The 144,179-nt window shown below is 46.6% G+C and overlaps 1 protein-coding gene and 2 long non-coding RNA genes across 4 annotated transcripts; 2 read left to right on the top strand and 1 right to left on the bottom strand.

Moving 5' to 3' along the window:
* The first annotated feature begins 27,819 nt into the window (after nt 1–27,819).
* On the top strand, nt 27,820–30,996 carry LOC129385631 (uncharacterized). The gene is made up of 3 exons (XR_008613103.2): nt 27,820–28,077; nt 28,713–28,775; nt 30,771–30,996. It is a non-coding gene; the product is annotated as an uncharacterized lncRNA (long non-coding RNA).
* Nucleotides 30,997–50,410: 19,414 nt separating this feature from the next.
* vib (phosphatidylinositol transfer protein vib) lies at nt 50,411–130,393 on the top strand. 2 transcript variants are annotated; one of them, XM_050183852.3, is made up of 8 exons: nt 50,411–50,529; nt 50,804–50,834; nt 50,999–51,340; nt 75,717–75,797; nt 84,870–84,908; nt 104,592–104,765; nt 118,899–119,021; nt 124,895–130,393. In XM_050183852.3, the coding sequence occupies exons 1-8, from the start codon at nt 50,513–50,515 to the stop codon at nt 124,937–124,939; spliced, it is 852 nt and encodes a 283-aa protein (XP_050039809.1). In that variant the 5' UTR covers nt 50,411–50,512; the 3' UTR covers nt 124,940–130,393. The 2 variants fall into 2 exon arrangements, with proteins under 2 accessions (XP_050039809.1, XP_050039817.1); XM_050183860.3 differs by lacking the exon at nt 84,870–84,908.
* LOC129385872 (uncharacterized) lies at nt 77,010–93,380 on the bottom strand. The gene is made up of 3 exons (XR_011893534.1): nt 93,118–93,380; nt 84,986–85,041; nt 77,010–78,093 (listed from the first exon to the last, which is right to left on the bottom strand). It is a non-coding gene; the product is annotated as an uncharacterized lncRNA (long non-coding RNA).
* Nucleotides 130,394–144,179: the final 13,786 nt, after the last annotated feature.

Genomic DNA, 144,179 nt, shown 5'->3' with positions numbered 1-144,179 from the left:
GCGTGGGGTGCCGCCGAGATAAAAGATGACATTGGCGATCATAATCGTTGGGTCCCACCTGTTATTAGCGCTGGCATGTTCATAGAGCTTGATCCAGTCGTCGACATCCTGTCCCTCCAGGCCAGAGAACACACCTGGGTCACGATGTGGGGCAACCGTGACGACTGGAGCAGTCGGACAAGCCGAAGCCGTTGCGGAGGCGGGTGCGTCACCGGGAGGCATGGTGACAAGCTCGGTGTGCCGACCACTTCGGAGTTCCGTGGTGAGGACGGGGATCGCTGACCTCCACCAGAAATGTTACGTGTGGAAAGACACAGACGAGAGATGCTATTTACACGCTATTTACACTGGAGCCAGGCAGCCAGGCTGACACTCGCTCGTGCCGAGGGCACCGACCAACTTCTTCGTCGTTCTCGCGGCTGCTCGTCTCTCGCGGAATCATATCGTAATAATATGTCGGGTGCTTCTTGTGTAAGAGGTTTAGGTGTGGGTATGAATTGGTTTGTATGCGACGCCAGTCTTGGGCTTGTCTTCTATTTAGTTTGCAGTGTGGAGGGCCGTAGGTCCGTCTCTCCCTCCTCTGATTCCCTAATATGTTGCGCACTGCGGACAGTGGTTCCTCTAGGGTTCTGGCCACTGCTCGGTCGTTGCTTCCACGAGCTATGCGGTCTGCCCTTTCGTTCCCGTCGAGTCCGCTGTGCGCGGGGCACCATGTAATGCCGTGGTCCAGGTCCAGTCGTGAGCCGAGTATTCTTTGGGCGCTGCGCGGTAGCACTCCCCGCATGAAGAGTCGACACGCTGCCTGCGAGTCTGTAAGCACATGAGCCGACTGACCCTTAAAGTCGGCGTCTCATATCGCCAGCGCTATTGCCGCTGCCTCTGCTGTGCATGCCGAGGTAGTCTTAACCGTAGCGGTTATCGTGGTGTCTCTATTGGTTGCGGTGATAGCGTAGAAGTCCCTGCGAGTGGTTGCACTCGCGTCCGTGTAGTAGACGGCTGGATCCTTGCCGAATCGCTTCTGCAGAGTCCTCGTCCTGGCCTGTCTGCGGCCTGCGTGGTACCTGGCACTCATATTTCTCGGTATAGGTGAGACATGGACGTGCTCCCTCAAATCTCGTGACAACAAGTCTGTTTCGTCTCCGCAGAACAAGGGTCGAGCGTTGTATCCCAGTCTTTGGAGAATAGAGCGGCCCTGGGGCGTAGAGCTCAGCCTTTCTCTTTGCGATATCAGAACTGCAGAGGCATGTTCTTCATATTTGTTGCAAATACCCAACCGCTCCAGGCGCTCCGTGCTGACTGTGTTCGGGAATCCCAGAGCAGATTTGTATGCCGTTCTGATAAGGGTGTCCACCTTCTTCATTTCAGTTTGGTCAAGTTTTTGGAACGGCAAGCCGTAAGTAATGCGGCTAATCGCAAATGCTTGCACCAGCCTAATAGTTTCTTCTTCCGCGAGTCCGTTGCGGCTGCGTCCAACTCGCCATATCATACGTGCCACACTCTTAGCTGTTGGTTTTAAGCTCCGAATCGTGGCATCGACGTTGCCATTCTCTTGGATAAGCAGGCCAAGCACTCTCATTTGGGCGACTTCACGAATGGCCTTGCCGTCGAGATGTAAGTCTATCCTTGGTGTGTAGTTTTCTTATGACGCTTGCTGCGTACGCACATGAACTCTGATTTTTCGGGTGCGCACGTCATACCCGCGTGCTTGGTGAAGCTTACTACCTTGTCTGTGGCCTCCTGTAATAGGTCTTGTTTTTCTCCGTAGGAACCCTGGTGTACCCACAACGTTATGTCATCGGCATAGATCGTACATCCGAGGTCCCGTGCTTGCTCGAGTTCTAGGGCCAGTCGCCTCATCCCGACATTGAAAAGAAGAGGTGACAAGATTGAGCCCTGTGGAGTTCCTCGGTTGGGCATCGCAAAGACGTCAGAGCGCGTACTGCCCAACCCAATCGTTGCCTTCCTGTCGCGAAGGAAGGTAAGGACGTACCGAAACACCCTTCTTCCGCTACCTATGTCTTCCAGACCTTCGAGGATTGCTTCGTTAGAGATCGTGTCAAACGCTTTTTCGACATCGAGCGCCACAACTATCCTGGCTTCTTTGCTTCGTGGCGGGTCCAAAACTTCGTCGCGAAGCATAAGAAAGGCGTCCTGTGCCGAGACGTGTGGCCTAAAGCCAAGCATAAAGGGGGGAAAAAGTTCATTCCGCTCGATGTAGTTGCTCAGTCGTGTTTGGATCACCTTCTCAAAAAGCTTCCCTGCACACGACGTGAGCGATATTGGTCTCAAGTTTTGCAGATCTCCGAGTTTAGCCGGTTTCGGTATGAGTATGATAGTAGCCTCTTTCCATTCTGCTGGCAGTTCCCCGTCGTCGGACCATACCTTATCGTTGAAGTAGGTCGCAAGCTGCCGCAGTGATTCCTGACTCAGGTTGCGCAGCATCGCATTTGTAATGTGGTCCGGACCCGGTGCGGTGTTCTTACGGAAAGATTGTGCGGCTGCATAGAGCTCTGCCGTTATGGGTGCGTCCAGCTCCGCGTTTTCCGGTCCCTCATAGTTGTATTGCACTGATGTTGTGTCCGGTACTCGTATGTAGACGCTCTTAAGGTCCCTCAATGAGGGCATCGGCCGTGCCATCGTATTCATTTTAAATTAATTTCGGTGTTCTCTTTGTGGTGGTCCGTGTTCCTGTCGGATCTGTCATACTGCGCAGAATAGCCCATGTTCGCTTTGTGCTTAGCGTTCCTTTGAGTGCATCACAAAACTGAAGGAAATTGGCGTCTTGCAGCTGCTGCGCGTACTCACTGGCTTCCTGCGCAAGTCTGGCTATCCTGATCCTGAGTTTTCTGTTTTGTCTCTGTCTCTTCCAACGTTTGGTCAGACTTCTCCGCGCTTCCCACAGGTGTAGTAGATGCCTGTCTACTGTTGGTGTTTCGACTGTTGTCGATATTTCCCGTGTATTGCTTCTGTGTATTCTCCTGATGAATTCCGTCCATTCTGTAGCACTATCGCACGGTGTGGCCTGCCTTTACTTCTGTCTATAAGCTTTCCAATCGGTTATGGTGGCTTTTCCTAATCTCTGGCGAACCCGCGTCGCGTTAACTGAGACACTAATAATGCAGTGATCACTGCCAAGGTCTTCGCCTAGGTTGGTCCTGGTAACACCTCTGTCATTGTTGCTGAAAGTTAGGTCCGGCGTGGTATCTTTGACTACACTGTTTCCCGTTCTGGTTGGTTCATCCGGTCGCCTCAGCAGGACCAGCTTATGCTCCTCCGCGAGGTCGGCTAGCCTTTGGCCCTTAGGAGGGCCTCGATCATAGCCCCAATCAGAGTGCGGAGCGTTAAAGTCCCCTAGGATAATTGCCCGGTCGTTGCTTTTCACTTTGCGCAATGCGGCCGTCACTGGCACGTCGAACTTTCCCTTCCTATCTCTCGGTGGGCTGTAGACGTTGGCAATAACTGTTTTTGGTTTGCAGCGTCTACATGGCCAGACTGTGAGAACCTGATGTTGTACACCGCAATTAGGGACGTAGTCCACGCTCACCGCTATGTCCGCCCGTGTCAGTGGTGCTATCTGAGGATGGTCAGGGTGCGCGTGCATCTTGTGTCCTCTGAGGTTCGGTATGTTCTTGCCTGGTTCTTGTATGCATACTATATCCGGGGGAACAGGCGTCGCATCTATAAAACTCAAAAGTGCTGCGTGTTCTAAGAGTCCAGCAGTTCCGCTGCCAGACCTCGAGGTTTTCGGCTACTCTCGTGTGGCGATTAGCCATCTATAGTACTTTCGCTGTCGGTCAGCTCTCTCTCTCTAGGTCTGCGTGCAGGAGCTCCCGGGCTGGCACATTATCGTTTGTTCGGTCCCTCTTTCGTGGCATGAGAAGAGGAGTCCTCTATCTGTCGTTTGAGCTTGTACAGCTCTGCGAAAAGAAGTTGGATTTGTCGGGATATGGTATCCAGTTTATCGTCTTTTCCTGTCACCTGTGTGTTCGCGTTCTTGGTTTCTCCTGGCTTGGCTTTGTTCGTGTGGGGCTCATTCCTTTGTTTCAAATCAGCTAGCTCCCTTCGGATTTCTGCAAGGCTGTCCTTTAAAATTCTGTTCTCCTCTAAGATTTTTTGATAGGCTGGACTCTGAGTTACTGGATCGGCAGTGGGAGACACTATTCGCGCCCAGCTTACCTGTTGTGTGGCGATGGCCGCCGTCTGATGTTTAGCCTGCGGAGCCCTCTCCTGTTTGCGGGCTAGAGGCTTGACATTGCGTGCCCAGGATGTTGACCTAGATCTCTGACGACTCCTCCGCCTGGTACGCGATCTCGATCTGGATCTCGATGTTCCTTCTTGTCTGAATTTGGAGGGGGTCCCCTCTTGCCGTTGAGGGAGCTCCGGAAAGTCACTGAGCTCCAATTCTTCGTCTTCTGTTGCAAACCACCGGGGTCGGTGTTGTTGAGCACCTTTGTGCGCTCCGCTTCTCGTTCGGCCTTGTGGTCGAGTTTGCTTCAGGCGTTTTTTGCAGCTTCGGTCGCCCGTGAGGTGCTGCCCCCCGCAAGCGGCACATCGCGGTGAGCACTCGTGTCCGTCTTCGGGCTCGAGCGCCCCACAGATTCCACACACTTTTGTGCCCGGTTGCGGGCAAACGTCCGTGCGGTGGCCGACGCTGTGACAAATCTTGCAAACCTGCACCGAGTTGCGGTATGGATGACACGCCATTTCCCCACCGCAATAGTAGACGAACCGCGGTAGGACCGTGCCGAGGAATGTGATGACTGCGCTCTTCGAGTCCCCTAGCATTCTTGCCTGGATTATCTCGATGCCCTGGGTACGGACTCGGAGGTTTGCCTTGATTGTCTCTCCGGGCGTGAGCGGCGGGAGTCCATGAATGACACCACTGACGGCGCCTTCTCCTGTGGCAGCGTACGCATTGAACGCGTGCGTCTTGCCATTGACTGTGAGAGCTGTGATCTTGGGTAGGAGATTAGCTGTCTTTTCCTCAGACGTTGAGACTATTGCTATGTGTGAGCCCTGTTTCATGCGCAGTATAAAATGCTCACCCTTTACTTTGTTGTGGCAGGCCGCGATCACTGCTTCTGCGAGCATCGGACTGGTTAGAGTTTTCAACGGGAGTCCTTGATGCGGGCGGAGCATGATCTTGAAGTCATCCCGCGGCAGTGGTGGTAACTTGTTCCGTCGCACCTTGCGTCGGCGGAAGGGGGGCGAGTTCTGTTCCTTCTGCTAAGGCTCGTTCCGTTTTGCCTGCAGGCGTTCCTTCGCTTGTTGCCGTTTTTGGCGGAGCGTTAGCACCGTCTGCCATCCCTCTTCGTCGGGTTCTCTCGTAAACCGCCGCAGGTCCTCAGCGTCCGTGAGAAGCGTTGTATTAGTTTCATCTTTACGGGGAGTTAAGGCTTCGGAAAAATCCATGCCGTCTTCCTCCGTACCGGGTTTCGGTTGGGACGGCGCGCCATTTGAGGCGCCCGCCGCAACAGAAGCGATTTCTTGAGACGCCATATGCGTCGGTGTCTTGTGCCAGACGCTGCACCGACGCGACGCGGCCGCCGCCGCCACGCCTTAGCTCTGATGCATGCTAGCTCCGACACCGCGTACCTGGTAGCTTCTTGAAATTGTCGAGCCGCCGGAAACGGGCCTAGGTCCAAGAGGATGGTGTCCCTGGGTTCCGTAGACGTTCACGGTTCTGATGATACACAATTTCGGTCGGTTACTGGAGCTGTAACCAACGAAAAACATGGATATTGCGGAGCTCGAAACGGGTGCTGCTGCACACCTCGACGCCGCCTATCGGTCTCTTGTATAGAGTGACCGGTAAGAAAATCTTTAATATAATTGTAGAGGCGGGCGCCGGTTGGTAAGGTCAAGAGGTTCTTGAGGATAGCGGAGTGTTTCACGTGGTCGAACGCCTTGTGTATATCTACACCTGTGATTACTCTGGTTTGTACGAGACTGTGATTTTGATACACATGCTCCGAGATACGAAGCGTGGTATCCTGAGTGCTAACATGTGATCTAAAGCCTTTCATTGTGTAAGGAAAAGCACTGCTGTTTTCTAAGTGCCAGTTGAGACGGTTAAGGGCTATGCGTTCCATCAGTTTGCTTACACACGACGTTAAAGATATAGGACGTAGGTTTGTGATACAGTTGGCCGGTTTGCTGGGTTTCGGTATTGGTATTATTATTGCCGTTTTCCATTCCTCTGGAAGGATTCCGGATTCCCAAATATTGTTGATGTATTCTAAAAGTTGTTCTAACTGAGAAGAGGGTAAGTTACGAAGTGTACTATAAGTAATCCCATCTTTGCCAGGCGTTGTGTTTCGTTTCAGCGAAGAGAGAGCCGTATGTAGCTCAGCTAAAGTAAACAGGCTGTTTATGCCTGTTGTACTCTCTTCGAGTGACTCAGTTGGGTAATCCGGAAGTTGTTCTGCATTTTGGTCCAAGGGATAGAACGTCTGACGAATTTCATCAGCTATTTCTTCGCGTGTCTGGCCAGAGCTCATCATTATCTTGTCCATGGTGTGTCGTGGTTTTCCTTGGCCCAAAAGTGATCTTAAGATATTTCATACTCTCGCAGTATGTAGGCGGCCGTTGAGCTTGTCACATGTTTCTAACCAGTTTACGGTGCAAAGTTTTTGCGCGTATTCTTGTGCTTCTAATGTTATTTGCTCAATAAGTTTGCGAAGGCCATGATTCTGTTTGTTTCTTCCAATTCTGCACTAGCATGTGTCTTTTATCCCACAAGTTAAGCAGATGAGAGTCTATGTGTGGGTTTTCAGCGGTACGCGCAATCATTTTGGTGTACTCTTCCCCCGTCTCGCTAATATTCTTCACCCATGAATGTAGGTCCGGCTGTTCGTCGGCCCTGTCTAGTTCTGTCTGATCGGAATTGGTGCCAGTCAGTAAGTTGTGTATTGGAAGCTGCGTTAGCAAGGCGAGCCTTAGAGCGAGGAATGCTTAGAGTAACTTCAATGATGTAATGGTCACTTCCAAGACTTTCGCGAAGATTCACCCAAGTTACATTCCCAATTCCGCGGTACCAGCTTAAGTCGGAGTTAGAGTCACGTTCGACACTGTTTCCTTGGCGCGTGGGCTCGGTTGTGTCATTAAGGAACGTATACTCGTTATCTTGCATTTTTCTTTCGAGGCGCTGCCCTGCTTTCGTTGTGCGCTGGTAGCCCCATGATATGTTATGTGTATTGAAGTCCCCAGCTATAATGATGTCTTTGTCCTTATGTAGCTTTGTGTACGTGTCCAACCATTTCAGAGAAGAAGGACAGTCGAGCCTTGGGACCCAGTATGCATTGATAATTAAAACGCCACGGCTGCCGAAGCGACATTGGACAGTAACGTGCTCCTGAGTCGATTGTTTAGAGATTCAGTATCGATTTGTATCTGGAATATGTTTGGCCACGTATGTTACAGTGATAAAGGGAATGGTCATACCCTGTGGAGCTCTTTTGTCTCGTTTAGTAATACTTCCTTGGGTAAAGTGTTCATATCCCGGTAATGATATAAGTCCGCAAGCTTTTTGAATTAAAAGGATATCTGGTTTCTGCGCTTCTCGGCAGATGAATTGTTGTAAGAGAGCCTTCTTCCTTCGAAGGCTCCTGCAATTCCGTTGCCATATTACTAGAGGTCGATTAGGGCCTTGCCATATTACAGATTTGCCGAGCCGGAGGGCTCATCGACCTTGGACTGCGTGGATGTCTGTGCACGTGCGAATATTTGCGCGTTGACTGCTAGCTGTTGAACGACGACATCAATGCGTGCAATTTCTTGTTTTAGATATTGCAATTCAGCCTGTATCGTGCGAATCACTGCAACCTCATTCACGAGGCTGTCTACTTTAGCCGTTAAAACCTGGACCGTTCGTTCAAGGCGCTGCGTGCTTGTTTGGTCCAGCATATGCGATGGTGTTGTAGATGGTGTCATAGGGCGCTGAAGAGCTTGAGAATACGAGTAATGAAGAACTGGAGTCGGTAAAATAGAACGGGTTGACTGTGAAGTGTTAAGTGAGAATTGTGAGAAATTAGTAGGTAGGTTTGGACGGACTGGCTCACCGTTATCAGAGGCTGGCTGGCTCTTGTCATTTCTGGGACGTTTCGGCTCCGGAGTGGTAGATCGCTTGGCGGCCTTAGCCGGCGGGCTTCCATTTGGAGACTTTTTGTGATGGTTTGGTTGTCACTGCGACTTCGGCTGCGGCTGCGACTGCGACTGCGACTCCGGCTGCGACTCGTCTGGCAAAGCACGGAAAACCGATTGGAAGTAGCGATGAAGGTGTCTGGGGTCTTGTCACTTATAGTGACTCTTGTGTCCTGTTGACGGGGACGGTGTGTCCCCTGTGGCAATTCAGAGAAATCTGGCGTATACTGGAAGGGCTTCGTGTTGCGTATCCGTCGGCGACGGTGCTTGGATGCCCGCGAACGCGCCGCGCGGTCCGCTTTTTTTTTTTATTGAAGTGAATGTTAGGAGAGGTTGGCGCCTTTATGGTGGCACCGGCTACTCCTTGTCACTTGGCAAACGAAACAAATTCGCGCACAAAGGAAGAATAGCGACACAAAATATAACACTTAGTAGAACACCGGATCAATAAAAAAATATACAGTCCAGCAGTACATGAGTCGCAAAGTTCTGTGCACTAGCTCAGTCCACGTACGCATATATAAAGTCAGTTGTTTTGAACAGCCAAAACTCACAACACATGTAATACACTGCAAGTACAGAACAGAATTATACATGTTGCGTAAAAGATGCGATTACACCCTACCCCAATTATGAACCACGAACAACGTTTATGTAACTCAATAACGTACTCGGATCATCTGATACTTAATATTTTCCCAAAACGTTGGTCTCCTCTAAAAACTTTTTCAGAGCAAGAAGTGCTCTTTTTTGAAGGCCCGTAGTTTTAAGAGTTTTTAAAGTAGTTTTTAAGAGTGAATAGTCTTCTGTCTAATATAAACAAATTAGCTTGCAGTACCGTTCTTTGTGTATCGTATTTCGTGCATTCGAGAAGAAGATGATGCACATCTTCGTCTGGATGACCACAAGAACACTGCGGACTAGAGATACGTTTTATCCTGTACAAGAAGTGTTTCGTAAATGCAGTACCAAGACGCAGCCGGTGTACCAATGTTTCAAATTTTCTGTTGTCTCTTAGAGTTTCCGGCATTGATAAGCTTATACATGGGTCTATAGAGTATAACTCCGAGTTTTTAGTTTGCTGGTCAAACCAGGTAGTTTCGCTGAGGCGACAAGAAATCTGTCTCAGGATCAGACGGACTTCACTACGCAATAGGGGAAGATTGGTTGTCTCTGCGTTACTGTGCGCTCGATTCGCAGCTGCGTCCGCTGCAGTATTACCAGGAATATTGCAATGCCCAGGTATCCACTGAAATGCAATTACGTGATTCATTGCGCTTGTTTTTGTAAGTTCTTTCAGCGTGTCATACAATAGTGAAGTGTTCAAAGAATTTTTCTTATTGCTCTGCAGTAATGTGAGAGCGGCTAGCGAATCGCTAAAGATAACCCATTTTTGCGAATGTTTTTCTGAAGTTATGAAACGCAAAGCACACAGGACTGCAAATAGTTCTGCCATGGTGGAAGATGTCTCCCGGGATAATTTAAATGTTTGCTCTATCGCTAAATGTGGAATGACGAATGCTGAAGTCGAGGAATTTTTATGACACGAACCATCTGTATAAACGTGGATGTACTGGGGATATAATGAGTAAATTTGGAAGAGTGTCAGTTGCTGTGCGGCTACTATGAACATGTCTCTCTTTGATATGATCCCGTCAACCGATAATTCTATTTTAGGGCATGTTAACATCCAGGGAGGGTAACTAACATCCACTTCGCATAATTCAAATCTTGGTAATAACGCTTTATGTTCTCGAACAACATCGTGAATTTTGCTTTTGTTTCTTTCGGTGAGCGCGAGGTTTAATGGATGCTTCTCGTGTTGGGTTAAGATGCGATAAATATGTCGGCATGTTTCAACCGTTCGTATGACTGGAAATGGGGGGTGACGAGCTTCAGCAATTACTAAAGAACTCGAGGTAGCCTGCGGAACACCAAGACACACTCGTAGCCCCCTTGCTAGTAAACGTTGAAGTCGTTTCTCAGAAGTTTGCGATAAACCTTGGAGAATAGGGGCCGAGTAAGCAATTTTTTGTTTTATGAGTGCGTTATGAACTTGTAGTAGCGAAGAGACTGATCCCCCCCACGTTGTGCCAGCGAGTCGCCGAAGTACATTTATTACTGCATTGGTCTGCTTTTCAATTGCGCGGATGTGTGATGCCCATGTTAGCTGGCGGTCACGAATAACTCCAAGAAATTTTTGCTCTTTCACAAACATGAAACTTTGCCCATTAAGTGTAAGTTGGAAATTATTTAGCTGTCGTCTAGTGAAAGCAAGTACGGCTGTCTTTGCGTATGAAAGACTCATGCCTCTTTCTTTTAAAAAGGTGTTGATACTATCAAGACCCTCTTGCAGCGTTGTTTGAATGTCTTGTATATGAGATCCAGAGGCCCATATGCAGATGTCATCTGCGTACAGAGAATACTGTAGACCAGAAGGGAGTTTTTGTGGCAAGGCTGCCATGATACAGTTGAATAAAAACGGACTGAGAACACTGCCCTGCGGAACGCCCTGCGTGATGCTGTGATAACTACTTTCTCCTTCAATTGTTTCCATAAATATTTTTCTATCAAGAAATTTGGTACCCATCGCAGTGTTCGACCGTGTAGGCCAAGCTCAAACATACCAGCAAGGACGTGTATGTGACTTGCAGTGTCGAATGCTCTTTGAATGTCTAAGAATACTGCTACTGTCACTTTTCCGCACATTCGTTCATGTTCGACGCATGTGACAGTGTCTAATACTGCATCCATTGTACACCGATTTTGTCGAAAACGATCTGTCGAAAACGATTTTGTCGAATATGATCTATTGTTGAGTAGCCTTTACGGAATCCTATTGTTGAGGATTCCGTAAAGGATACTCAACAATAGATCATATTCACACTATCAATCAGGTGATAGAAAAATGTGCGGAATATAACCAACCTTTATATATAGCTTTCATTGATTACGCGAAAGCGTTTGATTCAGTCGAAACCTCAGCAGTCATGGAGGCATTGCGTAACCAGGGTGTAGACGAGCCGTATGTAAAAATACTGAAAGATATCTATAGCGGCTCCACAGCCACCGTAGTCCTCCATAAAGAAAGCAACAAAATCCCAATAAAGAAAGGCGTCAGGCAGGGAGATACGATCTCTCCGATGCTATTCACAGTGTGTTTACAGGAGGTATTCAGAGACCTGGATTGGGAAGAATTGGGGATAAGAGTTAATGGAGAATACCTTAGTAACTTGCGATTCGCTGATGATATTGCCTTGCTTAGTAACTCAGGGGACCAACTGCAATGCATGCTCACTGACCTGGAGAGGCAAAGCCGAAGGGTGGGTCTAAAAATTAATCTGCAGAAAACTAAAGTAATGTTTAACACTCTCGGAAGGGAACAGCAGTTTACAATAGGTAGTGAGGCACTGGAAGTGGTAAGGGAATACATCTACTTAGGACAGGTAGTGACTGCGGATCCGGATCATGAGACTGAAATAATCAGAAGAATAAGAATGGGCTGGGGTGCGTTTGGCAGGCATTCTCAGATCATGAACAGCAGGTTGCCATTATCCCTCAAGAGAAAAGTTTATAACAGCTGTGTCTTACCAGTACTCACGTACGGGGCAGAAACCTGGAGGCTTACGAAAAGGGTTCTACTTAAATTGAGGACGACGCAACGAGCTATGGAAAGAAGAATGACTGGTATAATGTTAAAGGACAAGAAAAGAGCAGATTGGGTGAGGGAACAAACGCGAGTTAATAACATCTTAGTTGAAATCAAGAAAAAGAAATGGGCGTGGGCAGGACACGTCATTAAGAGTTACGGAATGGATTCCAAGGGAAGGAAAGCGTAGCAGAGGGCGGCAGAAAGTTAGGTGGGCGGATGAGATTAAGAAGTTTGCAGGGAAAACATGGCCACAATTAGTACATGACCGGGGTAGTTGGAGAAGTATGGGCGAGGCCTTTGCCCTGCAGTGGGCATAACCAGGCCGATGATGATGATGATTATGTCTATCATCTTCTCCATTAGTTTGGAAAAACAGCTTGTGAGACTGACGGGTCGGTAGGAGTCAAGACAAAGTGGAGTCTTTCGTGGTTTTAGCACTGGAATTACCCGAGCTAATTTCCATGAATCCGGAAGGGTCTCTCTTATCCAGATATCATTAAATATCTCCAAAAGAGTCATTCTTCCTACTGGACCTAGGTTCTTTAACATCACATACGTAACACCATCTGGGCCTGCGGTTGTTCTTGTACGGCATGACGAAAGAGCACTTTTCAATTCATTTAAACTAAACTCACAGTCAAGCTGAGGATGTTGTGACATAAAGCACGCACGAACCTTCTGTTCTGCTAGTGTTGTCGAATTTGCGAATTGTAGGCAAGTAAACGAAATTCCTGGTCTGGATATACGTTGACAGAATTCGTCAGCAACATATATTTCCGGAGTGCTTCGAGCTACGGCAAGGGCTCGGAAGGGATGGCTCTGGGTAACTGGACCACTAAAAGATCGGACAATGGACCATATTCTGGGAACTGGAGTAAACGGAGACAACGACGCGCAGTATTCTCGCCATCTTCTCGTACCTAATTTTTGTAAGCGTCTGCGCGAAGTTGACTGAACTTTCTGCGCCATCTTGTAGTCATCCAGCTTTCCACTGCGGCGGTAAGCCCGTTCTGCGCGTCTTCGAATTGCCCTTAGGCATTCATATTCCCCGTCGACTGCAGCGTATTCATTCGGAACAATGACTTGCTTTGTGCACATCTTGTAAGACTCACACAATATATTTGCAAAACTTTGAAAGTTCGGATTTTCGCCCAATGAGTTACTTAAATGGTGTCGAAAACTTTACCAATTAGTATATTTTGAGTAGCGCCGGGTCCCCTCACTCCGTATTAGGTGATGTTTTACCAGGATCGGAAAATGATCGCTACCGTGCGTTTCTATGTCTGTTGTCCATTCAATGCCATCAAGAAGGTCTTGTGAGCAGAGCGTGACATCTATACAGCTTGAGTAACGAAACCCCCGCAAGAACGTTGGAGAGCTGTCATTTAACACGACCAGATTACTTTTTTCTGCGGCAGTCTCTATAATGCTTCCATGGGAATCATTATATTTACTGCCCCAGATGACGTTATGTGCGTTGAAGTCCCCACAAACTAGCACATGTGAGTTTGCGATACTAAACACATTCACTAAGCTGTCTACTGGTAATTTGCTAGAACATTGTAGATAAAGACTGATCACTGTGACGCTTGTATTTCTAAACGATATCTTGCATGCTACGAACTCCGGTATATTTAAATCGCTCGACTGTATTAAATAGGACGGCAGGTCTTTTCTCACGCATAACATCGCTCTGCTATTTCCAGCAATGCGCGATGATTTATATATAACGTAGTTCGAAAGACGAAAGTCATCTCGTACGCCTGCCTCCTGTATACATAAAACAGGAAAGTTATGTTGAGCTAGTAGTTTGCGGAAATCAGCTGACTTATTTCGAAGGCTATTAGCATTCCACTGAAATATGAAAACATTGTTATAGCGATTATTCATTGTAAACCTGCAGTGGAGCTGTTGGCGGTTGTGGAAGCACCAATGATTCCATAGAAAGCAGTGCTTTTACCTCTGGAAGGTTGTTTGCGTGTGGAATGGCACTGAGAATTGCACGCAGAGCTGTGAATAGCATGGGCAGGATCATCTGTGCCACGGATAAAGACGCGTAATCACCAAACGACACTGAAGCTCCATGTATGCTCGAAGCAGGTCGCTGAAGAGCCGACTGAGATGGTCGCTGGGATGACTGGTCTGGTTGAGGCGAATGTTGAGGTAGTCGGTCAGATGTTAGGTGAGGTTGCTGTGTCACCGGCAGAGGGCGTTGTTTAGAAGGTCGGCGAAGTTCACTCGAAGCCTGAGCAAGATGAGTAGTGTTCTCTGGAGGTGGATCGTGTCGCTCGCTGTCAGAGCGTTGTCGACCTGAGTGCTTTAGAGCTGCAGAATAGTTCATGTTGACCACTTGTTCTTTTTCTTTGTTGGCAGTTGGAGGCGCGCATCTTACAGCATCAAGGTTGGGTGGGGGCGCATTACGAGGAGGTATCCTTCCGTATTTCAGCTCGTGTCTGCGCAAGCTTGAGGCAGCTCTACTCTGAGGGCACCCGGAGAAGGAAGCTGTATGGTTTCCGCCACAGTTGGCACACTTCGGCTGACACACAGACTTGCACTCTGAATGGTCGTGGTCCTCTGAGCATATCTTGCATCGACGTGGACTGCGGCAGTTCTTCGATAAATGTCCAAATCTCTGGCAGTTGTAGCATCTCAGAGCAGGGCCGTGATATTCTTCTACGGGATGACTCGTGAAACCTAAATGCACTCGTTGCGGCATCTTCCATCTACTCTTCAATCTCTTCCATCTCTTCCAACTTCCATCTCTATTCACGCGGAATGACTGTACTTTTTCCTTTGCCGCGGAGACAATTTCAGACGCAGCGCGGTTTGGATTAACTTGCCAGAAGTTGCGTCCTTCCTGTGAGGGTCGAAAAACAACTGGAATTCCCTCAGGCCGCTTCTTTTTATACGTTACCAAGGAGAACGGCGTTTCATCGCAGTCTATGTCTTCATCTTCACTTAGCTCATAGGTAGATGTCTTGTCGTCGTCAACCCGTGGTTTCTTGGCTTCGCTTTCGCTTGTCTCAGCCATATTCACTGAAGGTGCGCTGGAAGGTAGGGCAGCGTTGAAGACTAGCGTCGCTGGCTTGATGACATTAGGCGCGGTCCGCTTCTTTTCTTGCTGGGCAGTCTTTCGAAGTCGGCGAATGTTCAACGCCGCAATTATGGCAGTAGGGGAAGCACTCATGGGGAGGTATGCTTTGCGCACTGGGAAATGTTCTACTGCATTTTTTTTTTATTTGATACATACTGCCGGCCTGAGTGTCAGGCCTTGGGCAGGAGTGGGTATATATGAAACAATACAGAATAAAGGAATACATTGGTACAAAAATTGCTTATCAGCACCATGCTAACATTGCGCGTAACAGCACTTGAGACTGCGCATAACAAAGTGAGCATTCGATATCACAGCTCACATATATAAAGCAAGAAAGAATACAAGTGAAACAATACAAAAAAAAAAAAATTCCGCATAAACAGCATCCCAACGTCGCGCATGACAGCACTCGGCACTGCGCATAACAAAGTATACGATGTTACAGCTCAGAACGAACGCACATAAAAAGCGCATGAACAAAAGATGCTTGATAAACAATGCAATTACTTATCGCAATTGGTCAAGCGCGCACATGAAAGACGAAATAGTGGGGCTTTCGACCACCTCAGCGGGCAGGTCGTTCCAATTACGGATTGTACGCGGAAAGAACGAGTATTTGAAAGCATTCGTTTTGGCAAAATATTCACAGACTTTCCTGGAGTGAAACGATCGAGTTTGCCGTCGCTGTAATGGTTGAAAGTATAAATTCTTATCTATTCCTAATTTATCATGATACAGTAAATAGAAGAGTTTTAGTCTATCACGATACCGCCTTGCCTCCAAGTTCTCCAAATTGGCTGTCTGTAAGAGGGCTGTAGGGGATGTTGTCCAACTATAAGAGTTATAAATAAATCTGACCGATTTCCTCTGTACTTTCTCGAGTTTGTGAATGTTAGTTTTTGTATGGAGATCCCACACTACTGCGGCGTATTCGAGGATCGGTCTTACATAAGTTTTGTAGGCCAAGAGTTTAATTTCTGTCGTTGATGTACCTAGAGATCTGCGTAAATATCCTAAGCGTTTCATAGCTTTCCTGGTTATGTAAGTAACGTGATTATTCCAACGAAGATCATGATTAATTAATAGTCCTAGGTACTTGTAACTCGATACTTCAGATAGACTGGTGCCATTGAGGACGTAAGTAAACCTAAAAGATTGAACCTTACGTGTTACCTGCATTGCCACTGTTTTCTTGATGTTAATACTCATTTGCCACGTCAAACACCATGTCTGTACGCAATTTAACTCATTGTTTAACAATTCCTGATCTGCCGGAGTGCGGATTTCTTTATAAATAATGCAGTCATCTGCGAAAAGCCGTGCCACTACAGGACGGCACATGCAATACGTCGAACGATTTGGGCATACGTCGGTGGCGTGACCTAGCGTGAAGCAGTGCGAGCACAGCGAACTTCTGTGTCGAAATGGGTAGAGGCGCTGGACAACGCGATTAATAAGGGCAAATCTGGGTAAACGTGGGTCTTCTACCGTCGCCATCACGGTGTTGGAGGTGCCTATTCGGCGGATTGTCAGGAGTTTCACTTGTTCTACTTTCACAATACTCTGCAGCTCTCCGTCGGAGACCGAGGTGGGTATACCATGTATGACGCCGCGTACGTTCATAGGATCAGCGGCCACGTAGGTGTTTGTCTCGTAAGCTGCATCGTTCATAGTGATGCTCTTTAGTTCCGCGAGCTTGTCGGCAGCAGATCGACGATAGGTGTCAACGGCCACCAGGTTTTGTGTGGTGCGGATTTTGAAGTATGTGTCGCTGCGTTTTACTGTGTTGAGTCCTGCCGCCGAGCGGATAGCGTTGCCGAGGGTGCCGACGTCGATTGCAGCAAGGTTCAGGCATGCCGTGAATTTAACTATTACAGTGGTGGCTTGTTGCTGGCGCGGCGTTGTCCCTACGGTGCGCCAGTTGCCGTGTGTCGAAGCGGACGCCGCTGCTTGCTCGATTTCAATGCTTCAGAAGCCCACGAACGCGCGTGGCGTCGGTGGTGTCGAGGTGGCGTCCAGCCAAGGACTAGGTTTAGTGGCCGGCGGCCGGCTAAGCCGGCCAAGTTCTTCCATTAATTGCGGAGAGACGATGAAAAGTTCGTCTCACCGGAAGGTGGAGACCTTGAGACGTCTTCCTAGCACAAGTTTGGAGTCCTATCGAAGAAGGTTCCGTTGATAGGGTGAAAACTTCGAGGAGCAGATGTGGATCCGTGCTGACTCGGCGAGCGCGTCTCGGCGTCCCCGACTCGCAGAGGGAGGCATAGAGTTTCACCTAGAGGGAAATCTGGCGCTTCTGCGCTGTGGTATGTAAAGCCCCTTGATAATTTGAAAGTAACGACACTCTTTGAACTCTGCCGCCGCCGCGCGACCTCCTCGCCTCCTCCTCGCCCTTTGCGCGTCCCCCCCCGCGGCAACCAGTATTACCCCCGTTTTTCTGCACGACGATTGGTCTCCCTGCCGTTGCCCTTGGAAACGCGGGGATCTTGCGTTTTGCTTGTGTTTTTCTTTTTCGTTCGCGCCATTTTCCTCCTGAGCACGGCTGGCTCGGCGCTTTAGCTCGGCGTAGTGAACGTTGTACGCTGTGTTTCGTGCTCTATGTGCTAGCGCTATGCCGGGCTGTTGCGCATATAACTGCAGCAAGAAGCCTGAAGATGGTTATGCCGTTTTTATGATACCACAAGGAAAGCGTGATGGCTTGCACAGGTAGCAGTGGCTTCATGACATTGGCCGAAATAACTTTGTTCCGACAAAGAACAGCGTTGTTTGCGAGCTGAGGCGTCTTATAGCTCGTAGCAAAGCATCCCGTAATGCTGCCTTTTTTTTTTTCATTCTCCCGGCCTGCTCACCAGCGTTTTTGTTGTGGTTGTCCTCAGTATGCTTAATATTCTGGGGCGGCTCCATCACCTCGCACGTCGCTAACTATTGTTATTCAGTCGGAAGTGCAGCATTATAGATTCTACTTTGCGCCCTGAAAAAAAATTAGTGGCAAGTATACCCGTGGTATTGCAGGCGATGAGCGTTAGCTAGTCAACATTGAGTGTTTTTTTAAGTTTTAAGGCGAAAGCCTTTAAATCTCTATGTTGCAAGGTCGCGTTGTAAACTGGAAGTATCACGTGACCCAAGGAATGCCAGAGGTGACCCAAAGCATCTCCAACCCTGTATAAGAGATTGATTACCAAAGTTAATTTGTGATTGACATGAGGTGGATTAGGGAGGATTGAGGTTGATTAGAGTGTATTAACGAAGATTAAGGTGGATTAGAGTGCATTAAGGTGAAGGGTTGATGAAAGGGTATTAAGACCGATTAGGGTGGATTAGGGGGCGTGAACAATGATTAGGGAGGATTAAGGTGAATAAAGGAAGATTAACATGGATTAAGGTGAATTGGGGTTGATAAAGGGGGCTTAAGACTGATTAGGATAGATTAAGGTGGATTAAGGGCCATGGAGCTGGATTAGGTTGATAGAGGTGAATTAGGGTTTATTAAGGTAGATTGGAACTATTCAGCAGGATTAAGTTGGATTAAGGTGCATGAATAAGGACTAAGGCGGATAAAGGAGGATTATGGTGGATTAGGGTTGATAAAGGAGGATTAAGACCGTATAGTGTAGGCTAAGGTGCATTAGGGGCGATGTAGGTTGATTAAGTTGTATTAAGGTGGGTTGGTAATATTAAGGTGGATGAAGGAGCATTAAGGTGGATTAAGGTGAATTAGGGTTCATCATCATCATCATCATCATCATCATCAGCCTAGTTACGCCCACTGCAGGGCAAAGGCCTCTCCCATACTTCTCCAACTACCCCGGTCCTGTACTAATTGTGGCCATGTTGTCCCTGCAAACGTCTTAATGTCATCCGCCCACCTAACTTCCTGCCGCCCCCTACTACGCTTTCCTTCCCTTGGAATCCAGTCCGTGACCCTTAATGACCATCGGTTATCTTCTCTCCTCATTACATGTCCGGCCCATGCCCATTTCTTTTTCTTGATTTCAACTAAGATGTCATTTACCCGCGTTTGTTCCCTCACCCAATCTGCTCTTTTCTTATCCCTTAACGTTACACCTCTCATTCTTCTTTCCATGGCTCGTTGCGTCGTCCTCAATTTCAGCAGAACCCTTTTCGTAAGCCTCCAGGTTTCTGCCCCGTAGGTGAGTACTGGTAAGACACAGCTGTTATACACTTTCCTCTTGAGGGATAGTGGCAACCTGCTGTTCATGATTTGAGAATGCCTGCCAAACGCACCCCAGCCCATTCTTATTCTTCTGGTTATTTCAGTCTCATGATCCGGATCCGTGGTCACTACCTGCCCTAAGTAGATGTATTCCCTTACCACTTCCAGTGTCTCGCTACCTATCGTAAACTGCTGTTCTCTTCCGAGACTGTTAAACATTACTTTAGTTTTCTGTAGATTAATTTTCAGACCCACCCTTTTGCTTTGCCTCTCCAGGTCAGTGAGCATGCATTGCAATTGGTCTCCTGAGTTACTAAGCAAGGCAATATCATCAGCGAATCGCAAGTTGCTAAGGTATTCTCCATCAACTTTTATCCCCAATTCTTCCCACTCCAGGTCTCTGAATACCTCCTGTAAACACGCTGTGAATAGCATTGGAGATATCGTATCTCCCTGTCTGACGCCTTTCTTTATTGGGATTTTGTTGCTTTCTTTGTGGAGGATTACGGTGGCTGTGGAACCGCTATAGATAGCTTCCAGTATCTTTACATATGGCTCATCTACACCCTGATTCCGTAGTGCCTCCATGACTGCTGAGGTTTCGACTGAATCAAATGCTTTTTCGTAATCAATGAAGGCTATATGTAAGGGTTGGTTATATTCCGCACATTTCTCTATCACCTGATTGATAGTGTGAATATGGTCTATTGTTGAGTAGCCTTTACGGAATCCTGCCTGGTCCTTTGGTTGACAGAAGTCTAAGGTATTCCTGATTCTATTTGCGATTACCTTAGTAAATACTTTGTAGGCAACGGACAGTAAGCTGATCGGTCTATAATTTTTCAATGTTAGCGTTCTTCCAAGATTCCGGTACGTTCGAGGTCATGAGGCATTGTGTATATAGGGCGGCCAACCTTGCTAGAACAGTGTTCCCACCATCCTTCAACAAGTCTGCTGTTACCTGATCCTCCCCAGCTGCCTTCCCCCTTTGCATAGCTCCCAAGGTGTTCTTTACCTCTTCCGGTGTTACTTGTGGGATTACAAGTTCCTCTAGACTATTCTCTCTCACCTTATCGTCGTGGGTGTTACTGGTACTGTATAAATGTCTATAAAACTCTTCAGCCACTTGAACTATCTCATCCATATTAGTAACGATATTGCCGGCTTTGTCTCTTAACGCACACATCTGATTCTTGCCTATTCCTAGTTTCTTCTTTACTGCTTTTAGGCTTCCTCCGTTCCTGAGAGCCTGTTCAATTCTATCCATATTATAGTTCCTTATGTCCGCTGTCTTACGCTTGTTGATTAACTTAGAAAGTTCTGCCAGTTCTATTCTAGCTGTAGGGTTAGAGGCTTTCATACATTGGCGTTTCTTGATCAGATCTTTCGTCTCCTGCGATAGCTTACTGGTTTCCTGTTTAACGGCGTTACCACCGACTTCTATTGCGCACTCCTTAATGATGCCCATAAGATTGTCGTTCATTGCTTCAACACTATGGTCCTCTTCCTGGGTTAAAGCCGAATACCTGTTCTGTAGCTTGATCCGGAATTCCTCTAGTTTCCCTCTTACCGCTAACTCATTGATTGGTTTCTTATGTACCAGTTTCTTCCGTTCCCTCCGCCAGTCAAGGCTAATTCGAGTTCTTACCATCCTATGGTCACTGCAGCGCACCTTGCCGAGCACGTCTACATCTTTTATGATGCCAGGGTTCGCGCAGAGTATAAAGTCGATTTCATTTCTAGTCTCACCATTCGGGCTCCTCCATGTGCACTTTCGGCTAACCCGCTTGCGGAAAAAGGTATTCATTATCCGCATATTATTCTGTTCTGCAAACTCTACTAATAACTCTCCTCTGCTATTCCTAGAGCATATGCCATATTCCCCCACTGACTTGTCTCCGGCCTGCTTCTTGCCTACCCTGGCATTGAAATCGCCCATCAGTATACTGTATTTTGTTTTGACTTTACCCATCGCCGATTCCACGTCTTCATAGAAGCTTTCGACTTCCTGGTCATCATGACTGGATGTAGGGGCGTAGACCTCTATAATCTTCATTTTGTACCTCTTATTAAGTTTCACAACAAGACATGCCACCCTCTCGTTAATTCTATAGAATTCCTGTATGTTACCAGCTATGTTCTTATTAATCAGGAATCCGACTCCTAGTTCTCGTCTCTCTGCTAAGCCCCGGTAGCACAAGACATGCCCGCTTTTTAGCACTGTATATGCTTCTTTTGGCCTCCTAACTTCACTGAGCCCTATTATATCCCATTTACTGCCCTCTAATTCCTCCAATAGCACTGCTAGACTCGCCTCACTAGATAACGTTCTGGCGTTAAACGTTGCCAGGTTCATATTCCAATGGCGGCCTGTCCGGAGCCAGGCATTCTTAGCACCCTCTGCAGCGTCGCAGGTCTGACCGCCGCCGTGGTCAGTTGCTTCGCAGCTGCTGGGGACTGAGGGCCGGGGTTTGAGTGTTGTGTTCATATAGGAGGTTGTGGTCAAGTACTGCACCAGGGTGGCCAATCCTGCTCTGGTGAGAGAGTGCGTTACCGGTTCTGGTCACCGGGATCAGGCCGCACTCCAGGCCTGTTTGTGCAATTTTCTCAACACACGGTTGTTGTTTTTTTCTGGTATTTTCCGGTGGAGAATTCTGCGGTCCGGGATTTGAATCGCGGTCCTCTTGCACGGGAGGCGGATACTGTACCGTCCCCGCAGGAGCTAAATTTAAAAATAAATTGTGGGCTTTTACTTGACAAAACCACTTTCTGATTATGAGGCACGCCGTAGTGGAGGACTCCGGAAATTTCGACCACCTGGGGTTCTTTAACGTGCACCTAAATCTAAGTACACGGGTGTTTTCGCATTTCGCCCCCATCGAAATGCGGCCGCCGTGGCCGGGATCCGATCCCGCGACCTCGTGCTCAGCAGTCTAACACCATAGCCACTGAGTAACCACGGCGGGTCCCGCAGTAGTTGTACGCCTCATTTAATATACAGTGGTGCCCTATTTGATCAGTCAAGGTGGACCAATCTGAGCTCGGTTATACCGCACGGATGGCACTCGGCTAGAGAACCTGGTATTTATGACCTGCACATGTGAGGCCATACATATTTGAAGATATATATCTTTCTTTTTTTTATTTTAGGAGGGTTCCCGTACAGTGATAAAATAAAGGAAAAGACATTTAAAAGAAAGAAAAAAAAGAAAGAAAATGGGGCGAAAAAAAAAAGGAACATAACAGGTGATCATTGAGTATTAAAACAGATTAGTCTACCCTAATCCTCCTAATGCACAATAATCCACCAAATCCACATTCATCGACTTTAATCCTCCTTCATTCACTTTAATCCACCATAATCCACGAAAGTCCTCCTTAATGCACCCTAATCTACCTTCAGCGACCTTAATCTACTCGTACCCTCCTTAATGCACTTTAATCCTCCTTAATCAACCCTAATGCTTTCTCATTCCCATTAATCCACCCTAATCCACTATAATGGTCCTTAATTCACCTTAATCCACCCTAATCCACCATAATGGTCCTTAATTCGCCTTAATCCACCCGAATCCACATTCATATACCCCATTCCACCCTGATCTTCCTTAATCCACCCTAATCCTCCTTCATTCACTTTAATTCACCCTAGCCCACCATAATCCTCCTTAATGCACCTTAATCCTTCTTAATCCACCCTTATCCTTCTTCATGCACTTCAATCCACCCTAATCCACTATCATTGTCCTTAATGCACCTCAACGCACCTTCATCCGCCCTAATCTACCTTCAGCGACCTTAATCCAACCTAGTGCTCCTTTATGCACCTTAATCACCTTCATTCACCCTTATGCACCTTCATCGACTTTAATCCACCTTAACCCTCCTTAATACACCCGAAGTAATTTTAATCCAATCACTAATCAATCATTACTTTGGTAATCATTAAGCATCTCTTATACGCGGCTCCACATGCTTTGGTTTGCTTCCCGCCTTCGGTCACGTGATATTTTCTGTAGCTCACAACGGGACCTTGAAACAGATGTCTAAGGCTTTCGCTTAATAAGCCACACACAAAGCGACGTGTCAAAAGCAATACTAGATCAGACGCACGAAGTAAAGGATCTGACCATGTGGCAGAAAAATCGTCTGGAGTATAGAACTAGCCTCAAAGCTCCCTTTACATCGGTATACCCCGTTGATACGGCTTTAAGAAAAAACCAACCTCCTCGTAAACGTTGCCTCCAGCATTTTTGATGCTGTTATTTGCATTTCTCAAAATTTTCAACCCCACTGGGGCGCGCAACTGGCCCCAAATAACACGCCTCCATAGAATCCAGCGGCCCGTCCGCGGGAGCCCAGAAGGAAAAGCGCGCCGTGCGCAGCCGGCGGGCGAGGAGAATCGAGGAGGAAAGCGCCGTGAGGAGGAGAGTGTCGCTACTTTCAAATTATCAAGGGGTTTTAGTGGTATGCATGGGAATGCCGGTATGTTGTGATTTCGGATTGGCATCGTTCTCGGAGAGCCAGGCAAGCACGGTTCCGTTTGTCACAATAATTGATTTTCTGGTAAAATAGCACGTAAAAAAGCTGCTTTAGCTTTATAATTGCACAAAAGACGTTTTGTTTAACTATGAGAACTTGTTATTGCATGTGCAATTATATGATACGTAAAAAGTATCAGCGGGCCGCTAAAGCTGGACGTCAGACGACAAGATTCTCGCTCGCTTTGAAACAGTTTGTCGTCTCTTCTTGCTTTTCTTTGCTTTGTCATGAATTGTAGGTGAGTAAAGATGTAATATGCGCGAATGGAAACATTCTATGAAGATTTGACTTTAAGTACGCGCTATTTAAGTAGCCATATCCACCTTTTAGACGAAGCCTCTTACACATTTAGGCAAAAGTAACACCCTTTGGGGCGTATCTCTGCTACACTCTTACACTCTAAAAACAGTTGCACCCTTTGGGGTGTATATTTGCCACACAGCGATAATCGTGATCTGTCTTGTACACATTTCCTTTCTTTAACGCGGCGAGCCCGGTACTTTCCAGTAACGAACGGCATGCGCGTTATCAGCGTGACATAGCATTCCCGACAAGAAAATAACGAGCGCAGCGTTTTCAAGAAAGGAATTATGCGGGCTAGACAGATGACGATTATCGTTTTGTGGTAAATATACACTTCAAAGGGTGTAACCTTTTCTGAGAGTGTACACTCTACACACACTCCTAAGCAAAATTACACCCTTTGGGGTCGTACACTCTTAAAACGGTTGCACCCTTTGGGGTGTATATTTGTCCCACAACGATAATCGTCATCTGCCTTGCTTACGTTTCCTTTCTTGAAAACGCCGCACCCGCTACTCTCCTGTCGAGAATGCTATGTCATGCTGATAACGCGCATGCCGTTCGTTACTAGGAAGTACCGGGATCGCAGCGTTAAAGAAAGGAAATGCGGACAAGAGAGATGACGTTTATTGTTGTATGGCAAGATACCATCCAAAGGGTGTAATTTTCTTTTAGAGTGCACTTAAAATGGTTGCACCCTTTGGGGTGTATATTTGTCCCACAATGATAATCGTCATCTGCCGTGATTGCGTTTCCTTTCTTGAAAACTCGGCGCTCGCTACTTTCCTGTCGAGAATGCTGCGTCACACTGATAACGCGCATGCCGTTCGTGACTGGGAAGTACCGGGCTCGCAGCGTTAAAGAAAGGAAACGCGGTCATGACAGATGACGATTATCGTTGTGGGACAAGATAAGTCCCCAAGGGTGTAAAATGTTCTAAGAGTGTAAAGACAGTTGCACCCTTTGGGGTGTATATCTGCCACACAACAATAATCGTCATCTGTCTTGTCCGCATTTCCTTTCTTTAACGTGGCGAGCCCGGTACTTTCCAGTAACGAAGTGCTTTAGTGTAGTGAGAAATTGTTGCAGAAGTGGAACTGTTCTTGCGCATTTTCTTTCTGTTACTTTCTTTTTATAGAAACAAATTAACTAACATGTAAACTATAACGAGCATTTGTTTACGATAAAGGTGGGAAAATTATCGATGACGCGCCCTGGGCAGCCAATCGGATAGATCACCATATACTGACGTCAATTGGGTGATTTACGTCATATGCGTAGGGTCGGCTGAAAATTCCGCCGAGCAGTGTGCTGCGATCGACAGCGATGCACATTTTTAAAACCTTATAATAAATTACACGCTTTACCGAGAGCACTTAGATGCGTCAATTAAAGGGACCCTGTAACGATTTTGACGATTTCCTACAAACGTACTGAGTCGTTAGAGTAGGTCCTTCTGATAATTAATTGACACATCTAAGTGCTTCGCGTAAAGCGTGTAATTTATTATAAGATTTTAAAAATGCGCATCGCTGCCGATCGCAGCACACTGTTTGGCGGAATTTTAAGCGGCCCCTACCCATATGACATCAGTGGGGCGAGCTATCCAATTGGCTGACCAGGGCGCGTGATCGATAATTTTTCCAACTTTAGGGTAAACAAATGATGTTCGTAATAGTTGGAATGTTAGTTATTTTTGTTTTTATGAAAAGAAAGTAACATAAAGAGAATGCGCAAGAACAATTTTTCAGTACACTTAAGCACTTCCGACACACAGCAAGTGTCGTCTGCTTTTGTTACAATGTGCTCCGTCTTTGACGAGAGCTCCGCCGTCAGTGTCGGTCTGTCTTTTCGCGAGCGCTATGATTAGCCTTTGTTGCGTTGTGGACTGCAAACGTTGCGACTGGCAATATGTCAAGCTGCGACATCGTGTCCCTCTGCAAGCCAGTAGACGAGCGGACTGGCTGCAGCGCATCGAACTGCCGCTATCCGATCGGCGCCAGGATTTGCGCAGTTGCGGCCGTCACTTTAACTGGAAGATTACTAACGCAGTAGCGTTTCGCGAGTCCGGTATTAGGGCAAACGCAAGGACAAGTGGACTGGGCCTGGCCGTGTCCCCTTGCGTGTCGTTTCAGGGGATGAACAGAAGCATAAATGTAAATGGTCTGCACAGTGCAGCCACCTCGTGGCATAGAGCTCAACCACACACAGTACCAGTAACAAAATGCATTCTTCTTTGCTGCTGGTGTAAATTTTTCGCAGGAGTGTAATCGTTAACACGTTGTTTTTGTAAATGTTTAAAATGTTTTACACTTTGTGAGAGCAATATTAGCTCTTTCTTTGGCTGGTTAAGCTCTGCGCCAATGGGTGGCTGGACCGTGGAGACCGATCAGGCAGCTCACGTACGTCTACGCTAAAGTTCCTTCATCAGCTTGAGTTTATGCCTCCACCGCTCCGTCGAAACGTTCAGCTAGTGTGTGATTACCGGAATACCAGACACGTTCGGCGCTACGACAGAATGCTCGCAATGCACGCTGCTTCGATAGCTCTCGCCTGGGGGAGTCATATGGGAAGCGGCTTTCTCGTCGTTTCCCACCGACCGCCTTTTCTTCCCGGGACTTTTTTGCCGCTCCCCGCGCCTCTACAGCTCTGAAGCAGTTCCAACGCGGTTGCCCCTGCCGGGGCCATAGCTGCCTTGGCGTGTTTTCTACACCATGAACCAAGAGCGCCAAGCGACCAGCTCTTCCGAGGCCCATGTTCTAAATGGGCGTGCAAAGGGCCTTCGGCCAATTCACCACTCTGTTTCGATGGAGCATTTATCTACCGCAACGTCATTTTCCAACGAGCAGAAGAGGCAATCGGCGACGGAGAACGCCGCCGCGTGTTCCTCGACAACAACGAAGACGCCCGAGGTGGATACCGCGGGAGTGGCCGCCGATCCCATCGTCGCCAATTTTCTTTCCCAACAACGAGAGGTAGACACTCCGACCGGGGAAAGGATGGAGGAAGATGCTACCCCGAACATTTACGACGACAAAACTGACGACGACACAGGTGACTGTTGGAAGACAGTCATAAATAAGAGACGCATACGTCAAACGCACGCTAAGACGCAACCCTCCGAGAACATATTGCGCATTCCGGACGCCTCCCAGCTTACCGTACGCAAGCGCAGTCGGAATCAGAACCTGCCTCAACTTCCTTTGCACGACGAAAAGATAATTCTGCGGCCTCACGGAGGACTCTGCCTCGATAAGTGGACGCGCCCAGAACTCGCCAGTGTTCTACCCACGAAACACAGAACCTCTTAAAAACTTCTTGAAACCGCTACAAACGGCTATAGACGTCTTGGTCTATGATAAGACTGAAAATAGAATTTATTCTAAACATAACCTCAGCACTTGGAATATGCTAGTGTATATTCTATCTGCGGCAAAGCCCACTACTAGTGTCACTGGAGTCTGTTTTGGTAAACGCATTCAGAATGTCTAACTCAAGAACTTTTCTAGATCTTTTTGTCTAAAAGTGCATAAAATGCCAAACGACGTGTTAAAAGTGCGGTTACCGTCGGCCGTCGGCGTTAGCGAATAAAAGACGCCACAGACAAATCGAACTCGTTGCAAGCAACATAATTTAATTGGCTTTAATATTAGATAATTTCACACCAGAAGTTCAACAATAAAGAGCGTGTTATTGTTTTCCATACGGGGCGCGCACACGACGCGAAACCATTCTATGCTCGCGCAGCAGGTTTACTGACAGCAGCAGGAGCGAAACGCCGGCGTTGCACAGCGGTGTCACAGAGCCACCGAGCTGCGATCACTTCGGCGGCACGGTCCAAATTTGTCGGACATCTCATTCTGTGCTGGAAACACTGGGAGGCAGGAAGTTTAAAAAACGGTCACTGCCGCCCGCAATGTCTCGATCGTGGGTTCGTTATCCAGTTGTGCGTCATTCTAAGCCGTTCTGTACATTTATACTGGATATTAACTGGAGTCATTTAGCTGTGCTGATGCTGTTTGCCGTATGTTTTGCATCAGTGCTTCGTGACATCGGCTGTATTGCGTGTTTTCGCCGACGGCTTACTACCACAATGGCGGGATCTGCGTTCGCCGCCTTCGTGTCTCGGTGCGTCTTTGTACGTCGCACGTTCGGATAACACTTTTTCCGGTAAGTGAAATACATTGCACTTCGTTTATCGTCAACAATGTGAATATTTTTAGGTGTTACCCGCGACAATTCTTGATATATGAGCTCTTCTGCCCTGCGAGTTTTCGTCATTACTTTTATACAAGGGTTCTGCTTGTGTTCAGCCGTTCACCACTACCGCGCTCCACGACTTCCGCAACACCAGTCAGAACTTTGCCCTGCTTGTTAGTCTTTGTGGTTAACGTAGCACGAACCAACCGAAAGGAGTGCATTCGAAGACGACGTGCTGGCTGTAATGCCGAACCAGACTGAACTCGCCCTATTTTGTGTCCTTTTGTTCTTGCGTGTGCACGCGTGTCAGTGACTATGCAGTTGGTAGCGTTTCCACTTTATAGCAAAACAAAAATATAATTGCAATGTTTACTTCATCTATACAATTCCAAATTAAATCGTCTGCTGATGTACAAATTTCACTTGTGTTTTGTTCTAAATAAGCAGCAAAACCTTTAACCTAGTAGGTGCTTCATCTGGGAGTGAAGTCACGACAGCTTGGCATTTAATAATGAATGACTGTGACTGGGTCACCTCATTTGTAATTGCAAATCTGCCTTTCAACTGACTTGGTGCTATCTTATTTTGTTCCTTTCACTCTATAGACGGCTGGACATCCTTCTTGTAGCTTGGCGCTAGCTGGATGACGGGACCTCATCATGATCAGTGTAAGCCAATGTACTGTACCCTCTCTGGTCCTCCCAGTGCTTTTTATATGAGTTAAGGCCAGGGAGCGCTTCGTGGTAAAATAGCTAGTTGGTGTCTCACAAACGGGCATTTTTTTGCACTACTATAACCAATTTCTCAGTGCCAGTGTACATACACAGTTCTACTAATAATTAGTTTCCCTAAGCTTTACAGAATGTACCTGTAGGTAGTCATTGCTATGTAAGAACTCAAAAATTAACTCTGCTGTGTCATACAAGTATTCTATACATGAGTAAAAATTTGCTACAACAGTGTACATTACACCTTGCTTCCCTAATGCACAAATGTATTCAAGCCAGTATTTGATTAGTTTCGTATTCTAAGTGTTTTCTGTGTGAGTTAGTTTCTTTACAGGAATTTACTGTACAGCATCAGCAAGCAGTCTAATTTAAGATTTATGTGTGCTGTAAAAGGTGTGCTTTGCCGCTAGAATTGATAAAACATGGGCCGAGGCTTCCATACAAGGACAAACTTCAATTTCGCTCATCATCAGCACTTGGCTGGCGCTTGCAAAATGAATCACATCAGGTAGCTTGTGCCAGACTGTTTTTTAACCTTATTGTGAGGCGATCACAAAGTGATGTCTGGAGGCGCCTGCGTCTGAGATGTAGATTGTGCTGCAACAGATGTGCGTGTAGAACAGGCATGATGCTGAGTGTTCCAGCAGTTTGCAGAGGTGCTTTTAAAATTTTGTCATAACTGCAATTTTACCTGTGCTGTTTTTTATCACCTATTTCAATAATATCATTGGAGGTGTTATCAGAATTTAGCAATCTATTTGCCGTGGCCCATTAGCCTGCCACATTTGCCTTTTCACTAGGTAATTATTCAGCATGGACCATTACTTGAATACACCTTTTTGTGTGCAGTGGCCTCTAAATTGCAAGTCAACATAGATGCTCAGAATTACCTGAGGCTATAGATGCACTGATAAATTTGCCACCTATACGAATCACTTTGCACTTTCTCACGCAAACAGCATGTTAACACTTCCAAGACAGTGGGCAATGTTATCGTTTGATCACATCATGAGATACTTTCAATTTTGTATGACGCATCATCCAAGGTGTTGCATCATTTGTGTGAGGTATTGCCCTAAGCCAATTAGGGTCACACGAAAATATATCAACAAAAGTGATTGATCCAGCTAGGAGTGTTGCTTTGGAACACTACTTTATCACCAGTCCTCCTTTGCATGCTACCTGCTTACTCTGTACTGGGTCATGTTTAAGTTTGAAAGAAAGGCAACAGCTAGGCAGCGCAAAATGCCAAACTTGCTTTTAGTTCAACAATATAAAACGCTACTTAACTTTTTAATGAAGTTTGTACATCATTTACCTGCAGAGCGAATTACTGTTTTAAACTGATTATACTTTGCAGGAAGCTCCTCAGACTTGTTTGACAGGTTGGTAAGTGGCTTTTGAGCCACAAAACACCATATAATAATTTAGAGGCTGACTTTGACTCTGCTGTGCAACTTAATGACTATATGCCAGGAACAAGGTCTCGGAGTTGTGGCGCTGGCTTACACTCCCAGGGTTCTACTAGGACACACAAATACCCAAGAAAGTGGATGGGAAAACGACGCCGCTGTAGCTCAATTGGTAGAGCATAGCACGCAAAATACGAAGGTTGTGGGTTCGGTTCCCACCTGCGGCAAGGTGTTTTTTCATCCACTTGAATTTCCATTAATTTATCATTTTCTTTATTTCATTTATTAAGCACAAGTAATTTCCCCTATGTTGTCAGTGTTTGTTGGCTTATGATAGGAAATATACTAGTCATTTTCAACATCATCGCATACATACCTTAAGATACCTGTAATTTGAGAAAGGAGTGCTTAAATTTATTTTTATGTGAGCCAAACTTCTTACTTAGCACATATTGCTAATTGAAGTTCCGATTTCAACATTCCCATTTCCTCCCTTGCCTTTTTTTTTTCCTCTTCTGTGCAGGTATTGCTTGCCTATGTCTACAAGAACCGTCACGCGTCGCCTGCGACAGCAAGCTTTGGTGGGCAGCAAGCGCTCTCCTACGAAGGCTGGCCTACTCTGGCAGCGGCGGCAATCATCTTCAAGATTTATCCATGATCACCTTTGCTGCTATTTGTCACTCTTGTTAATTACACTTTCTGCATCTTTTCTAATTTATTAGGTAATAAAGTATGAGTATGTGACATGGTGTGAAGTTGATGTCTTGCTGCATTTTCGCTTGCAATCATCTTATATGCATGAAAAGCTCATCGTACAGTTTATGAAAAAAATAACAGCATATTATGATTTATCTTCCAGTTCTGGTAACATGCAACATACAAGGAATTCGCTAATGGATGGTATGCTGAAGAATCGGCCATTATTTCTGCGTGATGCTGTGCAAGCATGTGGCGTTACCTTACAAGAGGCACCCACAAAGTAAGTTACAATTTACTTTTAAATGAACCATGGAGATCAGAAAAAAATATATTTATATTGCTAGTTAGAGTGGTTTGCAGAGTGTTTTTCCAGATGTGTACTATCCTTTATTTCTTAATTCATTGCAGCACAGTGTTCTGTTTCGTATACTGGTGTAAGGCTATTGTGCCCCCTGTAGCTGAAACCAGGATGTAATTTTTGCCTGAACTGCAGCATCACTGACAAAATTTTTCGTTGCTAGAAACTATTTCAATTTGGTGGAGACCCAGCAGGGCGAAGTTCTGTCAATAATGACGTGTTTCACGTAGAGATGTTCTTGTTTAGGTCAATGGGTGAACATTGGAATTATATCAGCATACAATACAGATCTTGTTTTATTTGCAAAATAATTCTGACAGGCGGCATTGAATCGATTGGTCTAATTAAAAAGCACTGATTGACCAATGAGGCTGTACTACACTATTCCCATGGTTCACATCTGGAAAAACTACCTGTGCATCACTCTATCCGACAATATAAACTTTTTTTTTCTGATGTCCATGCCTCGTTTAAAATAAATTGTAACTGTGGGCAAACGTCGTGTTACTGTAACAGCTACTGCAAAAATTTGAGGGAATGTCTAATAAAAGTCTTCAGTTGTTCTTGTCAAGCTGTCCATTAGCCAACTTTTAGCGTAACGTTAGCAGGGCTTACTGAAGTACTTGTAGACGTCCATGGCTACAAAATGTCTTGATCAAGACAGCTACTAGGCTTTTGAATTAGCCGTTCAAGACATCTTTTAGACATCAAATAGCTGCTTGCGTGTTTCGTGGGTAGGGAGTGCAGCCGGCTTGACCACCGACGATCATCAGGGCATCACATTCCGACTGCGACATCAGCAGAACTTAGCAATCATCAGCACACCCCAGTCACACGTAGCCGACGCATTGTACAAGGTAAGGGAGCTGAACCTTGGTCAGCGGATCTATCCCATCACAACATATTTTGCGGCCCCAGACAACTCATGCAAGGGAATTGTTCCTGGTCTTTTGCCCGGTACACCGTCTTCCAAGCTAGTGCATGAGCTTTTGGCTCCTGGAATTCAAATACTTCAAGCACGAGTGATGGGTCAAGCCAACGTTGCGTTGGTAACATTTGAAGGACTTAAAGTGCCTCGCTACATGCGTTTCTATGGTGCAGAACTGCGCTGCTATCCCCATCGACCCCGCCAACTGGTCTGCAAGATATGTCACAAGCTCGGCCACTGGGCTGGTTACTGTCCTACGCCGCACATGGTCATTTGCGCGACGTGCGGGACTGACAACCCCACCCCGTTACGTCCGCGCACCCCACACTGCAGATCCTGTGACGGGACCCACCCTACAGCGGATCCGAACTGCCCGCGGCGTGCTAGGCAGTCACTGAACAAAGCTTGGGTGCGGAAAGCTCTCGAGAAAGAGCAGCGTGAACTCCAACCCTCCAGCGACTCGACCACTACCACAGATACGGCGGAGACCCGAACGTCGCGCGCCCCAACGAAGGAGACCAGACAAGTCCCGTCGGAGACCCGTTCGAGATCCCGTCGCAAGTTCCGCACTCGCTCCAAGCCTCGGTCCCGATCCCGCGAGGCCTTCCAGAGAGGCGCCCTCCTTCCCCATCTTCCCAACAAACCTACAAGAAGGCCCTGCAGACCAACGCCCCAGCCAAGGTGACCCTGGTCCCTTCAGGGGTGCAGCGGACCCCGGAGAAGAAAACAGCAATGGAGGCGCCTCGGGAGGTAGGTCGGGCGAAGGGTCCCCCACAGCTCGCTCCGCCCCGTAAATCTCTCCCAACCCCTTCCCCTATTACGAATTCGTTATCAAATCCCGATCCTCTAATAGAAATAGCCCGCCTACGTCGTGACATGGAGGCGCGCTGTGAGCGCCTGCAAAAACAAATGGACGCGCTGGTGGCAGACATGAGCACTAGTATGCAGGCGGCTCTGGACAGGATAGAACGCCAAATGGAGGCCCTTCAAATAGGGATTACGGAGCAAGTGAAATCATGTACTGAGTGTACTTTCGCACGCATGCAAGTTCCTGAGCTTAGCCGTAACAACGAAAGCGCGCTTTCCGACCAAGGCTCTCGGCCGCAACCTTCAAATGTGGGCATCCGGCGCCCGCATCCCTATGCACGACCGCCTGCTTCCTCTCACGATGATGATGGCGCCGCGTAACGCGGAGCAACTAGTGGTGTGGCAGTGGAATTGTAGGGCATTCCGCCGAAAACGAGGTTCCCTACAGCAGTATATTGTCACGTGGTCGTGACGTTGAATAACACAGTAGCAGTACTGTGAACGACAAAACTAACTTTTATTGGGCGAACCTGTGCCCACAAAACAGGCTACACTTATAGCACAACGATAGCGGCGAACACGCTCGGCGATCGTCGAAAATCTGCTCAGCGGGTCAAGCGCGTCGGCTTTTATACAGCAGTCGTCGAATGTTCCAGACTAATCGCTGGGACCCGCGCGTATTCCACAATGTTCTACGCCATTCGCGTCAGGCGATGAAATCAGATAACATAAGGTTCGGCGACAACAGACAGCCGGGTAGAATCATCGATAACTTTCCAGAAACGTCGGATACATGCAGGCGCGTCCGTCGCTGTGCGATTACAGTTGTTACGCGGCGAAACGTGGTCGCCCGATAAAGATAAGTACACGTGTCATTACCCCCCTCTTAAAAAGCATCGACCCGATGCTGCTAACAAACGAAAGTAACAAAGAAAAGCACTCGTAGCAAAGAAAACAACAAACTAAGGAAGTTCATCAGCGTCCGTAAAATGGTTTAAGGCGCACCACGTGGACCACTTCAGATCGTGCGCGGCGCCGCTGTGAGTGCGAAATGCCGTCTGGCACGACCTCATAGTCTAGTGCGCCAATACGTCGGATGACCTTGTAGGGTCCGAAATAGCGTCGCAGCAGCTTCTCACTGAGTCCTCGCCGGCGTATCGGGGTCCATACCCAAACACGGTCGCCGGGCTGGTACTCGACGAAGCGTCGTCGGAGGTTGTAGTGTCGGCTGTCGGTACGCTGCTGGGTCTTGATCCGTAGGCGGGCGAGCTGTCGGGCTTCATAGGCGCGCTGGAGATTGCTAGCGACATCAACATTCTCTTCGTCAGTGACGTGCGGCAGCATGGCGTCGAGCGTCGTCGTCGGGTTCCTGCCGTAAACCAACTTGAATGGCGTGATCTGTGTTGTTTCTTGCACCGCCGTGTTGTAGGCGAAGGAGACATACGGCAGGACCGCGTCCCACGTCTTGTGCTCGACGTCGACGTACATCGCTAGCATGTCGGCGAGGGTCTTATTCAGCCGCTCCGTAAGACCATTCGTCTGCGGATGGTAGGCCGTTGTCCTCCTGTGCCTTGTCTGACTGTAGTTCAGAATGGCTTGAGTGAGCTCCGCTGTAAAGGCCGTTCCTCTGTCGGTGATGAGGACTTCTGGAGCACCATGTCGCAACAGGATGTTCTCGACGAAAAATTTAGCCACTTCGGCTGCGCTGCCTTTCGGTAGAGCTTTAGTTTCAGCGAAGCGGGTGAGATAGTCCGTCGCCACGACAATCCACCTATTTCCGGAAGCTGATGTCGGAAACGGTCCCAACAAGTCCATCCCGATCTGCTGAAAAGGTCGGTAAGGAGGCTGGATCGGCTGTAGTAATCCTGCTGGCCTTGTCGGTGGTGTCTTGCGTCGTTGACAGTCTCGGCATGTCTTGACGTAACGGGCGACGTCGGCGGTCAGACGCGGCCAGTAATACCTTTCCTGTATTCTCGACAGTGTCCGGGAGAATCCGAGGTGCCCACCGCTTGGATCGTCGTGTAGGGCGTGCAGTATTTCTGGACGCAGCGCTGACGGTACAACAAGAAGGTAGCTGGCGCGGACTGGTGAGAAGTTCTTTTTCACGAGCAGGTTGTTTTGTAGCGTGAACGACGACAACCCGCGCTTAAATGCCCTAGGGACAACGTCGGTGTTCCCTTCCAAATACTCGACGAGGCCTTTTAGCTCCGGGTCTGCTCGTTGCTGTTTAGTGAAGTCTTCCGCGCTTATTATCCCAAGGAAGGCGTCGTCGTCCTCGTCGTCTTGCGGCGGGGGATCGCTGGGGGCGCGCGATAAGCAGTCGGCGTCGGAGTGTTTTCTTCCGGACTTGTAGGTTACAGCGATGTCGTATTCTTGTAGCCTGAGGCTCCACCGTGCCAGCCGTCCTGAGGGGTCTTTTAGGTTAGCTAGCCAACACAACGCGTGATGATCGCTGACCACCTTGAATGGCCTGCCATATAGGTAAGGGCGAAATTTCGCTGTGGCCCAAACGATGGCGAGGCATTCCTTTTCGGTTGTAGAATAATTGCCTTCTGCTTTTGACAATGATCGGCTAGCGTAAGCTATCACGTGTTCATGTCCATCTTTTCTCTGGACTAGGACGGCACCGAGGCCTAGGCTACTGGCGTCAGTGTGTATTTCGGTATCGGCGTGCTCGTCGAAGTGCGCAAGTACGGGCGGCGACTGCATGCGTCGTTTGAGTTCTTGAAATGCGTCGCCCTGTGGCGTTTCCCACTTGAACTCGACGTCACATTTAGTTAGCTGTGTCAGCGGCTCAGCGATGCGTGAAAAGTTCTTGACAAATCGCCTGTAGTAGGCACACATGCCAAGAAATCTACGCACTGCCTTCTTGTCGGTGGGCTGCGGGAACTTTGCGATGGCAGCTGTTTTCTGCGGGTCGGGGCGTACTCCGGATTTGCTGATGACGTGGCCTAGGAATAGAAGCTCATCGTAAGCGAAGCGGCACTTTTCTGGCTTCAGAGTGAGCCCTGATGACTTGATGGCCTCTAGTACTGTGGCAAGCCGCCTAAGGTGATCGTCAAAATTTTCGGCGAATACAACGACGTCATCCAAGTAAACGAGACAGGTCTGCCACTTCAATCCTGCTAAAACCGTGTCCATCACGCGCTGGAACGTTGCAGGCGCCGAGCACAGTCCAAATGGCATAACCTTGAACTCGTAGAGGCCGTCTGGGGTGATGAAGGCGGTCTTTTCACGATCTCTTTCGTCGACTTCTATTTGCCAATAGCCAGACTTGAGGTCCATCGAGGAGAAGTATTTAGCGTTGCAGAGCCGATCCAATGCGTCGTCTATCCGTGGGAGAGGGTATACGTCCTTCTTCGTGATCTTGTTCAGACGACGATAATCGACGCAGAAACGAAGGGTTCCGTCCTTTTTCTTCACCAGCACAACAGGAGATGCCCACGGGCTTTTCGACGGCTGGATGATGTCGTCGCGCAGCATTTCGTCGACTTGTTCTCTTATAGCTTCACGTTCTCGCGGCGAAACTCGGTAAGGGCTCTGGCGAAGTGGTCGAGCGTACTCCTCGGTGATTATGCGATGCTTGGCGACTGGTGTTTGTCGAATCCTCGATGACGTCGAAAAGCAGCCTTTGTATCGCCGGAGCAGACTTCTGAGCTGCTGTTGCTTAATCACGGGGAGACTTGGATTAATGTCGTAGTCTGGTTCGGCAACCATGGTCGTCGGGGTAGATGCGGCGGAATCCGAGAGGACAAACGCATTGCTGTTTTCCAGAATTTCCTCGATGTATGCGATCGTCGTGCCCTTGTTGATGTGCTTGTACTCCTGGCTGAAGTTTGTCAGCAACACTTTCGTGTTTCCTCCGTGCAGTCGAGCGATCCCTCTTGCGACGCAAATTTCACGGTCTAGCAGTAGACGTTGGTCGCCTTCGATGACACCTTCTAAGTCAGCGGGTGTTTCGGTGCCGACCGAAATAACAATGCTGGAGCGAGGCGGGATGCTCACCTGATCTTCGAGCACACTCAAGGCGTGGTGACTACGAGGGCTCTCCGGTGGTATCGCTTTATCTTCCGACAGCGTTATTGACTTCGACTTCAGGTCGATGATTGCACCGTGTTGATTCAGGAAGTCCATACCGAGAATGACGTCTCGTGAGCACTGTTGGAGGATAACGAAGGTGGCAGGGTAAGTCCGGTCATGAATGGTAATTCTTGCCGTGCACATTCCAGTCGGCGTTATGAGGTGTCCTCCGGCGGTACGAATTTGAGGGCCTTCCCACGTAGTCTTAACTTTCTTCAACTGGGCGGCGATGTGTCCACTCATGACGGAGTAATCAGCCCCTGTGTCGACTAAGGCGGTGACTGCGTGGCCGTCGAGAAGCACGTCGAGGTCGGTGGCTCTTTGTCTTGCATTACAGTTCGGTCTTGGCGTCGGATCACGACTGCGTCGCGTTGACTTGTGGCTGGTATGTGACGTCGTCAGGTCGTCTTTCATCGTCGCATTCTTTCCTTCCAGACTTCGTCGGGACGGCGGCGTGTCGTTATGTCGTCGAGGTAGTTTCTTCGGCGTCTTCGTCGGCGGCGGAGGATCTTCGACAGTTCGACGGACAGCAACCGCACCTCCATCGGTTGCTGCTTTTAGTTTTCCGGATATGGGCTCGCTGACCGGCCCCGAGCTGGGCCAGTGTATGGTCGGCGCTGCGGCGACAGGTAGCGGCCTGGTGATGGTGAACGCGACGGTCGTCGAGAACTCCACTGAGTAGCCGCGAGGTAGTCAGCGATATCGCGAGGGCGTTCACCTTGCTGCGGGCGCGGAGCGTTGACGGCGAAACCTCGCAGTCCCATTTCCCGGTATGGACATCGTCGGTAGACGTGACCCGCTTCCCCGCAGTGGTAGCAGAGCGGGCGGTGGTCAGGAGCGCGCCAAACGTCGGTCTTCCTCGGGTAGCTCCGCTGGGCGACGGGTGGGCGCGCTGTCGGCGGCGGCGGCGCTGGTCGACGGAATTGCGGCGTTACAGGGCCCTGGCGCGGTCGCTGAGGAGGGCCTTGACGGCGTACGACGGCGGCGTAGGTCATCGCTTCGGGTTGGGGTTGCGGTAATTGAGGTTGCACCTCCGGAACTCCAAGCGACCGCTGAACCTCATCTTTGACGATGTCAGCGATCGAGGCCACTTGAGGCTGCGACGACGGGAAGATCTTCTGAAGCTCCTCTCGTACGACTGCCCTGATAGCCTCGCGCAGGTCTTCGGAGGTCAGTGATTGAACTCCGGCATAGTTTGTAGCGTTGGTGCGGCGGTCGAATTGCCGGTTTCGCATCTCGAGTGTCTTCTCGATGCTAGTGGCCTCGCGAAGAAACTCGTCGACAGTCTTCGGTGGGTTTCGTACCATACCGGCGAAAAGTTCCTCCTTAACACCACGCATTAGTAGCCGGACTTTCTTTTCCTCGGACATTTCCGGGTCGGCGTGGCGGAATAGACGGCTCATTTCTTCTGTAAAAATCGCGGTGGTCTCGTTGGGCAGCTGCACTCGGGTTTCCAGTAGTGCTAGGGCTCGTTCTCGGCGTACGACGCTTGTGAATGTCTGCAGGAAGCCACTTCGGAAAAGGTCCCAGGTCGTCAACGTGGCTTCTCTGTTCTCGAACCACGTCCTGGCAGCGTCTTCCAATGCGAAGAAGACATGTCGCAGTTTGTCGTCGCTGTTCCAGCTGTTAAATGCAGCGACCCTCTCGTACGTCTCGAGCCAGGTTTCCGGGTCCTCGAATGTTGAACCGCGGAACGTGGGGGGCTCCCTGGGCTGCTGCAGCACGACGGGGGATGCTGGGGCTGCCATTGGGGAGGACTTGGTGGCAATCTTCCTGCACGTCTCAGGTAGGAGTCCGTGCTCTGGGGGCAGTCCTTGCAGCCGGCGGCTAGCTCGCTGGTCTTGGGCGACGTTGGTTTTGTCCTCGGGCTTCGGGCTTGGATCGCGGTTTTGCGGGGGCGTTCGGTACATGAACGCACAAGCACCTCCACCAGATGTCACGTGGTCGTGACGTTGAATAACACAGTAGCAGTACTGTGAACGACAAAACTAACTTTTATTGGGTGAACCTGTGCCCACAAAACAGGCTACACTTATAGCACAACGATAGCGGCGAACACACTCGGCGATCGTCGAAAATCTGCTCAGCGGGTCAAGCGCGTCGGCTTTTATACAGCAGTCGTCGAATGTTCCAGACTAATCGCTGGGACCCGCGCGTATTCCACAATGTTCTACGCCATTCGCGTCAGGCGATGAAATCAGATAACATAAGGTTCGGCGACAACAGACAGCCGGGTAGAATCATCGATAACTTTCCAGAAACGTCGGATACATGCAGGCGCGTCCGTCGCTGTGCGATTACAGTTGTTACGCGGCAAAACGTGGTCGCCCGATAAAGATAAGTACACGTGTCAATATCGACACATCCACGAACCCTCCCGATGTCATCCTCTTACAGGAAGTCAATTGCACCCCTTCTTTATCCGGCTACAGCACGCTCTCGGGTGTCTCTCCTGTTGTGGGAGCCTTAGTTTCGAAACATGTTACATGTCGCATGCATACCTCTAGCATTGACATTCCTCACCAAATATTGGAAATAATTACGCAAGGTAAACGCAGCGAGAGTCTGTTTATACTCATACAGTTCCCCCCGTTCGCGAACGCACTGTTTTCAGCACCTACTAACAGAATTTGGTAGGTTTGGACGGGTTTGTGTGGTGGCCGGCGACTTTAACGCTCCGCATACTGCATGGGGTTACGTTAAATCGCAGGCTAAAGGGGCCCGCTTATGGAATGCCATCTGTAACATGAGATGCACACTGCTCACCGACCCAGAGCACCCCACTCGGATAGGCAACAGCGTATCTCGTGACACCTGCCCTGACCTTACACATCCACAATACTGGCCCAGTCGTTGCGCACGGGCCTTTAGAGGAGCACCTTGGTAGTGACCATTACATTGTGGCGACCACCTTGTCATTACGGGGTGCGCGCAGGCCCGAGCGAAATGTGCGTATAACGGATTGGGCGAAATTCAGGGAACGTCGCCAGGACCCACCTGAGCGCCAAGGGTACGAACGCTGGCTTGACTCTCTCGCAAAAGATCTAGAGGCCACCACGAACACACTGCGCACCACAACCGAGACACCAGACACAGACCCGCATTTACTTCATCTTTGGAACGCCCGCAGAGGGTTGACACGACGATGCAAACGACAACACCTCAACCGCAAACTTAGGAAACGTATAGATCAAATTACACGGGAATCTCAGGAGTACGCAGAGATCCTTACGAGGAATAACTGGCGAGGATTTTGCGATCGCCTCTCAGGCACATTGAGCACAGCAAAAACGTGGTCGATTATTCGCTCACTCACACATCCCACCACAACAAAGGGAAAAACATTTCAACAGCTGCACATCCTAATGCACGAGTACAGGGACGATGTCTCGACACTCCTCAGAGAGCTAAAGAAGCATTTCATACCCGCAGGCCCGCCGCCGCAGTACCCTGACTATCCTCATGTAGGCAAAGCGAACGAATTGCTCGATGCAGACATCACATCTGACGAGGTGCGGGTGGTCCTACAAGACCTACGCCGCAACACGGCACCGGGAGCCGACCACATCCGATTCGCCACCCTTCGTAACCTCAGTGACGCGGATATTAACCACCTCACCCATATCTTCAATGATTGCTGGCGCAAGGGCATGCTTCCCCAAGCATGGCGACACGCCGACATCACACTGATCCCCAAAGCGGGCAAGCCTGTTAAGGTTGAAAACTTACGACCCATCTCCCTAACATCCTGCATTGGTAAGCTCATGGAGCATGTATTCTTGCGGCGTCTGCAGCCCTTCCTCGAAGAAAAATCATTCTTTTCTAACTCTCAATTCGGATATCGGGCTCATCTGTCTGCCAAAGATGTGCTTTTACAATTGCGGGAGGAAGTCATAGGACCTCCGTCGTCCGCCCAAACGAGAGCACTCATCGCCTTAGACCTAAAAGGGGCATTCGATAATGTTGAACATGACCTCATCCTTCGCAATGTTGCACATTCACACTGTGGAATTCGTATGTACAACTATATCCGCGCATTTCTTCGAGATCGCACAGCCACCGTAGGAATGGGACCGCTTCGATCCGGTACGATTCGCCTTGTAGGACGTGGGACACCCCAGCTGGGGCTCAGTTCTTTCCCCTATACTCTATTCAATATCGCGCTCGCAGGGCTCCCCCGGCTAATCGACCAGATCCTTGATGTCGCCCACGCTATTTATGCGGACGACATTACTATGTGGTCGACACGGGGTTCCGACGGAGCCATCCAGGACCGACCGCAGCAAGCAGTCGATACAGTTTCCGAGTACGCGAGAAAATGCGGCTTAAGAAGTGCTCCGGAAAAGTAGGAGCTCATAATCATTCGCCCCCGGAGCCGTTCCTCTACTCCCCCTATCACTGTGCACGTGGATGGCACACCGATACCACAGGTTAATCGTACTCGTATCCTCGGCCTGCACGTCCAAGCGTATGGCAGGTCAAACTACACTGTTTCCCTTCTATCCAGACAGATTGAGCAAATTCTGGCCATGATCCGGAGGGTCTCCAACAGGCGCTCGGGCCTTCGAGAAGAGGACCTGCTGCGCTCGGTGGAGGCATGCGTGATCAGCCGCCTTACATACCATCTCCCGTTTCAGCGGTTGACCCAAGCGCAAGAACTTCGCATAGACGCAATGATTCGCACAGCGACGAAGCTGGCCCATGGTCTCCCGAATTATACTTCCACATGCCGTCTCCTTAACTTAGGAACACATAACACACTAGGCGAGCTGCTAGAGGCACATTGGGTCAGCCATCGCCAGCGCCTCCTACTCACTCCTACTAGCCGCCATCTTCTCACACGGCTAGGATACTCTGTCCCACCCCTTGAGTCTGAAACCGGTCCAACGATCTTGTCAGCGATACGCCAAGCACTAAGTATTCATCTATTGCCACGTAATATGCACCCCGAGCATGACAAAGGGCGGCGCAAAGCCCGTGTACGATACATTGGCCGCATGCTTGCAAACATCCCGGAAACACATACTTTATACACGGACACATCACGCACTCAAGATGACTATACCTCGGTAGTTTTGGATGCCACCGAATGCCTGAGAGACTCTGCTGCAATGCGCGGAACAAATGCCGCTTACAGAGAAATTCTCGGTGTTGCTCTTGCAATTCGATACGCTATCCGTGTTCCTGAGGAAGTGTATATCCTGAGGAAGTGGACTCGCAACAGGTATGCCGGGCGTTCCTATCAGGACATGGCATCCCGAGAGCGGCGCACCAAATTCTCAAACAGATCCCGCAAAATACACCAACCACACCTCCCCGCATCCACTTACTCTGGACCCCTGGTCATACCTCGCTGCCGGGTAACGAACGCGCACATGCGGTTGCCCGAGAAATTTCCCTCCGGGCGACTCGGCGTGGTGAGGCGACTAGTTCAGAGTGGGGGGATCCCTTGCTCCGTTACAAAGACATACTCCGTCATTAGAGACTTTTAGCTCTTACGCTATTCCGGTAAACGGGAGCGGTTTGGGCGGATTACCGGATGGTCGGGGCGTAAACGTGAGCGGTGAAGCCGCCTGGTGTTGTAGAGCTCAACCAGACAAAAGCATAGCTAAAACTGCAGTAACTCACCATATCCTGCTTCGCCACTCGTGCAAATTTTTGGCAGCGGCGTAATTGTGAACACGATTACGCCACTGTCGAAAATTTACGCCAGCAGCTAAGCAGAATATAGTAATTAGCTCTGTGTTTGTGTGGCTGAGCTTTGCGCCACCAATCTGGCCGCTCACGTTGACGCCACCGCTAAACCGGAAAACCGCCCGCGCTTGCCCGAATACCGGACACGCTAAAAGTCTCTATTATACACGCATTCGTCGCGCCCACGCCGCACCACCGCCGTCCTTCTCGCGGGAGGAAGCAGTGACATTAGAGACTTTTAGCTTGTACGCTATTCCGGTAAACGGGAGCGGTTTGGGCGGATTACCGGATGGTCGGGGCGTAAACGTGAGCGGTGAAGCCGCCTGGTGTTGTAGAGCTCAACCAGACAAACGCATAGCTAAAACTGCAGTAACTCACCATATCCTGCTTCGCCACTCGTGCAAATTTTTGGCAGCGGCGTAATTGTGAACACAATTACGCCACTGTCGAAAATTTACGCCAGCAGCTAAGCAGAATATAGTAATTAGCTCTGTGTTCGTGTGGTTGAGCTTTGCGCCACCAGCTGGCGCCACCAATCTGGCCGCTCACGTTGACGCCCCCGCTAAACCGGAAAACCGCCCGCGCTTGCCCGAATACCGGAAACGCTAAAAGTCTCTATTATGCCTGTTACGAACCGCAACTTTTCCAAATCTTGTCTCTCTCAAGAAATTCTACCCACACTGTTATGCAGATCGTTGCCCTGGCTGTGGCAGCTCGCCCACAATCTTCCACGTCACGATTGAGTGCACTGCAAACCTCTTTCCTCCCTTGCCAACTCTCCTTTACCCCCTACGCAACAAAGAGCTGTGGGACGATGCCCTCCGCGACGGACCTCCCGAGGTCCTCCGAGCTGTGATACAACGGGCTCGAAACATCGCCGGAATCATCTTAGGGACCCTGGACTGAGGGTTCCTCCCACACTGCTCTCGCCATTCAAATATTATTAATAAAGATGTTTCACTCTCTCTGTCTCTCGCCTGGGGTCGACGGTATTAGAGTCGTCGGACGATCCCACCGCTGTCAAACAGATGTAGGAGTCGTGGGACGATCTCACCGCTGCCACCATTTGAAGGAGTTGACGGTTGTAGAGAGGAACTCGGTGAACAGGATTTATTTACATTATTTACATCTTCGACAAGACATACATCGACGGTCTAGTGTGACTCCCAAATGGAGCCCGCAAGACTAACATGCAGCAAACAGCTTACGAGCACACAGCTCACGACTACATTTCGAGCAGGACAACGAGCACGCAGCTCACTACGACGAGCACACAACGAGCACTTGTTCCCCCCTTGATTCCCAGTGGACGGAAACGTTCGTCCAGTCATCGTTCGACGTCACCGTAGATGACCCGCCCTTTTGGAGGAGGGCTCACAAACACGTGTTGCACAGGTTTCAGTGCCGCACACAGGTGTAAAGGTCCGGAGCCGACGTCAGAGGGGCTTCGTAGAACTCTGCTTCGTCCCGGGTGGCGCGGCCGGGTACCACATTCCTGAGCTGACCCCGCGCCACGTGGCTGCCGGTTTATTCGCAGTTCTCTGAAGTGCGCCCCATCCGGTTGGATAGGAACACGTGCAGCGGGCTGAAATAGCTGGCACGTTGTCACCCCGTACGGCCATTCCTAACAACGGCCAAGCGGTTAGCGGAGAGGTTTCGCGCGGGCGGGCTCCAAAACAACCGGAAGTGGACGATGTGACGTTGCATCGTGACGCAGAACCAGTGAAGGCGGAGCTTAGCCCCGATCGCTCGGCGAACGAGTTGAGGAGGAAAAGCATGGCTAGGGAGGAGGGTAACTTGTAATCGTCCGTAAGTCTATTATTATGAGACGTTTCACACAACTTGTGGTGCTAATGATTTAGCACCACAATGAATTTAGCTGTACCCTACGCGTCTACAAAATTTGTCCGAACCATTTCAGGGGCCCTTTAATGATCAGAAGAACCTACTCTAACGACTCTGTACGTTTGTACAAAATCTTCAAAATCGTTACAGGGTCCCTTTAAACCCCCTTCATTTCCTTTTTCTTCTGTCTCTCGATCTATCTCTCTCGACCCATTTTCTAAGTATAGTCGTCTTCACAATGACTAGAAGCGTATGGCTTGGAGACATGAAGTGCTAGCCATCTTAAGATGTCTAAACTATAGCTTTACGTAGCTCTAGCTGCTTCTAGCCTGCTCAAACTGTATCAAGCTAGCTAGCAGAGAACTTGTGCTTCCTGGGAAGGTTAAGTTTTTCTATACAATTTACATTTTAAATTTTGAGAGTGTACACAGGCACGGCCGCTCGATGGAAAGCAAGGTGCGGCCAGCTACGTCGCGCCGCGGACAATAGGCGGGCGCGTCTCGGCCGAGTTTACAGTTGCGACCGCTTTTCTTGGCGAAGGCGCCACTGCTCGGGGATGCTTGCACCTAGAGCTAACTTCCATCACATTATGTTCTTATGCCCTGAGCTCCAGCCACCCTCTGAGTGGCAACTCACCGACGTAGAGGGATGGGAGACCGCGGTGTCTAGCTCCAACCCAGCCGACCAAATACGGCTGGTGGACTGGGCTCTGAGGGTCGCCGAGGGCCACAAACTCCCGGACACCCTACGCGCTCCTGAGCCCCCTCACAAGTAATGTTGTAAAGAGGCTCAAACAATAAATGTTTACCACCACCACCTTCGCGACTTCGCGCCGGGGCTAGCGGGCGTTGGTTCTCGCGTGAGAACGTGTTTGCCTCGTGCTCTATGCATTCATCTCGTGCTTTTTCGCGTGCGTGTGTGTGAGCAAGTTGGTTCGCGTCAGAACGTGTTTGCCTTGTGCGATATGCATTAATCTCGCGCTTTTTCGCGTGCGTGAGCACGTTTGCCTGTGCTTGCTGCCTCGTTCATGTGGCCCGATGCCGCGCAACTGTTGTGTGCCACTCTGCGACACGAATGCTAAAAAGGACCCGACTGTGAAATATCACGAGTTCCCCTGTGACTTGGAGCGTCGAGAAGCGTGGCTAAAGAATATCTCTCGCCAAGGAGTGTCGGGAAAAGGAAGCAAATGGGAACCGAGCGACAGGTCTCTGGTATGTTCCCTGCACGTTACAGAAAGTGACTATAAAAAGGACACGAAACTTAGGCTCCTGCTTCCGAATGCGGTACCGACCGTGGTTTGCGAATATCCACAGTACTTGCAAAAAGAGAATGTGCAGCCCGAAAAACGCCATCGAAGAAACTTTACTGATCACACAGCACTTGAGGCAAGCGATAATTGCGGCAGCTCAGAAGAAAGCCCCAACATCTAATGTGCCTCGCAGTTTCTCAGCGACGAGGTGGAAGCTCTAGTTCCAGAGGCTGCCTTAGAATCATGCTCTGAACGTAGCTTTTCTGTTGACCAGGCCTGCCAAACTACATTAGATATTGTGGACATCTTGGAACAGTCAAAGAAAACAGTCAAGAGACTGAAAAAGAAAGTTGCCCGTCAAGAAGAGTTGAAAAAAATTGCAGCCCGAACGGAACGAAATGAAAAAACGCCTCTTAGTTTGTGAAAGCAACAACTTAATTCAGTCCTTTGTTCAGGTATTAGAAAAAGCGGGAAAAGGAGACAAAGCGTTTTTATTTCATCTAATAGCGTCCTCGATCACCTTGCCCCGGGGTTGCCCCGAAACCAGAATGGTGCGCTTTGCCCCGCCGTGGTGCCGCACTGCGGAGGGTCAACATCGAGGACAAAACTGCACCTTGTGCAGAGTGCTTGCATGCAGCGCTACTTTGCCCCCTGGCGCGCAAAACGTGCGCGAACACGCGCGCGCACATATTTTATTAGAGAGTTTTAGAATAGGGGCCCCAAACGTTTTGGGGCCCCAAAGAAATAGCGTCGAAGCCACTGCGCATGCGCGAGACGCAAACTGCGTTTGGGTTTTGCGTTGGGAACGCTATTTCACCGATTTAGCGGGAGCTCAAATAGCGTTCCCAAAAGCTTTGCGTCAACAAACATGGCGGCACCCATGGAAGCGACGGCTCTAACCTAGCACTAAACTGGGTTCGATTCGCGGTAATGCGTGAAGTTCGCAAGCTAGGAGAAGTGACTGCAGTTATCGCTTTCTCTCAACTAGCGTGTGTTATGAAGATTGATTCATTAGACGCCGCTGATTCCGAATTCGAGTGTGGATTTTATGGCTCGTAGGCCTAACACGGCTAAGCTTGGCTGGTGAAGGCACGTAAAGTTGGTTTTGTTGCTCCAAACTAAGCACAACTAATGGTTTGCTGCTTGAAGAATAACCTCTAAATTGTAATTAAACGCGAATACACGCAAGTCAAAATTACTATTCATATCATAAGATGGTATATCTTATTTAATTATTTTTATCGTTTTTCTTAGACGCCGTAGTGGCGCTGTCAGCGCAAGACGCTATCTGCAAACGCAAAGCCCTATTCTAAAACTCTTCAGTCCTACGTGCCCCAACGCTAACACCCGCAAAGCTCTTTGGGGCCCCAAAATATTGGGGCCCCTATTCTAAAACTCTCTATTGTTTGCAGATGCTGAGCATCTGCCGCAAGCGCTCGAACCTTGTCAAACTGCGTGCTCCGACATACCTGGTTGCAAGCAAACACCAATGGATTTTATAATTAATCCTGACGACCCGTTCAATGAACCTGTCCACTTTCGGCCGCTCTTCCCAACACTGTTTTTGGACGAGGTCGAGCAGCATGTCGTCTTCGCTGTCAGACGAACTTGAAGAATGCTCATCGATTGCGGCAACTAGCAGCGCTTCCTTTCTCATTGCCGACAAATCCACTAGCTAACTCCGTCAACTCCGTTGCAACGTACCGCAGCTATCGGGCCAGAGCGTCCGCGGTTGTGCAGTCGGCAGTTCGCGCGCACGTCGCGCGTCCCGCAGTGCTTGCTGGGATTGCACTCCGGCGCACCGCCGATTTTCTCGGTGCGAGACGGGGCAACGGAAAACCGCTCCAACAGGGTGCGCTTCCGGTGATCGAGGATGGTCAGTGCGCACCGGTGCGGTTGATCGAGGATGAAAGTGCGCACCAAGGCGCCCCGGTGCGCACCGGTGCGGGTGATCGAGGACGCTATAAGTTAGTTTGCATTACTTGGGAAACTCGGCACAAGTTCTCCCTACGTCAAGTTTTATTTGCGTACGTGTTCACGAGAAGTGAATAAAAGTACCGATAGATTGCTTCAAGCAGAACCTTTCGATGGAAGTGCATTACCCGGTTGTGCATCGTACGGGCTACCGTCACGGATATCGTTCAGGCGTATTCTAGAACAGATTTCCACCCCTGTGACATTCTGTTAGCGTTTGTGGCGTAATCAGCACTTCCAATGACGACTTAAAAGATTTTATCTGCAGTTTCCAAATATAAAACGCATTATTTACGCCTTGACTGGAGTGGAGATCGCGCGCACCGACGCAGCTGTGAATTAAGGCGCTCTCTATCAGCCTGAGAAACTCTATGCCAACGTTGCTCTATGCTATTAGCAGCCGGATGGATGGATGGATGTTATGAGCGTCCCCTTTGGAACGGGGCGGTGGTTTGCGCCACCAAGCTCTTGCTATTATACTGCTTATGTCCTACCTAGCATAGAGTTTCCTACAAAATTACTAGAGGGAACTCTGGCGCTGCAGTCGTTGTCCTACCATGGGAATGATGGGAAGTACATGGATTTGTCTGATCTTCGTGCTTGTGGATTCAGACGTTCTTGTGGCTTTGTATATCACGCTATATAAATCATATTGTCGTATATTTCAGCGCAATCTATATTCTTCGAAGTGCGGAAGACGCCGGGAACGCGTACAATTGCTATTAATTGCAACGATTGAGCTTGTCTATGTGCCCAAATCGAAACGCGCCAAGCGTCTCAAAGCACTGGCATGGCCGCGATAAATTCATAAGTGCGTTTCATTCGCTTGTCGACACATGCATCCGTGGCTTAACGGTTTCATTATCAGGCTTCTGTACTAGAGTCCCTGTGTTCGAATCCTGCCGTCGGGCAATTTTAATGATGTTTATTTAATTATTTATTACGCAATAAACTGATGAAAATGACGAGTTTCCAAAGTCACAAAGCCGTTTGAAGCCAAAAGGACGAAGTTTAGGCAAATCCATGTACTTCCCATAATTCCCATGCTGGGACAACCGCTCCCATTGTAGCTCACGTAGACACTAGCGCCAGTGTTCCCTCTAGTAATTTTGTAGGAAACTCTATGCTACCTAGGTTAAACAATGAAAAAAAAAAAGAAAACACTATGAACTACCACGCCCAAATTTTCTGATCCCCTACTGCGAACTGTGCTTTTGTACGTCTCCGTCTTTTGTCATTTCCCTACTTTTCTTCCACCAATCCTCCAATCGCGTCTTACTAATGCCTATTGCGAACATGTTTGCTTGACCACTGCTCCCGCTGAACCCAAGGGCTTCAAGGAGGCCAGCCTAAACCGACCGCTGGGCTTCACATTCGAATAGAACATGCTCCGTCGTTTCCCTCCCCGAGCAGTGGCACCGCAGCGGGCGCACGGAGAAATAGGCCCGAGACGCAGGCGCGACGCAGCGGGCTGCTTTTGGATCGAGCGGCCGTGACACAGGTCTCAGTGACTGATTATGTTGCTGTGCGTCCTCTATCCCTTTTTCTATTCCGTTACGCTAAGCACCTGTGTAGGAAAGTAAACTGAACGCTCCTTTCCTGGCTTATCTCGTTATGTGGCTTCGCGGAACACATGCTGCAAGAAAAATTCTAACGAGAATTTTGCTCAATAAATATAACAAGCTAATTAACTTTTCCATTATTAACTTTAGGTCCCGTGTAATTGCTAAATTAAAGTCGAGGAGTAATCAAGTCATGGTCTGCAAATAGCAGGCAATTTTTATCGCACCACTTTGGAGATCTTCGCCCTAAAAACAATGCCTGGCGTACCTGTTGAAAGATCGCCCCGTACTGCTTAGTAGCACATTTTGTCGCCCTGGAACTGCCGCAGTCGCACATGGAGTATAAACGTTTGTGAATGCCGCAGTTCGATATTTATTTTATGGGACATACGCACTTGACAAAAATGAGCTTAAAAATATGTTCGCGCAACATTTGAGTTTTCTGCCCTATTCGCGCACAAACCTTTTCATGGCACATTCTTTTTACAACTTTTTTTGTTGTTGATAGCAGCGTTCGCGAACAATCAGTCAAGTACACGGCCAGTGCACGACGATGATCTCGCGCATGGCTTCGCGCCGCTTGCAACGCGCGAGCCGCTTTTGTTACCACCTCCGTGATTACCACATCTGTACTGAAGCTGCACGTGATGCCGAAGCAAAATGACCACGGGCCATGTGGCCTTCGAGCGTTTTCTCCCATGGGGCGGGCGCAGCATAGGTTTCGAAACGACACCGTATCCAAGTGACGTCTGAGATGACGCATCCTTCGCGGTGGCCGGAAGATGGCGCTTCGCGTATCGATTGTTCTGCAGTTCGGGTCGCTTCGAAGTGGAGAAAGACGACGCCGATTTGGGGCTTTTTATGGCTTCGGAGGAATTCTAGCCGCATAGAAATCGCACGGAGGGGACTGTCGTCGAGCCAGCAGTGAGGGTGATCGACGCTAGGGGTGCTCGGTTTCGAATCGCGATTTCCTGCGGGTCACAGCCGGCCTCTTCCCCTGTCAAGTGACGTAGTCCTCCCTCAGCCGCCCGACCTATGCAGCACTGATAGCCGAGCAGCAGCCGCCGCGATGATCATCAAGGAATTGTGAGTAGCTCTCGCACGATTCTCGCTGTGGCCCGTCGAGCGAGCCTAGGGCCCGGTGCTTCGCTTGAGGTCACTCGAGCGGACGCCGCGAACGTAGTTTCCAAGCCGCCGGGGCTCGGCGACTTTCAATGGGCAGTGTGGGGGTGGCGCCTCGCGTCCTTTCCGCTCGGTGTTACGGCTCGCGTTGGTGGCCGAGGCTTTGCTTAGTCGCCGACGGGCTGCAGCTTTTGCGATTGGATCGGCGCTGTTTCTCACCCCTTTTCTCTGGTTGCAGTCGCGTCGTTCTTCCGATTACCGTGGAAGAGGTAAGCTTCGGCCGGCATTCTCCGCACGGCGTGGCCGCGGAGCGCGCGCGCACACACCGGATCGGGGCGTACCGAGTGGCCGGCCGGTGCCGTGCGCGCGCGCTCCGACGTCACGGCCGGCCGTTTCCGGGGTTGACGCTGAACGCGTTGCTGGCCAACTGCAGTACCAGGTGGGCCAGCTGTACTCGGTGGCTGAGGCGAGCAAGAACGAGACGGGCGGCGGCGAGGGCATCGAGGTGATCAAGAATGAACCCTTCGAGGGCAAGGACCTGCTCGGCGGCAAGTTCACCAAGGGCCAGTACACCTACAAGATCTACCACCTGGAAAGCAAAGTGCCCGCGTTCATCCGCATGCTGATGCCTAAGGGTTCCCTCGCGGTCCACGAGGAGGCCTGGAACGCCTACCCCTACTGCCGCACCGTGCTCACCAACCCGGACTACATGGCCGGCAACTTCTCAATCTGCATCGAGACCATGCACGCGCCCGACAACGGAAGCCAGGAGAATGTACGTTGGCATGCATGTTTGTCGCTACGTGAAAGTCTGGGCGCAGTGCTGCTAGAAATGTTCTCCGGTTTTCCTTTTTTAGGAGTTCTACACTCTTTGCAGACTTTCACATATTGCTGTGCACACTGCTGGTACACCTACACTATATAAAGCAGCACACAGGCGCAGCCTTCATCAAAAGAAACAAAGATGCTCCTAGGGCATTACTGTACAAGTCTTGCACCACTGTGCTGTGACCATGGAACTTCTGAATTTAGAAAGCTCTTGAAGGAGAGGAAGAGTTTTCCTTCCTTTCTAGACCAGTGTGTATGCAGCAGGAGGCTGACTAGGCATCTAGGAGCTAGTTACAGTCATGCACTGAAAATGTCTGTTTCATCTGACAAAGGCTGTACATTCCTGCAACAGGCAGTCGAACTTTGAGCACTCTGCGACACCGAGACACTTACCACAGTATTTTTCTCTAAGGCAACATGAACAGCTAATGGTACAGTTTTAGCTTGTCCATACTTTATGCGAAAACAGAGTTGCGGTAAACATGCTGGCAGTAACAATGCTGGTTGCAATGTCTCATGATGCTTTGTCCGACAATATGTTAAACATCTGTGTTGCATAGGTGTTCTCGTTGAAGCAGTATAAAGTAAATCCCCACATGTTGTCAATTGCATTGCTGTTGACGCTTTACACCAGCGAATAAGTAGCATATGGCCAGTTACTGCAATAATAAGTCTGCATTCGTTCTGGTTAAACTCCGCGCCACAAGGTGGCAGCACCAAGCCGGCTACTTGCATTTGCGCCACTAGTAGCCCAGCATTCTGTGAATGGTGATTACGTCTATGGACAAGCCAAAACTCTAGCGTGACCAACAGTGCAAACTTCTTCTAGAACTACTGCAGAGGGCAGCAGCAATTGCTGTTTTATAGCTGTATTAGCATATACATGATTTAGTGTATCTCTTTTGCAATATACTTGTATATGAGGAAAACTTTTATTTTATTAAACAGTCCTTCAAAGACCTGGCAGTCAAAGCAGAGTTAATTTGCCCATTTTAGTTCTGTGTGAAGCCTATTTATATGAATAGTCTCATGGAAGATGTATGCACGGTTTCATAAATTGATTACGTTTGCATCAAAATTGGTAACATTTGCCCGAAAGAAAATCTGCTGCACATATCAGTCACTTGAGGCAGGAAGGAACTTCTGTGCTAGTGCTGGGCTTCTGACCATCCATAAGCGAAAGTTACTTTCTCATGCAGCCATTTCTATACTCCTAGCCACCCTGCTCTTTATTTTCTGTGCAAATCTACTCGATGTGCAAGAAGTCATTGAGCATTATGGTTGTCGTGCGTAAGTGTGCATTGTGTAAAGTCTATGTAATCAGTGTGACCCCTTGCAATATTAGAATGTTAGACATTCACCTCTTCTAAAGAAGCACCAAATGGAATATTAGTATTTGATATTGGCTGTCATGTGCCTCATCAGAGCGTTCTTTCGTGGGCCGTGTTGTGGCTCTTCGGGGCCACTTGCGACAACTTTGTAAAGAAAGCTGTACTGCTTTTTCTCAGCATTGAATTGCTAAAAATGCCTCAGGAGGTCCACTGGGGCTTGGAGTTGACTCTATCCGTACAAGATACCTGTACTTTTGAGACAAAAGTACACAAGGAGAGCCTTCAGTTTATATAATGTCATCCTTGACAGGCGGCTATTAAGTCCGTCTCTTAGAAATTTTCCTCCCCCACAGAGGCGTCTGTGTCAGCAGGTGCGTTTCGGCACCACGGACCTGAGGACGTGGCGGTTGGCCCCTCCCGCATTTCACCGTACGTGGCTTAGTCGTGTCCAGGTAAACGTTGTGTCCGGGGGGTTGAGCTGAAGCCGGGTGTTTAGATCTTTATGGCCCCTCGGGGGAGACAACACACATCTTAGGCCTCCGTTTCACGTATACCACCCCTGGAATGACCCACTTGGGCAAAATTGGTAGTTGCCTTTTCCTATCCACCTCTCCGATCTTCGTCTTTCTCTCTCACTTTCAATCTGTCCTGTCCTCTGTTTATTTTCCTTTTACTTCAGACTTCACAGGCAACAAGAGTTGACCTCGTGCATCATATCTCGCCTTGGGTATATGTATTTGGTTATAGTGGAGATGTACTACTGGCATGCGCAGAACTGAATACTTCAAGTCTTGTGTCATCTCCTGGTTGGGCTCCATGCTGGGCGGCGGCCATACCAGCTGAATATAGCGTTATATTTACGGCATCCAATTTTCCTGCACCCCTTGATCACTCCCTCGAGAAGGGGTGCACCGAAGAATCCCTCAACTTCTTTATGCAGCTAAAGAAACTTTCCCAAAGTACCAAGTAATTTGCAGTCATCAAGAAACCAAGACAGTCCGCACAATATCTCCTTTTGTTCTGGCGAAATCTTTGACAGACAATCGGCCCAGGCTACAAAGTAACTCTCATGTTTATATTGCGCTCAGTTTTACAAACACAATATTAAGGAAGGACAGGATGTGGATGGAGGTAGCGCAAACTACCAACTGTTTAATACTGTTAAAGAATGCGCTTATATACAAGGAGATATGGTGCGGGGGGGGGGGTACATATAAAAATATATAACGTGGTGACGACATGTGATCATAGTTCGGGTCAGGCATACATCGTTCACATGCACCCGTTCGCCACGGCAAACTCGACTTCAGCTTTGATAAGCGTGATGGAAGGAGTGCTTACGCACATCTTTTTCTTTGGCTATCGCAAGCGCCTCCCATATTTCTCGCTCCGTTTTTGTTTTTGATGTTCCAATGACTGTGGTGCTTTCTAGTAGCGGAGAGCATTTGCATTGCATTGTTTAACAGTATTAAACAGTTGGTAGTTTGCGCTACCTCCGTCTACGTCCTGTCCTTCCTTAATATCGTGTTTGTAAAACTGAGTGCAATATAACCATGAACGTTCACCAACTAGCCCCCTTCATTGCTTTACAAAGTAACTAAGATGGGAAGTAGCAACCTTCTTCTTGAAGTTCGTGACAAGACGCAGTACAGAAAATTGCCCAGACTAATTGCTTTTGGAGGCGTTCCGATTTCTGTGGGCCCACACAAGTTGTTAACACTGTCTGCGATGTTATCTATGAAAATGACCTGCTTGATCTTAGTGAAAGTGAGCTACTCGAGGGTTGGCAAAATCAGAATGTTGTAAAGGTCCAGAGAATAACCATCAGGTGTGACAAGGAAATCCCCACAAAACGTGTAATCATAAGTTTTGGAACAAGCAAACTACCTGACTCAATAAAAACTGGATACTGCAACCTCCCTGTAAGGCCATACATTCTGAATCTGCACCGATGCTTCAAGTGTCGGCGGTTAAGGCACGGTTTGCAAAGCTGCCGAGGGTGTACTACTTGTGCAAAATTTGCATCCCATGAACACTTGTCTGACACCTGCACTTGCACCACCCACTGTGCTAACTGTGACGGAGATCACCCCACATACTCCTGTTCGTGTCCGTTGTGGAAAAAAGAAAAGCAAATCATCCAAATCAAAATCAAACTTTTCATTCCAAGAGGCACGCAAATGCTTCTCTGTGAATCAGTCTATGAATTACTTAAATGATATTGCGCGACAAAAGAAAACGACACGGACATGAGAGAAAACGACACACCAAATGCACCTTTGCGCTTGGTGTGTCGTCTTCTCTCACGTCCGTGTCGTTTTTTTGTCGCGCAATATCATTTAAGTAATGGATTACCAACTTCACAATGCGTTGGCGGGCTAGTTGGTGCGAATCCATGAATACTTGGTTTAGCGCAAAAAACAACAGACACAAGAAAGACGACAGGACAAGGCGCTTTGTCCTGTCGTCTTTCTTGTGTCTGTTGTTTTTTGCGCTAAACAAAGTATTCATGGATTACCAACTTGCCCAGAATGCTGCTCTCATTCAGTCTATGAACCAGCCGGGGGGCAGTGCCACATCTTTCGGCGGCCACAAGAGTCATGTGGAGTGTAACTGCAGTCAGCCCCCCTTGCTGGAGCAACCAGGGCTGTTCCGCCCCTTGCCAAGGAGGACCAGCAGACTCTGGGGCCTGCCAGACCCAGGGCCACTGCCCGTGCAGATAGGCTTGAAACCCTTGCGAATATGCCTACTGAGGGGGCACTAACCACCGCCTCAGACGAGGTGATGGATACAACCACAACACCGGCGTCACAGATGCCCAAGGAATAGTGCAGTCCCTCGAGTGCACAGGGAAGAAAGAAAAATCCTGCATCACCTAACTTAATTTTTCTTAGACAGACCACAAAAAACTCGTATATGGATACACAGATACTATAGTGGAATGGTGGGTGTTTACTCCAAAATCTAGATGACGTTAAGCAACTCCAAGTTCAAACTCTAAGTTGAATCTAAGGGTGCTGTGTGTCTAAGAAATGCGTCTTAATACTTCACACACAAACTTTCTCCTGCACCAGGCCATTTACCACTATGACAGCAACCATGCCGTTGGCTTGTCAGGCAATGTGGCCATAGCAGTAGATAAGGGTGTTGCTTGCTTGCAATTACAGCATAATATGTCCCTAGAGGCTGTTGGAGTCTGTGCAGTACTCTTAATAAGATGGTCACAATTATGTCACTATACGTCCCCCCGAACTACCATCTATCAAAAGCAGTATTTCACATCTTTATGTATGAACTGCCTGGGCCTTGTATCATCATCGATTTTAATGCACATAACATCGTTTGGGGAGATTGTCGTGTTGCCAGAGGGCACTTGGCAGAAAACTTCCTCGTCTCTACAGGTGCATGCCTACAAAATAAGAAAGCGCCTACATTCTTAACATGGCAAACATAACATTCTCATCAATCTATTTAAGCATTACATCTAGTACACTTGTGCCGTATCTAGAGTGCAACATGATTAAGAATCCATATAGGAGTGACCATTTTCCAATTGTCATAAAATTAACTAAAGGTGATGAGTGCTCCCCATGCATACCCGATAGGAAAGTCTGGTCAGCCGACTGGAAGCAGTATAGACAACTCTCGCGTATGACCTGGGAAGACATCCCTACTCTTTTTATCGATCATACAGTGGTATGTTTGACAGTGTTTATTTTTGATGCAGCACCAGTATGTGTCCCTGGATCAAATGGATTACCCTCCAAATGACGTTTTCCCTGGTCGAATGGGGAGTGTAAGGAAGCTCGCAGAAGTCAAAATAAGGCTTGGAGTCACCTTCGCGACTCTCCAACTACAGAGAACTTGATTAGCTTCAAGAAAAAGTCGGCAGGTAGATGAATTGGCCACCATACCAAAAGGGAAAGCTTGCAGAAGTACATCTCTAGCATAAATTCTTATACAGGCGAAAGAAAAGCCTGGAACTTGGTAAACAAGGTAAATGGCCGTGAAACTCATCCTCTACCACTAGTACCACTAATACGCAAGGACGCACTCTTGAGGACCTAGCCGATTCTCTAGGGGCATATTTTGAATACGTTTCTAGTTCATTCCATTACTTGGACACATTCCTGAGATACCAATGACAAGCGGAGCGACAGCCTCTGGATCGGAAAGGAAATAGAAATGAACCTTACAGCTGTCCATTTAACATGGTAGAGTTTCAGGCTGCATTAAATTGTTGTAATAAATCGGCCCCTGGAAACGATCGAATAGTTAATAAGGTGATCGAACACTTACACCCCAAAGCACACAAAACACTCCTACCACTTTTTAATGCCTTATTTTCTGCCAGCTATATTCAATCCGTTTGGAAAGAAGCAGTCATAATAACTTTCCTCAAGGAGGGCAAGGACCTATATTCGGGCAGTAGCTACAGGCCTATAGCCCTGACAAGCTGCCTATGCAAACACTTTGAGAAAATGATAAACTGACGCCTGATCCATTATCTTGAAATGAACAAAATACTAGACCCCTTGCAGGGTGGTTTTAGGGACGCTGGAACCACAACAGATCACCTTGTTTGCATCGAAGCGAATATCTACAATGCCTTTGTGCACAAACAATTTTTATTATCAGTATTTTTAGATATGGAGATGGCATACGACACAACTTGGCGTTTTGGAATTCATGATGCGGCTGGTATGGGAGTCTGAGGCAATCTCTTGAATGTGATTCAAAGCTCCCTCTCTAATCGCAAGTTCTGTGTTGGGTTTGGTAATGTGCTATCTCATCCATTCATAAAAGAAATGAGTGTACCACAAGGTGATGTGCTGAGCTGCACTTGCTATGTTGTGTCATACCACGCACTGTTTTATTGTGTACGTGGATGACGTACAAATAGGATGTAAATCGTGTAGTATTTCTATCTTTGAGCGACATGTACAGCATGGCTTAAAGAAATGATCTAAGTGAGCTGATGAGAATGGATGTAAACTAAACCCTCAAAAAGTATATGTGTTCTATTCTCGAACAAGAGAGGTATACTGCCTGACCCCGCTATCTATCTTAATGGAGAGCGGCTATCTGTCAGCCATGAACTTACATATTTAAGAATTATCTTAGACTCCAAACTAACTTTTGTTCCTCACCTTGGGTATCTGAGAGCGAAGTGTCTGAAGTCAATGAATCTAAAGCTTTTGTCCTGCACATCTTGGGGAAGTGACAGGAGATGCCAGTTGAGCCTCTTCAAAAGCCTTATACGGTCCCGCCTTGACCACGGAGCTATAGTATATAGCTCTGCTGTGCCTAGTGCTTTGAAGATGCTAGATCCCGTTCACCGCTTGTGTATACGCCTTGCTACAGGTACATTCAGGACTAGTCCGGTAGAAAGTCTGTATGTGGAATCTAATGAATGGTGCCTACATCTCCAGACGACATATTTAAGTTTTTCCTAAGCTCTGAAGATTAGATCAGGTGTGGAACATCTATATCACTCACCTATTCGTGACATGTCTACTGCCAGGCTGTTTTGTAACCACCCAGCTGTTGCGGCTCCATTGAACTTTTATTTGGAAGCAAATGAAGATACCTTATTTGGAAGCACTGGCAGAAGATACAGGCGTCCCATTTTTAGAACATTTCCTAATGGCTCATTCATTGTCCACGCCATCCACAATTCATCGATAACATTAACATTTTCCATGGTGCTCTTTGGCCATACATGGCCCTTGCACCATAAAACTCCACACATCATAGAAATATCAGTCTCACCTTGTTTCTTGTATTCTCAGAATTGGTAAACATTCAGGGCCATGGGCCCAATTCTTGGCCACTGTGAGCACATTGCGATGAAGACAGAATGAAAAAGTGCTCACGCAGTGCTGAGGTATTGGCACATGCTAAAAAGCAGCAAGTGATTCAAATTCATCGGGCGACGTTGGTGTGTACTTGACCTAGTATCTGCAGTTGCATCCATCCCGAGCTCTGGGGGGACCCGATAGCACTGCTTTGGCAGGTTATGAAAGTTATAGCTACAACATGCAGGTGCCACTGACAGATGTGCCATGTCAGTAGGACTGTTTTGGAATGTAACAACAAGGAAAGGAAACATAACCAATCGGAAGCTATTGTACATGAACCTGTGAGAACTAGATGGGATTGGTGTGTCAGATTGTAAAAGCAAGAAAAACATAACTAGTACAAATCTGTCAGTGACATTCTACTGAACTCCATTAATGATTTAAATAGAATGAACAGTTGTCAGTTTGTGCATGTCCATGTTGTGTGCATCCTTATCATGCATACTTGTTGCCGAGTAGCACATTTCAATTCAACACATACAACCACAAGCCCCAACTTTAGCCCTTCTGCAAATGAAGATTATAGAGCAACAGATATGTCCATTGTTGAGTTGCTATGTATCTGAATTTGGCCTTAATTGACACATTCTGGCTGCGGTAGCCACATTTCAATGGGGACGAAATGCAAGATCGCCTGTGTATCATGTCTTGGGTGCATGTTAAAGAACCCTAGGTGGTCAAAGTTAATCCAGAGTCCCCCACTACGGCATGTCTCATTATCAGATAGTGGTTTTGACACGTAGAACCACAGAATTTAATTTTTAATTTTAATAATTGATACAGATGTAACTCTTGGAAACTAAAAAAATAATGGTGCTTAGGACTACATTGAGCTTAGCTAGAGCTGTCTGCGAGAAACTTGCGGAAACCGTCAGATGCATATGGTTTCCAATACTGCTACACTGTTCTTTGGCATGTGTACCACGCATTGCAGTGGGACCACAAGGCCACCATTGCTTGGAGTGCGGCAGAACTAGGCTGCATAAGAACAGGCGCTATGGTCTAGCCTATGTGAGACATGACTTCACTGACATGAACACCATTAGAAATGCACTCAGTGTTTTGGAACTTAGCACTGGTTTCACTTTGAGGAAGGTGTCAGGATTAGATCATTTTTGTTCTGCATATAAGAGTGGTTCAGAAAAGTGCACAAACAGTGCCATTGTAGTGGGCATTGTCACTGGTTACATTTTGGGCTTTTACGACAGCACTTGACCTTGAAAAGTGTGACGTGTGAGTGAGAATACTGTTATTATGATGCAGTACAGTAATCCATTAAAATGATCTGTCTGTGTGGTAATATTGTAGGTGGTTACAGTGGAATGACCTGTTGCATATGCTGCTTTGGTGTTGTTGAAGGTACTACTTAAAGGAGCACCAAAGGCAATTACTAAGTCAACGTGGACTGTTAAAATACCATTCCAGAAACCTCACAGCACTTTTGTGCCAAGAAAAAACTTAGTTTATGAGAAAATTGTGTCTGAAGGGTCCGCATACCTTTAGTGCAATTCAAATTGTTCGCACTAAGCAGGGTGTGGTGACGTTGCATACGCCATCACCACCCTTTACTGCCGTCAGTGAGTAAAACAGCGCCCAACAGCCGGCGTTATGGTTTTCTGGGCAAAACGCAAACACGTGGCCACGGAGAAACTGAGCCAAGACAGAACGTTGTATTTGCTGCTGCAGCTGCTCTTGGTCAAGTGGCGTAGAACTGTTCGGCAATCCTGCACCATCACAGGGATGTGGCATTCCCTGCTACTTGCAGTTTCTGAGAGTCTTGCGAGCCAGCAAGCCAAGTGCAGCACTGAGCAACAACAAAACTACTGAAACACGAAGGCGTAGGTGGCACAACGTAGGAGAAAACGAAACCGTTCAACCGCCCACGTCATTGTAAAGGGTAACGTTAATGAGTTATTTCTTTTAATATCAAATAGAACTGGACGAGTAGCATTTTCTGTCATGTTATAATGCAATACAATGATCTCTTTATTATGAGTGGTTGAGTAATAGTGACAATTATGAGGAGTGCCTTCGAGCCAGTACTCCAGTGTATCGGGGGAATCTCTAATAGTGTCCTGCATTTACCTCAATTTCTCTATTACTAAAGCTCTGTTTGCGATAATATTGATGCCTGAGACGTTCTCAAGCACTAATCTATCATTTTAGCTGGACTTATTGTTTCCCTATAGTGTCCCTATAGGTTTCTAGCACAGGCCACACCGACTCGGTTGAGGCTATGCTGCCAAGTGCGAGGTTGCAGGTTTGATACTCGGCCATGGAGGCACTATGCGAGAACAATTGTTTCATGCTTTCCAAGTGGTCCCCCTGTGTTGATTTTGTATGCTAAATGCCATCAGTTATGCCATGTAGCTATTCTATATGAAGCCCTTAGTAGCAGTTAAGCTGTGGCAAATTAACCAGCTCACCCCTGTCTTTCTTTATTTTTTTTTTTTTTTTGTTGCTTGTTGGTCGTAAGCATAGCCATGTGCACTGCACATCTAGTGTCAGTAGCGATGTCCAACACAGTCCAGCATTAATCCTCATCAACATCAGCCTGGTTACGCCCACTGCAGGGCAAAGGCCTCTCCCATACTTCTCCAACTACCCCGGTCATGTACTAATTGTGGCCATGTTGTCCCTGCAAACTTCTTAATCTCATCCGCCCACCTAACTTTCTGCCGCCTTCTGCTACGCTTCCCTTCCCTTGGAATCCATTCCGTAACTCTTAATGACCATCGGTTATCTTTCCTCTTCATTACATGTCCTGCCCATGCCCATTTCTTTTTCTTGATTTCAACTAAGATATCATTAACTTGCGTTTGTTCCCTCACCCAATCTGCTCTTTTCTTATCCCTTAACGTTACACCTATCATTCTTTCCGTAGCTTGTTGCGTCGTCCTCAATTTAAGTAGAACCCTTTTTGTAAGCCTCCAGGTTTCTGCCCCATACGTGAGTACTCGTAAGACACAGCTGTTATATACTTTTCTCTTGAGGTATACTGGCTACCTGCTGTTCATGATCTGAGAATGCCTGCCAAACGCACCCCAGCCTATTCTTATTCTTCTAATTATTTCAATCTCATAATCCGGATCCGCGGTCACTACCTGTCCTAAGTAGATGTATGCCCGTAACACTTCCAGTGCCTCGCTACCTATCGTAAACTGCTGTTCTCTTCTGAGACTGTTAAACATTACTTTAGTTTTCTGCAGATTAATTTTTAGACCCACCCTTCTGCTTTGCCTCTCCAGGTCAGTGAGCATGCATTGCAGTTAATCCCCTGAGTTACTAAGCAAGGCAATATCATCAGCGAATCGCAAGTTACTAAGGTATTCCCCTTTAACTCTTATCCCCAATTCTTCCCAATCGAGGTCTCTGAATACCTCCTGTAAACACGTGAATAGCATTAGAGAGATCCTATCTTCCTGCCTGACGCCTTTCTTTATTGGTATTTGTTTGCTTTCTTTATGGAGGACTACGGTGGCTGTGGAGCCGCTATAGATGTCTCAGTATTTTTACATACAGCTCGTCAACTCCCTGATTCCGTAATGCTCCCATGACTGCTGAGGTTTTGACTGAATCAAACGTTTTCTCGTAATCAATGAAAGCCATATATAAAGGTTGGTTATATACCGCACATTTCTCTATCACCTGATTGATAGTGTGAATATGGTCTATTGTTGAGTAGCCTTTACGAAATCCTTACTGGTCCTTTGGTGGACAGAAGTCTAAGGTGTTCCTGATTCTATTAGCGATTACCTTAGTAAATACTTTCTAGGCAACGAACAGTAAGCTGGTCAGTCTATAATTTTTCAAGTCGTTGGCGTCCCCTTTCTTATGGATTAGGATTATTTTAGCGTCCTTCCAAGATTCTGGTATGCTCAAAGTCATGAGGCATTGCGTATACAGGGTGGCCAGTTTTTCTAGAACAATCTGCTCATCATCCTTCAACAAATCTGCTGTTACTTGATCCTCCCCTGCTGCCTTCCCCCTTTGCATAGTTCCCAAGGCTTTCTTTACTTCTTCCGGCTTGTGGGATTTCGAATTGCTCTAGTCTATTCTCTCTTCCATTATCGTCGTGGGTGCCACTGGTACTGTATAAATCTCTATGGAACTCCTCAGCCACTTGAACTGTCTCATCCATATTAGTAATGATATTGCCACCTTTGTCTCTTAACACATACATCTGATTCTTGCCTATTCCTAGTTTCTTCTTCACTGCTTCTAGGCTTCCTCCATTCCTGAGAGCATGTTCAATTCTATCCATATTATACTTCCTTTTGTCAGCTGTCTTATGCTTGTTGAATAACTTTGAAGTTCTGCCACTTCTATTCTAGCTGTAGGGTTAGAGGCTTTCTTACATAGGCGTTCCTTGATCAGATCTTTCGTCTCCTGCGATAGCTTACTGACATCCTGTCTAACGGAGTTACCTACTTCTATTGCAGACTCCTTAATGATGCCCATAAGATTGTCGTTCATTGCTTCAACTCTAAGGTGCTCTTCCTGATTTAAAACCGAATACCTGTTCTGTAGCTTCATCCAGAATTCCTCTATTTTCCCTCTTACCGCTAACTCATTGATCGCCTTCTTATGTACCAGTTTCTTCCGTTCCCTCCTCAAGTCTAGGCTAATTCAAGTTCTTACCATCCTATGGTCACTGCAGCGCACCTTGCCGAGCATGTCCACATCTTGTATGATGCCAGGGTTAGCGCAGAGTATGAAGTCTATTTCATTTCTAGTCTCGCCATTCGGGCTCCTCCACGTCCACTTTCGGCTACCCACTTGCGGAAGAAGGTATTCATTATCCGCATATTATTCTGTTCTGGAAACTCTACTAATAACTCTCCCCTGCTTTCCTGCAGCCTATGCCATATTCCCCCACTGACTTGTCTCCAGCCTGCATCTTGCCTACCCTGGCATTGAAGTCGCCCATCAGTATAGTGTGTATTGTTTTGACTTTACCCATCGCCGATTCCACTTTTCATAGAAGCTTTCGACTTCCTGGTCATGATGACTGGTTGTAGGGGCGTAGACCTGTACGACCTTCAATTTGTACCTCTTATTTTCACAACAAAACCTGCCACCCTCTCGTTAATGCTATAGAATTCCTGTCTGTTACCAGCTATATTCTTATTAATCAGGAATCCGACTCCAAGTTCTCGTCTCTCCGCTAAGGTAGCACAGGACGTGCCCACTTTTACCACTGTATATGCTTCTTTCATCCTCCTAACTTCACTGAGCCCTATTATATCCCATTTGCTGCCCTCTAATTCCTCCAATAGCACTGCTAGGCTTGCCTCACTAGATAACATTCTAGCGTTAAACATTGCCAGGTTCAGATTCCTATGGCGGCCTGTCCGGATCGAGGGATTCTTAGCACCCTCTGGTGCATCGCAGGTCTGACCGCTGCCGTGGTCAGTTGCTTCGCAGCTGCTGGGGACTGAGGGCCGATGTTTGATTGTTGTGTTCATATAGGAGGTTGTGGCCAAGTACAGCACCAGGGTGGCCAATCCTGCTCTGGTGAGAGAGTGCGTTAACGGTTCTGGTCACCGGGATCAGGCCGCACTCCAGGCCTGTTTATGCAATTTTATCAACACGCGGATTTTTCAAAAAAATCCTGTGGAAAATTGGGTGGCACCGGTATTTGAACCACGGTCCTCTTGCACGCGAGGCGGATTTCTACCTCTACACCACCACTGCATAGTTACTAGGGCATTAATAGCATTAATAGGGGCTAGTAATTTCTTGCACGGGTATCTCGTGTAGTCCGGTCTTGGTGGTCACTCCTCCTGTTGGTGTGGAAGAGTCATGTCAAGTCACTAGAGGCAAACGATTGTCTGTTCCTCTTCGGTGTTTATTGTTGCAACATGCTTCCTTTGCATTAGGGGATTTGGATGACTGAAGCACCAAATCAGTGTTGCCTTCTAGCTAAATTCATGCTTTTATAGTTTATCCTCCAGTCTTTAATTTGGTCTCCACGATATAGGTCTCAACTCTTCCTTTGTAATGGCCATCGAACATGGGTGACTGGCAAGTGTGGCACCCTTTCTGTGCTTTCTCAGAGTAGTGTATGAAGCGGACTTTCGTTTTCTGTGCAGCTTTTTCTTTTGCCGTGTGGAGGAGATTTTTAGAGAGTGCGCAGAGCTGTGCACTTGGCAAAGGCACCGGGCACTCCAGTAGTGGGGTGCTGAATCCTCATAAAGGTGACGTTGGTCTCACAGTTATGCTGTGCCCAGGCATGTCAGGTAATTTGAGTTTACTTCGGAGGATAAAGAAACTCAATGCTTGCTTGAAATCATTGTTGCTTGTGTGGCAGGGAGCTTGATTTTCTGCCTGTGGATCACTGATTTTTCGTACCGACTGAGGTATCACAGAGGTGTTTGCAGTATTACAAGTTTTATTTTCGGTGTCTCTACAGCATATGGTGGAGACTTGCTTCTGACAGCCGAGCAGAGTGATTTTTTGCTCAATATTAGTACTTATAAGAAACAGGCGGATTCCACGAGGCATAGAACATTTTTTGTAGCTCACGTCCCTGATGAGCTCGAACATGTAGGAGGAAATTAACGTAAAAATGTTTTATTATTTCAGACTAGTCTTACATCTTTTTTTTATGTTATCAGCACAGCATAAGTACATTTCTTTAGCTTTCATTTGATGCATAGTGTGTTGTTATAACCATAATCATATATTTAGTGAAAAATCTTTACTGACACATTCAAAACAGGATTTTCCTTTCCATGATAAGGAAAGAGTTGAAAAATTAGAATAGTGCTAGAAGACATGGGGCAACCAACTGTGAAAGGTCTAGTAATAAATATATTGTATTTTCTAGAGTACGCACCCTCCTATAAACAGTCCTTTGCATGAAAGAATTTGTGTATAAGTCACACCTTTGTGTAAGTTGCACCATTTTGCACGGTTGACACTACTTGCCATAATCTAGAAATAATGCATTTTTACTGATATGAGACCACCTAGTGCATTGAGCTTGCAGTGGTGGTTGCTAGCTATATGCTGCATGCAATGTAGGAGGAGACACGGATTGATGCTACTCGAGTTTCTGGTGGTTCTAAAGAATGTAGGTCATCGACATTCAATTGCAACAGAATCTTTTGACAGCAAATGCAGCTCACGTTATTAGGAATTTTGTTGCTGGTCTAGGCCACCATCAAATGCCTCGCCTTCAGAACTGCTCACCTACAGTTGACTGACTTCAGGTGACACTGGCGCGCGCATTCCCTCGTCCTCCAGTTCATCATCACATAGTTTGCTCCCACTGGGGTTGGTTTCAAGCGCATTTGCATAGAGCCCAGCTTTCTTGAAGCCTGCCGCTACTCTTTGCACCGGAACAGAATCCCAGGTGCATTGCTGACACATTTAGCTTTTTTACCAAATGATGCATCAAATCCCATGCATAAGTAGCACCATTGTATTACAGGCAGCGAGGAAAATTGTGAGGAAAAACTGCGGCTTGTAGGCTGAACAATATGGTAGGTTCTACACAATTCACGACCATACATAGGTATGTGCAAGGACAGTGCCTTTAGTACAGGAAAACACCTTTAAAGGAAACACAGGTAAAGGAAAAACACCAGTAAAGGAAACACCTTTCTAATAATTCACCGTCAAATAACGTACTGGTTCTTGGAGGCACCATCGTAAGTGATAACCATAGAAAAATCCTTGCTTTAGGTCCTAAGCACTGTTTTAAGCCCAACGTAAAGCCCGTGGACGTTTTAAGCATACCGCGCTGCATAACCAGGTTCGTCCCAGAACAACGCTCGCACTGTATTTCAGATTGCATTGCTAGCATTAAACAATCAAATTCTCATTTTAAGACGTCTGACCCTGTCTGACCGTTATTTAATTACCTTGTGGAACATAAACTTAGAGCAGTAATATCTGACAAGGAAGGTTATTTCATAATTATGCCAGATGACATGTTTTCAGAAAAAGCGATTTCAGCCATAGAAAAGGATTTACAGCCAGTAAAACTCAAGCCGTCGGCAGTCAAGCAACGTGCGGTTGACCTCCTGTCAAGACATAATCTTGATAATGTTGTCTCTAATGTCAAGAAAGCAAAATCCCTCACCTTAGAACTGTTTTTGTCGGCGAAGACCCATAAGCAAGAAATTCCTTTTCGTGCTGTAGTGTCAGAGAAAGGGAGGTGGCAGCTCTGTGTTGCTAGTTACCTACAGAACTGCTTAGCTTCATTAATTTTTTCAGACCCCTCTTGCTTGCATAATTCTCAGGCACTAGTTCAGTATTTGAGAGAGGAAAATCCTGGTGATTGTACAGCTTTTAGTATGGATATCGAAGACCTGTATTATTCCTTGCTGCATGACGGGTTGCTAAATTCCGTAAATGAGTGCATTAAAGAACAAGTGCAAGAGTTGGCTTTTATTGACAGATGCGGTGTGTCCACGGGAGCTTTTCTAGAAATTCTTTCAATGTACTTGAAGTCGACGCTGATTGGGTGGAGAGATGCCGTTTTTCTGCAGAAATCAGGCATTTGTATTGGCTCAAAGGTTGCCCCTATTCTTAGCAACATTTACCTGAGTAAGGTTGAAAACTGCTTAGAGAAAGCATTAGGTGATAGCATTATCAAGATATTTCGTTACGTTGATGATTACTTGATTTTCTGCAATAGGGAACAATTCGATTCCGCTGCTACCTCAGTAAGTGAGCAATTTAAACTTTATGGAGGAGGATTAAAGTTTACCAAGGAATTTCCTCAGCGGCGCGTAATTCAGTTTCTTGACATTTCCTTGGTCTTCGAACAAAATCATGTTTGTTGGCAGTACTCCCCAAGATCTTCGAAGCCGTTGCTAAACTTTCAATCCAAGCATCCCAAAGTAGTAAAAAACGGAAATGCCATGTCGTGCCTTAAGTCTTCTCTCACCAGATCTTGCATGCACAAAATGAGCGCCAGTTTTAATGCGCAGGTCTGGCGCCTATTAGAAGCAGGTTATCCTAGTGTAGCAGTGGCCACTGTGGCTGAGCGCCTAAAGAAGTCTGTTTCGAGGGGGACGGACGTGATTACAGAAAGCAGTAATAGCAAAAAAAAGTAAGGGCTATTCGTATATTCATTTAGTGTCGTACAGGCTTAAAAAAGTTGCAAGTAGATATGATGTTAATGTTGCTTTCACTGCTCCCAATAAGCTGGGTAAGATATGCGCTGTCGTACAGAGGAAAAAGGAGCAGGTAAAAGGCAAAAAAAGAACAGATATTTGTCCAGTGAAGCACAATAAGAACAACAGTTTTACTGACTGTCGTATGGGTGTGGTTTATAAAATTCCCCTTAGCTGTGGCCAGTTCTACGTAGGGCTAACAGGACGCTGTATCAATCAGAGGCTAATGGAACATAAAAGGTCGTTAACCGGTGGATCGCCTTCTAATCTTTTCCTACATTGCCAAGATTGTAACTGCACGCCAGAGTTAGATGAATGCGCGATATTGTACAGGCATAAAAATGAAGATACGCTTCTTATGGTAGAGGCATGGCATATCTATAATGGTAGAAGTGCATGCGTGAGTCAGCCTTCGATTACTTTACATAAAGAAGAGATTAAGTGCCTTAACAGTTATCTCTCACGTAGACTGGCACATGTACCCGACTGATGCGTGGCGATACCATTCCTGAGCTTGCGCAGATGAGTTTTGTGTATTCTTTCTTTTTTTCACCTCAGTGCTCCGTTCAGTTGATAGTCGATGTTCGTGTTGTCCACTTCTCTTGTGTCATGTCTGCACGCCTCACCTCTTTTTTGCATTATGATTCCTTACCAACTAGCTCAGCTTTCTGTCGTTCTAACCTTCAGTGACCATTCCTACAAACCAGGCCTTTGGCAGGGAAGAAGTTTGGGCGTGTTAATAGTTCAATCGTAAACTTGGATACATAGTGCAAGAACGACACAAGGGCAAAGCAAGGTCACGCCTCCTAGCGAGGACAGGCTCTTCACTATAGGCGACGTCGACGTTCCTGAGGAAGTTCGCCGGATTCTGCGCCTTGGTCCTAAATTCGCAGTCCAGGCTCGGAAAGATTCCGCTGATTTTCTGACTGTTCAAACCCTACTGTTGATAGTATTCTTGCCTCATTCAATGAGTATTATAGGCCACTTACGTTCACCACGGAATTTCCTGCGCAGGGCAATATCGGGTTTTTAGACTTGCGGTTGCATTTCAAAGCTGAACATGTGTGTTGGGTATATGAGCTCAGAGCTAACAAGCCGCCCTTGAGTTACAGTTCTGCACACTCAAAACTCATAACAAGAAGTATCGTACGTTCTTTCTTGTCATGGCGCTCTCTCCAAGTCATGTCCTCACTTGCTGGATGAAGGCCTTAGGAAGCAGGTGGCTTGTCTGGAAGCAGCAAATTATCCGAGACATATCATTATATCGGTTGCTGAAAGCCTGCATCGTCGAAGGAAGGTAACTTTACACCTGAGCGATGAGCAGAGAGCGGATGACGAAAGAAAGAAGAAAGAACAAAGGAACAAACGAAAGGTGGCTGTAATTCCCTACTTTCATAAAGTTTCCCACAACCTAAAAAAGGTAGGCAACAGTCTGGTGTAAATGTTGTTTTTACAGCACCTAACAAACTCTTGAGGTTGAGTTGGTCGAGCTTCCCCATGAGGAAACTTAAGCCAGGTTGCACTACTGCGCACAAGGATCCTTTTGTAACATGCACTCGTAACGTGGTGTATAAGATTCCACTTTCGTATGGGAAGTACTGCGTGGGCCAGATGGGCAGATGTTTAAGCATGCGTCTGGTGGAGCATAGCAATAAAGTAAAGAGCATCACTATAGATGGGCATCCGGCTGCCCATTGTAGAAAATGTGACGTGAAGGCACCTTGCTACCCTCTCTTAAAACAAACTGTTGTTGTCTATCGCCACAGGAATAAGATAACGAGGGAATTTGTCGAAGCAGCTGAGATAGCCAGAGCAGTTGACGATTGCGTTAGCACGCCGTCTATTCTTTTATCTAAGAAAGAGCTTGAATTTTTTGGCATAGTAGTCATATGACCGCTTTTCCTTTCTTATTTCCATTCAGTGTGTCTGTTGCAGTGGCTTCCCAGTGAGTATATATCTGCTCACCAGCTGCAATAAATCAATTGTTGAAAGTTAGCGCTCGTCCCGTGTTCCTGCTTTGTCCTTGTGTCATTCTTGCGCTATGTATCCCAGTTTACAGGCCTTTGGGTTGCAGTTATGAAAAATGTATCTTGTCCCATTTGGTGCGATTTCATCGCTGAAGTGGCTCTGAGCCCATGCCTGCAAAACACGTGGATAAGTGCATGTTCCAGCCATCAGTTTCAGACAAGATGAATTTGCATGTGAAACCTGGAATTGGCCTGGTAGAAGGAAAACAGTTGAGTGGAATGATTTGCAGGAGGAAATTGTGTACACTGTGGAAGCAAGTGCTGTAGCTGTACCATTTAATACATTGAAGTGAGAGCCTGGAAAGATATTTCATTATTGCTATGCATTAATGGTATGAGTAGGGTAATGAGAAAAACAAGTATAGGAACAAACATTTGAGGCATGAGCTACTGTGAAAGTGTGACCATGTTGATCCATTCTTACACTTGCGCTGACCTAGGATGAGCGTGCTGTAACTGGAAGTTGTGCACTGATACTTTCTGGCAGTTGTGCATGATCAAAAGATCTGTTGCAGTGACATAAGCTGCTGCTAGATGTACGTCTGAGAAAATGTTTTCTAAAGGCACGAAAGCTTTTTCACTGTGGCTCTTAGCTAACTATTACCGAGTTAAAAATTGCAGCCAATGCGTATAGGTTAAGGCTGCAGTACAGTTTTGACATGGCCATCCAATGTTGCTTATTGTTCTGGCAGAGAGATAAGATTTCCATATCTCAGTGCACGTGAACATCTTGTTTCTTTTGTATATATATATATATCTATATATATGTGCATTTAATTCCACATGGTAGCAAGGGTCATATTGGCACTGGGCCAGCAGTGAGTGCTTCTGATAGACGAGTTATCTACATGGTGCGTGACTCTCGCAGTCTCTATGCTTTTTGCGAGTGGGCAACTTACACTGTCATGATGTATCTGCACTGTCGGTAGACTGCTCAAGTGTTTGCAGCTACAATTTGATTTAGAATTCTAGTTCACTGATGCAATGCATGAGTGACCACAATGGCAGTGCTCACAAACTTATTTTGCTTATTCATTCAATACTTGCAATCTTTGCTGCTCACTTCTAATAGCTTGAAAAGATGGTGGCAATGTAGTTCTTTATGCATTGAAACTGTCAAGGACTACCTCTTGTCTTCTCTAGAGGCAGAGATATGTGACACGGGGACATAACCAGTCAGCAATGCCAGGAGCATTTTGTGCATTGCAAAGTAAAACATGTAAAATCCTTTTCTCCCGACACTCTGAGAAAGCTTTTACATGGTACATGCTTTACGTAATGGGCACTCTTATGTGTGATATAGTGGGTTGGACGGCCGCACATTGAGGCCCTTCTCTCACTTGACCCATGTTGAAATTCACATTTCACAGTGGGCCTGTGCATTCTTGTGTTGTATGCAATAGTTAAAGGGAGTAGTAAAGTTGGGTAATGTCCCTAGTCGGCTGCCGCCACATATCTGCTATTTTAAAACACAGCTTTATTCCAAGCAGCCAGTACAGAAATGTTTGGCATTGTGCAGTTGGCATATGTTACTGATAGGAGTGAATTATTTTTGCTTACTGTACCCTTAAGGGACACAAATGCATAAATATGTTATGGGAGAAGGGCTGGTGATTAAGAACAAGCACAACTAAAAAAACTTACCACAATATAGCGATAGCATAAAAAAGCACAGTAATGCAGCAAAAGTTGGGGAAATACAACAACATTGATAAAACAAGCTAGCAATATAGCACCGAGCAATGGGTTTTCTAACAGTATTCACTGCTCTGCAAGAAGGTTCATAGCTTTACTATAATACGAACAAGGAATAAGTTTGAGAGGTGAAAAGGTCGACTACTTGGGTACAGGACTGGCTACCTGCACGTGGATGTTTGCTCTGAGCTAGTACATTTTCTCTCTTCCTTCTCTTGTCCGAGTTCCTTGATTATGCTGCACACAGCTGTGCAAGCCAGTGCACTCGCAGTGCCTGCAAAAAATATCTGCATCAGTTGTGGAATCTTTCATGGTGCTCTTTGTGGCCCTTGCACAACAAAGCAGCACATCATCATCATCATCAATTATGGTGTCGAGGGAGGCAGCAACTCATTGCGTGACTGTGGTGTTAGGCTGCTGAGCACAACGTCACAGGTGTAATTCCCGGCCACAGCGGCCACATTTTAAATTGCCGAACGCAATAACGATCATGTGCTGTGCTTTGGGTGCGTGTTAAAGATGCGCAGGTGTTCAAATTGTTCTCTAGCCCTCCACTCCGGCATCCATAAACTTAGTCCCTCCATACACATTTTCTTTAACCAGCTTACCGTATAATGCGGAATATAGGTCGAGGCGGAATATAGGTCGACCCCCATATATTGAGGCAAAGAAGTCAACATAACAATTATAAGGCACAAAACTTTGTTTTATATAGTGGTGCCGCCAGACTCGTCACCTGCTCATTCGTCTGAGCTGTCTGAACTCTCGTCCGAAGATGACTGCTTTTCGCTGGCTGCGTGCCACAACATGTCATCCTCGGTGCCGTCCAAGGAGTTGCTAATGCAACACTTCTTAAATGCCCGCACCACCATATCGTTGGGCAGCGAGCGCCAAGCCTGCGCAGCTGGCCGGCCGGTTGTTGCCGGCCATCCACCGATTATATTGTTCACGGTCTTTAAAGGGCTTATTGAGCACGGCGTCCGGTGGCTGAAGTGTTGAGGTCATGCCTCCCGGAATGACGGCGAGTTCCATCCTCGCGTCGCGGAGTGCCTGCTTCACAGCTGCGGTCAAGTGCCCACGAAAGGCATCCAAGACGAGCATGCTCGGACACCGCAGGAGTGCGCCGGGTCGCCGATTATAGACGGTCTTAATCCAATTGAGCATGAGGGCCTCGTCCATATAGCCCTTTTCATTCACGCGAACGACAACGTCCCGCGGGAAAGTTTCTTTCGGCGTCAGACACCAAGGGGGCGATAACGATGCGGATGCCGAAAGGGCTGCACTCCTACATGTTGCCAGACGACTATTCATGTTGTGCCAAGGGCCGGTATATAATTCGAGGGGTGACCTTTTAGTAATACTTTTTGGAAAAAACCTCGACCTATATTCCGCACTATACGGTAAGTATTGCCAACCTACCCTCCTCCTCGGTGCTCCTCCCTCTCTCATTGATTGGAATATTTAAGATGTTTCACATACATGTTTAGACACTTACGATTAGACCTTTGTTGCTAATTTGAATGTGTGGGAAGTGCTTTAGTAAAAGGAATTTGAAAGTAGATGTTTGGGTGTTTGCTCTAGGTATCACAGTAGCGGTTCTCTCATTGGCTCCACATTTTAGGAATGTGACAAAACTCCCTGAGAAATTGAAAATACTAAAATTTGATGGACAGAGTTATGTGGCACCTGAAGGGGTAGTTCTGTCTTGAAAGGAGACTCTTCACATAGCAACTGTAAAACAGCGGTGCAGGAAGCCGCTGACTCCTTCACTTCTGGCCACTTGGAAGCTACTTACTATTAGCATTTAAAGGCCAACTGCAACAAAATTTTACCTTCACTAAACTCGTTACAAATACCACTGAAGCATCTTGGCAAAGTCGCGTGTGATTGTTGGCAGCCTCTAAATGCGGCACCCATGCAGGTGGCACACGCAGTTTTCAGTGCACGCCGCATGCTGTGCCTAATCCTGAAGGTCATGCTGGAAAGCTGCACACTCTAGGTCATGCATCACTTCTGACAAGCGGTAATGGCAGCATTTTATTTATTTTTTTCAGTTTTGGTCTCAAAAATTGATATTTCGGCAAGATTTCCATGACATTCCCACTCGTATTTGAAACCTCAAAATTTGACACAGAGGCTCCTTTATATCTACACTGTCTTAAACTAGGCTTTTTACACGGTCCCAGATTTTGTTGCAGTTGGCCTTTAAACATGCGAAAGATTTCTGAGACATGTTTAATTGAAATGGCCATCATGTCTGTGGAGTTTCTGCTAGCTATGCCATTGCAAGCACATTTAAGCCATTCAGGTATGTAAATATACTGTCTGTAGCATTGATACTGTTGTTACTTGAAAATGTGCATGTGTACTGTTTCAATGTGTTAGTTTGCAATTTCTCCCTGTGAAACCATGCACACTGGTATGACAGCATTTTTCATGCGTAATAATCCACTAAAAAACTACGCTGACTGCATGACTTGTGGACAATTTCTGACATGTGTACAACTTCCCTGGCTTTCATTAAATTTTCATGATAATATCGATGGCACTCGTGGGTTGTGGGTTTCACTTGCAAAACCAGCCACAATGTGACAAAAGAGCATTTCGTGCTTTGTGGTATACATTTTTTGGCTTGTGTTGGTTTCTGTCGATTTCTTTTATCTACAGTCAAACTTAGTAATAATGAAACGGGATATAATGGAATAATGGATATAACGGAGTACCATATTTATTCGAACATAGGTTAAGTTTCTTTTGGAAAATGTTACAGAAAGCAGCTGCCTACCTATATTCGTGACCAGAGAATCTCGACCTATATTAATGCAAAAGCGTCAAATGGCCCATTGAGCAAAAAAAAAAAAAAAAAAAAATAGAAAGCCAGTGTCTGTGGTCTGGACAAGTGAAAAATAGCGCCTAAATTTCCATTGGCTGCGATGCCACGTCACGAGCGCACCTCGACGGAGCAGAATGGGTGAAAGGGAAAGCCTGCTGGCTGTGATAGCGGGCTAGGTGTTACTTGAGGGGAGAGGGCATTGCCATAAAGCGACGTTGCTCTCGGAAGCCTATGTTATCGACACATTCCTTGTCCGCGCAATTTTTCGTCTGTGTTCTCACTGCACCTCGGTAATCGCTGTAAAGAAATTACTATATGAAAAGACAATAAATTAGAAAGGAGAAATGTTTTGAACCTACGACCCCATGCTCAGAAGCTGAGTATTGCCCACTGGCCTAACCAGCACCTCCTAGGTGGTAGGCCTGTGCACTCTGCGTTATGACATCATGCTACTTGGACTGAAAGTTCCATTTACAAGTGACGAAAGTGGTGGCGTCAAAATCACTGTGGCTTACTCGGGAGTGTCCCCATTAGATTCTGTGGCAATTGGGCAAGGTGGCATGACGTCACGGATCGAAGTGCACTGATCTTGTGCCATCTAGGAGGCATTGGCCAAGCCTCTCAATGTGCTTTTGTCCATGAGGATTCATAACTCAAAGGACTGCTCAGCGACGTTAATTTAACATTAATGCTTTTGCATTCACAGCTCATAAGAAATGCGTAGGTGTTCTCCGATTTTTTTTTGTGTGTGTGAACAAAGCTAGCAGTATTACCAAGCTAACGGAGTTCCTTTGTTGCACACGCTGTAAGGTCAATCTGGAGGTTATCCAGACTGGTTTTAAGAAATGCTACATATCCGTCGCACTCAACGCCACCAAGGACTATGTTGTTTGAGGACGCCTGCAAGGCATCTGACAAAAATTTCTCAGTTCCGATAAGCATGCAGCTTGCAGCATCGACTAGTGAGATTTAGTAGCGAAGCTTACGGTTGATAAAGGTGTGTCATGTTCAAAGTTTGTCGTTCTTCTAAAAAGATGTGGGTCGATCTATATTTGAGTTACTGTTTTTTATTTATCGGTGATTTCAATAATAGGAGTTGACGTATACTCTTGTTTGACTTATGTTTGTGTAAATATGGTAAGTGAAATTACCCTTGAAATCCCCATGCATTCATAGTGCAGTACATGCAATAATGGATATAACGAAGTAATTCTGGCTCCTCCTTCAACTTTGTTATAACAAGCTTTTGCTTTGTATGCTCTTGGGATGTCAGTGGTTCTGTTTTTAGATTGTGGGTTCCACCCTCTGAAACCATGCACAATAGGCAAAAAAGTGTTCCATGCTTACAGCTGCCTCTGTTTGCCAAATAGATTGCTTCATTTGTCATTGCTTACTGTGCTTAAGCCAAGGCTCTGTATGGTCATACAGCTCTTGTGCTGGTGCAGGTTCATGAGCTGCCTCCTGAGAAACTCAAGATTCGTGAGGTGGAAATCATCGACATTGCCAGTGACCCTGTGATGCCACGGGTAAGTGCGTCTCCAGTGCACATATTGGCCCAATAATGGCAGTGTGGATGGGCTGGGTGCAAGAGTTGTGCACGACATCTTCGATACTTGCAAAGCTATTCTTTCAGTCTCCAGATTCAGTTACATGCTTAACTATTTGTTACTTAATTTGTGCAAAAGTTGTCGACCTGAAGCTTGCGTGATCACGGCGTGCAGTTACCGTGGAATTCTTTTCACAAAGTAGTACATGTGGCTAGTTTCCTTTTCGAAATTTTTACTCAGCAGCAAAGTAGTGTCAAACATTTTAACAAGAAATTAGTTTGTGATTACACATCAGTTGTAAGTACTGAGAAATATACAGTGGAAGTGCTACCTGTGTTGAGTTTTTAGTGTAGTGTGCTCAAATCACTTTTGTGTGAAACATTAGGAAGGTTTATGCTTTTCAAGAAAGCAAAGCTGCATTGCTTAGACAACAAGGTCTGCTTGTCCCTGTGAATACTGCGCTGTTCCGTTTCAAAAAAGGTCTTGTGACCTTAGAAAGTGTGTTCTACTATGAAATTGGCACTTGGGTAGGAGTGCATGTAAACTTATGCTATATTACTTTTATTTGATTCAACGATGTTAGCTTTAAGGTGTGCCTAATGACTGATAACTTGTCGGAACGTGCCATGGGATTGCAGACAGCTGAAAGTAGTGAAACAAGCATGTTGCAAGCATGAGTACTTGGAGCAGTTAATCTTGCATTTGAACAGTGCACAGCAGATCGAACAAGCAGTTAGGAGGAGGCTTTAGCTCGGGCCCAATGCCAATGCTGCCTATTCAAATACACTTAAAATGCAGAAACACTTTTTTGAGATAACCACTGTGCCAGTTTTATTGAAATTTGTTGCATTTGAGAGTGAAAGCTATATTCTAGTGACTGTTGCAAGTGGAATTTTGATTTATGGCCTGAATTTTTTAAAGTTGTCAGAAATTAGTAAGAAAAATAGAAGCACAAAGTTGTCCAATTCATAGCTCTGCATCAAGAACAGATGTTACATTTCTATAAATTGCCTCTGTTAGGGCATCCAAAGCAGACAATTTATATCAATTTATCCCATGGTTATGCTAGGAGAATGCCAGCAAACTTGAAGAAGGGAAAAAATCGAGATGCAGACATAGACAAAGCGACAGCAAGATGGCTTCCCGTCGCTTTCTGTGTGTCTGCCTCTCAATTTTTTTCCCTTTTTCAAGTTTGCTGGCATTCTAGCATAACCATGTACGAACTAGCACAACAAGCCACTCTCATAATTTATATCATACGTGCATTCATTACATTGTTTACAAAGGTTTTGCAAAAGGCCTGCTCATATATTGGTTGTCTATGAGTGGCCACAGGTGCATTTCGCGTTCACCTAATGCGCAGCCCGAGGTGCACTGCGGGTCGTTGCGAAGTACAGATACTGCACACGTGACCTTGGTTCTCGCGTCTGTCAGTTCAGGCTGTGCTGCGCAAAATCAGTTTGGAGCGTTATTGGCCTTATGCCTGCATGCTAGCTTACGTCGCTCCGTCCTCCGTCCTGCACACAAGAACTTGGTACACGTCCGTGGTAGTTGCCAGCTGGTAGACCCAAACTCTTCTTCATGCATGTTGTCCAGCCCATGCACAGTCATGCCCTATCGCCGATGGGGTCTATGGCTACAAACCATGTAAGGGTGAACTAAGGGTGAACTTCCTGCAACGGCTTATTGCCCGCCGCACCAGCCGGCTTTGCTGTAGTCTGTAACCAAAGTTAGTGTTGCTGGCAAGTCACAAAGTTGCTAGTTGCTCCGATGCAGAGGCTTTATTGAGTAATAACAATCAGGAAAGCTGCTTGTGTGCTTATTTCAAGCCCCTCACAGCCCGGGTGTGATTGCGGGATGTCAAACTTCTTGCAATTGACCATTAAGAACAGTAATACTGTGATTGCTAGAAAGACTGCCTTGTGCTGTCTTCATCCTGCTCTTGCACTAAACTTTTCTGTGAGGAGGCACAATTGTTTATGCCCATCCAAGCTTGAGCTGCCGAAAGTGCCATGGCAATGGTGCATCGTTAACCCCCTTCAGTGCTTCGGAAAAGTGCAGCCTGACCATTACAGTTTGCCTGCTTTGTGTTGTTTCATGCTTGTTTAGCTTATTGATCATAGATGACAGCAGTGTACTGCCCTCGTCAAACAATTTAGAAAGAAGTTTTAGATGGGGATGTGGTTGACTCATGTCGGTGGGTATCCAGCATGCAGAAGAGAAGACCTGTGGCTTGGTGCCATTGCAGTTCTAGCGATGAATTGCTGGTTCGCTCCTAGAGTGCAAAAATAAAAAAGTGGAACAGAAGTGCTGTAGTCAATGTGGTGGCAGCTTATCCTGTTGGCTATTTATAGCCAGCTTATGTACAAACTGCACTTAACACAAACTATAAAGTTTCTTCAGCAAGTTCTATTTCTGCTGCCTTATTATCTTTTCTGTATGGTGCTTCATTATGAAAACCTGGAAAGATTTTCTCAGTAGAAGTTGTCAAAATACAAAATAAAACGCCTGGAAGGGCTCAGTGAGATGATGACACTGGACGAAGTATGATATTGTGCAAAACTGCAACATAGGTTCTTTTAGTGGAATAGCTGTACAGTACAGACAAGAAACTGTGGAGATCAGGTTTTTGAAAACACTGGAATAAATGTATGTAAGCAATGACACTTGACAAATCAAATATCTGAAGTGCCTTATATTGTCAACCAAAGGACTTATCAACCTGCCTTATCAACCAAAGGGACAGGCAGGATTCCGTAAAGGCTACTCAACAATGGACCATATTCACACTATCAATCAGGTGATAGAGAAATGTGCGGAATATAACCAACCCTTATACGTAGCTTTCATTGATTACGAGAAAGGGTTTGATTCAGTCGAAACCTCAGCAGTCATGGAGGCATTACGGAATCAGGGTGTAGACGAGCCATATGTAAAAATACTGAAAGATATATATAGCGGCTCCACAGCCACCGTAGTCCTCCATAAAGAAAGCAACCAAATCCCAATAAAAAAAGGCGTCAGGCAGGGAGATATGATCTCTCCAATGCTATTCACAGCGTGTTTTTACAGGAGGTATTCAGAGACCTGGATTGGGGAGAATTAGGGATAAGAGTCGATGGAGGATACCTCAGTAACTTGCGATTCGCTGATGATATTGCCTTGCTTAGTAACTCAGGGGACCAATTGCAATGCATTCTCACTGACCTGGAGAGGAAAAGCAGAGGGGTGGCTCTAAAAATTAATCTACAGCAAACTAAAGTAATGTTTAACAGTCTTGGAAGAGAACAGCAGTTTACGATAGGTAGCGAGGCACTGGAAGAGGTAAGGGAATACATTTACTTAGGGCAGGTAGTGACCGCGGATCCGTATATTGAGACTGAAATAATCGGAAGCATAAAAATGGGCTGGGGTGCATTTGGCAGGCATTCTCAGATCATGAACAGCAGGTTGCCATTATGCCTCCAGAGAAAAGTGTATAACAGCTGTGTCTTACCAGTACTCACGTACGGGGCAGAAACTTGGAGGCTTACGAAAAGGGTTCCACTTAAATTGAGGACGACACAACGAGCTATAGAAAGAAGAATGATGCGTGTAACGTTAAGGGATAGGAAAAGAGCAGATTGGGTGAGGGAACAAACGCGAGGTAATGACATCTTAGTTGACATCAAGAAAAAGAAATGGGCATGGGCAGTGCATGTAATGAGGAGGGAAGATAAGCGATGGTCATTCAGGGTTACGGACTGGATTCCAAGGGAAGGGAAGCGTAGCAGGGAGCGGCAGAAAGTTAGGTGGGCGGATGAGATTAAGTTTGCAGGGACAACATGGCTACAATTAGTACATGACCACCGGGGAAGTTGGAGAATTATGGGAGAGGCCTTTGCCCTGCAGTGGGCGTAACCAGGCTGATGATGATGATGATATTGACCAGATATTTGGACCTATGTGTAAGTGCCTATTTTATGGTACTTGATAGTTCGTTGGCCTCCCTAGTTGCTACTAAAATGACCGAGCTTATCATGTAGGTAATTTCTCATCCCTATATTTGTTGCACTGTGCGTTTGTCTTTTTCTGCTTTCTTATGAAGCTCTTAGTTGGTGCTTCTTTAGTGCACATCATTGATTGCTCTTTCGTCATTGGTTCTATTCTACTCTACGACAAAAGAATTTAGTTGAGACATACGAATAAAATAAAACATGTTTGTCACATTCCATATTCCATTCCATTCCTTGATTAAAGCACACTTGTCATTCATCTGTGCTTTTTTGGCATGACTTCCACACAGTGTGGAAGATGCCCTGATTAATTAATGGTGCAGTTGTGGCTTGTCCAAGATATTGGCATTACTTGTGTGTATTATTGATGCAGTGCTGAGCTGTAATGATGCACTCTACTGACACGACTAGCATCATAGGTCAGATTTAACAAGGAGACAGTGAGGCATACTTCACAACAACAAAAAAGGTTAAAAGCAAACATGTCTCCTTCCTTCACACTGTGCAGACGCATGGAACACTTTGCACCCTAACCTTTGAATGAAAGTCCTAAGCAGTGATGCTAATTTAGCAGGTGAGAGGCGTCACCTATATCACTTGAACAGGACGTTGCTTCTTTGTGGTTCTCCAATCATTAGGCTAGCAGCGCGATGCTATACTCGCTTGATCAGTTCAGTCGAGCATGCAACATTTTTGGAATATGTGTGCTATCACCTTTAATTTGTATGATTGCACTGTTGTAGTGAAGAACTGAGATAATTAACTTCATTGTTACTCACTGTTAAAGGGAAGCTGAAGAGTTTTCCAGAAAAAATGAGTGAAGAGCTGTACGTAATGGTTTTCAACCCTCCGAGTTCGAATATCGCATCGAAATGGAGCGAAAGAAACCGCAAACACATTTGATTTCGACGAAAAGTGCAGCAGCAGACTCCGGCAGCTCGTGCGCCTCGTTTCCGCCTGTGATTGGTCGGGCGCCTCGTGACGTCAACAGTGGTGTTCGTCCTGACCGACCGCTGCCGCCGCACATGAAGCACGGTGCAAGGTGGTTTGGCGCTGTGGTTTGGTGAAACTGTAAATTTTGAGAGCTTGCGTTTCTCTGAGGAGTTCGGCGTTGCTCCTTACATGTACGTACGTAGTCGGACTCTCCAAGAAGCAAAAGATGCTGGTAGCAAGCAGTGCTTTCAACGCGAACGAAAGCGAAGTGTTAGCATCTCCTCGTGTTAGAAATGTTCTTTCGTGAGTATGTTTTTTGCAAAGCTGTATTCAGCGATCCAGTGAGTTTGTTTCCGGGCAAACAACTGTACTGTTATGTTCCTGCATGCCTCCTCATGGAACGTAAGCAGGGGTGCGATCGTCGGCATTTGTGCGCTGCCCCAAAGCTGTTGGCAATCTACACAGACGGTTTACATGCGGGAAAAGGTTTACGGCTCTTGTAGGACGTGTAGTGGCCTTCATCAGCGCTTCATCCGCACGCTACCTGTAAGCGGAGCCGTAAAGGCAGCGAATTACGTCGGCTACGTGAGACAGCCGTTCGCTCTCTGTGCGCGAGGGGGAGCGCAGCGTCCTGGCGTGCGCCGGCTTTCAAACACATGCAAACTTTACACTTGCACTGCGTTGTGGTAGCTGCATGTAGGCTGTTTCACAACACACTTGCGAATAGAAAATTAACGGCGGTTTGCGACGAAACCTTCGTCAAGGGTGTGAGGTAAACATGTACCTTCCTTTCAACGTGCTAACACGAAGGAGCTAGCAGTAAATCAAAATCCAGGTTTGGACGAGTTCGTGTATTCATAAGGTCTTCCAAGACCAGTTACCATCCGTCCGCCTGCACCCATCCCGCCTTTGTGCGTTCGTTGCCCCGACATTTTCGTGCTGCGTTTAGAAAGCCTGCTAGCAGCAAGTCGTACTCTCACTCATTCACGCATTATTGATAAACTCTGGTAGTAATTGTCGTCACGGAAGTGGTTAGAACGACAGAAAGCTGGGCTAGTTTGTTGTAAGGATTCATTATGCAAAAAAGGTGAGGCGTGCAATCAGGACACAAAAGAAGAGAAGTGGACAACACGAACGCGTTCGTGTTGTCCACTTCTCTTGTGTCCTGTCTGCACGCCTCACCTTTTTTGCATAAGGAAGTGGTTAGAGCACAGCATTGTTGTTCTTGAGCTCTTGAAATTCTTTCAATTCACAGCAGCCTTCCCCTTAGCTGCAAGCTTCTTGTCTCACAGGAAGCAATGGAACATCGTCGCGGCCGCTGGTGTTCATGCAGCCATAGGCTGCACAGAACACCGGCATTATAGGCTCACCACTTTAATTTATGCTGCGCACGTAAACTACCACTCTACATACACACAAGTAAAGGAATGCAAGGTCGAGCGAAGCAGATTATGACGGCACGCACGCAGAAACAAGCACGGTCAGGCACGGTCGCGGAGACTGCGATGGAACGGAACACCAGCGCTGACGTCACTACGCCGCGGTTTCCAGTCTCCGCTCGCATCGTCGGCGTCAGCAGCAGCGCAGCGTTCGACGGGGGGCAGAGCAACAGCGCAATTTTAACCAGCGATTACGTCGCTCCTAAGTGAAAAATCCCGCACAAAATTTTACCTGCATGGTTTATAATGTGCCCACATCCGTATATGAACGCCTTAATGAATTCGACAGACTCTTCAGCTTCCCTTTAAGCATTGTAGTGTTGTTGACAATTAGTAGTCACATGCCCTGCTTCCCTCTGCAGCATGCTTCTGTCTGAAGCAAGAGCTTAGTGTTGTCATCAACAGTGAAGCAGATGACGAACCCGTGGTACAGGGGGGACAACACTGTGCTGAAGTGCTGTAGCACACAGCAAAAATGCTGTAACATGTTCTTGATAGTTAGCAGTTGTAAAATTTGTGCATCCTTACGTGCATTGTCTTTGATAGTAAGAAGTTGTAGAAATGGGACAGCTTTAGATGCATTCTCTTATAAATTCTGCTGGCAGACTGCATGTGTAGCCACAGTAGGAATCCTTAGCTAGTTTTTGATTTCAAATTTGTAGTTTCTTTTAGCCCTGTTGTCGTGGATGCATAGACTGGGACTGTGTACTGAAAACATCGTGGTATTTAAGCCCAGACTCCACATATGCTTGCTGGCACACGCTAGATCTCGTCTATGTGCACCTGCATGTCCACTGGCTGTGCAAGACTAGGAGAGTGTGTGGACATTCGTACTAGTCAGACTGGGTGCTCATGCTGGCTTGTGTTGACCCCTGCATAAAGCTACTTAATGTACAGAACACGCTGCTGTCTGACTTGCCTTGTCACTGAGGAGGTTCGCTGCTGTGGGAGCGGCTGCTGTACAGCTGTGGTGTTGTGCAAGCAAGCTTTCTTCTTCATGGGCGGTCTTGTGAGCAAGTGATTTTCTCTTTCAGCCTGATATCACTACCATAAAATGAAAACGCACACATTTTATTGAGTTTGATGAGCATTTCAAAGCACTATCAATTAAGTTCAATCCGGAGCAGCGCTTGCCAAGATGTCTAACCAAGGATGAGCACGTGCACTGGCATGTGTCTTGTAGATTCTCACTGTCATACATTGCTAGACAAGGTGTGTAGTAGCGAAGTAGGTGCAAGCCACTGAGTGTACATGGAGTCTGGGCTTTAGTTCATATTCCGCCACTCCACCCCCCCCCCCCCCCTTTTTTTTTTCTGCTTTGCTATGTGACTGCTTGCACCTATTTTTGTTTGAGTTAGTCATGCCTGTACCAGATTTTGTTGCTGTTGCGAACTAAGCATAAATTTGATTTTCCCAAGCTGCCTGCATGTTGCCTCCAAAAGACTGTACAGTGGCAGTATACTTGTAGGTGCAAGCTGACTTTCGCAGGGTTTATTCGGTAGCTCATGGTGATCTTGTTATATTGGGTAAAGGGTTGCATTACTGTTTTGCGTCTTCCACATGGATGGGAGCTCTGTTGGTGGCATAGTCATTCACGCTGGTGTTCCATCAATTACGTGTTCCACTTCCAAGTAGACAGTACAACAGACACGTGTACAATGAAAACAATGAACAATGTACAGTGATGACACATGTGATTGCACATACATCATGACGTATATGTGTACATTGCAACATACGTCGATTGTATATGATTTGCTTTAAGACATGTTGTATGTATGCAGTGTATGTCATGACGCACCTGTGTGCATCGTGATATGTGTAAAATGACACATGCCATCGATGTATGTCATGCATTGTTTACACTGTATGTGTGCTTTTGTTGTTCTGTCTACTTTTGCTGGAGCACTGCCTTTTCGAGAGATTAGTGCTGGAATGAGTTCATCAGAATGTTGACCAAAAGAAGTTGAGAAGACTGTCGATACTGAGCAGACAAGGGAAGTGCACTGTCACTAGCATTGATTGACATGTGACAGCTTGCATCTGCAGAAAGTGTAACCTTTGTGCAAGCTTTGCAAGGAGAGGAACAGGCAGCTCTTGGGAAGCAGGGTCATGCTGCAGAGTGATGCACGGTTGTACTAGTGTTTGCATGTAGTAATAAAGTGTCACAGTGTCATCTGCTGTAGCAAAGTTAATAATTTGGCAAGTTGGTCGATGTTCATTGTGATGAATGCAATGTGGGTGCTTGACAGGACGACTAGAAGCGCATGAGGCAAGCTCTGATTTGCAACTCATTTTTATTGGAAAGTATGCAGCTCTTATGCACTGTAGACTTAGTACATGTAGCAAACAAAATTAACAATATAAATTAAGACAAGCATATAGTCGAATACTGGTTCATTGCCTTGGTGTTTTGTGATTACATCTTTTGTTTCTTGCTTATACTGCTGCTATCTCTGTTCTTAAGTAAGGGATGTGTAATGCTGTGCACTCAACAAAAATGGCCTGGTGCACCTGTTTCACGTGCCTCTTGTTGTCCTGTATGTGCTGCATTCATCGCAATGTTGTCTGCTGCAGTGCTTTGAGGAGGAGCCAGCCAGGCAGTGTGCACGCTGTTCTCTCTCCCTCTTTTTTTATTTTTCTCTTGCCCCTTTGTCAAAGGCCTGAATGTGTGCGCATTCCAGGATGGACGCAGGCGGCATGCCGGTTGCGGTGCAGGAGAGGTAGTGACCTTTGCCCCACATTTTATTTTTTTTGTCTTGTGTGTGGCTGCAGCATGCTTCCACTAACGCTCACTCACCTGTCAGTTGTGGGTGCCCAGGGTGTCCTTGCGCATGCCATGTTTGCCAGGCCCTGCTGCAACTCAAATGCTTTAATTTAGCAAGCCATGTTTATGTGTAGAACAAACCCTTCGAAGGAGCAAAAATTTGGATGGCAGATCTCAGTTCAAATTTTTTGCTTTTAAATTTGGTTTAGAGAATTTTAATTTTGCAGTCATTTTGCTGAAGCTGAAGTGATGCTGCAATGCAACTTTTAATGAATTCAGCACTCTTTGTTTGCATAGACCAAATAAGTCAATAATCCCTAAATCATCACAAGATTGCCTAGGTTTGTCGACCCTGCCTATAGTAAAGGCCAGCCAGTATGAAGGTGCAATGAAACTGAATTTAAATGCAAGTACTCCTGCATTTTTTTGATGGCACAAATATATATTTTTATGTAAATGATTTTGTAATATCAACCAGCAAATATGGTGATGCTCTAGATATATCCGCATGGACAATATTAAAAAGTCAATGTGAGCAGTAATCCCAATTTTGTAATTAATAGCTAAGGCTTCGAACCTCAGTTTAAACGTGCAGAATTTTCCCTTGATTTGGGCCTATTCTGATTCATTTCCAAATTATTGCCAATAATCCCCAGATCTAGGAAAAATTCTCTAGAGTTGGCCACCCTGCATGCAAGTGATGACAGGTGCATTTTGATGCTGTCTTACGACACACTTTATACATAGTTGTAGTGCTGCCCAGTGTTCGTAGTTGCCATTCTACCTAAAGGACAGCAAAAATTTCACTGTAGTTGCAGTGCTGCAAGACACACAGTTTGGTCAACACTTATTTGGCACACAAACATTTGCTTTAAGGGAAAATTTTTCCGAAATTGCTTGTTATTGTTCAATATGGCAGGCTGGTTGCAGTCCTTACATAGGGTGTTTGCATAAAGTCTGTTTCTTGGCTTTCTCAGGGTGTTTTAGAATGCTGAAATTGTGGCCTACATGAGTGCACAGTTTTGAATAGTGATGTTGCATGTGGTTTTTGAACCAGAAGGAAAGATTACGGATTCTGGTGCTTCTGATATTTAAATTTATTTATTATTATTATTATAATTTTTGGTTCTCATATCTGCATACATCGTCTTATTTACAAGTCTCCACTCATGCTTGGGTCCAGAAGGACTTGCAGTATGTACAAATAAAATAAAGTGCCCAGATATTTAGCAGCAAGTTTCCAAAGTAGGAATTCTTAGCAACGTACCACATATACTCGTGTAAAGGCCGCACTTCTTTTTCTAGAATCTTGGCTGGGTGCGCTCCTTACATGAACTAGGCCAATGTCCATAACTGTAGCAAAGGGTAAGAGAGGCGCAAATGAAATAATGCTGCAACCTCAAGCGCCAGCCCATCGACCCTGACCAGTGCTGGTTCCTTTCTCAGAGGCGAAATGCCACCAATCTGACTGGAAGCATCGCCAACACAGCTGAGACGACTCGCCACACAAAAAAAATAATGGCACGGCGGCGGTGGCCTGAGCAGTGTCGACAGAAAAGCAAATGGCATCATCTGGCAGCAATGGAACGAACTTCGCTTCCTGACAGGACGTTTTGAATTTTCCCCCAAAATTTTGCCCTCCAAAGCGGGGGCGTGGCCCCTGCACAAAGGTGGCCCTTACACGAGTGTATACGGTATGTCTAGCTGGAGCAAGATATTAAGGTGGACGAAGATTCATTGTACATTCTGTAACATTGGAAAAACAACAGGGACAAATGGAAGAAAACAAAACACGACAGCGCAATGTTTTTCTTCCTTTTGTCGCTATTGTTTTCGCGCTGTTACAGAATGTACAATAAGTATGTCTAGCTGTATGTGGTAGGATATAAGATGGGTCGAGCTTTCTAAATGTTTTTGTGCTTTATTAGCTGTGCAGCACTCGGGTGACAATAAAATGAACTTGGGAGGAAAAAAATGCAATAGAAATATGTGCTGCAATATGAGTGGCGTTTGCTGCTATACAAGGGCTTCAGTAATTGCTTAGTTGAGTGTTTGTAGTGAACCCATTGGTGTATTTCATGCTGAATATTTGAGCACTTGATTTAGCCTTTTCTGGAATTTTATGTACTGTTACTTCTGCATTTTCTTCAGCTAATTCTCTAGCCTGTCTTTCACCTCTTTGCATGTGGTGCGTTGGGTTTCACCTAAATGTTGCATGTGAACTCAACTTGCCTGAGCAGTTACGACTCATCTAGGTAGAGACATGTAACGTTCTGTGCTGCTGGTCTTTGTCTATGGTGTTTGCTTTGTTGAATGTTATTATGTATGTAGTATGTAGGCTTAGTAATAAAACACATCAAGTTAGATTGGGCTCGTAGGTTGCAGTTCTGAAATACCAGATTGGTTACTTCTGTGAGGATTGGGTGCTCAGCGTGTGAGGAAACACGGAATTGGGGGTACCATCTAGAATCACTCCCTTGATTCGTCGTATTTTAGGAGCCGCTTTATTCTCGTCAAACTCGAGCTATGATGACAACGAAGCTGCGGCACATTTTGATGATGATCTGTACAGATCAGAAAGACTTAAGTGTGGTGATGATAAATACAGATGAGGAAGATAGAAGTCACATGTTAGACTCGCACAGTATCAGTGTCCAGCTAAGTGCAGTCATTCATTCATAAAAAAGAAGAGTACATTGCACATAGTGATAAGCAAGACCTCAACCAGCTAACTCTACAGCCCAAGGAATCTGAGATTGCAGTGATGGTCAATCAGTTTAGGGTCAGCTAAAGCTTTGCTTGGGCAAGCATATGTAGAGATTATTGAAAGAGCAAGGAGTTTGCTTTTAACTCTGAGCTTTTTTTTTTTTCTTTGCTGTATTTGATTGAGCAACTGTGTTACCTTGGTGTACTTGTCAACTCAATTAGGCCAGGTTAATAATTATTTGTTGGGTAATAAATAATTGGCTGCACTACTGCGTTAGTCTTGCATTGGTCAGTGGTTGTAGCGTTTTGCTGCTGGCCGTGAGGTTGGGGGCCTGCATTAGCGAGCAAAAATATAGGACATTTGGGTCTTACGAGCTTAACTGCTCAGAATTTTGGTGCTGAAGTATGCCAGGTCACTAGCCCAGGACAATGGTCTCCTGAACTCGCATTGCCATCTTGCATTATTCATGCTGCATAGCCCGCCCACTGTGTACATGACTTGCGTATTCTAGTGATGTATCACAAGGCAACTGTAATATCAAACATTAGTAGAAATATGTGCTCGCTGGTGAGAGAAATGTTAATGATAGGTGGAAAGTGTTATCCAAGCAAAAGACATGGCATGCTACTTCGTGTATATATAAAATATATAACAAGAAATAAAAAGACGAAAGAAAATAAAAAAAAATGCCCATATATCCACTAGCACAAAAACTGTGAAAGGTAGGTGGAGCAGTGACTACCACAAAATGAACAAAGCTGAAAGTGGAGCTTTATGGCACCATCAATAACCAAAACGTTATACATCCAGGTGGGGTGTAGCCAGAAGGATAGAAATGGATATCTACTGTTTCCTTGTGATACATTGCTGGAATGTGCATATTGTGTACACAGTTGGTGGGTTATATGGTGGGAATAATGCAAGGTGGCAGTGCGAGTTCAGGAAACTATTGCCCTTGGCTTGCGGCCTGCCATAACACAGCACCAACATTCTGAACACATTAGCTCACAGAACCTAAAAGCAAAACATTTTTTTTACACTACTGTAGTTTCTGGCCATGGTGGCTGCATTCCACCCCTATTGGATTCCAAGGGGGGCAGAATGCTAAAAAACATTTGTGTACCAAGCATTTGGTACATCCATGGACCACAGGCAGTCGTGACTAGTCCGATGCCCGTCATTGCTGCATCTCTTTGTCTCCGTGTTGCTGTGTTATAATGAACCCATTTGATCGATGTTGGCCTCACCTGTGTGGCCCTGACTTGATATGTAAAGGCGTGCCAATATTTGAAAAATTTCGAATATTTGTTTCGATATGAGATTTCACTCTTCCAATTTGTCGTATATTTGTACCATTTGAATACTAAAAGCGACAACAGTTGTTATAGTCTACCGGGAGAAAGGCTGATGCGTGCGGAGACTCTTTGGAATGATTCTACTGCAAGACAGTGTTGTGCACATGAGCAAGTTCTTGAGCAAATGCAAAGATAACGCTTTTGTACAGTAGTTTCCAGTTTTCATGAGCATGCAACTTGGCCTCTGAGCCACTTACCCTAAAAACCCTCGTATAATACGAACCCGCATATAGTACGAGATGAAATTTTTGGGACGCGAAATGGAAAAAAGTTTTATCCGTTTATAATACGAGTTAGGAAAACTCAAGGAAAGAATTTATTTAAATTGCGCTCCGCACTTCAATCGCTGTCTCCCTCAGCTGCGCTCTCTTCGGATAGTTCCTTGTCGGACATATCTTCCCAGAGGCACTCATCCTCTGTGCCATTGAGCACGTTCAAGGTGCCGCACTTCTTGAATGCACGACACAAGGTCCTCTGGTATGCTGGCCCATGTGTCCACAATCCACTTGCATAGCATGGCTGGTGAAGCCCACTTGAGTCGCTCGGTCGGCATCACTGCAGGTTCACCTGAGCGCATCCAATCTGCGTAACACCGCTTGAACGGCTTGTTCACGCAAATATCTAAAGGCTGCAGTTGAGACGCCATCCCACCCAGGATAACAATGAGTTCAGTGCCGGATTTGCGCAACAGCCTCTTCACTGAGTCGGCCAAATGGCAACGAAATGCGTCCAGCACGAGGATGGACGGGAATGACAGCAGTGTGTCAGGCTGCCTACAGCAGACGGACTTTGTCCAGTCGAGCACAAGATTCTCGTTCATCAAGCATTTCTCATGGCATCTCACGACCACATTTTTTTGGCAGCTCTTCACCTTTAGGCACTGTCTTGCGCTTGAAGACGACATAGGTCGGGAGCTTGCGTCCGTCTGCCGTGCACGACAACATGACGGTAACTCGTGTTTTCTCATTGCCAGTGGACCGACATAAACTTGTTTAGAGCCCTTTTCGTGCATGGTGAGGGGCGATGGCTTATCCAGATAAACCGGCATTTGGTCAGCATTGCCGATTTGCCCTAGCTGGAAGTTCTTGGACTTGCGCAGCGAAATAATGTGGGGCTTGCTGTTGGCGTATGAACGCCGTCAGGGCGAGTTCGATATCCGGGAATGTCCCACTCTTCGGGCTGCAAAAGCTTCTTCACATTCCGCTGCAAGCGAAAAGGGCTTCCTTCTGTCGATGCCACTCGCGAATGCTTCCCTCGTTGACACCAACTGCCTCCTGGCCACACTGTTGCCGATGTCCTGTGCAGCTAAAATAACCTTTCTCCTGAAAGCAGCCGAGTGTTGTTTTCGTGGTCCGGACATCTTGGTCCTTCAATGCGGAATAAAAAAGATGCACTTCACGAAGCGTGGTTTGCACGTGCACTGCCAAGGTGTGCACTCAACAATAAAGAAACGATGCTGTAGTCACGCAACAATAATGAAACCAAGCCGTAGTGTTGGATCTAGAGGACAATCCCAATTGCTGTCCCCAGATTTTGGACCTTGTTGTTGGGTGCGGGAGTTGGCCGAGGTTGAGGAGGACTTTGAGATAAAAACTGGAGGTCTATTTACATTATTTACAGTGAGAGTACAAAGAAATTAACAGTCGTAAGGTCATTACGGGCCGGCAGCAACTCAGATGCTGCGGCCCATGGCAAGAAGCTCGAAAGAGATGAATGAAGGAATGCTCTCTTGCTGCCCCTGGTCCCTGGCTTTTAACCCCTTCGGTGTCTCGGAAGTCACTTCACGTTCGGCCAATCGGCGAGCCCGCTCAGGTGGCGTCATTTTTGGCCAATGGTAGGCGCCCGTGCGAGTGCAAGTCACACCCGGCACAGAGGGTCGCTCCTTGGGCTCCAATTGTCCGAGGGATTACTTGTCTGCGGTATTGCCTTCCTGGTCTGCAACTGCCGTCACAAAGGCGGACGGGGGAGGGGGATTGCTCCCAGGGCTTCACGGTGAATTACGGCCGTCGTTGCCTCGCGGCTTGCAAGCGCCGTCACAATAGGCGGATGAGGGGAGACGGGTTGTCTTCGAGCGACCTTTCAGAGCTGCAAAGCAGCTTTCTACCAGACCCACGTTACCTGGAACCGTGCTGGGCTCCCGCTACACTTTCGGGAAGAGTCAAGCAGTGGGACAATAGCTCCACATGCGGCGCATGAGGTGGGGGACGCCAACTTGTTTGGACGTGCCGCCCCTCGGGAACGTGGTAGATGTGCTTCTGCGCTCCTTAATTAGGTGTGACGTGATTCGATGTGGTCTGGTGAACTCGAAGTAGGCTCAGGAAAAGGTCCCGTATCTAACAGTAGCCACGCAGCAATAAGAAAGCCAAGCTGTAGCCACGCAGCAATAACGAAGTCGAGCCATAGCCATGCAGCAGTAACGAAACCAAAACTTCTAGCCCAAATTTCTGACTGAAATTTTTGTCTGGATCCGCATATAGTAAGAGGTGCAAATTTGGGACGCTAATAATAGGAAAAAAACCCCTCGTATTATACGTGGGTTTTTATGGTACTTGGCCATCTAAGCAACTTTGCACTCTCTTAGAACAATCTGCAGTGCTGTAGTATACTTAGATCCTTAAGCGAGCGCTACACTTTACTATGTGCATCTGATTACATGCTGTTCCTTTGTTTCACCACTGCCATTGTCATAATGTGCCAGGTACAACTGCCTTTCTTCAGTTGACCTGAGATACAGTTGTTAAGGGCATTAGGTGCGTCACATAATTTTGTTTTGTTGCTAAACAGACTTCACGGAAAGATTGGAGGTACTTGGTATTCAATTTGATATTCATAGGTCGTTATTGTCAAATATTCATATTCATTTCAAACAGAAAATTTCTTATTCGGTGGTAAACTATGCAAGTAGCAAAAGTAGCTTCTCTGCATGACCAGTGATGCATCAGGTCTCATTCACCAAACAAACACAGGCAGTAAGTGTGTGCTTGCCTGCGGCTCTCACATTCTTGATTGCACTAGTTTGGCCCCAGGCCTTTTCCAGTATGGGCTCCAACAAATGGCAGCGGAGCCATGTTCGCTAGAAAGCCAACCAGTAAAAGCCCCCCGCAGGGGCGTCTGCATCAACAGGCGTTTGGTGTGTTGCGACACCACGTACCCGAGCACATGAGGGTTGGACCCTCCCGCGTGTAGCCGTGCGCGGCCTAGCCGTGTCTGGGGAAAGGGGGATCCTGGAGGTTGAGCCGATGCTGGGTGTCTGGACCTTTAAGGCCCCCCGGCGGAGGCAACACACCTCTTTGGCCTCTGCTTCACATAGACGGCACCTCCAGACTGACCCACCTGGAGGAAATCGGCAGTCGCCTTTTCCTGTCCTCCTCTCCATTCTTCGTCTTTCTCTGCCACTTTTAAATCTTTCCTCTCTTCTCTTCACTTCTCCTCACTTCCTAGTTTCCCGGCGGCAAGGGTTAACCTTGTGTAGCTAGCCAGCCTTGGTTATGCTGTATTTGGTTATAGCAGCGATGTACGGCTGGCGTTGGCAGGGTTCCTGTAGCAGGAACTCCTGTCACGTCCCCCTGTTGGGCTCCATGATGGGTGGTCGGCATCGCGGCCGAAAACCCAACTGTACTTATGGAAAACGCTTTTCCTAAACTTCCTGATCGCCCTCAGAAACGAGGGCGCACCGAAGAGGTCTTTCAGTTTTTCGGACGGCAAGTCCACAACTTTCCTCGTTTTCATGTGATCCATGCAGAAAAACCAGCTAAACAAGTGCGAACAATCTCCCCGTTCCTTGTATCTAAGTCTCTTACCGAAGTTTTTGGACCAGGATATAAGGTGTCGAGGATGGCTAGTGGTGACCTCCTCTTGGAACTCCGCGATCAGAAGCAATTTGAAAAACTGCCTCAGCTAGTATCATTTGGGGAGACCCAAATAGTAGTAACCCCGCACCGCACGATGAATACCTCCCGCGGCGTTGTCTCGGACGATGATTTGCTGGAGCTCACTGAGGCTGAGCTATTGGAGGGCTTCAGCGAACAGAATGTTATAAATGTCAAAAGAATTAAGATTAGGCGAGATGGTAAAGAAATTGCAACCAAACACCTAATACTCACCTTCAATTCAAGTGTCCTGCCCGAGTCAATCGAGGCCGGGTACATCAAGCTCCGTGTAAGACCGTACGTGCCAAATCCCCTCCGATGTTTCAAGTGCCAGCGTTTTGGCCACAGTTCACAGAGCTGCCGAGGCCGCCAAACTTGTGCGAAATGCAGCGCGCATGAACACTCCTCTGAAGCTTGTGAGAATTCTCTCCACTGTGTAAATTGTGATGGGGAGCACGCCGCGTACTCGCGGTCGTGCCCATCCTGGAAGAAAGAAAAAGAAATAGTGATGATCAAAGTGAAAGCAAATATCTCATTCAAGGAGGCACGTAGGCGGGTAGCATACCTGCCAAAGAAAAGCTTTGCCGAAGTGGCACGTCAGGGGGCAGCGTCACAACGGCCTCCGGCGGCTGTCCGACCCACAAACAGTGAGTCGGCAGTTACGCCATCTGCCCCCATGGCGGTTGCAGCTAGCGCTGCTCTGCCAACCCAGCAGACGGGGCCATCGACCCTGAAGGTGGGCGCAGCCGAGGCTGCCCCAACCTCCGAGGCCCCTTCCAGCGCTGGCAACGGCCAGCGCAGCCAAATCCCTCAGGGAGCTCCATCGACCTCCGGGCTGGTGGGCGCAGGGGTCTTGCCTTCCGGGGCAGGACTCTCTCGGAAAACCTCTCGCTTGCAAGAGCGCCTGTCCGGCGTCTCACAGGAGGCAATGGACACTACACCTGTCCTTAAGGCGCACCAAATGCCTAAGGAGCGCCTCGACTCGCTCGAGCGCTTCAGAAAGGGCAAAACCCCTATTACAGGGCCTCGAAAGGGCTCTGTAATCTAAGACATTCCTTCCGTTTCTGTATGCACAGCACCAATTTACTTTAAGAATGGATACACACATAATTCAGTGGAACGTCAGAGGTCTTCTTAGAAACCTTGATGATGTACACGAACTCATCCACAAACATAATCCAAAAGTGCTGTGTTTACAGGAAACACACTTAAAATCCAAACACACCAACTTTCTCCGAACGTATGTTACGTTTCGCAAAGATTGCGATGATGCCGTCGCATCATCGGGTGGTGTTGCGATTGTCACTCAGAAAAGTATAGCCTGTCAACCTTTACAGCTACAAACGCCCCTTGAAGCAGTGGCGGTTCGAGCTGTTCTCCTAAACAAACTCATCACTATTAGCTCTCTTTACATACCCCCACATTACAAATTAACGAAACATGAATTCCAATCCTTTATAGATCAATTGCCAGAACCTTATGTTGTTCTTGGCGATTTCAATGCGCACAGCTCCCTGTGGGGCGACTCTCGTATAGATGCGCGAGGTCGTCTTGTTGAACAGTTCCTTTTTTCCTCTGGTGCGCGCCTTCTGAATAGGGAGAAACCCACATATTACTGTCTCGCAAACACCTTTTCTTCAATTGATCTGAGCATAGTTTCCCCGCCCATACTGCCTGAACTCGAATGGGAAGTTACGAACAATCCTTACGGAAGCGACCACTTCCCCATACTATTAAGAACACTTAAACAAAACGAATATCCACCACAGGCTCCTAGGTGGAAGATTGACACAGCAGACTGGGAGAAATTCCGAACCTTAACTAGCATAACATGCGATGACATGTCCTCGTTAGAAATTGATGCTGCTGTGGATTACTTTACAGCCTTCATTATAGATGCCGCATCTAAATGCATACGTGAAGTAAGTGGCTCGGCATGCAAACGGCATGTCCCGTGGTGGAACGATGAATGTAGAATTGCACGTAGGAATCAAAACAAAGCGTGGGGGTCGCTGCCCTTCGCCCACTGCAGAGAATCTTGTTAACTTTAAGAAAGTTAAGTCTCAAGGCAGGAGAACCCACCGACAGGCCAGAAGAGAGAGTTGGCAAAAGTTTTTATCGAACATCGACTTGTTTACAGATGAGGCGAAAGTCTGGAACCGCGTAAATAGAATTAGAGGGCGACAAACATATTCACTCCCTCTGGTAAACACACAGGATGATACGCTGCAACATCAGGCAGACTCACTTGGGGAGCACTTTGAGAGTGTGTCAAGTTCAAAACATTATTCGAAAACCTTTCTGAAATATAAACAAATAGAAGAATGTAAGCCACTCAAAAGAAAATGTCTACAGAATGAATCGTACAACTGCCCTTTCAGTATTGCGGAGTTGAAAGCTGCCTTGAGCTCATGCAAGAGCTCTGCACCCGGATCTGACAGAATCATGTATGACATGATCAAAAACCTACACAATGACACCAAAGTTACACTACTCACAATTTTTAACACCATTTGGGCTGCAGGATACCTCCCAACTGCATGGAAAGAAGCCATTGTGGTTCCTGTTTTGAAACACGGCAAAGATCCTTCCTCAGTGGCAAGTTACCGCCCGATCGCCCTCACAAGTTGCCTTTGTAAGGTATTTGAAAAAATGATTAATCGGCGACTCATCCATTTTCTTGAAATGAGCAAAATGCTTGATCCGTATCAGTGCGGCTTCCGAGAAGGGCAGTCTACAACCGATCATCTCGTACGTGTTGAAGCAAATATCCGGGACGCATTTATACATAAACAGTTCTTCCTATCGATATTTCTCGATATGGAAAAGGCGTATGATACAGCGTGGCGTTACGGAATCCTAAGAGACTTGTCAGAAATGGGCATCCATGGTAATATGCTCAACCTAATAGAAAGCTATCTGTCCAGTCGTACCTTCCGGGTAAAAGTCTGCAATGTACTTTCATGACCTTTTGTGCAAGAAACGGGTGTAACCCAAGGAGGCGTGCTCAGCTGCACACTCTTCATCGTGAAGATGAACACGCTTCGCGCTTCATTACCACCGACAATCTTTTATTGTGTCTATGTGGACGACATACAAATAGCTTTCAAATCTTGTAACCTCGCAGTCTGCGAGAGACAGGTACAGCATGGCCTGAACAAAGTCTCAATGTGGGCAGACAAGAATGGATTTAAGATCAATCCTAACAAAAGCTCTTGCGTTCTTTTTACAAGAAAGAGAGGAATGATCCCAGATCCTTGCTTAGAACTATGTGGAGAACAAATACCCGTAAACAAAGAGCACAAATTTCTAGGTGTTATACTAGACTACAGACTCACTTTCGTCCCCCACATTAAACATCTTAAAGAAGAATGTTTCAAAACAATGAACCTAATGAAACTTCTATCCCATACTTCGTGGGGTAGTGACAGGAAGTGCTTAATCAATCTTTATAAGAGCCTGAGCCGTTCACGATTAGATTATGGTGCCGTGATCTATCATTCTGCCACCCCGAGTGCGCTAAAGATGCTAGATCCTGTTCACCATCTAGGTATCCGTTTAGCCACAGGAGCTTTCAGAACGAGTCCCGTACAAAGTTTATATGCGGAATCGAATGAGTGGTCACTTCATATCCAGAGAACATACATCAGCCAAATATATTTTTTGAAAGTCCACTCTAATCCTCAACATCCGTGTTATAATACCGTTAACGAGATGACATATGCTACACTCTTCCGCAATCGTCCCTCCGTAAGACAGCCTTTCTCGCTGCGCGTGAGGGAGCTTAGTCATGAAATGCATGTTCCACTCCTCGAGCTTTGCCTAATGCATCCAGACAAGCTGCTACCTCCTTGGGAGTGGCAGCTGATACAATGCGATATATCTTTCATGCAAGTTACAAAATACGCTCCAGAGATTGAAATCCAAATGCATTTCCGGGAACTCCAGCACAAACACTCCTGCACGGAGTTCTACACAGATGCATCGAAGTCACACGACGGGGTGTCCTACACAGCCATCGGTACATCCTTCTCGGAAACCGATGTACTGCATCCGGAAACAAGTATCTTTACGGCTGAGGCCTACGCACTATTGTCGGCTGTGAAGCATATCAGGAAATCAAAACTCCAGAAATCAGTCATATATACGGACTCCCTTAGTGTTGTGAAGGCCTTGATGTCATTCTCTAACCATAAAAATCCGGTAATTAATGAACTCTATTCCGTTCTTTGTAAAGCGTATATAGGTAACCAGCATGTCATCATATGCTGGGTGCCAGGGCACAGGGGCATCGAAGGTAATGTTCTGGCGGACCAGATGGCCACGTTGGTTGCATCGCATTCTGCTAATCCCACCGCTGCAGTTCCTGTCACAGACCTGAAGCCCTTCTTACGGAGGAAACTACGGAACCACTGGCAACGCCTATGGGACACGGAAACAAATAATAAGCTCCACGTGATAAAGCCACAGTTAGGGTTCTGGCCCTCTGTAACAAAATCACGCCAAACAGATGTCCTATTCTGTCGTCTCAGAATAGGACACACATTTGGCACCCATAGTTTTCTACTCACCGGAAATGACCCTCCAACCTGCGGTAGATGCGGGGAGAGGCGACCGTCCTCCACGTCCTCCTGGAGTGTCGGGCAGCCGAATCTGAGAGAAAGAAACATTTTCCCCTAGCATACCGGCAGCAGATCTTCCTTCATCCAGTAATGTTACTCGGCCCAGAACCGCTATTTGACACCAATGCAGTCCTAAGCTATCTGAAAGATGTTGTGTTGCATGTTGTTAGCCCCACATGTTCGTAGCGTCTCCTTTCTTCAGAGGATGGCGCTGTGATAGTTTTTTCGTATAGCACGTGCCTCTAGGTCCTTGTGTTTCAAGGGCTCCGGCGAGGCAACAGTGCTCCAGGTATTTTTACCATCTCATATATTTTCTATTCTGCGTCATTCTTTTACGATGGATTTTAATGTTCATAGTATTCGTCATTTGTCATCGCCATAATTTTATAGCAAGTAGATTTTACGCACTTTACAGCGACTATTTTTAGGCCACTTTACAGCCAAGTCACATCTTCCATAATACATCGTCGACATTACCACTTGTCATGGCGCTCTTTGGCCACACCTGGCCCTTTGCGCCACAAAACACCGCAAATCATCATCATCATCAGTAGAAGCCCTGCTTAGTCTATAAGTGATGCCCGCCACAGGACAAGTTGATTCATGGCCTTCAGCCTGAGTCTTTAGCCTATTAAGTTTGTGAAAGCAGACAACGAAAGTGCACCACACAGGTGTCTTTTCTAATCAATGCCCAGTGCTGTGAAGCACAACTTGAGCTACCACCTACACTGTTGCTGCCTTTCTTTTTGATGCATAAGGGTGCATTAAAGCTGGCGATTGACAGAGGTCGCATAACCAACTGCGTCTGGTGACCATGGAGCAATTCGCAATGACTGTTGTTCGCACTGGCAAGTGCAGACTGCCCGTTGCCACACTGAAATGTCATGTCTGATCGTGGCGCCATCAGCACGTAAAATAAGAGTCTGCATGTACAGACAGAATGGGTACCAAGAGAAGGGAAGCACATTAGAGGACGGCAGAGGAGTAGATGGTATGACAAAATTAGGAAATTTGCAGGTGCTAGTTGGAATCGGTTGGTGCATGACAATGGTATTTGGAAATTGCACGGAGAGGCCTTCGTCCTGCAATGGACATAAATATGATGATGATGATCATCACACAGACACCCTGCTCTTACTGCTGATCATGCTGATTGTTTCAGTCGGTTTGCGACTGTAGCCATGCGACTGAAAATTTGAGCAGCGAGCGACTGACCCAAAACATTTAATTTTCAACCAAGTGACCATTTGCGACCAACTTGGTCGTGCGACCTCTGCGAGTCGCCGGTGTGAATGAGCCCTTAGGCTTTTCACACTTTATCATGTCACCAAGTTGCAAGCTATACGCAGAAATATAGTACTGTAATAATGGAATGGTGAATATAAATGTAATGATACTAAAATGTGCACGTGTCGTGCTCTTTTGTTCATCTGGGTTATCTTTGCGTCATCTGTTTTTGTGCGTTTGTTTGTTGGCAACCACTACCCAAGGTAACTTTTCTATGCAAATGAGGGGGGGGGGGTACCTTTACTAGTACAGATGTGAATAACACCCACCATTCGCCATAAAAACGCTTAAAGTCACAAAAGAGAAATGAAATAAAGTGTATTGTACAGGTACGCTTGTGCGATAGACCTCTCCTTTACTTGGCAAACAAACAACTACGTCAAATGGACTCGCGCAGGAAAGCAGCGCAGGAAGCACATTGCCAAGAACAAGTAAAGAAGCGAAAGTGTAAAATAAAAATTATTTTAGTAGAATAGAACCTTAAAAAACAGCAGTTGGTAAAAAAGGCACACGGACCGCGCGAAGTTGTGTTACTCCGCTTACTCCGCCTGCCAATCACAGAAGAAAAAATCATCGTCATGCGGCCTTTTCAAAATGGCGTCGTACTTGATACTTTGGAGCGTCTGCTGTTCTTGAAGAGCCTTTTCATCGGTGGAAGCAATGAGGTGTGCAACAGACATGGACAAACTGTATGGAGTCTGAGCATGTCGCTCTTCAAAATCTGCGGTGCAGTTCATTTCACTGCTGAACCCATTTTACTCATGAACCTTCACTGCTCTCAACTGAAGTGAACCTTCACAACAAATAGTTGTAGCGAAGCAAGCATGTTATTTCAGTTCAATAAAGAATTAGGCATTCGCCATTTCACTATAACAGGCGAGGGAAATTATTTTTGTAGTTACCGCCTTATTTGGGTAACAGAAAAATTTGAAGTACGAATTGTTTGCAGCCTCGCGGAGAAACAGTGGCTGGCGGTTATGAGGGTGTGAGCGGGGCTTCATTGCAGACTTAAGTTGTATCCTACTGTAGCAGCATTTTTTTTTTTTTAATTAGCTCTGGAAGGATTGTACAGAAATATATATTTGAGGAACAATCACAGTTCTTTTGCGTCCCTCGTTTACTGCTCTAACAAGTTAAGTGCCACAACCGACTCGTATTGTTATTTGGTAAGTTACGTAACGATGCGTGGCCGCCAGTCGCGTACAACCGTGTATGGCGCAGGAAGCTGTGATTCTACACGTACTACGCCCACCGCGGATGGTTAGAAAAACGCCTACATAAGCACAGCAAAGAAGTGGCTACGTTAGGCGGCTCGAATGATAACTGTAGAAGCATCATTCAGAACACAAGGAATTGTCCTACACTTCTGCCGGCGTTTTCTGTACTTCCTTCTTAAATAAAAAGATGTTGATCCATACATATTTTTATAAACAACGGTTAAATTTGTTAATTTTTGCTTTTCCTTCCTGTTTGGCTGTTACCTTGGCTCTCTCCCTTAGATCGCTTAATTTCTCAAATACTTGCGACTCTTGTTTCCAGTTGGCAATATTGCACGAAAAGAGCTGTACAATTAGCAAAAAACGAGACAAGTTAACGGGTGACAGTCATATTGCCTATGAGTTTAAGGGTTATTGCAGGGTTTGATGATGGATGCTGTCTCGCATTATTTTATTTTCCACCTTATCTAACCCATATCACAGGTAAGTGGTTCCGAGGATCTGTCAGGGTCGCGGCGAGCCATCACTCGAGGAAATAATTAAACAAAAAGAAAAGTTTAACGCAATTGGCATTTTCTCTGGCCGCAACTTGTTCCACATGCATACAGACCAGTTGACCGCGAACTGGCCATTTGGCAATTTAAGAGCACTACATTTCATCAAAACTTGTTAGATTGTCATTTTGTTACTTTGCAGTGCAGTTCTTTCCTTCATCAACTTACAATGAACTAGACCCAAGCAGACATCTAGTTCTGTGGCATCATAGAGAGCTGATGTAAGAATTGCAAAGTAGTGTCGCCATCTGCCTTTCATTTTTTCATAGTTTCTGGCTTGTCAGACCTCCACTTATAGTGAAATGGGCTTTTCTTGTGGTTACAGAAGCTTGATATCATTTAAGTGCCTTTCATAAGGATATGCTCGCAGACTAGTTAGTGTGACTTGATCACCAACGTTGTACAGTGCCTTCATTAGCCTAGCACAGAATCTAGAAAAATAAAGCACACAGGGACATAAACGGAACAGGCACGAGCACCTGTCCCGGTTGTGTCTTTGTGTGCTTTTTTGTAGATTCTGCGCTGAAACATTAATTAATAATTGTGTATTATCAACTAGACCGAAGAAATGCTTTGCCTTCCTTAAGTTCATACATGCTGTGCAACAATTCAGTGTCGCTTTATTGTTGCCTTGAGGCAGTTACTATGGTGGGTGCAGGTTTCCATTCAATGTTGGTCCTTGTATGATAATTAGCTTCATTTCTTTTTATGAATGGAACAGCACATATCTATACAGCGCAAACACTGTACACATCAAGGACATACAAAGAGATCTGTTCATATCCTGCATCGCAGCTTGGGGCAATTTGTCCCACACCAAAGTAGAAAGCACAGGAAAGCTGGGGACAGTGCAGCTTGAGCAGAGATCTACAACTCCAGAAAACATTTGGCACAGTATGGCAAGGACACGTGTAAGATTATTTAACAGAATTATACACAGTCTTGCGAAATGCTGAAAGAACAGCGAACTACTTGCAGAAGTTGGATAACTTTGGTGTAGCACGCAGTGACCTGCCATTTTATTCTATTAGATTTAAATTATTTATTAGATTTTTTTCAATACTCCCAGGGCCATAAGCATTACAGAAAGAAGGGGTATACAAAATCGGCGGTGGTTTCCTTAAATTTGTTGACATTGGTGATAGGAGCAATGAAGGCAGGGAGATGGTTCCAGTAATTTCCAGTTCGAGGATGCCTACCTTGAAGTTGTGGTCAGTTCGTGAAGATATATAAGATAGAGAAATGAGTAACTTATCATTGCAACAAGTGGATCATAAGCCATCAAAAAGGCTTCGAAAGAGTGATTGATTTGTACAAAACACTTGTTTTCAACTGAATGCTTTTTATTGTATAGGTTTTACGTTGACCCAAGCCATTATTAGCTGTGCTGGGAATTTATTTATGGTACAAGCCAAATGGCCACTTATGTGTAGGCACAGCACCTCTTTCTTTTTTGCTAGTGTTTCATGTGACAGCTTTGCACAGAACACTTCTGTGTGCATAGGTTCGGCATCTGTTGTAATGCCTGCATGAACTTCAGAATATGGATTGCTCGTAGCGTGAACGAACATGTTAGTGCATTTGCTGCAGTGGGGTGTAGCCCCGAGCGCAGTGTTGCATTGCAAGCACTTTTCATGAGAGGCCATGCGTGTGCAACATGCGCGACTCTAGTTGTAACCGCAGCATGCTTGAAGATATTAAGAAACTCGAAATTCTGAGGTGGGCAGCATAGCTTTCTACTAGATTAGTTGAGGGAACTATAAGTACACATTTTTGCAACCACCATATGAACAGTGGACACTACTGCGTAGATTTTTCTGCGACTTGGCTTGGCTTTGCTGAAAAGGCACGCTGTGGCCTCTTATTGTTTGTTATGGTATGGCTATGTTGCTTGTTAGTGCACGATGATGAGCAGTTGGGATTTTTTATATTCCGAGCTATTTCACTACCACAGAATGGTTGCTTGCTGGGTTGGTTGGTTCATTGCAACTTATGTAACAGCACGAAACATAAGGGAGGGATGACGATAGAGACCTAGTGAAAAGAGTACTGTTTCCCTCAGTTTCCATTGTCATCCCTTCCTTATGTTTCGCGCTGTTACATAAGTTCCATTGTCACAAACAGTGCATAAGTAAGTCCCAACATTTTCGAGTACGACTGTTGCCAGTGCTAGGAAACTTCTCGCCCCCAGAAAAGGAGGGAGGTGAGGTAACTTTTAATAGTTTAGTGTTTTGGAAACGGTATGACAAGAATTGGTGGCTAAATCAGGCTAAACATTGCTGTATAACCGTGATGACATATTAGGTTAAAATGATAAAGATTTTGTGAAAAAGCAGCACACAGCATACAATTTATGGTGTGGGCAAAGCAGTGTGGTTACATTGTCCATTCTCTTCCTTGTATTGTGTTCTGTGCACTGCTTCCCCTTTCAAGAAGTTTCAAAAGCAGTTTGAAGGCCAAACTGCAAAGTTTGGAAGAATTCATGTACTGCTCATAATTTCCATGCTGAAATTAAGTGCCGTACTTTCAGTGCGTGCATGCTGCTGCCAGATTTTCCACGAGTTCTTTCTTTATTGTGAGGCTCTATGGTGGCCAGTAACAGCACAAACTTCTGAACTAGATGGCAGGTCTGATGTGATGCTGTGTTTATACTTGCTGAAGTGAGGAAGAAGATACAGGCCAAAGAAAAATTCATTCAGACACTGTAGATTACTCTGTGGTTAGCAACACTCTGATACAAAAGGTGCAACTGTCAGCGTGCGCACCAGGCTGGTTTCGAATGTCCTTGCCTTGGAATGGATGGAAGGAGCTGGCTGTCCTTATTTTTAAGGTGATAGGTTTTTTTTACCTACTTCGCCCTCTTTGGATGGCAATCGGTTGATCTCGCACGATGAATACGTTGAGAAAGGAGGGAGAAAGTGCAGGTGCAGAGGAAGAGCAAAGTACCTGATTTGTTGGCGCAGGTGCTGGTGATGTCGTCTACTAGTTGCGGAGGTTGTGAGGGTGTACACCAGCTGCGAGTGCGACCGCTTCATGGATAGCCAATGCGACAAAGTTGCAGCCAGGATACTTGCTACGGCTTGCTGCGGAGTTTCAACTTTAGTGCAGTGACTGCAATAAGCTATAGTGCATCGTGGTACAATTTGGCAAAGTGGCTGGCTGGCAGTGAGATTAGCACACCATGTATCTTCTGATGTGCCCATATAAGGTGTCGTGATTCACGGATGGCATGGTGATATGCAGCCTACACAAAAAAGCTATTGCTGGCTTTGACAGTTGCCTTTGGTGGTTTCTTCCATAATTTTTGCACTGAACCAAATTGCATGGAGTAACAACAGGCTGCTCAGTCAAAGCACTTTTTGCATGCCTCCCATCACCTGTTGAATTTCCTTTAATCTGCTTGTATAAATGTGCTGCTCTTCACAATGGGTCCTGGGATACCTTATTATCACTTGTAGTGCATGCAGACTTTCTTGTTTTGCATGATTGAATGTTTAAGTCTGCTGTCTCATGGACAAATAGGAACTTTATGAACTAACCGGTATGTGTAGTGAATGTTAAATGCCATGTCCAGTGCTCTTGTGAATTTGCTGTCCATTATACATTTTGCTCTGAAGGCATCAAAGAGAGGTGGGACAATAAAAATGTATGCATCAGGGTAAATGATAGCAACTTGGAGGAAAGAAAAACAGTAGCATACTTGGGGATGAAACCTTCAGTGTGATATAAATTAGTAAAGAATGAATGTCTATAAGCATTGCATATAGTATCGGACTGGATCAATGTAAAGGCACAGTTTGTGCATTTTTTAAATGTACTTGGATCCTGGTACTTGAATGACGTTACCTCAAAAAGCAGTTCCAATTTGGAGAAGCCAGTGAAGATTTTTCAGCACCTTGTTTTTTCTTTATTTTTTTATATTTTAAGGCAGACCTGTAGGTTCGGTTTGTGCCACCGCATTTTGCATGGTTCTTGGGGGACACAAGCGTGTGTGCGTAGAGGCCCTGTCTTGTGCACGGCTGATGCAGGACTACAAAGAGGACGAGGACCCGTCGACTTTTGTGTCCAAGAAGACTGGTCGAGGTCCCCTGAAGGGGGACTGGATGAAGACCTGCAAGCCGGTGATGTGTGCATACAAGCTTGTCACAGCCGAATTCAAGTGGTTTGGCCTGCAGAGCCGCATCGAGGCCTACATTCAGAAAGTGAGTTGTGTAGGTCATAGAGTTTCTTCCGGTTTCCCAGAGGGGAAACCGATGCTGTAACCGGCCACGGTGGCCCACTGGCCACCGTGGCACATTGTTGAGCTCGAGGTAGCAGGTTCGATGCCGTCCGAGGCGGCCGCATCTTGAGGGGGAAGGTCAAAATGCGCCAACACTCGCGCACTTAGATTTAGGTGCGCACTAAAAACCCCAGGTGGTCAAAATTAATCTGGAGTCCACCACGGCCTCATAATCGGGTCACAGTTTTGGCACTTACAATCCGAGAATTAAACTTTCTTTTTAACCATTTAACACCGGAATTAACAAAGGCGCAGCAGAAGATATTGTCGCAGGAGATATTTAACTTCCTTTAGCCTTTGTGAACGTATGCCAGCCCTTGTGAACGAATGCCAGCATTATCTTGTGTGAAGACTTATACTCTGTTGAACTTTTGGGGTTGCGAATTAGTGACATGTGGAACATAAGCAAAGAGATGTTGAACACATACCGAAAGAAAATAAGACTCTAAGGCAGCTCCAGGCATAACTTGTGCAAAAATGTTTATTTTTCACTAAAGGTGATTTATAGTTAATGAATGGGCAACACAACTTTTCTGGTGACTTATGGCTGTTGAGAGCACTGAATACAGTTGACATTTTTGGTTCAGACAGAGGTGCACATTGCACTGTCTGTCCCTTGCACCCTGGTCACTTGCATAGTCGGCATGTGCTGATGACAGCTGGCCAGTGTGCGGTGCTGTCAGTGCTAATGCAGGCTACAGGCACACACTTCACTCGACTTCTCTTCCTCTTGGGCAGCTGTTGTCACTTATAACCTCCAGCTAAAGACGTGCGCCAAGCTCCTTTTTAACGCAAGAGGACTCGAATGTTCATCCCCTGCAAAAAAAACAAGGCACTTTCCACGTCTTTAGACAACATGTTGCTACAGCTAATGAGTGCCACAAATATAAAATGTCACGAATTTGTGACTTACCTTAACCCAAATGCTAATGCACTATGGTGAGCCATCAGCATTTCATCGATGATAACGAAGTGGCGCCTGCTAACATGCAGCTCCACGTGCTATTTCATTATCGTCGATTAAATGGCGATGGCTTGCCATAGTCTATTAGAACTTGGGCTGAGGTAGTCGCTGCAGGAACAGCTCGCGCGAGATGGAGGCATCCAGTGCAGCAGAGCTGTCTCCAATGAGATGCTGCATGTGACGCAGAAGCTCTCTGGGTTCTATGTCACTAAGCTCCTCTGCTGTGAGCAGTTGCTGCAGTCTATGCTGTTCCGACTCGTGTGTCCAGCGTATGAGTTCTGTTTCAGAACATCGTACGGGTTTTGAGGAGGCAGGGAGCGGAGAATATCCCTGACTATGGCGATGACGGGAGGCGGTAACACACCGATGACGTGGTCGAACTTTGCGGCTTGTGACATCACGCGGTGCCGTTGAAAAAGCTGCTCAATGCTAAGAAACCAGAGTTCTGAGTTTGTCTGCCAGAATTTGGGTAGCTTGATGTTGGCGATGACAGGGTCACTTGCCGTAGCATTGTGGGGTGCGGTGTCTGTGGTCTGTTGTGAAGAGGTTTCTGGCGGCGTGGCCCAGGAAATGAGAATAGCCTTGCGAAATCGGGTGGATGACCTGGTGGCATGTTGCCATCCAGTGTCTGGGTCACCACTTGCTGGAAGACGTGTGGTTTATGATCTTCCATATTTTTTAATACTCGTCAGTCGAGTACAGACGAAATCACTGAACGCAGTTGGTCTGATCGTTTCTTGTTCGAGCGCGCGGTGCACTGAGCCGCGTGCTTAGGCGCCATCTCGTTATCGTCGATTAGTTACCGATGGCTCGCCATAGCACAAATTAACTGCACCCTCAAATTCACTACACACCTTTCATAATCTCTGGGATGGAAACATCCTGAAGAAATTTTGAAAAAATGAACTTGTTTTCTTTTTGGAAAACCTGTGGAATATAGTTCACACTGCATGTGCGAGCTCCTTGTGTAACATTCGCGGTGCTGGTCGCATTCTACATTGCAATCTGCAGATAAGATTGCCCTGCTTGCCGCGATATCTTCCTTTCTTTTGCCACTCCCTGATTGGCTGCTTAGCGCTCAAAAAGCACGTCGCGGAACGAATAAACGTAATTGTCTTCCTGGCGCTGCGTGGGTCGTCTGTTCCTTGGGCCGGTCGTCTTGCCGCCCTCGGAGTCTAGCAGTTGAATACGTAACAGCTGGTGGCAGCGGACTGCGGACAGCGGATGGAACGCACATCAGTGGTGGCCTTGGCATCCGGTTTGGCGAGAGCTCGGCTTACTTGACTTCATTGGGAGCATTGGCGACATTTACTTGGTAGTCGAGGCCTTTTAACTTTGCTAAATATTAGTACATGTAAGAGTAGCACTTGTTCTCAGCAGTCACGAACCTCACATCATTAACGAAACCCAACCTAGTGTTGCTAGCAGAAGAGTTAGGTATCCCTGTACAGAAGTCGATGCGTAAACCTGCAATTATTGAAGCAATATTCAAATGCAGAGCGAACAACGACGAAGTCGAGGAATGTTGGAAGACAATTTCCCAACAGCTAAAAGAAAGAGATAGAACTGAAGTTAAAAGAGATGCAGCTGCATAGCCTTGAACGAACTGAAAGTTTCAACATGCGCGGATACATGCAACCTTTCAGGGCTGGTAGTGACATCACTTTGTACCTTGCCAACTTTGAGAGGACGTGTACTAGAGCAGCTCTTGCAGAAGAGACCTGGTCGCAACGCCTCTGGACATTGCTTCCAAACGAAGCAGCGGACGTAATCGCGAGAATGCCTGATGAAGATGCGCGTGACTACATTAAAGTAAAGCTTCAGCTGAGGCGAAGGTACAGCTTGTCTAGAGAAGCCTTAAGGATGAAGTTTCATAACACGAGGCGTAGTCAAGGGGAGTCATTCTCGGAATTCGCCTATAAATCCATGAGCTTGTAGAATAATGGCTTAAAAGTGCCAACGCATATGAGAACAAGCAATGTCTAATTGAAGTATTCGTGCTAGAACAATTCTATGCGTCTCTTCCGGAGCAAATGCGCCTGTGGATTCAGGACTAGTCAAACGTAGATACGTTGCAAATGGTAGCCACTTTGGCTGACAAGTACAGTTCCCGCAGAATGGAAACTCCAGAAGTGCAAAAGAAACCGTTGGGAGCATTCAAAAAGTTTCAGAAAGGAGCGAGAGAAAGCAACCAAGGGAAATCTGACAATGTTCCCGCCCAAGTGCATGCAGTCAACTCGAGTGAACCAAAAAGTTCCAAGTTTGAAGAAAAACGACCGTTAGTCTGTGTGGGAGATGTGGGATCCCCACATCTGTCACAAATGCCAACAACCAAGCCATAACGCAGTAGGGTGCCGACAAGCAATTGTGTCCGTTAACTTGCTAGCTGAAGAGAGCGATTTACTCTTGCCTTACACCTATGACATGACGATGAATGGTGTCGGTTGCAAGGTTCTACGTGACACAGGAGCAACATTTGATATCGTCCATCCGTCGTTTGTTAAGCCCGAAGACTTTACCGGATTGTGTGTATGAGTGCGTCAGACAATCATGACATTAAACAATGGTTGCCAGCCTCCCACTATTGCTCTTAGATGGTGCTGCATGTCAGTGCCGGAAAACATTGTTGCGAATTTGTGACAACTGGCACTTGAGCCAGAAAGCATATTGCTGTGGCACAGGCTTCACTTATTCAGTATGTTGCGAATTCATGACAATCGGTGTTAAAGGGTTAAATTGATGCTATGCATGCATGGGAATTCTGGGAAGAGGGGCTTTCATGTGCTGTGTGGTACCAAAAAAAGAAATAATGGCTAGTTCGCACATGACCAGGAAAAGGCAACAGGCAACAAGAAAACCGGTAAATCAGTGATTGGCACAGCAAAACTGTGATCAAGTCATACACCACCACACAAGCAAAAGCAGCAAACCACATCAATTGCAGCTTATCAGGGAGTGTACAGTCTCTGAAGAGTTTTGGAGGTGGCCGTTATGCAAGTACCAAGTCGCAACTCCACGTCAATGGAAGATGGTTCGACCAGTCTAGGCCATGAAAGCCAAGAGCTAGCAAATCTTGAAGACACATCAGGCAACCACTGTTCTGTCTGTCACAATGATTTAAGTGCTACAGTAAACTCTCAGTTGTGCGAACATCAGCTTAACGAATATTTCAGAATAACGAACTTTAGAAAATCTCGGGCGGTTTTCCTATGCATTCTATGCAAAAATCTTAAGTTAAATGAATTTCTGAATAGTGAATATTTCAGTTGAACGAACTTGAGGCTCCTGGTGGACAGTAACACCGGCTAACATTAGAAACTGCTGGTATGAATCAGACCTTTTCCCCCTGTGCGGTGAAAGCGAGAACCTGCTGAAGAGAACCAAGACATTCTATGAATATTTCATTCGAAGAAAGCTTTACTTATGCGACTGTGACCATCTTTTGGGCCAAGCCGGGTTCAAGACGAGCTGAACCATCCATATCCATTTACACATTGTCACAGCATCCTCTAGGAAACTTGCATAGATGGGGGCGCTAGCTTTTTATTTATGTAGATTGCAGGAAATTTATGTCCTGGGTATAGTGTAGTAGAATACTGGGGAGTGTGGCATGACAGAACTAAGGTGCAGGTGCTGCGGAGAATGAAATAAATCGCAAGAGGCGCAGTGTGCAACTGGCGGGCTCTGGCATGCTGACTGTGCCATCCGCACCTTCATATTTCGCCAAAGCTGCCTTGTCTTCTGTGAAAATGCACGGTGTTCTTGCTCTACTGTGTCGTATTTGAGTAGCTGGAGAAAGTGTTGGGAGATACCCGCCGTGGTTGCTCAGTGGCTATGGTGTTGGGCTGCTGAGCACGAGGTCGCGGGATCGAATCCCGGCCACGGCGGCCGCATTTCGATGGGGGCGAAATGCGAAAACACCCGTGTACTTAGATTTAGGTGCACGTTAAAGAACCCCAGGTGGTCGAAATTTCCGGAGTCCTCCACTACGGCGTGCCTCATAATCAGAAAGTGGTTTTGGCACGTAAAACCCCATCATTTAATTTTTTTTTTTTTTTTTAAGTGTTGGGAGATAGGAGAATGGCCAAAATGAGGTCAAGCAAATGGTATTTGCTTTGTGCCCGATTGCAACAGTCACCACAGCTCATGTGAAGAGGCCCAGTCACTTTTTTTTGTGTCACAGTCGTACCTTATCACTGCAAATTGTGATCATGCAGTGTTGAGAGAAGGTAGCTCTACGTGAAGAAACCACTGTCCACGAATTCCACTTTGAACCTCAATTCATACAGCATGCATTCCAAGAAAATCAATTGGAGAATTATTTCCTCGCGATCTGTCACCTCTAAAGGATACTGTTGTTACCGTACGTGTATGTGTGCAGTAAGAGACATTTACATTGTTCTTTAGCACATAGAGGATCAATGCGCAAAGAATGTCTGACTTTACGCACTTTTTGCTAAGTTGCGTAAACTTGGATGCCACTGCCCACACAAGGAACTCACAGTTGTAATGTCTGTGGTTCTTTGATTTCGTTTTTATGCAGTAATTGAACTAGGAATGGAAAGCTAAAATGTTAGGATGTATTAGGAAGGGTCCCTTTGCATCTGCCAGCCAGATTTGTATTTGTACATTGTTTTTGGTACATTGTAATGTGCTAGATGTGCTGGTGTGCAGGATCTTCATTTCTGACAACTTATTCTGAGCACACCTGTGGTGTACAGCACCTCCTTTCACATCGTTGCGCACAGGGCCCGCTCTCCGCTCGGGCACAGCACACTTCCCAGTATTCCAGTACACTACCTTCTGGGCCATGCTCTGCCAGCCAGGGTTGCCCAAGCACAAACTCGAGAAGTAGCTGTGAAATACCATAGTGTCACGTGGTGGTGACGTTGAAGAACACAGTAGCAATACTGTGAAAGACAAAACTAACTTTTATTGGGCGAACCTGTGCCCACAAAAACAGGCTACACTTATAGCGCAATGATAGTGGCGAATACAGTCGGCGATCGTCGAAAATCTGATCAGCAGGTCAAGCGCGTTGGCTTTTATACAGCAGTCGTTGAATGTTCCAGACTAATCGCTGGGACCCGTGTGTCTTCCACAAAGTTCTACACTATTTGCGTCACGTGATGAAATCGGATAACACAAGGTTCGGCGACAACAGACAGCGGATAAAAGCATTGATAACATTCCAGAAAATTCTGATACAGTCAACGACCGATTTTTCGGACCCTCTAGGGAACGTAAAAATGTCTGAAAATTCAGGCAGTCCGAAAAAATGAATGCATGCAAAAAAACGCACCTTTTTTTTCTTTTTTTCTCGTATCTAGAGGTAAAGGGCGAAGTACCAGGCTTCCAAAACCCTGCCAAAGCATCAGTGAAGTGGCTATAAAAAGAGGCATCCAAGAACTCTGTATGCAGCCAACTGCCGGTTTATTATGTACATGTGCATCGTGGGGCAGCCGGTGTTATTGCTGCAGTGGCTTGAAGAACTTGTTGATTGCTGTTTGGACGGCGTTCCGGTTGCATGCGATCATATTCGGCTCGATCTGAGCAAGGGTCATGTCAGCATTGTACACCGATGAGAGTCAACGGTGCTTACGTCAACTCGGCGCTTGTAGGCGGCGCAGGCATTGGCTCCTCATTTTCAACATCGGAGTCTTCTGAATCCCCCACAACCTGACGGACTATTTCCTCGTCAGTCAGTTGTGCGCAGAAGTCGAGCTTGTTGTCAGCGTTAACAGACTGTCAACAACAAACCGACGGTACCGCTTTCTGCGCTTCGATGCCATCGGCGAGGACGACGAAGACGGAGTGGGGGCCATCGCAGGCGAGCGAAATCCTCAAGTTGCGAACAATGGAGTTCGCTGATGAGCGTCGAAGCACCTAGGCCTAGCGTTGCAGAGCACACTTGACACAACAGCACAACCACACACCACGCTCGCCAAAACGTGGCCTGCGCATGCCTGCGCAAACAAACAAAATGGCGCCGCTCCGGAAACTCCGCTGGAGGCGGAAGTGCGGCGATGAACACAGCCAGTGTGGCCACACCAAGTCGGTGTGTGATGGCTAGATTCAGCTAGTTGTGGTTCAAAGCGATGATATGCTTCGGCTGCAAGTCTATTTCCTTCGCAAGGGCGCTGCGCGAGGAGCCAAAGGACCTTCCGTTGCGTCAAAAAGCCCGGAAAATTGGACGGCGGGGGGTTCGAGCGTCCGAAACTTCAGATGTCCTTATACATTGATTCTATGGGGCTCGTGGCTGTGCTGCGAAGACATCTGAAATATTAGGCATGTCCGAAAATTTGGGCGTCCGAAAATTCAGTCGTTGACTGTACATGCAGGCACGCCCGTCGCCGTGCGACAACATTTGTTAGGCGGTGAAACGCGTCACCTGATAAAGACAAGTACACGTGTCGCCATCCCCCTCATAAAAAGCATCGACCCGATTCCGCGAACAAACGAAAGCAATAAAGAAAAACACCCGTAGCAAAGAGAACAACAAAATAAGGAAGTTTGTCAGCGTCCGTAAAATGGTTTGACTCACCACGTGGACCGCTTCAGATCGTGTGCGGCGCCGCTGTGAATGCGAAATGCCGTCTGGCACGACGTCATAGTCCAGTGTGCCAATACGTCAAACGACCTTGTAGGGTCCCAAATAGCGTCGCAATAGTTTCTCACTCAGCCCTCGTCGGCGTATCAGGGTCCAAACCCAAACATGGTCGCCGGGCTGGTACTCGACAAAGCATCGTCGCAGGTTGTAGTGTCGGCTGTCGGTACGCTGCTGGTTCTTGATTCGTAGGCGGGCGAGCTGTCAGGCTTCATAGGCGCGCTGGAGATTGGTAGCGACATCAACATTCTGTTCGTCAGTGACGTGCGGCAGGATGGCGTCGAGCGTCATCGTCGGGTTCCTGCCGTAAACCAATGTGAACGGCATGATCTGTGTTGTTTCTTTGCACCTTCGTGTTGTAAGCGAATGTTACATACGGCAGGACCGCGTCCCACGTCTTGTGCTGGACATCGACGTACATTGCTAGCATGTAGGCGAGGGTCTTGTTCAGGCGCTCCGTGAGACCATTTGTTTACGGATGGTAGGCAGTTGTCCTGTGGCTTGTCTGGCTGTATTGCAGAATGGCTTGGGTGAGCTCTGCTGTAAAGGCTGTTTCTCTGTCGGTGATGAGGACTTCTGGGACACCATGTTGCAGCAGGATCTTCTCGACGAAAAATTTCGCCACTTCGGCTGCGCTGACTTTTGGTAGCGCTGTAGTTTCAGCGAAGTGGGTGAGATAGTCCGTTGCCACGACGATCCACTTATTCCCGGATGTTGACATCGGAAACGGCACCAACAAATCCATCCCAATCTGCCGGAATGGTCGGCGAGGAGGTTCGATCGGCTGTAGTAATCCTGCTGGCATTGTCGGTGGTGTCTTACGTCGCTGACAGTCTTGGCATGTCTTGACGTAACGGGCAACGTCGGCGTTAAGATGCGGCCAGTAATACCTTTCCTGTATCCTCGACAGCGTCCGGGAGAATCTGAGGTGCGTCATGTAGGGCGTGCAGTACTTCTGGACGCAGCGCTGACGGTACAACAAGAAGGTAGTTGGCGTGGACTGGTGAGAAGTTCTTCACGAGCAGGTTGTTTTGTAGCGTGAACGAAGACAACCCGCGCTTAAATGCCTTAGGGACAATGTCGGTGCTCCCTTCCAAATACTCGACGAGGCCTTTTAGCTCCGGGTCTGTTCGTTGTTGTTAAGTGAAGTCTTCCGCGCTTATTATTCCAAGGAAGGCATCGTCATCCTCATTGTCTTGCAGCGGGGGATCGATGGGGGCGCGTGATAAGCAGTCGGCGTCAGAGTACGTGTTTTCTTCCGGACTTGTATATTACGGTGACGTCATATTCTTGCAGTCTGAGGCTCCGCCGCACCAGCCGTCCTGAAGGGCCCTTTAAGTTAGCTAGCCAACACAATGCGTGATGGTCGCTGACGACTTTGAATGGCCTGCCGTAGAGGTAAGGGCGGAATTTCGCTGTAGCCCAAATGATGGAGAGGCATTCCTTTTCAGTCATAGAATAATTGCCTTCCGCTTTTAACAGCGACCGGCTAGCATAAGATATCATCTGTTCAAGTCCGTCTTTCCTCTGGACTAGGACGGCACCGAGGCCTAGGCTACTGGCGTGAGTGTGGATTTCGGTATGGGCGTCCTCGTCGAAGTGTGCAAGTAACGGCGGCGACTGCATGTGTCGTTTGAGTTCTTGAAATGCATCGGCCTGTGGCGTTTCTCACTTGAACTCGACATCACATTTGGTTAAATGTGTTAGCGGCTCCGCGATGCATGAAAAGTCCTTGACAAAGCGCCTATAGTAGGCACGCATGCCAAGGAATCTGCGCAGTGCCTTCTTGTCGATTGGCTGCGGGAACTTATGCGATGGCAGCTGTCTTCTGTGGGTTGGGGCATACTCCAGATTTGCTGATGACGTGGCCTAGGAACAGAAGCTCATTGTAAGCGAAGCGGCACTTTTCGGGCTTGAGTAGGCCCTGATGACTTGATGGCCTCTAATACTGTCGCAAGCTGCCTAAGGTGATCGTGGAAATTGCCGGCGAAGACAGGAACGTCATTCAAGTAAACAAGACACGTCTGCCACTTCAATCCTGCTAACACCGTGTCCACGACGCGCTGAAACGTTGCAGGCACCAAGCGCAGTCCGAATGGCATGACCTTGAACTCGTAGAGGCTGAAGGCAGTCTTTTCGCAATCTCTCTCGTCCACTTCTATTTGCCAGTAGCCAGATTTGAGGTCCATTGACGAGAAGTATTTTGCATTGCAGAGCCGATCTAATGCATCGTCTTTTCGTGGAAGGGGGTATACGTCCTTCTTCATGATCTTGTTCAGTCGACAATAATTGACGCAGAAGCGTAGGGTTCCGCCCTTTTTCTTCACCAAGACAACAGGGGATGCCCACGGGCTTTTCGACGGCTGGATGATGTCGTCACGCAGCATTTCGTCGACTTGTTGCCTAATAGCTTCACATTCTCGCGTCGAAACTCATTAAGGGCTCTGGCGGAGTGGTCGAGCGCACTCTTTGGTTATTATGCGATGCTTTGCGACTGGTGTTTGTCGAATCCTCCATGACGTCGAAAAGCAGTCTTTGTATCGTTGAAGCAGACTTCTGAGCTGTTGCTGCTTACTCATAGGAAGACTTGGATTTACGTCGAAGTCTGGTACTGGGGCTATCCTCATCGGGGTAGATGCGGAAGAATCCGAGAGGACAAAGGCATTTCTGGTTTCCACAATTTTCTCGTTGTACGTGATTGTCGTGCCCTTGTTGATGTGCTTGAACTCTTGGCTGAAGTTGGTTACCATCACTTCCGTTTTCCCTCCGTAGAGTCGAGCGATCCCTCTTGCGACGCAAATTTGACGGTCTAGCAGTAGACATTGGTCACCCTCGATGACGCCTTCTACGTCGGCAAGTGCTTTGGTGCCAACGGAAATGACAATGCTGGAGCGAGGCAGGATGCTGACTTGACTTTCGAGCACGCTTAAGGCATGGTGACTACGAGAGCGCTCCGGCGGTATCGCTTGATCTTCAGACAGGGTTATTGATTTCGAATTCAGGTCAATGACTGCGCTGTGTTGGTTTAGGATGTCCATGCCGAGAATGACATCATGTGAACATTGTTGGAGGATAACGAAGGTGGCAGGGTAAGTCCGGTCACGAACGGTAATTCTTGCCGTGCAGATTCCAGTCGCCATAATCAGGTGTCCTCCAGCGGTCCGAATTTGAGGTCCTTCCTATGCAGTCTTAACCTTCTTCAACTGGGCGGCGATGTGTCCACGCATGACGGAGTAATCGGCCCCTGTGTCGACTAAGGCAGTAACTGCGTGGCTGTCGAGAAGCACGTCCAGGTCGGTGGTTCTTTGTCTTGCGTTACGGTTAAGTCTTGGCGTCGGATCACGTCTGCATCGCGTTGACCAGTGGCTGGTATGTGGCGTTGTCAGGTCCTTGGTCGGTGCATTCTTTGATTCCAGGCTTCATCGGGACGGCGGTGTGTCGTTATTATGTTGTTGAGATATGGTCTCTTCGGTATCTTCGGCGGCGGCGGAGGATCTTAGTCCGTTCGACGAACAGCAACCGCACCCCTATCGGTTGCTGCTTTTAGTTTTCCGGATATGGGGCTCGCAGAGCGGCCCCGGGCTGGGCCGGTGTATGGTCGGCGCTGTGGCGACAGGTAGCGGCCTGGAGACGGTGAACGGGACGGTCGTCGAGGGCTCCACTGAGTAGCGGCGAGGTAGTCGGCGATATCGCGAGGTCATTCGCCAATCTGTGGTCGCGGCGCGTTAACGGCGAACCCTGGGAGTCCCATCTCCCTGTATGGGCTTCGGCGGTAGATGTGCCCGGCTTCTCCGCAGTAATAGCAAAGTGGATGGTGGTTGGGGGCGCGCGATACGTCAGTCTTCCTTGGAATGCCGCGTTGGGTGACGGGTTGGCGTGCTGGCGGCCGGGGGTGGTGGTGGACCATGGAACTGTCGTCACTGGGCCCTGCCGTGGGCACGGAAGGGGAACGTGACGGGGGGCTACAGCGGCGTATGTCATCTCTTGCGGCTGAAGCTGCGGTGATTTAGAGGCTACTCCGAGTTGTTGTTGGAGCTCCTCACGGACGGCATCGGCAATTGAAGCCACTTGAGGCGCTGTGCTGACGGGAACAGCTTCTGTAGCTCCTCCTGCACGACCGCTCGGATAGTCTCGCGCAGGTGGTCGGTGGCCAGTGACTGAACTCCGGCGTAGCTTGTCGAGTTCGTGCGGCGGTTGAATTGCCGGTTCCGCATTTCCAGTGTCTTCTCGATGCTAGTGGCCTCGCGAAGAAACTCATCAACGGTCTACGGTGGATCATTCCGGCGAAAATTTCCTCCTTTACACCACGCATCAGTAGGCGCACTTTCTTCTCCTCAGACATTTCCGGGTCGGCGTGGCGGAATAGGTGGCTCATTTCTTCTGTAAAGATCGCGGTGGTCTCATTAGGCAGCTGCACTCGGGTTTCTAGGAGTGCTTGGGCTCGTTCTCGGCGTACGACGCTTGTAAATGTCTGCAGGAAGCCGCTTTGGAACAGGCCCCATGTCGTTAAGGCGGCTCCTCGGTTCTCGAACCATGTTCTCGCGGCGTCTTCCAATCCGAAAAAGACATGTCGAAGTTTGTCGTCGCTGTTCAAGCTGTTAAAAGCAGCGACCCTCTCGTATGTCTCAAGCCAGGTTTCCGGGTCCTTGAATGTTGAACCGCGGAACGTTGGAGGCTCCCTGGGCTGCTGCAGCACGATGGGGCACGCTGGGGCTGCCGTTGGGGTTGACTGGGCGACGATCTTCCTGGTCGTCTCAGGCAAAAGTCTGTGCTCCAGGGGCAGTCTTTGCAGCCTGCGGCTACCTCGCTGGTTCTTGGCAACGTTGGTGTTGTGGAACCACGTGTGGGCTTGGGTCACGGCTTTTTGGTGGCGTCCGGTACATGTACGCAAAGCACCTCCGCCAGATGTCACGTGGTGATGACGTTGAAGAACACAGTAGCAATACTGACACGTGTACTTATCTTTATCGGGTGACCACGTTTCGCCGCCTAACAAATGTAATCGCACAGCGCGGGACGCGCCTGCATGTATCCGAAGTTTCTGGAAAGTTATCGATCCTTCTACCCGGCTGTCTGTTGTCGCCGAACCTTATGTTATCTGATTTCATCGCGTGACGCGAATGGTGTAGAACTTTGTGGAAGGCACGCGGGTCCGAACGATTAGTCTGGAACATTCGACGACTGCTGTATAAAAGCCGACGCGCTTGACCCGCTGATCAGATTTTCGACGATCGCCGACTGTGTTCGCCGCTCTCGTTGTGCTTTAAGTGTAGCCTGTTTTGTGGGCACAGGTTCGCCCAATAAAAGCTAGTTTCGCCTTTCACAGTATTGCTACTGTATTCTTTGACGTCACGACCACGTGACAATACTGTGAAAGACAAAACTAACTTTTATTGGTCGAACCTGTGCCCACAAAAACAGGCTACACTTATAGCGAAACGATAGCGGCGAATACAGTCGGCGATCGTCGAAAATCTGATCAGCGGGTCAAGTGCGTCGGCTTTTATGCAGCAGTCGTCGAATGTTCCAGACTAATCACTGGGACCTGCGTGTCTTCCACAAAGTTCTACACTATTCGCGTCACGCGATGAAATAAGATAACACAAGGTTTGGCGACAACAGACAACGGATAGAAGTATCGATAACATTCCAGAAACTTCTGATACATGCAGGCGCGCCCCGCGCCGTGCGACAGCATTTGTCAGGCGGTGAACGTGTCGCCCGATAAAGACAAACAAGTACATGTGTCAATAGTCACAAAACTAGCCAACCTTGGTCACAGGTGAAAAAAAAGCAGACAGGAAAGTAGCCAGGCTGTATCAAAGTGGTTGCCATAGGAAGCTAGATTCATGTGGCCTGTCATGCCTGGCCTGTCATGAAGTGGCCCTGCTACCCGCTGTGTTTTCCCAATATTTCATTTGACAGATTATAATTCTTCGTCATTGTGGGCAAGTGATTGATTTGCGATGGGTTAATGCAGCTATTGTTGGTGGAACTTTGCGGCTGATAGCTACATTTAAAGTGAGATTTCTGGTTTAATCTCTGTGTGCGTGCTGGTGCGATGGGGCAGAAAGTAGCTGTGTGACCAAGAGATAAGCATTGGTCGAACAAGGGATGTCTCTGGGACAACATTTCAGCAAGGAGACTAGTCAAAGCGACCTTGTTGAAATGTTGGCTTCAGCCACATCCCTTGCTTGACCACTGCTGATCACTTGAAGCACCCGTCTCCCTGCACACTCCCATCATTAGTCTTGTGTGAGAGCAAGGCATCTCGTGTTCCTGTGGAATTTCGCATCCCCTGACCGCCGTAAACACCGGTGTCAAAGAAACTGGAAAGTATGTCCATGTATGGCTGTACAAACCTGCATTGATCTGATCTAATGAGACCCACCTTATTTTTCTTGTGTTTTCAGTTAATTTTATCTACCCGATCTTGTTGTCTGGGAAAGGAGCTACAGCAATGGCTTTGTGTGCTTCTGTTGCAGACGGAGCGAAGGATCTTCCTCAACTTCCACCGGCAGGTCTTCTGCTGGATTGACAGGTGGCATGGTATGACCATGGCTGACATCCGCAAGCTGGAAGAGCAGACCAAAAAGGAATTGGATGAAGTAGGCCACCACCTTTTTTGTACCACTCCAGAGTTGGTTCTGCACTTTACTGGCTCTGGTGCACAATGAGAATGTTTGACATTCGACATGTCCTTCAGCTTCAACTTACTTCTCATGTGCAGTAAACAATGTACTTTCATGAACAGCCGCCCACAATATTCGTAGCAGTCCTTGAAGCAATTGAAATGTTTCAAGTGAGAAGAACCTGAAATCAAGAGACTTGCTTTTTCATTAGTAACAGTCAGAGAAGTCAACAGTCAAGGAAAGCGTTGGAAAAATTAACTGTTTTACTGAAATGTAAAAGTACAGTAGGCCTCCATTAAGACAAATCTGGCTAAACTTTTTCAGATAAGAGGAGCAATGTATGAACATCTGGTTGGCTTCTCATAGACCCAATGCAGCAAAAGTTCATCATGAACTGCAAATTCGGTTAAGTGGGGGAGGCACGGGTTTTAAAGCTATCTTAGTCGATTATTTCACCAAATATGATAAAAGTTGGCATGTTTTTGTAGTTTCTTCAGATTCTAAAAATTCAATTATTTTTGTGGGCTCATTATTTCATGAAATAATAAAGAACTTTTGTTTTTAGAAAAGTGGACAAATAACCACTGCAAAAAAAAAAAGACAATTGACACATAGATGAGTACCGGAAAGCATAAGACACGCGATGATGGAAGCATGCTTATGACTTGTTCAGTATTTCTTCAATTTCAGTTCAGTTCAGTTTTATAGCACACTAACTCAAGCGTTTTGAACTTGGTCATGCGGTGATTGCAAAAAAGACAAATTTTAAAAACTTCGAAACAAATAAAAAGATCTGCTCTCTATATTATGTGGTCAAAACATCTAGTGTCATTCTGCAAAAGCAATTATTCTTGTATCTATAATAGCTACTGATCTACTAAGTAAAAGGCTTGCTGGGTGTTCGAAATTACTGTTTTGAGAAAATGGAAACAAACAAATCTTCTGCCCGATTGTTTTAAAATTATTATGACTAAAATATTGTCACGTAGTGACAGTAAAGAACACATTAGCAATACTGTGAATAACGAAACTAAAGTTTTTTGGGTTGAACCTGTGCACTCAAAGCACAACGCTAGCGGCGAACACAGTCGGCGATCGTTAAAATCTTATCTGCGGGGCAAGTGCGCGGCAGCTTTTATACACGAGTCATCGAAGGTTCCACAGTAATCACTGGTGCCCTCGTGTCCTCCAGAAAGTTCTACGCAATTCACGTTGCACATGCAAGCAATAGGATTACATAAGGTTCTGTGACAACAAACAGCAGATAGAACCATCGATGACATTCGAGAAACTTCCGATACATGCAGACGCATCCTGTGCTGAGCGATAACATTTCCTAGGCAGTGAAACGCAGTCGCCCAGTAAAGATAAACACGTCATTATTGACATACGAGATAAGGAACTTGGCTGATAGACTAATAGCTGCAAATTCTGAAAGCGCCACCAGCATTTCCCGGTAAACTTTACAGTTACATGTGCTGCAGTTGCCGGGAAATCGAAGAAGCAGTCGGGGATCCTTGAGCGTGTTCCACTCTTAGAGGCAAAGTCCAAATATTCAGCTTCAGCCAAACTTGTGCACCTGCCACTGAGCCCTGATGCTCGGCTAAGCAGGAGGCTTGCATTGGTAGACTTAGAGGAGGGAACTCTACTGGCTACACAAAAAGCAAGTAGTGTTTCTGTGGCTACAAACAACTATGCCAGCACCAACAATTTTAAAAGAATTTTTGAGCAAGCTAGGTGAAAAGTTAGCATTTGTGACAGCTTATAGGTTTGCTTTCAAAGTTTGCAAGCAACAGTTATCCAATAGCTTATACAATAATAAACGTGGTGTCTATAATTTCAGAGCCATGATAATGTAACAATCACATGCCATTTACAGTGCAGTCCAGTCATAACGATATCGAGAAAGACGAGAAATATGATCGTTATAATCGATGATTGCTATATCTGGACTGCAGTTATTTAAAAAAAAAAAGGAACATACCTTTGCAGCTCCGAACTCGAATTCGCTACTTGCTCTAAAGAATAGATGATGTAGAAAGTAGGCTGTGAAAAACAAACTTTATTTCTAGCGCCAATGACCGTGTCAAGGATTAGGCGCGCCGAAATAGTCCGAAATCTGCACTTGCTTTTGCGGCAGCTTCAGCTTTACAACCGCGGTGTGCATGGATTCCAGCTGCTGCGCGAACAGTGGCGGCAGTCCTTTAGTATGCATAAAGTCAATTAAGGAGTCGATCGATGACTGTGCACTTTGCGTGGACATCGAGGTCGGGGTCAAGGAGCCACTGTCAATCTCGTCACTGTTGCTGCTGCCGTCACCATCGTCGCACAACTTTGCCGTCTGTTGAGACAGCACATCTTCGGCGATCGCCTCGTCAGTGACCTCATCGCAGAAAGAGGCAGCACTGTCTGCAGTCAAAAACTCCTCCATCGACGCACCACCTGTGTCACCAGTAGGAACGAGCTCCCAGAGCTCTGTTATGTCAGCGGCTTCCACCGTGTTGGTCTCAGTGGGTTGGGGAAATTCGGCCTGACGCACAAAGCCCGCCTTTTTGAAGCAGTTGTATATATGGTTGACTGCTTTACTTCATACCATGCACCATAAACGAAGCGCACGGCTTTCAAAAGGCTGATTTTCAGGTCAGGGGGCCCGTCTGCATGACCCGACATGCCAGGAGCTGCGCGGTCAATGGCTAAAATTAGCCACTCCAGCATGCGCCGCCGATACAGAACTTTAAAGTTGGCGATCACGCCGGCGTCCAACGGCTGCAGGCCTGCCGTAGTATTCAGAGGCAGAAACGTCAATTCGACAGATGTTAGCTTCGGGTTAACACTGTGTGTGCTACAGTTGTCAAGTAGCAACACTACTTTTCTTCCTTGGCCTTCAATTATACTGTCGAACTCGAGCAGCCATTCTTCAAACAGGTAGCGGGTCATCCACGCCTTCTTATTGCTGTGATAGCGGACCGGGATGTGCTGATTCTTAAAGCACGTTGGCTTCTTTGATCGCCCGATCATGAAAGGCTTGAGACGATGGCTCCCGTCCATGCTAACACACAGCAACACGGTCACCCTAAGTTTCGAGTGCATCCCGCTGGGGCATCGATCTCCTTTAAGAGCGTGAGTCTTCAACGGCAGCATTTGAAAAAACAGAGCAGTTTCGTCGCAATTATATATGTCCTCTCTGCGTAGCGCTCCAGCACGCCGGGCAGCTTTGTCTGCAGCCACTGCTGCTTTGCCTGCGTGTCCAAAGACTCCGCTTCCCCTACCACGTTTTTGTAAACGATTCCGTGCGGCTCTTTAAAGCGCTGAATCCAGCCTCCCCCCAGGCTCAAAGTTTGGGCGTCCCAGAAGAAAAGCGAAGTTTTTCGCTTTGGTGGCAAGTATTGGCCCACTAATAGGCAGATCATGCGCGCGGGTTGTGATACACCACTGGTAAAGCGCCTCTTCAACATCGGCGTACAAAGGGTCTCTATAACCCTTTTCCGCTGATCGGCCTGGCCGCTGATAGCTCCTGCCTTCACAATCGCAGTGCTCCCGGTTTTCAAGATGGTTGATGTCATCGACTGGGCGAGCTCATACTTCTTCACGAGGGCGCTCACCTTGAAGCTGCGTTGAGAGTCCTGCAAAATATCCATCTTCGTGTCAAGCGACACAGCTTTGCGCTTTGTTGGTGCCATCTTCGAACTAGATTGTACTGTTGGTTGCACGCTGCTTCAGTGGCGCCACCGTGCCGCTTTGCTTGTCGTTTTTTTTTTTTTCTTTCTCTCTCTTTCGGAGTGACTGTGGCCGACGCGCATGAAGCAGCTAGCACCATCTTGTGGTGCGCTGCGCCTACTCAGGTACTCTCCGGTGCGCAGGCGGGGCGGAACGCGCTGTGCGGTAATGGCGGCAGATACGAACTTACGGAGGTAGACATCGCCTTGTCTCGACATCGTTCGTTTCAGGGAACTAAGCAACGCAAATGTTACAATTATTTGGCAAGGAAAACGCCGTCCAGACCACAAAATTTTGATTGTTATATCCGATATGCAGTGAATAACCTATCGTTATAAATGTCTTTTTTCCCCATAGACCTAATGCATAAAATGACACTCTTATGTCGACCCATCGTTATAACCAATATATCGTTCTATCTGGTATCGTTATAAGTGGACTGCACTGTACATTCCTTTTCGCGCTTAGTCAGTGGTCAGAACGACATTATGACTGGTGCACATTAAATAAAGTTGCACAGTATAATTGAAGTTTCATTTTCTTTTACCTGATCGTGAAAACCTGTTACATGTTAGAATTACATGTTATATACAGTCGAACCTGACTATATCGAACCCGTTTACATCGAATTATTCTATATATCGAACAATTTCTGGTCACGGTATAGTTACAATGAGTATATATAGCAAAAATTACGCTTACATCGAACAAATATTGCAGTGACTCCCGATATATCGAACGTCAAGCGGCGGAAAAGTGCCCCCAGAAGTTGGCTTTCCCTCGTGGTAGCGGGGAAACCCGGCGGCGCGGCTCCATCCAGCCGCTCTCCCTACCGTGACCGCGCTGCCTCGGGCTGTTCGGGCGAGCCGTCGACACTCCCCCTGTTGCGCATAGTGGAGTCTATTAGGCCACATCCTCCCTCTTTCTCTATATTTCACTTTCCACCCCCTCTCCCCTGACGACGCTTCGCCGTGCTCCCTCACGGGTTGCAGAATCTAGCGACACTCCCCAGCAAAAAATTATCCTGGCCCGCCTACAGCGCTTGCTCAGACAGCCAATCAGAGGCTCTTGTGCTCTCTTCGTGCAAGATGGCAAAAGTGCGAGTTGTCTGGCTGCTTCTCTGGTTTATCGTGTTTGCGCCTTGTGGGCCTTCTCCCGCAGTGTTGCCGTGATGAAGCGGCAGAATTCGCCTTTCGTAGTGAAGCTCGAAATCATAAATTGCGTCGAACGCGATGAGAAGTTGGTTGTCCCCGCAGCGTGCAAGATTCCGAGGAGCACTCTCGGCACGATTAGGGTTAAAGCGGCCAGACTCTCAACCCGGTGCCCATGGCGCCCGACGCGTACGCACGGCCGTGTACGAGGGGTTCTTCATACGTGCCGGTTTCCGCGTGCTCGGTGAGGACTGTAAATTCTGATGAATGCGACGAAGCCGTTGCCGGTGTTGCCGAAGTTTGGAGCGAGCTGTCAAAATTTCCGGGACATTCGAATCAACGGTGGACGAGTTTGTGAGTGCAGATGATGGCGTCGCGACCACGGTAGAGCCCGGAAACGAAGACTACATCGCCGACATCGTACCGAGCACAAATGAAAGTAGGCACATTGAGGAAAGCAACTACGGTCCTTTGCCCACATCCTCCGAAGTGATTGGTGCACTCGCATTAGTCCGGCGCTTCTGCGCGAATGCGGAAGGTTGCGGCCTCAGCTGCGCCGACTCCTTAGACAACGTGGGGAAGTGCGTGCATCGCAGGCAGCGAAATTGCCCAAGCAGAAGAAAATGCAGGACTAATTTATGCCAAACTAAGCTAGTTTCGTTAATAAAGTGATTTTATAAATGGTATGTGCTTTTATGACATCCAATTATTTAGCAGGCTTATATTGAATTATGCTCTATATCGAACTGATTGGTGTTTTTTTGCGAGTTCGATATAGCCGGGTTTGACTGTATTAGAATTAAGGGCATGGTATGGTTGACAAAAAAAATAAAGAGCGCCATTACGACTGTTGCAGATTAAATTCAAATGAAGTTGAACAGTATAATTGAAGTAACTGAGCGGTCATGTTTTGGTTGCACGTGCTTGGTTGAATGCTCCGAGTGAATGGACAGCAGTTGTGATCCGTGCTGTCTCTTGCAGCAACGCAAGAAGGGCGCAGTTCGAGGCACCAAGGGTGAAGAGTGAAAAGCTGCCTGCTGCTGCTGGTTCATCTTTTTGAGTCACTGTTGTTGTTGTTGTTTGCGCGTTGAGGACCTCTAGCTAAGAGAGAGAGAAAAAATTTTGGGTGCCCGCCGTGGCTCGCAAGGACGCCCCGGGCCCCCTCGGCCAGACACATTCCTTTGCCACCATCGAGGCGGTGGGCGGGGGCCTGCTGTCGTCTCCTGCTCCAATAAAAAGAAAAAAAAAAACCAAGAGAGACGAACTGCGCTCCTCCTGTCCTGTGTGTGCAGCTTCTCCCATCTAGTCCCTCTAGCAGCAGTGCCTGCCGGTCGCATCAGACGGCAACACCTTTGCCAGGACCAGCAGCGTTGCCCCAGCGCACGTGGCAGCGCTTCGAGCATCCAGCCTGTCTGGTGGGCAGCCTGTACAAAGTGCTCTCGTTTAGCAGTGCTCTATTCTGTCTGCGAGGTTCCCTATATCCTTAGGCAGAGAGTTTCTTACAACCACCAACAGAGAGAAAAGTGGTGCTTCTGCACCGTTTGATGCGTGGGAATGCCAGGTAGTTCGGGCTGGTATGTTCCTAGGAGAGCCTGGACATCTTGAAGGCAGGTCTTTCATCTGCCACAGTGCTTTAGTCTGTGCTGGAAGATGTAAAATGCTCTTTGTTATATGATTAGGATTTTGTTATTAAATCGCACTTCCCTTTGTGTGTATAGTTTTAATGGAATGCGAGCAATATCACTGGTGGGGTACAAAATTTGAGGCAATGATGAGGAAGGAATGTGCTTATTGTGCACCACACCACTGTCACTTGCTCATTTCAGTTTAGTTCACTTGTTATAAGTGACCACCATAACATATGGGAGAGCAAAGGCTGTACAGGAAAGCTTTCTTCGTGGCATTAATTTGGGCCAAGCTACTTTCATGGCAAGCTGCAAGCTTTATTTCCCTGCATTTCCATGATATTGCATTACCCTCTAAGGAGCTCGCATAAATGATAGCACCACATTTGTCTCCATATAGCGTTGTAAGAAACAGCACGATGCACGATTGCCTACAACCCACGTTGTGTACTCTTCACAGCTAGGCAAAACAAGCTTTTTAGTGCAGAGCAGTGCATATTATACACACAAGAAAACCAAGCCCCTGAAACGCAGAGAAATAGATGCTACAGGCACAGATGCACTGTGGGTTGTCCTGCTCTGCATAGGTCAGGAGTATATTGGCTTCTGTGTGTATGCAAATGCAAGACTTCTCTAGCAACGTGTGCTGTTTTTTTTGTTTTTTATTGATGCCTACCCGTTGATATTCTGCTAATCAGTTGCTTTCATTCCAGTGCTATCAGTGACACTGCTTCACTAGTGCCCACTTCTTGACGTGCTTAAAATATTTAAAAAGAACTATCACAGGCCTTAAGGCATTAATTAACATGGACAAATAATGTGCAAATACTCCCTGAAATAAAAACTCGGGAATACGATTTTGTTTTGCTACTTATTTAATCACTGTAGTCTGTGCATACTGCAAACGTGGTGCGCAAGCTGAAACCTTGCTGACATCACAGGAGGTGAGGAAAGTGGAAATGAAAAAAAAATTGTGTTAACCCTAACTTGCTGTTTCCGTTGACCATGATACTACAGTTGGCACCAAAAGTTTGCCGATCCTGGAATGTGAGAATAATTCTCCAATCAGTCTGTGACCATAGCCACTAAAATTGCACAACTCTGTTGTCTGCATATACTATAGTACAGACTAAAAACTAGAATATCAAGCTGCACATCAGTCTGTTGAAGTATCCAACTTTTTTTTAAAGATTTTGTGGTCCGTAACCTTTTGGTACTGGCTGTAAATCACCTGCATTTCCGGAACTAGTTTGCAAGATGCCGCACTGCATTGTTTGCTTCACTGATAGAATTGGCATGTGTAGTTTCTGTATTGCCAGAAGTTCCCAGCAAGTATTAAGTTTCATAGGCATTGTTCATGGTTCTCCCTGTACTTCCATGAAACGTGGCACAGCACAACACTGCATGCCTTGGTGCATGGCAACCCTACTGCCTTGGTTCTTGTGAAGGAGTGTATAATTTTGTGTTGTTCAGCAGAAAGAAACAATGTGGACAAGACACGTTCTGTCCTGCTCGCATCCCTGTCGTTCTGCGCTTATTCCGCTCAACACATGATGCACAGACAGTCAAAACAGTGTGTCATTGTTTCATGCTGACACAGGAAAAAAAAACTGTGGCACTGCCTGCATGGAATTCCAAGCGCTGCGGTTCATCCAGCGTGTGAACCAAGGGCAGCGTGCATGTCTTCAGCCTTGCCTTTGAGCGGTCTTCTCGTTTCCTAATTTAATGTAATCTGTCGCAGATTTCTTGTGTGGCAATGATTAGCTCCATTAGTCTCCCGTTGTACCGCTTTCGGAACATTGTAAACGGTTTAAGGCATTGAAAATAATCGCCTACATGGCAAGTGCTACTGTCCAGGTTATCCAGGTGTGTCTATAGGCAAACTGAAATTGTCGACTTATTTGCATGCTGAAAATTGCATTATAAAATATATTGGTTGTGAATGTAGAACGCTTAACTACTCTCGAGAAGTGTGTGGGTAATGCGCAGCACAAGTGCCAGGAACAATACTTTGTCAGTAAAGGCGGCATCGAACCTTGCGAAATTCCATGCACTGCCCATCACTGTCAGTGGTTGAAGTGCCAGGCTGCCTTCTGGTGATCTTTGTATCAAACTTTGTAGTGACTTTAGAGGAGGGACATTCAATTGTGTTGAGAAGCCACCTTTTGTGTATTTGGGACTGTCGTGCAGAAGCAATCACATGAGGAGGGGACCCTTAATATCTCCTTTATTACTTTGTTGATATTCCCAACTGGTGGGCATGTTTAGAAAACATTGCAGAATATCTGTAGAGATAATGATAAAGACGACAGTTTTATATGTCACAGTGGGTCAGGATTTGTACTGGGAAAGAATTTGGGTGAAGTTTCCGAGGTATGCGTGTGTGGCAGTTCTACTTTAATATGTGCATGCTACAAGAGTAAGCTTTGCCCTCATTAAAGGCTTTGTCTTTAGGCCTGCATCTTGCCACCACTTTTACTTGCTGCAGGTTGATCACAGCTGTTAGACCTCACATTGCCATTTAATACTGCTACAGGAGTGATAAGCCTTTGAATATCTTTTGTCAGGCTTAGTTGAGTACCAAAGTGTCGTGTGAGTCGTACAGACATAAATCGGTGTACATGCTGAAGCTATGTATGCAACTTTCACAATTCTTAAAGGCCAACTGCAATGAAATTTCACTGTTTGCATTTTTTATAGGTGAGTATCATACACTACTGAAGCAATTTTGGCACAGGTGGTCAACAGCCTTTAAATAATACACCTGAGTGGATACAACACAAATCCCAGAGCATCACCTCAGATTCTCGGTTTAGAGGAGGAGCCATGCTGGTTCTCATTATTCTGGATTCTGCACAACTTCCAGGGAGGCGGTAGCTATTTTTTTCTGTTTCAGTATTCAAAAAAGAAATTCCTATTTGTGCAAGCTTCTTGCAATGCATCCACTTGCGCTTAGAATGTAAAATTTTGCATGAAGGCTGCTTTATAGCTACACTACATAAAACTAGGCTTCTTCATGCGGTTCAACATTCAATTGCGGTTGGTTTTTAAGGCTTCAGTGGATACTGTTGTCATGTAGAAAAGTTGCATATCCAGCTACTCGAGCCTTGGATGTTAAATGTGGTCAACCAATTGCAGGACTATGTTTTAATGCCAGGCTTTGGTGCTAGTGTTGTGTAGGGTATTCGAAACCTGCAGATGTCGACTGTATGAAATGTGAATGATGCCGAAGTGCCATTTGGCTTTGCCGTGGCAAGTAATATATGAAAAGAGCACTGCCAAATTCCATGTGATGTAACTGGCAAGTGGTTTTAAAGTGTCATAAGGAGTAACTGCCATTGCTTGGACTGGTAAGACATCGGAGGTCTGCACTTCTCATGCAAGAGTAGAAAGCATGTTGCAGTGTCAAAATGGAACCTGGGGCTATATCTAACTGTTTCGTTATTTGGCATCTGCATAAAAATTGCACAGGCACAAACAATACAATTGTCTCAATTTTTTGTCAAGGTGCCATTGGTGACATTTGAAAAAAGGCCTCATTCATTAGCTTGCTGATACCTTGGCAAGCTGATATCCCTTGATGCCTTCTATTTATTGCCAATATTTGGCCAATATAAAGCCACCCATACAGTGTCCAGAAATGTTTCCTTCAGTGCAGATGCAAGCCGAGAACTCAACTGAAGGTGTGGCTCCCTTTGACCTGTTCCCCACAGAATAGTCTATTTTGATTACTGAACTGCATGTGTGCACATTATTTTTGCCATTGCTGTTCATATTCCATGACATTCAGTCAGTTTGTGCATGTTTGTCACAAGCACTGCAGTTAGTATTTCAAGTAGAGTGATATGCCGTTAGTATCTTAAATGCCTTCTAGTGTGCTGGAGGAACAGATCAAGAAAAAAATCCACAAAAAAAAAAAACAGCCCTTGGTGTCTTATAGCAAAGCTCACTGCCCACCAGACAAGCCAGGCGCTGGAAGAGGATCACGTGCACTGGGGCATGTCCCACGAGTCTGCTGAAGCATGCCAGCAGGCAGAGACTGTGTCCTTGATGTTTCCTTTCTATAGAGGAGTCTGTGTATCTGCTCTATTTTTGTTGGTGTGGGGGGGGGGGGAGGGCTTTCCTCAACATGCAACGAATGACACAGTAAAAGATAGCTATGAACCATGAGAGTTGCTTTTTTTTTATTGCACTGACATTCTCGCACACTTGTGTTAGGTCTAAGATGTTGAACAGAACAAGGCACCTGTACAGGTTCTGTGGTGTAATTCATTACCTAAGGTGTTAACCCTATCTGTGTCACCGACTTACCAGTATGTTTCTATGTTTCTGTCCCTCCATGTCACTGATGTACACGTACGTTCTCCAATCTCTCCAGTCGGATGTCTGCAGTAACGCGAAGTTGGTGAGCTCCAACGTAGCTGTGCCATGCGTTGTATATTTCTAGAAGCATATTTTCTGATCTCTGGGTTTGCTCAGTCCAAGTTTTTGTTAGTGTGCCACGGAAAGTGCCCTTTCGTGGGCATGGTTGCACGCATCTTCAGATGGGAAGGGTGACTCCTGGACTGTGCGTAATGCTACCGCGGCTATGCTCCATTCAAATATTCGCTCCGTAGCGCAAGGCCACAACTCTTGCATGTTTCTGCCGTCTGTGGTACGTTGATAAAAGGTCTTTTTTTTTTACCCTGACACGGAGGTGCTATTGTGGAAGTGTGTGCATCAAAACAAAACTAGGTAGGAGATACAAAATGAAAATTTATATGTGAGAACCGTGCTAAGAGTGTATTGGCATTACCTGTGTAACTTTTTCCCTTCTACATCACGAAAAATAAACCGTTGTGTTCGTTTTGCAGTATCCAAGAAAAAACTGAACACTGAGGGTGTGTCACCTCCGAAAAAGCCTGACACTGAGATTAACCTGATGACTACAGTGGGCAAAACCACTACAACTGAGACGTGTAGTGATGCTGTGCAAGGTCCGTTGCCTTTGCAGCATCCCCATGCCTAAGTGCAATCGCCTGTGGCATATTTGTTGGCACATACGGTGCTTGAACTCTTCATTAGTGCAGCTGTTTTGAAAAAACTGCCCAATTTGGTACTTTGCAGCCAATGGAAGTGGCCAATATTTCTTGTGGCCTTCAGTGTAGAGCGATCTGTTGTAGATCAATGTAGACCAACAGCAGATTGGTGCTGCTAATTGATTGTAACTGTCCCACCCATGAAGTCTATACTGAAACATCAAGAAGAGGAACTGAGGTACCAGTTTTTTGTTGGTCGCAGCAATACGAAGCCAAGAGACAGTGAAGCCGTGAATGTGCAGGGGGGAACTAAACGTGGTTTCAAGAAATGCATAATTAAGGAGGATCGACATTTGGGCGAGTTGGTACTGGTTGAACATCTTGAAGGGGCAGCACAATAAGACGATGACAGAAGGCAGGAACACATAGGACAGCGCTGAACTCTCAACTAACTTTATTCGAAGGCATACACAAACTTATGTACACAACCCATAGCCATGTGCTCTCCCATTGATGGCGTCATTATCAGTGCGCAGGCAAAAGAAAACGCAAAACCCTGTAATCTAATGCTACACTATGCGGCGGCTTAAAAATTCAAATTCACTGTCATGCAAATTTAACGATGGCATGCTTACACAACGCGACCCTTTTTTCCCGATATAGTAGGCCTCAATAATCTCCCTCGTGGTCTGATTTTTATGCGCGGAAAGTATTGTGGCGTTTTTATAGATTGGAGTGCACCCATGCTCAGAGCAATGCTGCGCGACATGCGAATAGGCATTACCCGTTAGCGAGCGCCTATGCTCAGACAATCTAATATTCAGGCAACGACCTGCTTGACCGACATAAACGTGACCGCAGGAAAATGGAAGCTCGTAAACAACTTCCATTCTACAGTGCACATACGGGGAAGTGTGCTTGACAGTACAGCCTTTACCAGCACGAGAGGAGGCAGCCTGGCATCCTTCAGACTGGCATCCTTCATTCAGACTAGACAAGTGCTCCCTTAACCTCGTGTTAATGCATCTCGCAGTCTGCCCTTTGTACACGTGACCACACGTCATAGGAATCTGGTAAACAACGTTCTTCGCGCAATCAACAAATTGGTTCTTGCGTGGATGTTTAACACTACATTCTTTCTTTACATCATCCTTACTTTCGAACTTCTTTTTAACCTTAGAACACACACTACCTATTTTGTTTTTTGCCGAAAATACCACTTTTACTGCATAACTACCAGTCACCTTTTTAAGTCTGTGAAAGGCCGTGCACATACGGAATCACTGAAACCTTGGAAGCTACATCCTTCTGCGTTTGATTCTTTGTGCATTGTCCTTTATCCTTAAGTTCTTTCATTAGTCTAGCGCACAACGCCAGAATCACAGCGAGTGGGTACCCAGCCTTTCTCAACCTTTCAACTTGCTCAAAAAATGCAATCTTTACAGTGTGGTGACATGACTTCAACAACGCTGACCGGAAACACGAAATGACTATCCCATTCTTCACAAGCCTGGAATGGTTTGAGGCATAGTTCATTAGCGGTTTTCCAGCTCGAGGTGAGAATGACCAACACACATGTTCTGGCAGGAATTTTAACTTAACATCAAGAAACTGTAGCTTATTATCTACCGGTACTTCCGAAGTAAATGTTAAGCCCTTGCCCAGAGAATTGAAGGCTTCTACAACCCTATTCCTGAAAGCACCCTTGTCAACATGACAGCCTAAAATCAAGTAGTCATCGACATACCTGTATACCTTACTTACTACACCTTCTAAATCTTTGGCCAGCTCTCTGTCTATGCTTCCCAAAAAAATGCTACTTAGGATGGGAGCTACCTTTGACCTGATGCACACACCCCTTGGCTGTATATACGTTTCACCACAGAATCCTACATTGGTATCCTACAAGTGGTATATGTACTATTGACATGCTCTCTTGACTTGATCGCGCAGATCTGTGGGTATCGTATGCGCTATGGGCGTGCTCTGTTGACTAGATCGCGCAGATCTGTGGGTATTTAAGCAGGTGGTTCTTCAAAAATAAAACCAGTTGTTAGAAAGCGCTCGTCCTTGTGTTGCCCCTATTCGTCTGTTTGTTTGCGCACAAAAAGTCTTAAAATGAATCTGTTCCAACTAGGCCGACTCGCAGTTATGCTGCAGAATAAAGTTAGTTGTGAGTTCAGCGCTGTCCTGTGTGTTCCTGCCTTGTGTCTTCGTCTTATTGCGCTGCCCCTTCAAGATGTAAATGTATAATTGAAAAGGAAAAGGGAAATGAAAGTGCATGAAAAGGCAACATGCTGCCTGTGAGAGTCGTTGCATGAAAAAGGAAAAAAAAGATAGCATTCCAAGGAACATTCAACAAGTTGGATTGTGTTAAAATACTTGTGAAACATGTCAGGATATGCGGGACCAGTTCCAATGAGAGTTGGAGAGTAAAGCGATGAAAGGGGCTAGTTGGTGCTCTTTCATGATTACATTGTGCTGATTTTTACACTGGCAAAAAGATAAAGGACAAGGACGGATGAAGACGAAACGTCTTGGGCTTCGTCCTTCATCTTTTTTTGCCATTGTAAAACTCTGCACAACGTAATCATGGAGTTGCAGAGTTGAGGAGGAAGTCAAAATCTGGTGGAGCAAAATTTTAACTCTGGCAGCAATTTTTCTATTAAGTGTTGTAAAAATAAATAGAAACAGCAAGCTTACAAATTTGAGTGCAATAATATGCATCAAGATATTTAGAACAAAAAACCAATATACCACAGTTGGTACTAAAACACACTGCTATTTTAGGAACAGCATTCTTGCAAAACCTGCACGACCAATCTGTAGTATGACATGCGAGTTCAGCTTGTTTGATTTGAACACAAGCGTGGTCTACAGAATGATTCTCCCTGCTTTGATAGAGTAATTATATTAAAAAATGAGCATGCGAAACATGGTGTCAGAGGGTTGGGTTAAGCAGAGGTCAATGGGGGAGGCCTTTGTCCAGAGGCAGACCTGAAGAGGCCAATGATCCAGCTGTTCGCCTCAAGCATCTTGCCCCTGCTGCATGGGTATTGTCGCAGTCGACCTTTGTTCAATGACGTTCATGACGAATTCTTTGGTACAAGCTTGGTGGCCGCTAGTACTAAATGGCTCCCTGCCATGTCGGAGGAACTCGCCAACCAAGTGCGATTAGGTACTGTGGCAGTAATTCGAGACTTCGTCGCAGGATCAAACTGGTCTGCAGCAGTGATGCTTTTGAGCTCTTCGAAGAATTTGTTCCAGGTCAAGCGTGCCTCTACATTCTATGCTACTCAATGCATATTTGCTGGGAAGACTGTTGAAAAGCAGCTTTGCTTAATAGAAAACCTGGCCGAATGCCTTAGAGGCATTCAAGTTAGGTGTTTCGTAGAATGCTAAGGGTAGCAGTCCTTTCTATGTATTTTATTCAAGGTTGCTCTGATGACGAACCAAGACATACTTCCCTACAGTATATAATGTGAAGTTAAAAAAAAAATGCGGAGGACACAACTGCACCACATACATTTAATGAAATCTCGGGTAAGTTTGAAAAGTACAAGTCAAGTGCCAGCAAAAAAGACTCATTTCCTTGCATCAATGAAACAATTTTCAAGAACAAAGCAACAAAGTAACAGTTTTTGTGGCTCAAAAAAGGCGAGACCGAAGAATGATGCATTGACTAGAACTCGTACAACTAAATGCTTCCAAGTGCTGGCAAAGATTCTTTGCACAGTAGAAGCAAAGCTGTGTGTCGCCCGCTGAGTGTCCCAAAACGTGCAGCAGTGAGTGAACAGTGCTTTGGAAAAGGTATGGATGAGCAGTACAGCCCTTTGCTTATGCTTGTGGGGGCAATAAAAGGTGGGCAACCTTGAAAAGTTCCTACCATATGAGGTTGACGTCGACCATACCAATTGAGGTGAGATAGGCGACTTCCACAAATTCCGTGAGCGAGTCGATCATTTTGAACACAACCACGTGTGCAAGTTTGAGAGTGTTCAAAGATTGGCGAGGTTGAGTATTGAGGCCCATTTTCTGCAGCATCTCGAGGGCACAACTTGGTTGACTTTCTTGCAATACAAATTTTCCACATTTTTGAAACATGCCTACATTTAGGTATAGTTCACCTCTTTCATATGATGCTCCAACAGTGCATTTCACAGCAGGAGTTTTCTACAGAATAGGTGCTTTTATAAAGCATTAAATTTGATTTGCTAGCGAATTTCGGGCATCTGTATCGTGGGCTTAGAATCTTTTACATGGGTTTGTGCATGGGGAAAAACGTATTGCAGTACATTCAACTTTATAATGTAAAGACCCAACCTCAACTTGCAAAATTAGGTTGAGATTATATCGACGTGATACTGGCGGCAACTAAAAGTGGAAGTGCCGTCTCTTGAAAGCGACTCTACCTCACGAGGTGAGTTGAACCTTCCGAGGACACCTCCAGTGGCACAACTGCCTAATTTCTCGCACAAGTGTCTCGAATCTGCCAAGCTTGACTGCGCTAGCTCTCGGGGTGGCTGCTATCTTATCCTATCCTATCCTATCCTATCCTGCAAACAGTTCGAGGACATTAGGTGATGCTAAATTGCAAGCCTGTCCTTCTGCTGTGCACTGAGAGGGTCACAAGTACTCCAAGGTCACTTGCATACATAATGCAGAAAGAAACACTGCAATTTGTATTTAAACTAAGAAAAAGACAACTTGTGCCTGAAAGCGTAACACTAGGACACCACCCTTCAACAGGCTTTGATTTTACAGCACACTATGCAACACAGAGCCTTTACTCTATGCTACATAGTTCTGCACTTTGTTTGCTGACCAGATCCAGCAGTGTTTATTTATAATGTTCCCCATACATCTTTTAAGCAATGAAGTTTGTCAGCTAAAGCAGAAAAAAGTGGAACAGCGAGGAATGCGCAACAACAAGCCTTAAAGGGCCCCTCACCAGGTCTGGTCATTTTGAGCTGACAAGTGCAGAGCATACATTGTGCGATAACGATCATGTCTGTAAAGTATTACATCACTAAGCACCGCAGAAAGACGTGAAATTTCAAACCGAACGCCGTTTTTCGTCCTCGCCGCCGCCGCGCTCCAAGCAGAACGGTGACATAGTCGTGCCCCTGCACCTACGTAGTCGTGTCCGCAGTGTGACGTCGCTCGGGGTGACATGTAACTTCAAGAATTATTCAAGACATCTGTTATCTGTGCGATCTGTTGCTTGAATTGACGAATTGAAGTTTAAAGAAAGAATAAAACATAAACGGAATGTCTGCGTGTTTTTTGTTTTACTTTGCGCCGAAGCAAGAGAGATGTACTTCCACTTCGTCAGCTTGCTCCCACAGTCGTGCGGTCACGTGCGCAGGTACCAAAACTGTGCCATTTTCAACCATGTTCCAGCGCGTGATCACGCTCTGCGATCCGCTTGTTCTGCCTCAGTATTCGTGTAGCACAGAATTATACCGCTAGTCATGGTTCCTTGTGCACAGCGTGCAAAACGAGACAACAACTTGGGCGCGACGCCGTTGGCGAAAGCGCGTAGCATCGAAAAAAGAAAGTGAGGAGCAAAAAAAAAAAAAAAAAAATGAAGGCGGGGCCTGTGACGTATTTGTCACGCGATCCTCAAGGTCCGGTATGGAAGAACACAGGGAAGGAATTTCGCTTGTGTAGGCTAGACGGGGCAAGTGGAGAGAGCATCTTGCTTGGCAATGGAGCCCGCCTGCTGAAATAATGGGATCGCGGCACTGAAAATTTTCTATCTCGGTTATTAATGAGCCAATTTGAAAAATTTTTGCGGCAGAACGCTCCCTAGAGGACACATAACTCCTAGCGTATAACCAAAATTTGCTATGGGGCCTGGTGAGGGGCCCATCAAAACTTACACACGAAAAGGCAAGTTCTGTGCCTTGTGCTTCAATTTGACCAGGAAACCTGCCGCACCTTTACACTGCCCTTGTCCAAGAGGTTATGTGAGTAATTTTCTTCAAAAACTAGTGGAGGTAAAATGTCACTTATTTCTCTTGCATTTTACCGGTTGCATGCAGTCAGATGACTCATGCGCACTGCATTTTGAAACCTACATTTTCCCAAGACGTGACTCTCGCTTAAACAGCGTTCAATCTTAAGAAGGCTTTATGTCTCAGCCATGTCAATTTCTCTTCAACACAGACATTTGTCTAGTCTACAACATTCTTGTCACTTGCTTGTGACATTTGCTTGATCGACAGCAAATCGTATAGTATCTTGTGTTGTTGCAAACTTCAATGCTGTCTCCTCGATGCCGTCTTCACTGTCTATGCCAAATTTGAACAGTACTTCACATGGTGGCTGTATGTGCAGGATTTGGATCTAGCTGTCAGTACAAACATTTGGAATATGCCCTTGGTGAATGTAACACAAGGACAATAAACAAGTAAAGCAGTCGAGATAAGTGTATGAACAAGCATGCAATTAGGAGTGAAACTGTCCTAATTCACTGTAGTCAATATCACTCCAGGTAATTAGTGTGTTTATGCTAACCCAACAGGAGCTAATGAAAATGTGTTAGACTAGGTGCTATTTTGCATGAGACTACACCCGGGACAACAAAATACGAGCATGCAAATGCAATATTTTACTACTATGACAACGCACATCCACGTTAACAAGCAATTCAAATGACAATTTACCCTTGATAGAGGCTCAAGATCCCCGACTTTCAATACCTGCTTGTCGTAACTAGGCAGCATTTTTGTGAGCATGACAACTATATTTCGGGCCACCATTAAGCCAACTAATCTCAACCAGGTAAATGCTACTATAATGATACTGCCTAGATGTACAGCCAAAAATGAGATTCTGAATAGACGGTGCTTGAGTGACAGATTTGACACATTTTCTGTGCTATCACACTGAAATGCAATTTATGGAGTGCACAGCTTTCGGCAATCACAGAGCAGCCTGTGGCTAAGCAACAGGTACAAAGACCAACTCTCATACAAAACTCTCGTAATTCTTCACTACCAGAATTGCAGGGTCAATTTGTGCATTCGCTATCCCACGTGCATACATTTAATGTGCGCAAGCGGTGCTGGTCAAAGCTGTAGCATTTGCATTTACAATGTCTTCTTAAGTGCAACTGTACCATGTTAGCTGATAAGGGTTATTTTCTTCAGCATCTGTGGTGTATGTCACAGTAATCATCACCATCCATTATATGTTGAGTCCCTGTGTTCTCACTGTGCTGTTCTTGACACATTCATCGGCTGTGATCATTGTCATTGGGCCATCTGTTCTAGGTGATGCTTGAAGTTTTCCTTCAAGTGACCTTCACCAATATTTTATACTCCCACGTTGCCTTTGCAAGGTCCCGAGTGAAAGGCCATGCTTTGTGCATTAGGCTACTATAGCCTTTCTGAAAGTGCCTGGCCTGCAGTCTGCATCATTTGCCAGCAAAATTATAGACGCTCCTGGCCACACTTGGCCTGCACATAGCACAACACTGGAAGTCATATCGTCAGAAAATTGGTTTAAATTGTGAAGCTTATTTACTACCTGCATACACAAGGTCATTGAGGTCTAATCACTCTATAGTTTTACGGCCATACTTTGCACAAACAAAGCTGGTTCAATACCTTCGCTTTCCTCGTTCAATTGACGAGTCTGTAGAATGTATTACTGTTGAAGCTTTTGAACAGTCTATTAACACCTTAACAACCTCCTGCTTGGACAGCACTTGCTGCCTACAGTATTTGTAAATAAATAAATAATACACTGAACGAGGTTTGATTTGTTGGAACTTGGCTGATGTCTTCTGCTGGCTCTCGAAGCTAGTGCGGCACCAGAATCAGCATTAAAGACAAAAGGAAGAAAATGGTGCACACCTTACAGGGTGCACATAAGAACCACAAATGTGATCACACAGATGAGCAGCAACAAGTGCACACACAATTTTAGGTAGCCAAGGTGCAATGGGATGCCACCATTTTAGAGTTGTCAAGTGAAAATGCAAATTCAGAGTGGCGACTGAGGCACACCACAGTTGCTAACAAGCTATTCACCATTCTCTCCCACGATGTCCAACCAAGCCCAATTTTAACCTTCACAGCTCTGTAACTGTGCTGCAGAGGCATAGCTGTGGCTACTCTTCTGCAAGCATTTCTGACAGTGGTGACAAATGACACATGTTCGAGAAGTAGCATTGCTGAAACACATTGCAACTGCACTCGGTCACCGATGTAGTTGATTTAGACAACTTTCAAATCTTGCATGTGCATGTAAGACAAAGATGCAACTACCCGTTGGCATGTGTTTAGCAATGTAACTTGAGAAACACAATGTCTGACATTTTTGTCTACGTGAACATACAAAGAATGATAGAAACTTTATAGCAATAGTCTTGCTCAGATACAACTTGTGCAACACTGTCAGCATTCAGCACCTTGGTATTGTTCCGATAACTCACTCTTGACAAAGCAGCCATTAATGCTAATTAGCTGCAGATGGTTGCCAATAGACCACCATATGTTGAAAAAGCAGATGCAGCAGTTGAATGAATTATCATAATTATATAGCTGGAAGTTGGCTGTAGACATGTCACATTACCATGTAGAAGAGTACGCATTTGGGCTGGTTGGTTCATGATTACGAGCAGTTAAACAGCGTTTAACTGGACAAGGAGAGGGACACAGACAACAGCGCTGACTAACAACCAAGCGTCTTTATTCTTTCAGTTGGCATATATACACTCCGCTGCTATCTCAAAGCACAAAATCGCGTCTTATTTCTGAAGCTTTCCACATTCATGTTAGCAACAAAGGATGCTGAAACCTTCTCTCCATTTCTCTCCTTCCGAAGGAGATTGCCTTCCTATCGCATTAATTGGATTTTTCTCCCCTGCGCATGCCAAATTCTGTTGATTCTGTGCTTTGAGATAGCGGCAGAGTATATATATGCTGACTGGAAGAATAAAGACACTTGGTAGTTAATCAGCGCTGTTGTCTGTGTCCCTCTCCTTGTCCAGTTGTTAAGTGCTGTTTTACTGCTCGTAACATTATTATGCTCAGTACAAGCCAACTTTGCAGTGTGTATGGCTGCATTATGTTGCAATGCTTGTAGCTTATTGTTGCATTATCATGATGATGGCCAAACCTACAAGTATGTACATGGCATGGTATTTTTAATCCTTTATTGACGAATGTTGCCTTCAGGAAACATACCAGAAAAATTTTTTTTCGTGCAGAGTCTCAGTTAAAAATAAATAAATTAAATTATGGGGTTTTACGTGCCAGAACCACAATCTGATTATGAGGCACGCCATATTGGGGGACTCCTGATTAATGTTTTATTAATGTGCACGTAAATCAAAGTACACATTTTTTTTTCATTTTATCCCCTTCGAACTGCAGGTGCCATGGCTGGGATTGGATTTCGCTACCTCGTGCTTCACAGCACAACACCAAAGCCACTAAGCAACCACGGCGGGTTTTGCTGAGTTTCAGCATTGAGTACGTTTCTGGCTAAATGAGTTTGGCTGCCACTGAATGACAAGCAACAAGCATCATTTGTTGGCTTGGAGCAGTAAAAAAGGACGAGGTAGAAGAAGTTAGATTCGTCTTCTTTTGAAAGCGTGCTCAGATGAGACTGATTGATGCAAGACCTCTGGCTGCAGCGCCGCTTCACATGTGATGTAAAGCAAATGAAATGTGCACCTCACATATGACGAGAGCTGCCTGCACAAATTTCAAACGACACCATAGGTGGCTTGGGGTGAAGCCCATCTCTAGTTTTCTGTCTCGGGTTTACCTCTGCTGCTGAAAAAGTTTCCGCAAGATATTTTTTCATTTTGCCGAATGTGCTTATTCTCAAGGTGTCTTGCACATTTAGATACAAAACAAACATTTTTTAGGGTATTCATATATGCAGTCATTAAAGGGTTAATAGAAGCCATAAGCACTGCAACCTCTGATTTGATTACTGCAGAATGTGTTTGTTACTATATATAGTTCCTGCCAACTCGTTCCCTCACTTTGCAGACACAACTGAGAAACAGGTCGGGTCTTTCAATATTACCATCCTTTGAATAACTTCCTCCATGCATATTATGGCCAAGAAATGTTATGTATAGCTTTCCTTTTCCCCTTCTCCCAATTTCCACCACATATAATCTTTTTGACCAGTTTTCTGCTTAGCTAGTACTGTGGGATGCACCCTCTCACCTGCCACCAGAACAGGTTTTCAAGCAACAAAAACCACACAAGCTACAACATTAGTATACTGTCCTCCTCAAAGGAGCACAGAAACAAAATTATTAACCCACTCTTCTTTAGGCTCTAAGAGGCAGGCGTTGACCCACTGGTCACAGTGTGAAGCCTCAGCTATTCGGGCACGTGGCAAACAATTATACTTGTGATTCTTAAATGTGCAACAAAAGGAACTAGGAGTTGGTGACTGTTCATTCTTTCTTCTTGCACTATGTGGTACGAAAAGACAGGGACAGAAACAATGGAGAGATGAACTGTGCGCAAACATGAACTGGTTTGTTATTATCAGATTATGTGTATATTGTATGCAGGAAAGAGACGATGATTCTTTTAAAAGTAAGACGTGTTTACTTAATGCTTTTGGCTGGTGGACCAACCTTTGTCAAAGTACAGTACAGTATAGTCGCAGTACAGTACAGTAGTCTCAGTGCAGTACTGTACTCTGATGAAGGGGTGCCCAGTTGTTCTCAAGATACATCAAACCGGAAGGGACAGTTGTGACAGTGATTGACTTTTCCTCAGTGCTTTGGCAGATTTACAGCTGCCTTATTGGCCATGATACAGGGCAAAAGGAAGGCGGAGTCATATGTATGTAGGGCAAGGAGGCCAGCGAAAAAAAGAAAGAAAGGAGGAGGGAGACATAAGTTGAAGAACGGAAGGGGGGGCGGAGAATAGCGGCAGCGTGTTATTTTCCACAAGTTGCCGCTCTTTCCTTCCAGGCCCCTTTTCTATTGTGCCCACCGCTGCCTTATTCAACTTGCCCTCTCTCCCGCTACAACGGTGGCATGCGCACTGGTGCTGCACAGCGACAGTTTTCTCCCTCCTTGCCACGTGTCAAACGGGAACCTAGCTGCTGCTATTCTTCGCCTTCCTTCCACTCTCTCTCTCTCTCTCTCTCTCTCTCTCTCTATATATATATATATATATATATATATATATATATATATATAGAGAGAGAGAGAGAGAGAGAGAGAAATAGAACTTGAGCGATGATACAAGGTAAACAGAACAAGTATTTAATTTCAACAGTTTTGACTGATGGACCAATCTTCATCAGGGTATACAAGAACATGGCAGTTCTAATAGTGCAGAACTGCCCCCCCGCACCCCCCCCCCCCCCCCCCCACACACAGTAGGACCTCATTGATACGTTCCCGTTACGTACGTTTTCCTAGCGCCAACGTTCACAATCGAGAACACAAAAAGTAACCCAACATAATTACGCTCATTTTTCTACCAGGTCACACGTTCCTGGAAAACGCGCTTTTCCGGCACCAGCGTTCAGTACGTCGCCAAACTGCGATCGCACGATACGTATTCCGGTCGCTAGGCCCCACGCAAATAAGAACATGCGCGAGGCGCGCGCGATCGAGAACTGTACACGGCTGCCCGCCGCGGCAGCTTCACCGCAGTACTCGCCCGCCCATCGCACGTGAAAACGCCGGTGCGCACTCACTTTCTCGTTTCGGTGCCAGCAAACCTCGCACGCCACATTCATCGCCACCTAACCTACAGCGATAAGTATCTTCGCCGAGCTGTTTTACAGCGCGTGGTGCGTAGCCAGAGCCACCGTACTGCAAGCTAGGCGCGATAATCCAAACACACAGCCATTCTCAGGCGACGCGATGTGGGCATCACATTTCGTTTCGGCCGGCGTCGCTCACCAGCTCGGTTTACAGCCACCGTTTGAAAACACCATGCACGAACAACAAAATGCGTCCACCAGCTCGACGCGCGTCGGCGTCTCGTGCCGTAACGATCCGCGCTACGTTTCGCATTACGGAGATGTCAACAAGAGTTGAGTCTGTTGAATGTTTTAGTTACTTCGGACCGTACGTTTTCCCGGTAAGTACGTTTTTCTCGCCGTTTTTTCCAAAACGCATGAATCAGGTGATGCTGCATATATAAGGTAAGGAGCAGGTTAAAATATAAGTGAAAAAGAAAGAAAAGACACACCAAGAAACAACGAGAAGTGAACACATGACAATCGCTGCTGCTCACACACAAGAAAGACATAGCGCAAGAAGAAAGTATGATCTTTAATATAATCAGTTCATAAAGTGCACGAATTCCAGCATGGCTTTGTGGGTTGAACCAACATCATGATGGTCACAGCTTGCAATCGAGTGGTAGCACAAACCACAGATGGGCGTGTTGTCCTAATGTAGAGACCCCCTGACTACGCCACAAATAGACTAGAAATAGAAATAAATAGACTACACCACAGAGTGTTCTACTTAGACAGAACTCCTGTGCTCATGCAGATTACTCAAAATCATGGCAATGACAGGTTAAAACATATGAATTTGTTGTGATCTTTCAGTTTGTGGCTTGATACATTCTTGTCACATTATTTATTACGCCTTATTTTCTTAAATTTTAAAGCAATATTTTTCCAAGAGCATGAAGACCAAAAGCCTCTGTACACATAACTGTTGCAAATTGTTACATTCATAACGCAATATTAAAAAAAAATGACCCATCTACAAAGTCGCATGGTTGTTTGAAGCAAAAAGGATTAAGTTTAGTCAAATCCACACACTACCCGTAATTCCAAGTACAGCATTGCAAGCATGGCTGAACTGCCATGCTTGCACCTTCGGTAGACATTAGTATCAGATTTTCTTGTAGCAATCTTTGTAGGAAACTTTATGGATTTTGCTTGTGAAAAACTGAACAGATATCAGTTTTACAAAAAGTGAATACGGCCAACACATTTTGTGTCGTTACTCCTTTAAGAGGATGTTGACTCATGTACCACAGAATATTAAGAGTAAATAATAATGTCACTAAATGTGAGTATGAAACATTACAAACTACACTGGTTGCAAGAGCGTAACAGGTGTCAAACGAAAAACTGAAGCAGACACGTATAAAAACGCGTGAGAAATGCCATGACCAGAAGGCATAGCTTTTCTGCAGTACACGAGCCCTTAAAAAAGGTAAAGTTACGCACTAGAAGCATACGGCCACAAGCTGTATCCACTTGACTATAACTTAGACCTCAGCTCTGCTGTTCTACAAGAGTGATGTTTATTGTTTTCTGCCCTGCCTGCAGTAGCTGATGCAAAATCATAGTAAAGCATATGAATAAGCGACGACCACATAATAGGCACGCTTGCAGTTCACTTCTGCACAAAACTTTAAAAGAAGCTGACAAGCAGTTTTGGCTGCAGTTCCACACATTTTCTTTCTTTTAAGGCTAGCGATGACAACAAGAAAAGCTCTGTGAAATCTAAGCACCGCCTATGGCCCATCAGCAGTCCAACACTTTAAAACGAAGATTGTTTTGCCCACTGCATATATATATATATATGAATGCCTAAAGAGCTGATGTTAACAGTCTGCCAATCCGCCACAAAATCTGTGCAGAGAAGTT

Source organism: Dermacentor andersoni, chromosome 3 (assembly GCF_023375885.2).
Source record: "Dermacentor andersoni chromosome 3, qqDerAnde1_hic_scaffold, whole genome shotgun sequence".
Lineage (NCBI taxonomy): Eukaryota > Metazoa > Arthropoda > Arachnida > Ixodida > Ixodidae > Dermacentor > Dermacentor andersoni.
Note: the sequence above shows the minus strand (reverse complement) of the source record. Positions and strands in the feature narration are given on the sequence as shown.

Coding starts and splice junctions, on each gene's coding strand:
- vib (XM_050183852.3), top strand. Junction 51,341..75,716: donor ACAACGGAAGCCAGGAGAAT/GTACGTTGGCAT, acceptor GTGCTGGTGCAG/GTTCATGAGCTGCCTCCTGA. Junction 119,022..124,894: donor CCAAAAAGGAATTGGATGAA/GTAGGCCACCAC, acceptor TGTCTCTTGCAG/CAACGCAAGAAGGGCGCAGT.